This window comes from Fonsecaea monophora, assembly GCF_001642475.1.
Source record: "Fonsecaea monophora strain CBS 269.37 chromosome Unknown Scaff60, whole genome shotgun sequence".
NCBI classification, from domain to species: domain Eukaryota; kingdom Fungi; phylum Ascomycota; class Eurotiomycetes; order Chaetothyriales; family Herpotrichiellaceae; genus Fonsecaea; species Fonsecaea monophora.
In genome coordinates, this window is record NW_019173991.1 from 63270 (window position 1) to 193498 (window position 130229).

General features: G+C 52.2%; 43 protein-coding genes across 43 annotated transcripts; 20 read left to right on the forward strand and 23 right to left on the reverse strand.

The window, feature by feature from the left end:
* Nucleotides 1–482: 482 nt before the first annotated feature.
* On the reverse strand, nt 483–2415 carry AYO21_07612 (hypothetical protein; the record flags this gene model as incomplete). The annotated part of the gene is made up of 4 exons (XM_022657566.1): nt 483–749; nt 798–908; nt 966–1929; nt 2279–2415. 4 exons carry the CDS (start codon nt 2413–2415, stop codon nt 483–485), a joined length of 1479 nt encoding a protein of 492 aa, XP_022510104.1.
* A 528-nt stretch (nt 2416–2943) lies between these two features.
* AYO21_07613 (hypothetical protein) lies at nt 2944–4188 on the forward strand (the record flags this gene model as incomplete). The annotated part of the gene is made up of 1 exon (XM_022657567.1): nt 2944–4188. The coding sequence occupies one exon, from the start codon at nt 2944–2946 to the stop codon at nt 4186–4188; it is 1245 nt and encodes a 414-aa protein (XP_022510105.1).
* An 875-nt stretch (nt 4189–5063) lies between these two features.
* Nucleotides 5064–8999, reverse strand: AYO21_07614 (hypothetical protein; the record flags this gene model as incomplete). Its single annotated transcript, XM_022657568.1, has 3 exons — nt 5064–5407; nt 5464–8744; nt 8791–8999. 3 exons carry the CDS (start codon nt 8997–8999, stop codon nt 5064–5066), a joined length of 3834 nt encoding a protein of 1277 aa, XP_022510106.1.
* Nucleotides 9000–9400: 401 nt separating this feature from the next.
* On the forward strand, nt 9401–9964 carry AYO21_07615 (hypothetical protein; the record flags this gene model as incomplete). Its single annotated transcript, XM_022657569.1, has 2 exons — nt 9401–9733; nt 9833–9964. 2 exons carry the CDS (start codon nt 9401–9403, stop codon nt 9962–9964), a joined length of 465 nt encoding a protein of 154 aa, XP_022510107.1.
* A 2476-nt stretch (nt 9965–12440) lies between these two features.
* Nucleotides 12441–12977, reverse strand: AYO21_07616 (hypothetical protein; the record flags this gene model as incomplete). Its single annotated transcript, XM_022657570.1, has 2 exons — nt 12441–12868; nt 12929–12977. The coding sequence occupies 2 exons, from the start codon at nt 12975–12977 to the stop codon at nt 12441–12443; spliced, it is 477 nt and encodes a 158-aa protein (XP_022510108.1).
* A 2269-nt stretch (nt 12978–15246) lies between these two features.
* On the forward strand, nt 15247–18846 carry AYO21_07617 (hypothetical protein; the record flags this gene model as incomplete). The annotated part of the gene is made up of 9 exons (XM_022657571.1): nt 15247–15416; nt 15456–15695; nt 15745–15842; nt 15890–15955; nt 16003–16376; nt 16431–16533; nt 16764–16876; nt 16972–17075; nt 18030–18846. The coding sequence occupies 9 exons, from the start codon at nt 15247–15249 to the stop codon at nt 18844–18846; spliced, it is 2085 nt and encodes a 694-aa protein (XP_022510109.1).
* A 497-nt stretch (nt 18847–19343) lies between these two features.
* Nucleotides 19344–20200, forward strand: AYO21_07618 (hypothetical protein; the record flags this gene model as incomplete). Its single annotated transcript, XM_022657572.1, has 2 exons — nt 19344–19640; nt 19709–20200. The coding sequence occupies 2 exons, from the start codon at nt 19344–19346 to the stop codon at nt 20198–20200; spliced, it is 789 nt and encodes a 262-aa protein (XP_022510110.1).
* Nucleotides 20201–21641: 1441 nt separating this feature from the next.
* On the reverse strand, nt 21642–23324 carry AYO21_07619 (phenylalanine-tRNA ligase; the record flags this gene model as incomplete). Its single annotated transcript, XM_022657573.1, has 1 exon — nt 21642–23324. The coding sequence occupies one exon, from the start codon at nt 23322–23324 to the stop codon at nt 21642–21644; it is 1683 nt and encodes a 560-aa protein (XP_022510111.1).
* A 514-nt stretch (nt 23325–23838) lies between these two features.
* AYO21_07620 (hypothetical protein) lies at nt 23839–24854 on the forward strand (the record flags this gene model as incomplete). Its single annotated transcript, XM_022657574.1, has 2 exons — nt 23839–23995; nt 24055–24854. The coding sequence occupies 2 exons, from the start codon at nt 23839–23841 to the stop codon at nt 24852–24854; spliced, it is 957 nt and encodes a 318-aa protein (XP_022510112.1).
* A 690-nt stretch (nt 24855–25544) lies between these two features.
* AYO21_07621 (hypothetical protein) lies at nt 25545–26480 on the reverse strand (the record flags this gene model as incomplete). The annotated part of the gene is made up of 1 exon (XM_022657575.1): nt 25545–26480. One exon carries the CDS (start codon nt 26478–26480, stop codon nt 25545–25547), a length of 936 nt encoding a protein of 311 aa, XP_022510113.1.
* A 970-nt stretch (nt 26481–27450) lies between these two features.
* AYO21_07622 (hypothetical protein) lies at nt 27451–29379 on the forward strand (the record flags this gene model as incomplete). The annotated part of the gene is made up of 2 exons (XM_022657576.1): nt 27451–28984; nt 29084–29379. 2 exons carry the CDS (start codon nt 27451–27453, stop codon nt 29377–29379), a joined length of 1830 nt encoding a protein of 609 aa, XP_022510114.1.
* A 1010-nt stretch (nt 29380–30389) lies between these two features.
* On the forward strand, nt 30390–30968 carry AYO21_07623 (hypothetical protein; the record flags this gene model as incomplete). Its single annotated transcript, XM_022657577.1, has 2 exons — nt 30390–30521; nt 30648–30968. The coding sequence occupies 2 exons, from the start codon at nt 30390–30392 to the stop codon at nt 30966–30968; spliced, it is 453 nt and encodes a 150-aa protein (XP_022510115.1).
* A 148-nt stretch (nt 30969–31116) lies between these two features.
* AYO21_07624 (hypothetical protein) lies at nt 31117–31776 on the reverse strand (the record flags this gene model as incomplete). The annotated part of the gene is made up of 1 exon (XM_022657578.1): nt 31117–31776. The coding sequence occupies one exon, from the start codon at nt 31774–31776 to the stop codon at nt 31117–31119; it is 660 nt and encodes a 219-aa protein (XP_022510116.1).
* Nucleotides 31777–32331: 555 nt separating this feature from the next.
* On the forward strand, nt 32332–33273 carry AYO21_07625 (hypothetical protein; the record flags this gene model as incomplete). Its single annotated transcript, XM_022657579.1, has 1 exon — nt 32332–33273. One exon carries the CDS (start codon nt 32332–32334, stop codon nt 33271–33273), a length of 942 nt encoding a protein of 313 aa, XP_022510117.1.
* A 582-nt stretch (nt 33274–33855) lies between these two features.
* On the reverse strand, nt 33856–35771 carry AYO21_07626 (hypothetical protein; the record flags this gene model as incomplete). Its single annotated transcript, XM_022657580.1, has 5 exons — nt 33856–34107; nt 34201–34571; nt 34632–35223; nt 35277–35608; nt 35660–35771. 5 exons carry the CDS (start codon nt 35769–35771, stop codon nt 33856–33858), a joined length of 1659 nt encoding a protein of 552 aa, XP_022510118.1.
* Nucleotides 35772–39344: 3573 nt separating this feature from the next.
* AYO21_07627 (glutamine synthetase) lies at nt 39345–41245 on the reverse strand (the record flags this gene model as incomplete). The annotated part of the gene is made up of 6 exons (XM_022657581.1): nt 39345–39403; nt 39461–39856; nt 39919–40423; nt 40908–41000; nt 41113–41154; nt 41243–41245. The coding sequence occupies 6 exons, from the start codon at nt 41243–41245 to the stop codon at nt 39345–39347; spliced, it is 1098 nt and encodes a 365-aa protein (XP_022510119.1).
* A 1717-nt stretch (nt 41246–42962) lies between these two features.
* AYO21_07628 (hypothetical protein) lies at nt 42963–46235 on the reverse strand (the record flags this gene model as incomplete). Its single annotated transcript, XM_022657582.1, has 1 exon — nt 42963–46235. The coding sequence occupies one exon, from the start codon at nt 46233–46235 to the stop codon at nt 42963–42965; it is 3273 nt and encodes a 1090-aa protein (XP_022510120.1).
* A 1845-nt stretch (nt 46236–48080) lies between these two features.
* AYO21_07629 (hypothetical protein) lies at nt 48081–48721 on the reverse strand (the record flags this gene model as incomplete). Its single annotated transcript, XM_022657583.1, has 2 exons — nt 48081–48331; nt 48415–48721. 2 exons carry the CDS (start codon nt 48719–48721, stop codon nt 48081–48083), a joined length of 558 nt encoding a protein of 185 aa, XP_022510121.1.
* A 1249-nt stretch (nt 48722–49970) lies between these two features.
* Nucleotides 49971–50978, forward strand: AYO21_07630 (hypothetical protein; the record flags this gene model as incomplete). The annotated part of the gene is made up of 1 exon (XM_022657584.1): nt 49971–50978. One exon carries the CDS (start codon nt 49971–49973, stop codon nt 50976–50978), a length of 1008 nt encoding a protein of 335 aa, XP_022510122.1.
* A 2637-nt stretch (nt 50979–53615) lies between these two features.
* Nucleotides 53616–59351, reverse strand: AYO21_07631 (hypothetical protein; the record flags this gene model as incomplete). The annotated part of the gene is made up of 3 exons (XM_022657585.1): nt 53616–58825; nt 58878–58969; nt 59026–59351. 3 exons carry the CDS (start codon nt 59349–59351, stop codon nt 53616–53618), a joined length of 5628 nt encoding a protein of 1875 aa, XP_022510123.1.
* A 1974-nt stretch (nt 59352–61325) lies between these two features.
* Nucleotides 61326–62191, forward strand: AYO21_07632 (hypothetical protein; the record flags this gene model as incomplete). Its single annotated transcript, XM_022657586.1, has 2 exons — nt 61326–61564; nt 61621–62191. 2 exons carry the CDS (start codon nt 61326–61328, stop codon nt 62189–62191), a joined length of 810 nt encoding a protein of 269 aa, XP_022510124.1.
* Nucleotides 62192–63678: 1487 nt separating this feature from the next.
* AYO21_07633 (hypothetical protein) lies at nt 63679–64677 on the reverse strand (the record flags this gene model as incomplete). The annotated part of the gene is made up of 1 exon (XM_022657587.1): nt 63679–64677. One exon carries the CDS (start codon nt 64675–64677, stop codon nt 63679–63681), a length of 999 nt encoding a protein of 332 aa, XP_022510125.1.
* Nucleotides 64678–66288: 1611 nt separating this feature from the next.
* On the reverse strand, nt 66289–66978 carry AYO21_07634 (hypothetical protein; the record flags this gene model as incomplete). The annotated part of the gene is made up of 1 exon (XM_022657588.1): nt 66289–66978. One exon carries the CDS (start codon nt 66976–66978, stop codon nt 66289–66291), a length of 690 nt encoding a protein of 229 aa, XP_022510126.1.
* An 824-nt stretch (nt 66979–67802) lies between these two features.
* Nucleotides 67803–68996, forward strand: AYO21_07635 (hypothetical protein; the record flags this gene model as incomplete). The annotated part of the gene is made up of 1 exon (XM_022657589.1): nt 67803–68996. The coding sequence occupies one exon, from the start codon at nt 67803–67805 to the stop codon at nt 68994–68996; it is 1194 nt and encodes a 397-aa protein (XP_022510127.1).
* An 833-nt stretch (nt 68997–69829) lies between these two features.
* Nucleotides 69830–71037, forward strand: AYO21_07636 (hypothetical protein; the record flags this gene model as incomplete). Its single annotated transcript, XM_022657590.1, has 3 exons — nt 69830–69935; nt 69989–70903; nt 70967–71037. 3 exons carry the CDS (start codon nt 69830–69832, stop codon nt 71035–71037), a joined length of 1092 nt encoding a protein of 363 aa, XP_022510128.1.
* Nucleotides 71038–71172: 135 nt separating this feature from the next.
* On the reverse strand, nt 71173–71801 carry AYO21_07637 (ribonuclease HII; the record flags this gene model as incomplete). The annotated part of the gene is made up of 2 exons (XM_022657591.1): nt 71173–71691; nt 71739–71801. 2 exons carry the CDS (start codon nt 71799–71801, stop codon nt 71173–71175), a joined length of 582 nt encoding a protein of 193 aa, XP_022510129.1.
* Nucleotides 71802–72904: 1103 nt separating this feature from the next.
* Nucleotides 72905–74521, forward strand: AYO21_07638 (hypothetical protein; the record flags this gene model as incomplete). Its single annotated transcript, XM_022657592.1, has 2 exons — nt 72905–74449; nt 74504–74521. The coding sequence occupies 2 exons, from the start codon at nt 72905–72907 to the stop codon at nt 74519–74521; spliced, it is 1563 nt and encodes a 520-aa protein (XP_022510130.1).
* A 2928-nt stretch (nt 74522–77449) lies between these two features.
* On the reverse strand, nt 77450–81348 carry AYO21_07639 (hypothetical protein; the record flags this gene model as incomplete). Its single annotated transcript, XM_022657593.1, has 3 exons — nt 77450–79402; nt 79450–81188; nt 81243–81348. 3 exons carry the CDS (start codon nt 81346–81348, stop codon nt 77450–77452), a joined length of 3798 nt encoding a protein of 1265 aa, XP_022510131.1.
* Nucleotides 81349–81917: 569 nt separating this feature from the next.
* On the reverse strand, nt 81918–82717 carry AYO21_07640 (hypothetical protein; the record flags this gene model as incomplete). The annotated part of the gene is made up of 2 exons (XM_022657594.1): nt 81918–82381; nt 82453–82717. 2 exons carry the CDS (start codon nt 82715–82717, stop codon nt 81918–81920), a joined length of 729 nt encoding a protein of 242 aa, XP_022510132.1.
* Nucleotides 82718–83473: 756 nt separating this feature from the next.
* On the reverse strand, nt 83474–89902 carry AYO21_07641 (hypothetical protein; the record flags this gene model as incomplete). Its single annotated transcript, XM_022657595.1, has 1 exon — nt 83474–89902. One exon carries the CDS (start codon nt 89900–89902, stop codon nt 83474–83476), a length of 6429 nt encoding a protein of 2142 aa, XP_022510133.1.
* Nucleotides 89903–91228: 1326 nt separating this feature from the next.
* Nucleotides 91229–92075, reverse strand: AYO21_07642 (hypothetical protein; the record flags this gene model as incomplete). The annotated part of the gene is made up of 2 exons (XM_022657596.1): nt 91229–91920; nt 91979–92075. The coding sequence occupies 2 exons, from the start codon at nt 92073–92075 to the stop codon at nt 91229–91231; spliced, it is 789 nt and encodes a 262-aa protein (XP_022510134.1).
* Nucleotides 92076–95594: 3519 nt separating this feature from the next.
* On the reverse strand, nt 95595–96344 carry AYO21_07643 (hypothetical protein; the record flags this gene model as incomplete). The annotated part of the gene is made up of 6 exons (XM_022657597.1): nt 95595–95715; nt 95914–95972; nt 96027–96075; nt 96130–96195; nt 96249–96274; nt 96333–96344. 6 exons carry the CDS (start codon nt 96342–96344, stop codon nt 95595–95597), a joined length of 333 nt encoding a protein of 110 aa, XP_022510135.1.
* A 414-nt stretch (nt 96345–96758) lies between these two features.
* Nucleotides 96759–97490, forward strand: AYO21_07644 (hypothetical protein; the record flags this gene model as incomplete). Its single annotated transcript, XM_022657598.1, has 1 exon — nt 96759–97490. One exon carries the CDS (start codon nt 96759–96761, stop codon nt 97488–97490), a length of 732 nt encoding a protein of 243 aa, XP_022510136.1.
* Nucleotides 97491–99096: 1606 nt separating this feature from the next.
* Nucleotides 99097–99771, forward strand: AYO21_07645 (hypothetical protein; the record flags this gene model as incomplete). The annotated part of the gene is made up of 1 exon (XM_022657599.1): nt 99097–99771. The coding sequence occupies one exon, from the start codon at nt 99097–99099 to the stop codon at nt 99769–99771; it is 675 nt and encodes a 224-aa protein (XP_022510137.1).
* Nucleotides 99772–101266: 1495 nt separating this feature from the next.
* AYO21_07646 (hypothetical protein) lies at nt 101267–102409 on the forward strand (the record flags this gene model as incomplete). Its single annotated transcript, XM_022657600.1, has 1 exon — nt 101267–102409. One exon carries the CDS (start codon nt 101267–101269, stop codon nt 102407–102409), a length of 1143 nt encoding a protein of 380 aa, XP_022510138.1.
* A 1290-nt stretch (nt 102410–103699) lies between these two features.
* AYO21_07647 (hypothetical protein) lies at nt 103700–107455 on the reverse strand (the record flags this gene model as incomplete). The annotated part of the gene is made up of 2 exons (XM_022657601.1): nt 103700–103830; nt 103900–107455. 2 exons carry the CDS (start codon nt 107453–107455, stop codon nt 103700–103702), a joined length of 3687 nt encoding a protein of 1228 aa, XP_022510139.1.
* Nucleotides 107456–110302: 2847 nt separating this feature from the next.
* On the forward strand, nt 110303–112456 carry AYO21_07648 (hypothetical protein; the record flags this gene model as incomplete). The annotated part of the gene is made up of 2 exons (XM_022657602.1): nt 110303–112358; nt 112419–112456. The coding sequence occupies 2 exons, from the start codon at nt 110303–110305 to the stop codon at nt 112454–112456; spliced, it is 2094 nt and encodes a 697-aa protein (XP_022510140.1).
* Nucleotides 112457–113812: 1356 nt separating this feature from the next.
* AYO21_07649 (hypothetical protein) lies at nt 113813–115543 on the reverse strand (the record flags this gene model as incomplete). The annotated part of the gene is made up of 1 exon (XM_022657603.1): nt 113813–115543. One exon carries the CDS (start codon nt 115541–115543, stop codon nt 113813–113815), a length of 1731 nt encoding a protein of 576 aa, XP_022510141.1.
* Nucleotides 115544–121881: 6338 nt separating this feature from the next.
* Nucleotides 121882–122361, forward strand: AYO21_07650 (hypothetical protein; the record flags this gene model as incomplete). The annotated part of the gene is made up of 1 exon (XM_022657604.1): nt 121882–122361. The coding sequence occupies one exon, from the start codon at nt 121882–121884 to the stop codon at nt 122359–122361; it is 480 nt and encodes a 159-aa protein (XP_022510142.1).
* Nucleotides 122362–122620: 259 nt separating this feature from the next.
* On the forward strand, nt 122621–123594 carry AYO21_07651 (hypothetical protein; the record flags this gene model as incomplete). The annotated part of the gene is made up of 2 exons (XM_022657605.1): nt 122621–123001; nt 123049–123594. 2 exons carry the CDS (start codon nt 122621–122623, stop codon nt 123592–123594), a joined length of 927 nt encoding a protein of 308 aa, XP_022510143.1.
* Nucleotides 123595–123684: 90 nt separating this feature from the next.
* On the reverse strand, nt 123685–124953 carry AYO21_07652 (hypothetical protein; the record flags this gene model as incomplete). The annotated part of the gene is made up of 1 exon (XM_022657606.1): nt 123685–124953. One exon carries the CDS (start codon nt 124951–124953, stop codon nt 123685–123687), a length of 1269 nt encoding a protein of 422 aa, XP_022510144.1.
* Nucleotides 124954–126295: 1342 nt separating this feature from the next.
* AYO21_07653 (hypothetical protein) lies at nt 126296–128044 on the forward strand (the record flags this gene model as incomplete). The annotated part of the gene is made up of 1 exon (XM_022657607.1): nt 126296–128044. The coding sequence occupies one exon, from the start codon at nt 126296–126298 to the stop codon at nt 128042–128044; it is 1749 nt and encodes a 582-aa protein (XP_022510145.1).
* A 978-nt stretch (nt 128045–129022) lies between these two features.
* Nucleotides 129023–130151, reverse strand: AYO21_07654 (hypothetical protein; the record flags this gene model as incomplete). The annotated part of the gene is made up of 2 exons (XM_022657608.1): nt 129023–129602; nt 129760–130151. The coding sequence occupies 2 exons, from the start codon at nt 130149–130151 to the stop codon at nt 129023–129025; spliced, it is 972 nt and encodes a 323-aa protein (XP_022510146.1).
* Between the last annotated feature and the right edge of the window lie 78 nt (nt 130152–130229).

A 130229-nucleotide genomic window follows, 5' to 3' on the forward strand; every position in this document is an offset into this window, starting at 1 on the left:
GCGGTGCACTTGAGAATTGCTGCGTCCGGAACCCACAGCCACCAGGTGTCAAGAGCAAACAGATCTTGAAGTTTTCAGAAGTGCGGCTATCTGAATAAGATGTGATGGGATCGTGCTTGCTGCCGTGACCAATGGATATTGGGCTACAACAAGGAGATATTCTGACCTATAGGTACAGAGCACTACAAACATCACCGTGATGTTTGAAGAAAGTACTATTGAGACATTGCTCAAGGATTCCAGGACAACCAGTGCCTTCACGTGTAGTTAAATTGCTGCTGACTTGAGAATTCTATGCTAAGAGCTACCGGACTCTGGTAGCTGGTAGTTGATGGCCAAAGCTGCTGGCCAAGTCTTAGGTGTTTGGGATCTTCAGATCCATTAGCCCGTCATCAAGTTCGTCCCAGCCACAGAGATCCTCCTGGCCTTTCACATTCGAGAAGTTGTAGCTGGGCAAGAGATGAAATGCCGTTGACATGCCATCATTCAGTCTCTTGAATGAGCATATTGCTGCTCGAAGGGTATGGCGGGCCAAAGTAACGGCCGACTTTCTTCCCCAACCATTCTTCTGGCACCCCCAGTCTCACGCCCTCTTGCGTGCTGATCCATCTGGTATAGAGTGGATTGGCTCTCTGAGGCAGGTCTTCTTCCTCGTATGGTGATCCAGCCGCAGCAGCAGCAGCCGCTGCCGCAGCCAAGGTCTCTGGCTTTGGAGCAGCGCCTCGCGCTTTTGAGACTTGAGGTTTAAGCTGAGATGCAATCAGCACAAATCAGAGGAAACAGGGATATTTGCGTACCAATCTGTTCAAAGCAGCCGTCTTCTCCTCCTGCACTTTGCGCTTGGTGAGTTCTTTTCGCTTTCTGGCATGTTCGTCCTTCTTCATTGCTTTCTCCTCGTCCGTGAAGAACTAAATCCAGTCAGCGATGAGCCCAACTGCCCGTGACCGATATAGTTTGCATCATACCTTTCGTTGCTGCGGTGCCATATCCAGCGCCATGAGAGTGCCCTGATCCTCTGGCCTACCCCGTTGCCTCTTGGTCAGTCTAGTGATATCAGGAGTGGCAGCACCAGAGGCAGGCGTCTCATCACTGCTATCGTCTAGATCGTCATCGTCATCGTCGTCGTCGTCGACTTCCTCGTCTTCACCTGGAGCATCCTCCTCAACCACAATCTCTTCTTCCTCACCCTCCGCGTCCTCGTCGTGCACGTTTATTGTGGGCTCCTCGTCTTCATCAGAGAGGTCAGATGAATTGCCGACTTCGTCTTCTTCCTCGTCCGACACATCCTCTGATGCATCCTCCATCTCCTGCTCCTCAACAGACTTAAGGGGGCCAACCTTCGCTGGAGTGACGATGAGTTTGGGCTTGGCTGCTGGTTTGTTGTTGGCCGGTGGTTTCAATGTTATCTTTGGTGGTTTGGGAGGAAGATGGCGTCTGGCTGGAGGCGGAGGAGGAGGCGCGTCTTCCATCTCCACGTCTTCATCGTCAGTGCCACCTTCAGGTTCAGCGCCGAGCCGATCGAAGTCGGTAGGCTCCTCTTCCTCGTCCTCGTCTTCATCATCGTCTTCTTCCTCATCCTCGTCCTCGTCTTCTTCATCTTCAATATCGCTCTCACCGTACTCTGCGTACGTCGGCCGCCGGCTACCTCGAGCGCTGGCTCTAGCAGTCAAAGCAGAACGACGACTGCTTCGCGGACCATCGAGAACTTGGCCGCCGCCAAGGGTGTCATGGAGTGATTCAACCTCGTTGGCCCGCATGACTTCTCGCAGCTTGCTTGGAGGAGCCTTGACGGTCAATTTGAGGCTTTGTCGTCTGTCGTCTGCAGAGCCCGCCCCACGTTGAACAGTTGCGGAAGAAACGTTGCTTGCAACAGCTGATGCCCCTGATCGCCGTGGCCTGGACGATGCCGGGGTCGACGCCGCCGAAGAACTAGAAGTTCAATTAGCTCTTGCGCGGACACGAGGTACATAGCATAATGTAGTGAAAGACAGTGTGGAACATGCTGTTATAGCTTATTTTCTCGGTCTCCCAGGAGACGCGACAGAGATTTTGGGCCAAATCAGCGATTACAAGATTGACGCGACTGAATGTGAATCGACGTGTGCCCAGGTAGATATTCACTGTTGAGTCCAGGAGCTGGTCTGATCCTCATTTTGGTGACAATGAGCTGCACCCACAAAAGATCCCAACTGCGACAATGATTGAGCCTTTCCACCAAAAGGTTGTGGAATCAAGGAGGTAAAAGTGTCTTTGCGCACAACGAGAACTGCGCACTTACTCATATCTGCCTGTTCGCCTCATTGAGTCTGTTCTTCTTGGATCATAATCTTCACCGCTGCCCAGATCTGACTCTTCGGTAAAGTCTTCGGTGGCCTCACTAATCTGACGTCGCACACGTCGGCTTCTATCTGTCATGTTTCTCTGAGGTTTCAAGCTCGGCTAAATGCCTAGGTTCTCCGCCTTTGGTGGTATGCGTCTGGCCCTGGATTCTCGTGGAATTCTCGCGTCCGAGGTCGTGTTTTCTGGACTAGATGCGACCCCTGAGATCCAGAAGCAATATTCGCGGCTTTGCACAGGTCTAAACAAATGGTTCGATGATTAAGATTGATTGTCGATGTGACTCAAATCCTGAAATACGTAAGTAGCGAAATATCTGATGCAGCAACTTCCTCAACAATGCAATGCGTGGGAAATGGTTGGTGACTGTGGCTGTTCCCGCCAAACCCAGCTTTGTGGCTGCTGTGGCTGCTGTGGCTAGTGACCCAGCCACAGGGACGAACGGTATCGCCAGCGCCACTTTCGCCGCCATATCAATGAGCCGAGGCTGGCATTCTTCCCCAGTAAGTCTCGGTCATCCTCCAAGTACTGTGTGAAAGTGTCACAGTTTCTCTTCCAAGTGCAACCTCCTCGACTGTATTGACGCACTGTCGCTGGCGCTACAATATGGTCCACGAAGATCCCAAGAAGACTCCCTCCATTCCCTCATGGCAGCAGCAGTACACCTCGGAGCAAAAGGACGGGAACTCTTCTTCGCATGACCAGCCCCCAGATACCAGCACACGGTCACCTCCGCCACCTTCAGAAATACCTCTTCTTGAGCAAGCCCGAAAGTTCCTCGAAGACGAGTCTATACAAAATGCCTCGCGCGAACGCAAAGTTGCGTTCTTGGAGAAGAAAGGTGTACAGACAGAAGAGATAGAAAAGCTTCTTGGACCGGAACACTCAAGTCCTTCGACGCCCTCTGATGAGGACTCTGAACTAAAAACCATACACGACAGTAGCCAAACGCAGGCTTCAGATGGCAAAGAGACGGAGTCAACCACAAAGTCGGTCGGTGAAGAAGCGCGATCGCAATCCACCACAGTTGCGCAGAAGCGCGACGTACCCCCGATCATCACCTATCCAGAATTTCTGCTGAAACCCCAAAAACCGCCTCCGCTGGTCACTTTCGAACGCCTTGCCCATGCAGCCTACGTTTTCGCGGGTGCGTCTGCCTTGACATGGGCCGCAAGCAAATACATTGTGCAGCCCATGATCGAATCCCTCACCGAAGCTCGCCACGACCTTGCAGAAACTGCGAAGACAGACCTTGAAACTCTCAACAAGAAGCTGGAATCCACCGTATCCCATATCCCCTACATACCGAGCAGCACTGCCCTGCAACAGCAAAAAGCTCAAGACGACGACGACGTTGAATCCGTGGATTCAGACCCAACAGAACTGTTCCACCGCGATGTCGCAACACAAACGTCCCCCCGGCCTTCTCGGGCGATGTCATTCTCCTCCTTTCCAGATAACGACCACCTGTACGCGCAAGATCCCACAACGTCACAGTCTTCGCGTTTGCGCTCCTTGCACTCCACGCTCTTCTCTCTGCTCAATTCCCAAAACAATAGCTATTCTCAAGACCGCCTGAAAGATTCTGTGAGTGGCTTTCAAGCCGTCATTGACAAACTCGAAGCAAGTCACAATCCATTTCAGGTCGACTTCATGGGATCATTCTCCAGCTACAGCGGACCGGGCACATCAACTGCGACAGGCACAGATAATAAACAAAAGAAGCAAACGCCCGTCAACGAGGCGACAAAGTTCAGGAACGAGATCCGCGCGCTGAAAGGCGCGTTACTCAGTTCGAGGAATTTCCCAACGGCCAGACCAGCGCAGCCATTCACGTTGCCATCCAGATGAGGGCTGCTGAGCAGGTACTGTATCAGTTGGGAAAGGTCTCTATTTTGCTGGAAGCTATTGCACGGACTACAGAAGTTGTATGATACCCTTTTGAGCTTCCAATGCTTCGAGACAGCCTTAAAATGTTAGTTGGATTTCATTGTAACAAGCGTGCCAATGTTTCAGTAAGGAAACATATTCCCTCGATAGCAAACGAAGAACTCGCCTTTTTCAATTAAGGAAGCAAAATCCCGCTTTTGCTATTGCTACTGTGTCTGCCCATGAAAGCCCCTTTGATGGTGATGTTCTATCCACCCACCTATACCAGGTCCTCTCCGCGTGACAAAGAGAGGCAGGCCAGTCCAACCCACCACGCTGTTGGACACATTATATGCACAGACGGCCTGTTCGAGCCATGTACGCCTCTTTCTGTCTTGAATACTTAGGGTACTCGTCCATGCATGCATGGATAGTTCTGCGAGCATTCTTCTCAAATCTCGTCATTCATTCGTTCGTCTTGTCTACTGAGTATGCATGTATGTAAGTGCCTCCCGTGGACGTACGTATGTCGCTCTACATGGTGGATGATGGTACTCTAGGCTAAAAGACTGGCAGGGCAGGAGAGTGGAAGAATAGCAGAGTAAGAGAAGTTGGTGTTTGTTGCTCGCTCCGCTCCAAATACAAGTCAAGTCGGCCGTCCTGGCAAGGGGTTTGCACTTTCTTAGTCATATCCGCGATATTCTTCTATCCTACCATCCAGCCACCCGCCTTAGCATGGGAAATCGTGTAGTCATGCTCGTCTTCGTAGGAAAACCTTCCCCGTCGTCCTGCTCAGAAAACTTTACCCTCGCCCAGGTCGACATGTCGACAGCCTTCCAAGTGTTGTCAACAACACCTCAAGGGGTGGCTCTGCACATGCCCACCAACCTCTTCACACCCACCATCCACTGTCCGCACTCCTCCACCTTATTCGTATGCACATCCATCTGTATCTCCTGCGCCCTGGTAAAATCCCTTGCTTCTAGTGCTTGCGCTAGCTCAACTAGTTGCGCCACTGTATCCGGTTTAAGCAGATCCTCATTGTTCAGATGATCAAAGAGGATATCTAGCCGTTTCTCGGTATCAACCACTTGTGCTTTAAATGACTGTGGAGCTCGAGCCTTGACACGCGCCATCTCGGACGAGAGGATGGTATAGATTGGTTGGGCAGAAGGGGGAATGTGTGTCCGGTCGCCCTTGGCTGTACGAGAATCCGTTAGTTTCAAAGAATCAGATACGACGACGTTTTCAACTTACGATACTTTCGCGCCGGAGGTGCAGTGGAGGCTTTGTTTGAACCCGCAGTGCCAGGCCGAGACGGTGGTCTTTGGGCTCCTGGCCCACTTCCTGTGGGAGGTGGTCCCGAGGAGATGAATTGTTGCTGGGGTGTCGGTATTGGTGGCGCTGTAGCTGACTGCGGAGTCTGTGTTGGTTGCGGTGGACCGTAGCTCGTCTGCCGCGTTGGTTGTGCTTGCTGGGTCGGGGCGTAGGGGTTTGACGGCGGAGCAGGCGTTTGGAAGGACGAGCCTTGGGGCGGCGGTGCGATCGATGGACGTGTACTAGGAGCAGTCGTATGCTGGCTGCCTCCTGCCGGTGCATATCTGTTGGGGGGTGTAGGAGCGTGAGAAGGAGGTGCGTTGTATGGAGATGGACCCCTGGGGATCGGCGGCGACATGATATTCTGCCCAAGGGGGGGTGATGTCACAGTCGGCGGCGCATAAGGATTGCTTGCCGATGCAGGTCGCTCAAAAGAGGGTTGGCTACCTAGAGGAGACGTTACTCGCGGAGGTGGACCCGTCCCTTTCGGTGGAGGGGGAACTGGCGAGGCTCTCTGTCTCGCACCAAAAGGTGGAGCCGTGGGAGGAGACGTCACTTGCGGCGGTGGTGGGCTGAATGGATTCTGAACAGGCTGCGGTGGGACGCTGGGTGTGCCTCTTCTCGAAGTGGGAGGTTTGACAAACCCTTCCGGGATGTCATTCCAGTTGGACATACTTTTGTCTTGAGATGGCGGAGGAATGGCTGGAGATTGATTGAACCTGGGAGGCGGTTGGATGGGATTTGGCTGTGGGGTGATGTATGGACCAGGGGGAGGAGGGCCGTGAGGCATTCTCATCTGTTGTGGGGGCTGGTAGCTACCGCCGACGGGAGCATATGGATTGGATGGGGTACTGATGGCCGTGGGTGGTGCGTAGGGATTGCTCGGCTGTAGGGCACTTGGGGCGTAGGGAGTCGGAACTTGAGGCGTTGGTGGCGTAAACGCAGTTGTTGGAGGCTGAAATTGTGACATGCCAGGCAGGGGTTTGTTTCTCGTCGTTATAGGGGCAGCTTGAGGAACAGCAGCTGGAGCGGCAGTCTTCTTCCTTGCCTGTTGGATGCGGCTCCTTGCAACATCCGCACCTGGATAGCTTGCTGGAAGCAGATCCAGATATTTCTGGGCAACGTCTAGCTGGCCTGAACCAGCGACAATGTCGGCGTATTCCAGATATTTGCCGTACAAGGCTTCCAGCTTCCACTCCCCGGTTTTAGACAGCTCTCCGTCCTTAAAGTTGACCACTTGTCGGAAGATGGTAACCTTCTCGATGAAGTCTTGAAGACCACGAGCGTGTAGTGAAAATGCTGAAGATGCGTCCGCTTCCGAGGCTCCCGCCTCCTCGTGCTCTTTGAGCTCTTGGATCCAGATGGCGACAACCTTCTCCAGCTTGGAGCCAGCCAAGAAACAGAAAGAAGCATCTTTCCGTGAGACAGGAGAAAGATCATCGGTCTGTTCCTCAATCCTGTCGCCAAGTGCTTCGCAAAGATCTGGAAATTCTTGCTCATCAGCAAACGTGCACAGCGTAGCCATGACTTCCTTCCAATTTGTGAGATCAGCATTGTGAACTGTATCCCATAGATTTTTGCCCACGACCGAAGCGAGTAGGCGCAGGTAGTTGGGTCCGCCAGATTGTTTGGCGAGATATGCTTCCTGAGCTTTCTTGATGCAGGCTTCGCCGCCACAGATAGCGATCATAAAGGCATCCGACATTCGGTTCTCTTGCAAACACACGTCCAGAGCTTTCTCGAATTGTCCCAGTATCAAGGCTCTTGTAATCTGCTTGTCTGCCTGGGACTCGGATCCGGTATATATCTGGAAGGGATTATTAGTCCTGGTACCCTTCGTGGCCGCCAATTCTGCCAAAAAGTCTCCATCGGCGGAGCTTGCGAAAATAGATTGAAACCGTTTGTGAGCTTTTGAGGCGCCGTTGACGGACGGCTTTTGCTCTTCTGAATTGGAATTGTCGTCCTCTGGGGTCTGCTGCTCGACACCATTGGCGCTGTCTTCGGCTTTGTCTTCAAAACCTAGGTATTTCACCAGCTCTGCTCGAGGATTCTTAGATACCAGAGTCTCAATGACCTTCCAATCAGCCTTCTCTTCCTCAGTCCTTGCAGATGCAACCCTGGCCTCACACAGGCTGCTGAGATCACCTGACTGAAGGGCTTTCTCGAAGGTTTCCGTTGCGCTCCCGACATTTGAGTCGACCTCGAATTTGCTGATGCAGATCTTTGAGGCTCTTGATTTCCCAGGGTCTGCTTGTTTCACACTGATGATTCTTCCACCAAAGCCAAAAGACACGGAAACGGGTCGCTCCAGCCACCTCGGTGCCTTGGTAAGGGAGAAAGATGAAGTCTGAGGTTGTGTCTGAGCTCTAGAGAAGAAGTCTTCTCCATCTGCAGCCTGGCTCTGGTCTGTCTGCGTGGTGCTCGGATTGGTGTTCTGTAGAGTCTGGATCTGGAGTTTGCCATCGAAAGACGCGGTCGCAAACATGTTCGGGTTATGAGGGTTCCACCTTGTCTGGAACGTCCAGTTTGTCACAACTGGATAGTCGCCATAGGCATCTCCAGTCTGGGGGTTCCATAGTATGGTTCTGTTATCCTTACCGCAAGATAGCAGGAGGTCGTGATCCTGTGGGCACCAAGCGACCGAAAGAACCCCCGAGTCATGCCCGCGAAGCACCTTTTCGGGCGCGTTAGAGTTTCTCAGATCCCAGACCAAAATGACAGGCTCCTGCTCCAGCGGCACAGCAGTGATCAATCGTGTGGGCTTTTCAGGATCCCAAGCAATAGCACTGGCCGGTTTGCGTTGAAAGTTGTTGAGCGTCAAGCTCTCTTTCCTTGTTTTCATGTCCCATACTGTCACAAATCCTCCGCTACTTCCCGTGACCAGGATATTTGACACTTTCTTGTTCCAATCGAGGCAATCGATATCGTCCGCCCGGGCAGCGGTGCTTCCAAGTCGTATAGGGGTGTCGAGGTGGTTCAGGTCTGAGATGAAGAGTTCTCCCTTGGCACCACCCGTTGCGAGAAAATTCTGTATCTTGGGATTGAACTGTAGGGCCTTGATTGCCCCGCTGTGTATCTTGTGGGTGAAAATGGAGGCTTCTGCCGTGCTCGTGATGGCCTTATCCGCATCCCACAAGCCAAGTAACCCGTTGTCAAATGCTCCAGCAATAATCCCTCTCTTGTGTCCAGCCTGGGCCGGTGTCCAAGCAATGTCGTGAAAGCTGCGACTCGTCAGTAGACGTGCTAACAACGGATAGAACCACGTACCCCGTCTCAGTAGGGATGGTGACGGAGGGCTGCAATTCTTGACTCTGTTCACCACTGTCCAATGCGAGATCCCAAAGTTCTAGACAAGTTTCATTGCTGAAATCGACGTCGACGGCACCAGACTTTGTGCCAGTTGCGATCCAAGACGAGGGCGCATCAGGAGACCACGCGAAAGTCGCTGTGCGTGGAATTTCCCTGAGGCGCACCATGACGGGATGTGGTGCTGGGCTACTTCAAGGGAGGAAGAGAGGTAAACAGGAGTAAAGAAAGGCTAAGTCATGCAGCAGGAAAGAAACAAGCTTCAAGTGAACAGATAGACAGGAGAATCACAATTTAGCAACCAGCTGGTCTCATCTTCCACTCTGATACATCTGAGGATTTCAACTTTCTGATCTGGACACCGTCGTTTGTCCAGAAGGTTTTAGGGCCGCAAAACGATTAGTGGCCTCCCAGCGTCATCCCTGACCCCCCCATATGTTGAACTCCGCAGCCGCAGCTTAGGCTGGCAGCACAGCGAGGCAGACCTCAACCCCACGTGATCTTGGTATTCCGCATTTTTTCGACTTTGAGCCTCTCTTTTCGAGTCCGTACAGGGCCGAGCAGCGCGAGAATGGCGGAGGGACCAAATCGCCCAAACAGTACAATCTACGTTGGCGGTCTCGACACCAATCTTGTGACCGCCACAACTCTCTCGGAGGCGTTCGTCCCATTTGGCGAAATAGTGGACATAACGCTACCCAAGCCTGAGGCGCCGTCTTCGACAGATTTGCACCGCGGCTTTGGATATGTTGAGTTCGAGGATGCGGCTGATGCAAAGGAAGCAATCGACAACATGGATCAGAGTGAGCTTTACGGACGGGTGATCAAGGTAGCAATGGCCAAACCCGACAGAAAGGAAACCGGACAAGTTGGGTTAGGCAGCACCACCGCTATCTGGGAACAAGTGAGTGTGACTAAAATTTGTCGATGCTTTATGTTTAGTTTGGTCATTCTTTCGCTTGTCAGACTAGGGAGGAAGAGTGCTAACCTTGTGGCAATCAAGGAGGACTATCTAGCAAAATATGGTACAGCGAACGAGGACAAGGCTGCTGTGGAAAGCGCAAAGAACGAGAGGCCCGCAGATCCCATGGATGGATTAGAGGGTCTAGATGTTGCTGGGCCGAAACCCGAGTGAGCGAAGAGATGACCGGACGAGATCAACGCCATCACGAGATTGAAATGGCTCCAACCAAAAAAAACAACAACAACAGCAATGATGGTAGGCAAGGGCCTAACCATCCAATAGCGCCAATCGTAGCGCTGGAAATATGCATTCCCTGCAGAAGTCAGGAAATAAGGCAGCCGCTGTCATCAACATCGAGTTTGCCATGCCGAGCAGATGAAAGACAAGCACAGTCTTCTGGACAAGTCGAAAAGGGTTAAGAAGAGAGCTGGCAAAGCCGAATTACTTCGGCTCCAGCGAGGTTGCCGGAAAGTGCGGTGAGGTGAAGATCAATATGGTGTCAACAAGTCTCAGAAAAAACTGTCAATTTTCCTTCTGGCTGCCGTGTTATATACACAATCCGCAAGGCTCGGAATCATCTCCACTCTCAGCAATTTAGGATATAGCAGAGACTCTCCATTGTTCACACGTCTGTTTGCTGCCAATCTCCATATGCTCCCATTTCCTTCTCAATGTTTCTGTTGAGACCGCTGCAAGCGAAGGGTCCTGTCGGTGAAGAGCTTCCTAGCCATAGCAAAGCAAGCAGCGAACAAGGCGAAGCTACAACGGCAAGAAAACGTATCAGTATTTGTCTCGAGATCCAGTATTTTTGCTCAATTGTGCTTCCAAGTTCGTTAAGAACGGATATACGTACGAAATGACAACGCCGAGAGGGAGCAACTCCGGGGGGATTCTCTTAAGCATGCGAATTCTCTGGGTGATGGTGTGCGCTGCGGGTTGTCAATGTCAGTTGCTTGGTCGAAGGTCTATAGGTCAGCCCGTCTTACCACTTTGGTCGTCCTCCTGTTAGAGATAGTTAGTATGAGTCTTCCACCATCCGGCACATACTCCTGCTCACCTTAGCCCTGAACCTGGCTCGGGTGTTGTGGAATGGTCTGGCAGTCTGTTTTTGGGCGGATTGACGGAAGGCAGCTTGCCGCATGCCAGCTGCCCGAAGGGGCTGCAGCCTCAAGAGTCTCACAGTGTTCATCCTTGCTGTGTGCTTGGAGGCGGAGTGGAGAGTTAGAAGCGAAGCTGAAGAAAGAGATGTTTGGGACGAGGAAGAGTGACGTTGGAGTTGGTCGCAGTTGAAGTTGCTCCCAAGCTCTGTGCAGTACGACAGCCAATCAGAATCAGGCCACTCTTGTTACGCCTTAGTAGCTTCTGCAACCTCCGACTTTCAACCTCATTGCAGTCCTCAGGTGACAACCTCCCCTCTGAAGCTTCCCTTTTCAGCTCAACCTCAACACTCGAGCTTCTGTCTATATTCCACCGCGTTCACAAGAGGATCCTACCACCTGACAAGATGACTCAAATTGAGGTCCCTGACGCTGAGGAGCTCGGCGGCAACGTCACCAAACCCTTCAAGTTTGTTACGGGTACGAAGGCTTCCAGGTCCACGACTGCTTTGAAATTCGTGCTAACGATATAACAGCTGGATACGACGCCCGTTTCCCCAACCAGAACCAGTACGTTCCCTTCCACCGTGGCCGAAAACATCCAGCAGCCTAATCGTGGGTATTCTAGGACAAAACATTGTTGGCAAAACTACGTCGATTATCACAAGTGTATTCTTGCAAAGGGCGAAGATTTCAAGCCATGCAGACAGGTATATGCCCATGGCCCAAAAGACCGGGACTCATATGCTGACCTGTTTCAGTTCTATTTGGCATATCGATCGCTGTGCCCTAGCTCTTGGGTTCATAGGTGGGACGATCAGCGTGAGGCTGGAAACTTTCCCGTCGACTTGGAGCACTAGAGAGTCGAATGAGTTATCGGGATGCAGATGGAGGAAGAAAAAACCCGGCCTACAGACGCGGAGTTCTCACGGCAAGCCCAGGGTGGCATGGATATTGTACATAGACCCAGATGAAACCAGTGGCAGCCAACACACTCCTCCAATACAGCTACGTGCGTGGTCCGATGCATCGTTGTACTGCTTTCAGTCTGTGTCTATCATGCAGCTTCCAGACCTGTGTATTGGGCCGCCGAAAGTGTCTACTAATATTCGTGGGTTCAACAATAACCACAGCAATCGTACCGTGCTGATGCGCAAAAATTCGATTGGTTCAGGAATAGATAGTACTTGGCTCAAGGTTCCCATAGATGTTAACGCTATCATTTGAGGGCAGTGTGAGCCCCATGGTACTGTTTTGCCAGGTCACTCCTGCATATGTCGCCCTTGATCCCAAGGGGTCGATGCGTTCACAGCACCAGATGCAGTTGCTCATGTGAGCTCTGGGGTCTTCTATTCGATGCTTGAGCTAGTGCTCTCAGTGCCAACCGCCCGAAGGCCGCTGTTGTCCCTCGGATCGCCCGCCAGGACCAACGCAGCAGTAAGACAATGATCAAGCCCTTTAGTTGTCATCTTCCGCAAGGCTTCTCTTGGGGTCTTCTCTAACCGGCATTGATGTAGGCTGTCTAGACACGACCGCTCATCCAATTCTTTTCATTTCTTGACCGAACTCCTCCTCAATGCCTCCAACAACTCGGGCCGGGAGTTCAGTAGCTGAACTGCTTGTGCATAAGCATACCACTGCCTGGATCTCTTGTTCTTCTCGGGCCAGTTATCCTTCTCCTCGGTCACGACAGCTTCGAAGAAGTGGTAACTCGCTTTAGGAGCGTGTTTCGTAACGGCAGTTGTTGGCCTCGTATCCGGAATGTGACCCAGGTCTCTTTCGACCTTGCAGATGATCCCGGCTTCTTCCCACGCTTCTCGGACGGCAGCAACTGACGCCGAGGCTTCATCTAATTCCCAGCCGCCTTTGGGAAGCACCCAGCCATTACGCCGGGAGGATTGAATGAGTAGAACTCGGGTCTTGTCTGCAGACAGGGGGACAACACCTGCGACCAGTCTCTCGCCCTTTGTTCCATAGCCTGCAACACGATGAGCACAAGAAATTCAAGCTGACCGAAAAAAAGCAGTGGCATACATACGCTGATTGGCCGTGCCGGTGCGAGAGGTCATGGACATTTCTTTGGCCATGATTGTGGGAACCGCCGGGCTTGGACGGACGGCCACAAGCCAGAAGTCTTTAAGGAAAGAACCGTTTGGGTACGACTGTCTCGGAGGGATATTCTAGGCTAACAAAGTGGCAGAAGCGAACGTAGAAAGAGACGGTGAAGAAAGGCACGTGGGAACACTATCGAGCTGCTCCCGGGTGCAAGGCGGCGAGGTCAGTCTCTAGAAAGAGAAGACGAAGGGGATCAAAGATGACCCATGGTGACGATAGCAGCGGGGTGTGCGATACAGCGCATGAATGAGGGAGACCTTCAGTCCCGTGTGGCACGGGGCTGAGGGAACGAAGTTGACGTGTAGAGCATCCTGAGGAAGGGAATAGCCATAGTTATGTAGCCTTTTGGACAAGTTTAGTTTTTTTGGCAGTTGAGTGTCGGAGGTGCAGGTGCATAGTGGGTGGACACTCATGGGGGAGCACGAAAAAAAACATCGGTAGCGGCGATTTCCTGACCTGGGCGAGGGCGGGCAATGGCGAATCGCAGTTTCCGACCAGTGACCCAGCGGTGCCAGGGGACAGGGAACGAGGCATGCGAGGCCATCAAGCCATGTTCCATTCTCTTTTGCTTTTGATGCTGCATGCTTGATTCATTGCTCGCTCATGGTCCATCGACGTCCCTCGTGCCTCATGCCTCATGACTGATGCGGCTAGAGACGCTGCGGCAGGAGAACGACCAGGCACTCCCTCACTTCATCGAGTGGGATTTTTGGTATTTTATTTGGCTTCCCAAACGGCATCAGAGGCTTGTCAACCGACTAATTGCTAGGTTCCAGCACATCTGGTTCGCTCGAATCGCTGCGTCCTTTGCTGGCCCATGTCACTCCAAACCGCTTCCGTGTCCACTTCCAACGCTTCCACCGCTTCCACGCCATTCCCCCCTTCGAATCGAAGCACACGACGAACATACACGTGCCCATCTTCACGTTTATACTGGTCTAAATTTCTGATACTCGACCCCCCGTCTTTCTTCCTCCTAACCGCCTTTTCTGCTTCCCTCGACGCTTCCAGTTACGGTTCCTCGGCTTGATCGCCCTTAACACCGCTCATCCAAACAACCTCCAGTTCGCCTCGGGGCTAACGGTGCCCCTCCTCAGACTGCTCACGCGAGCGCCCAAGATCCAGGCAGGAAGTGGGGGTTCTCTCCTGAAAGACTGCTGCGTTGTGTTCCAGCCTTTAAGGTCCAGTACACCAGTACACCGCGCACTGCCAGAGTATCCTCCATTGGTTGCCTCGGAGCCAGTCGTGTGCATATCCCACGAACGAGTTCCACGGGAAGCATTGCCTGGATATGACTGTGGGTTCTCCGGCCGATAAGTTGCTCCTTTGATGCCCTTGTGTCGGACCGCCTGTGACCTTGGATATTGATGGGAATTCGTCATTGCCTGCCTGCCAACGGGAACCAGGTGACATCATATTGAGCCGCGAATGAGTCGTCATTCTGCCTCGCTGGGAGACCGACTTGTCCATTCAAAGATACTTGTGTAATGCGTGAAGGCTCAGATATTCCTTCTTTGGCTTGAGCAGGGGATCCACTCGTGCTCGCGGTTGATCATGACAAACGAAATCTCACTTTTGAAGCCCCTTGGTAAGTTCTATTTGCGACGGACAACTGACCCTGGTTCCTTCACAAACATGAGCCATGGCCCGACCCGCTTGTCCTGGGCTATCATATTATGTTGGCCACCTGTTCAGCGAGGCTGGCTCCCCTGCGTCGAGCAGATGATTGAATCTGACTGTGATCAGGCTATCAGAGAAAGAATTGGTGTGGATATTGCAAGAATGCCGCAGGCAGTAGGTCACCGTCCTTCCCCAGCGCCCTGGCGTTATTTGCCACCTACCCCTTGTCTATGTTTTCTTTTGCAGAGGCCTTAGCTGAAAGTGCAGGCTCCTCGTATTACATGTCGTGTGACAACATGCGAGTCGATCACTATCAATACCTGATGGACAGGGGCTGGAGGAGATCAGGATCGCTCTATTACAAACCGGACCTCCTGCGTTCATGTTGTCCCCACTACACGATACGGTATGAGATGCTTTACAACAAAAACAATATGGTGGAGGCCCGCTAATATCCACAGTCTCAAGGCATCAGAATTCCGACCCGCAAAAGACCAACGACAAGTGATGAATCGATGGAACAACTACGTTCTCGGCCCAGAATACAAACGAAAAGCTGCTATGCTGTGCCCACAATCGCGAGAGCAAGTTGAAGCACATGGTTGTGGGAATGCAGCTAACATGCACAGGGAAAAGCGCCGTCTGAGAGACAAATTTGACCTGTCGACCGCGGTCCACAAAGCGGAATACGACAATGTTAAGCGTCCAGTGGGCAAAAAGACTGGTGTGTCCATTGAACCTGCTCATAGGTTCGAGGTCAATATCGAAGGCGATAGCTTCACAAAGGAGAAGTGAGTACCAGCACGAGCTTGCGACCTACATCTCACAAGCGTCAGATACGAGATCTTCTTGAAATATCAGTTGCGGATACACAAAGACCCTGCATCCCGGTGGAAAGAGTCTGACTTCAAGCGATTCTTATGCACTGGTCTTGACCGGAAGATTCTCAAGATCGGCGGCAAGACACTCAAACTGGGGTCGTACCACCAGTGCTATCGCCTTGATGGAAAGCTGGTGGCTGTTGCGGTTCTCGACCTTCTACCCCATGCCGTCAGCTCAGTCTATCTCTTGTAAGTTCTGATCTTTTCAACTTGGAATACACTACTCATCACTCACAAGCTATGATCCTGAGTACGAGGCCTGGGATCTGGGAAAGATGAGTGCCCTGCGAGAGATATCGCTCGCCAAAGAAGTCGGTTACGAGTACTATTACATGGGTGTGTTGAGAGTGCCTTTCGCGTGTTTAATGGCTCATCACAAGTAGGCTATTATATCCACACATGTACAAAGATGCGCTACAAAGCCGCTTTCTCTCCGACCTACATTCTCGGTATGTCAACCTGTTACATGCCACATCCTTCGCTGACGACTTTTTAGACCCAGAGAGCTATGAATGGAATCTTTTCGATGATAAATATCGCCAGGAGCTCGACAAGAGGAAATACGTCTCTCCTTCCCGTGATCGGAAACGTGGAGTGGATGCTGCCGAGGGCACCATTCAACAAGCAGGTGCCAGAGGGACTTCGGATAGCGGCCCTGCTCCTAAAACCACGAAAGAAAGAGGACGAATGTTTGACGATGAACAAGATCTAGAGTTCGACGAACCCCCAAGCGACGAAGAAGATGCGGAAATACCCGAAGGATCCTTGTTTGATTACGAGATACCCGGTGTGCTGACGAAAGATGAAGTGAAACGTCTTGATCTCGACCACTGGCGCCTCGTCGTAGGCAATACTCTGATCGAGTTAGAGGTATAAGCTCCCAGCTTCCGAGGGTCGATCAGCGTCTTACTAACCACTTTGTAGGATCTCCGGGACTGGGAAGATGGGAAAATTGACGACCCGGATACTATGAAAGGAATGGCGGCAGAACTTGCTGCAGTTACGGGGCCGAAACTCCTCCAGAACAGTGCGCTGGCAGTATTCTGACAACCAGGACCAATTATACCCTCGCGACAATGATGAGCGAGAGCAGTCAGGCCACTTCGGAGTTCAACTATGTACAAAACCGGCTCTCAGCCCAGGTGGCCTCAAGACGACACCGCAGTCCTTACAACTTATACGGCCGCTGCACCTGAATCTCCCTCGATACAGGCCCTACCTTGACCAAGACTGCCACGAAAACCTACGACTGACTAGGATTGATGGCCTCGAATACATCCACGGAACATTTCACCCGACTGCACTCCTACGAAAGAATTCGACCTATCGGTTACCAGCGCAATAAAGACAAGGAAGCTGGCGCCCAACAGGTGGGCGAGCTCCTCTCTGGATGCCATCATAGTTGAGATATCTCGGCTGTTGAGAGGCTCACCCTTAGAATGCAAGCTGAAATGATTCTCTTCAGAGCGCCGCGCCTAGTACGACCAGCACTACGATTACCTCGAAGTCAAGTCAAGATGTTGCTTCGGATAGAAACCAAGATCTAGGTTCAGATCAAACAGCCGGACGGTGATGTGGAAGTTGTGGTGACTATTCAGAATCCTGGCAACCTTGTCCGCTTCCATCCCTACCAACATCACTTCTGACACCCGGACGAAACTCTTCGTGTCCCCGACGGAAGAAATATTGGCATGGAATATCTATGTGATAGTTCGTGACTAGTTGTGAGCGATACAGCCAGACTGGGGATGAAACAATGGGCAAAATAAAACGATGTTGCTTGATTGCCAACCCTATATCGATTTGTCTTTATCATCCTTCCGTTGGATATTTCTCTACATATCACGGCACCAAACACCTGTTCATCAGGAATCGCCAGTTGATATGTGTGCTCTCGGTTCGCATGAGTGGTCCCCCCGAATCGAAGGACATACTTATCCATCTGTTGCTGCCTTCCAAACGACTGGGAGTGAAGATCAAACAACCCCTTTTTGTGTGACTCTTTAGGGGGTGACTGACTTTGCCATGAAATCGGCGATATGTAAACGGAAAAGTGAAACCTCATGCAGGCGTTGATGCCTTTTCTTTTTCTTTTTTGTCGGTATAAACATATTCCCTCTCTCCCCTAAGAAAACTTGGTCCCTACTAGCGACGTCTTCAACCTGCGGAACTGACATCAAAGGAATTCGATATGATGAAAATTCTATTTGCGTCTCTAAGCCTTCTGGCCTTGGGTGATCTTGCCTTGGGTCTCAATCACAATGTCGACACAGTACTTGATACACAGCCATACCATCGCATGCCGATTCCAACGACAGTCCTGATACGTCCTTCCACAACCACCACAGTCAACCAATTGATCTCCCCCTCGTTGCAAGCGAAGGGTAGGCGCGTGTGCGAGGGGGAAATGTCCTTTTGCAACACCGCAGGCAATTGTTGTCCGGCAAATACTTACTGCACCGTGGAAATTTTCCAAAACGGAGCCTGTTGCGGACACGGTGCTTCCTGTACTGGCCTGTCCAGTCCCGTCACCGGGCTCGCCACGGGTAGCTGGCCAGCTTCCAGCGCTGCGAGTGCGCAGAGAGCGCCGGGGGTCTTTGTTGGCCTCGCACATTGGCTGAATCTCGGTTCGGGCTATCCTGTAAGCGACACATCTGCCAGCGACGGCGTGGTTGGTGATGTGTGCTTTGAAGAAGAGAACCTCTCTCCCGAGGCATCTGTCCCTGGCGCAGATATCAAGAAAGGAGGCGGATGCGGTCACGGGGGTGGTCACGGCGGCAGTCACGGCGGCAGTGATGGCGATCACGGAACAGAAGGAGGAGATGTTGGAAGGGGATCCGCAGGAGCAGGGTTTCAGGGCGCTGGGGGCAGAGGTGCAACAGGGGGAGTGAGTGAAGCTGCCCCGGTGCCTCTGCCCTTGAAGTTGTTGGGGTTTCCTTTCGTTCTTGCGCGACACGCCGGGGCAGCCACTCACCCAACCATCAACATGACCTCGGACGCAATTGGCAAGCTTAAGCTCATGGGAGCTAATGAGGCTATGATCATGGCCCAGAACAAAACAAGCAGTGCCGCCAGCATGCCTCGACCTCGGAGGGTGTTTGGCCTGGGTTTTGCTCTGATCCATCGAGTCAGAGCAGCCACGCCTCCGATCAAGACCACGATCCCACATCCATCGGCCGTGGCCAAATTCATTGGGGGTAACGCCTATTACCTCGAGAAAATGAACTACACGAGCAACGCAGCGGACAGGGCTCAATCGCCACGGGTAGTGAGTGTTCCATTGGCCCTGGCAAGACACATAAAAACCACGGTGCTAGGCACTCACAATGTCGACCAGTGAGATTAGCAGCAATGGCGTCCTTCCGGACGAGTTGGGTTGAAATGCTGGACGTGGAGGCTTGCTGGTAATTTGACACAAGACTAAACTTTGGTGGACAGGCACAAGGGTGGCTGCGCGAGGAGTCTGGTGGTTCATTGGCCCTAGTACTAATACTTAGGCAGCATCAGAGAAGGACAGAAATCAGCATCAATGATTTGTTCGTATGCAGACATTTGTCTCTTTTCTCGTTGATTCTTGATGTTTGTTTATGGAGCAGAGCAGTCCCAAAGGGGCACCTTTTCCGAACACTGTTAAAGCAGCGACTCTACCGAAATGGCCTTTGCTCGGAGCTTGGACGCCGAGTCGTGTGTGCTTTGACTAAATTTCTCAATACTTCTTGACGGCCAGATAACTTTTCTATCCCATACACAAAACAGCTTTCCCTAAAGCTCATCGCAATCAAAGCCTTTTATCGTCCCTGTACTTTCTCAAGTCTACTCTCCCTCTCCGTCCACACGATGTTTCGGAAGCAATTACTTCGCCAGGTGCGCACCATCTCAGACTCACTATCTGCGTCTCCGGCACGGATACGCCAGTCGCCATTTTCTTCCGCCACCTTCATATCTCCCCGGACATCCAGAAACGCCTACCTCTCAACACGGGTAGGACAGAGATGGCAATCCACCGACGCGCAGCCACAGAAGCCTGCCACGGAAGCGGCTCCTTCAGAAGAGGCAAAAGCCGCGGAGGAGGCAAAGGCAGACCCTCTAAAGGATGAGCTTGAGAAGGCCAAAAAGGAGGTTATCGACTTGAAGGTACTGTGCGGATTCCGCAATGTGTGCTCTGGATAATGCGACGCGGGCTAATACTTCGGGCTCTCTAGGACAAATACCTCCGCTCCGTTGCGGACTACCGCAACCTTCAAGAGCGAACCCGTCGAGACATGGAATCCGCTCGCCAGTTTGCCATCCAGCGGTTCGCATCCGACCTACTCGATTCAATAGATAACCTGGATCGGGCACTCTCATCAGTGCCTCAAGAAGCCCTTGGGACCAACACCTCTTCCTCCGAACCTAATGTCGCCGCCTCTGCCGCATCCACCTCGGAGCCCAACAAGGACCTGGTCAATCTGTTCTCGGGCCTGAAGATGACGGAAGAAATTCTCATGTCCACCTTGAAAAAGCACGGTCTGGAGCGCTTCGACCCCCTGGAGGGCGGAGGGCGCAAATTCGACCCCAACACGGACGAGGCCACTTTCTTCACAAAAGTCGAGGGCAAAGAGGACGGTGATGTCTTTTACACCCAGAGCAAGGGATATAAACTGAACGGGCGTGTTGTGAGAGCGGCCAAGGTCGGAGTCGTAAAAAACTCGTAGCCTTGGCTTGTTTCGACGTCAAAATTCGGGGCCACTTGTTTGACCCCGGTGTACCAAAAGTTTTGCGACCTTTCAATCTCGTTGCTTCCGTCTCTGCGCTTCCTGCATGTGGGTGACACCAAAAAGACAGGTTTAGAGATGACGCGAAGAAGGGATTCTACAAAAATCGGACGATATGTCGGCTCTCATCTTAGAAGTGACGGGATCACGGGAGAGTGGAGCTGCACATGGTGATAATGTGTGTGTGTGTGTGTGTGTGTGTGTGTGAGAGTTGTGTGACGGCTAACATGTTCCGTCTTGGAAAATCTGATGTGGAAGGGCACTGGGAATAATAATGGGCATCGTGCAGGACGGCAATGGCGGCGGCTGAGGTTGGGATTTTTGGTGGTCTGTGTCTGTCTATCTGTCTGTCTATATCAAGCCCACCAGCGGTGTCGAGATGATGACCACGAATCCGCATGACATGTTGCTGCAACGTGCCTTCAAAAATGTACTTACACCCCCTGACATTCTCCCCTTCGGGCTCTTGGGCTCTTGGGCCCTCGGGTTCTCCTCTGCCTTTGTACAGCTTACTCCTCTTCTCTTCATTACATTATGTAGGCATGTAATTGGGATTACTAGCCAGACCTACTACCTGCTACCGATGTAGCAGCCCTAGGTACGCACATCTTATTCTATTCTATTCAGAGAACACCTCTCCGCTGAAGGAAGATCTGAAGGTTCTGAAGAAAAGTGGAAGTAATGGGATAAGTAGTAATACAGTATAAGTACAAGTACAAGTACAGGAACAAGTATAATAATTATACATATACCTATACCTACATCTTTTCGCGAAAAACATTCCCGTGTTTTGTGCAGCTTTCCTTGGTATGGGAGTGGGTATATTTTGGAGGATTGAAGAGTTGAAGAGTTGAAGGGCACACGCGTGGTGGCCGTCCCGTCCCATGGTATACTTAGATCAAATACTGGCTGGCTGGTTGGTTGGCTCCTCAGGCAGGCAGGCAGGCGGGATGATGGACCTCCCATGATGATGGGCCGAGTGGGATCGAGGAATTGTCGTCGTGCGGAAACCGCTTGTCTGTCCCCAAAAGGCGATCGTCAGCATCAGAGAATGGGGGATTTGCGCGACGAGGAAACCAGAAAGAGAGAAAATTGTTGATCCGTTAAAGATTCAGAAGAGGCAAATGCACAGTATAATCAAGTCGGTTGATCATATGGGGTTGAAACAATTATGATTTAGGCAGTTCATCATTGGATCACAGAGAGATATCTGGGGATGAGACGCAAATGCGGGTCGGGGGTTCTTACCTGTCATGATAATCCGTTGGCCGCTAGCTGGGTGAACAACAGTAGACGGCGGCTTCGTGAGCTCCTTCACTCGGCGACGGCAGCGGTTATCTGACTGAACAGATCGCGGGCGGGCGACAAGGTCGGAAGCAATTTAACGAAGTTCAACCCCCAATAGGTCCTTCATTCTGCGGCCGACTTCTTCGTGCAATCCATTGACTTCTTCGTTTGTCAATGTCCTCTCGAGACTTCGGTAGTTGATCCGGTAACAGAGACTCTTCCTCCCTGTGGTGGGATGCACGAACTCGTCGACTAGTTTCACGTCTTCAACTAGACTGCCTGCCACGTCTCGTACAACTTCCATAATATCATTTTCGTGGAATGCAGCTGGCTGAGTTTCTGTTGGGGATGCTTTTGTGGCATCTCCCCCCGCAGCAGCAGCAACACCTGAGGTCGCGTGCGCTGGTTGTGAAGCGAGCGGTGATGATGCTGCAGCCATTGGTTTGATCCAGAATGCAATGTCCTTGTAGCAGGCAGGATATTTGCTGAATGGTTCGAACTTGGTGATCTTTCCACGAGTGAATTGTTTCAAAAACCTTGGATCGGTGGACCAGAACAGACGAATGTCAGGGATACCAAACAAGAGCATCGCGAAGCGCTCAATGCCTAGGCCCCAGGCCCAGCTGATATGGTCATTCAGTCCCGCTCTGTTTAGAATGGATTGCTTCACGACGCCGCTTCCCAGCAGCTCTAACCATTCTCCTCCATGCCACAGGACCTCCAGTTCGAAAGAGGGTGACGTGAAGGGGAAATAGGCTTCAATCCAGCGAGCTTGCATGGGGGCGTCGGTTCTGGCAGCGGAGGGAAGCGATTGTCGAGAGGCCTCAAGGATGCGGCTGATAAGATACTCGAGGCTTAGTTTGAGATGTTTGGCGACTTGTTGCACTTCCGCGGGGTCATGTTCAGGTTGCAGAGGGTTTGCAGTTCCTGTGAAGTCGGTGGCTTGGTCTTCTACAACGAGACCAGTCTTGGGCATCTCTTCACAGTCCCGCTCGATCTGAGCGGCTCGGTTCTGCTGGGCTTCCCAAACTCGGGCACCTTCCATTTGGTGGAAGACCGGAAAATGACTCCTGTCGATACTATCTCTGCGGTAGACATCAGCACAGATGGTGTACCCTTTGCTCGAAGGATTCTTTGCGAGCCACTTAAATGCGGCGTTTTGGTGTGCAGAAGTATGTGTGCGCAGGAGCTGAGATGAATTGACATAGTATGTATCTGTCCTTGAACGGCCTGGATGGTCCGCAGGGAAGCCTAGGATATCAAAATTGTCTCTGACTGTGACGACCGGATTCCCCATCGCGAAGTGTTTGAACGTCGATTCTTCGAAACATGACTCTATGAGCCTCCGCGTAATACAGATGGGGTGGTCAGGATGATCGTAGAGGTTACGACCGACGAGGTCTAGTATGGAGCTGGAGAGATTCGAGGTCTGATCGAAAATGTACGGTGAACCCAGAATCTTTGCTCCAGATTGTCCATTGTCGTGGACTATTTTGTTCTCCTGTCCCAACTCTTGCAGCTTTTTCTCAAACTTGACATGATCTCCGCTCTGGCTTGATGCCGCACCAGTCTTTGCCGGGTCGACCTCGTTGACAAGATTGACAGATTGTTCGGGAAAGGCTTGCTCTGCGGTTGCAGCTTGGGCTTGAGCATTGGAGGACGCCCATCTCGATGCTACGACGACTGGGGATGAGGTAGGAGCCCTTGAACAGCTAGGAATTGACAATCTGGCAGCTTGAGCGGCACGCACAAACGCTCCCGTCTTGAGAAGCCGCATCGGAAATATTGAGAAGGATTGGACTAGCCGTTCTAAACGGTATACATACGAATGGTTGTATGGAGCTTGGTGAAAAGCAGTGGGAGAACGCGGCACGGCGACCCGAAGTTTGATTATTTTCCTGAGCTCTGGACAGAGGTCAAGCTTTGTGGACCTGTCTGTATGTACGAGCACACAAGGTACATGGCTCGGAGCCGATATCGCTTTCTTCCACCCGGCTGTCTCGAGATTCCCCGTGTCTCTCGGAACGAGGCATCCTCCATCATCAATTTATCTCCGAATCCACCTAAACATTAAACATTGATTGATTGTACAGCTGCCGCAGTTTTTCTCCCCTAACCATTATTCCTCATTTAAAACTTACATACATATGTACCGGTAGCCCTGCGCTTCCGCGAGCATTCGTTACTGTTTGTTCCTCCTCTCTTCATTCCTATCTCTATCCTTTTGGGGCCTGCTTTCCTTTGATGTTTGCCGTTCGATAGACACGACTGCGACTTTTGGGAATGGAGCCATGGCCGAAACTGCTCCAACCGTTGACACAACCACTAAGCACAATGTCGAAGCTGTGCCAAAGCAGCGGAAAGCTGCAGCAGCGATACATTATCCCTTCTGGTTCGGTGGAAGTGCGGCTTCAATGGCTGCGGTAGTCACTCATCCTCTGGACCTGGGTATGTCGCTATCCTCGGGTTCAGTCGTGTTCGCGGTCGCTTCTAACAATCTGATACAGTCAAGGTCCGCCTACAAACCCGCCCTCCCAATGCGCCCAAAACCACGCTCGGCACCTTCGCCTATGTTTTCCGCAATCAAGGGCTGTTAGGTCTATACTCCGGTCTCTCAGCCGCTCTGCTTCGGCAAATGACTTACTCGACCGTTCGATTTGGCGTGTACGAAGACCTGAAGTCTCGATTCGCCGTGCAGCCCACACCTGAAAATCCTAAGCCCCAACAGCCTCTACTCAATCTCATTCTCATGTCGTCTACCGCGGGACTCTTGGGCGGAATAGCTGGCAATCCTGGGGACGTACTCAACGTACGAATGCAATCCGACTTCACCAAGCCTCCCGAACTTCAACGAAACTACAAGCATGCACTCGACGGCCTACTACGAATGATCCGCGAAGAGGGGCCCATGTCGATATTTCGCGGCGTGACCGCGAATTCTACTCGAGCATTACTCATGAACGCCGCGCAGCTGGCGAGCTACGACGGGTTCAAATCCGCCTTTATAAACACTTTTGGAATGGCCGACACTCTCAGCACGCACTTTTGCGCCTCGTTGGCGGCAGGGTTCGTCGCGACCACCACGTGCTCGCCCGTTGATGTGATCAAAACACGGGTCATGTCCGCAGGGGGTAAGATGGGCATATTCGAAATCCTGACGCAGGCCAGCCAGAAGGAAGGCCTCCTGTGGATGTTCCGCGGATGGGTCCCGAGCTTTATGCGCCTGGGCCCACAGACGATATGTACAATGGTTTTCTTCGAGCAGCACAAGAAATGGTACCGACACTTCAAAGGCATTGAAGAATAATGCGAGAAAGAATACAAAAGAGGAGGCTTCTTGGGGGGAGACAAAAAGAAATGTGTGTCTGAGGGACTCGACGAAAACACCCACCTTATGTGGCCTTTTTGGTACAACATTGGCTTATCCGTTAAACTGACCGGGATGGGGCTCTTCTGGACCGAATCTGGGGACGAACAACATCACGTTTGTACAGCAATTCGCATTGATACGGAGTTATGGCAACGAAGCATTCTTAGCGGCGGCGGCGCCGCCACCACCGGACGTGCCTACACACAGCGCTCGTCCAGTATTTTTATCTTTCCTGTCCTGCACTAGCCGTTTGCAGACTATCACGGAGGTATGGTATACGGAGGCGTGGATGGAGACAAAGGAGGCAGGGTCTTTACGAAGGACATTGTGAGGATGTTACCAAGCTTCACCGGCCTGGTGGACGGGGTGATCGTCGTATTCATATGAAGAATTATAGACACGGGACAATGACTATATCCCGGGTTCGACCAACCATGTTTTCTGCACCTTGGGCCTTTATCCCATACCCAGTAGCCAACGGATATTAATTTCGTCTTCCAATCTAGACGGGCCTAACGCAGCCTGTCCTCTTCCCAAAAACGCCAATCTCGTGGTGTTCATCCCGTTGTGATGCCAATCTCGGCCATTCTTTTCCCAAAGAGTACCTTATCCCTCAAGACAATTCCATCAATGTTGCATCAACTCCACAGGCGGACGTGCCGTACTGGCCATTATCTTCTTGGACGGAATCTCCGCCTCCAGCTCCACATCGGATTCATCTTCGGCCTCCAGCATTACCGCCGGAAGCGCGGGGCTGTCACCGTGGGCTTTGGGGTCGTAGATCAAAGTCGAGCTTCGACTCCGATGCTTCTTTGGTGATGCATCGGCCGTGGGTGATGTGTCTGCAGACACGCCAGAGACGGCCGGCGCTCGGCTAGCTTTCAACCTTCGCAGCCCTTCGGCCGTGTATTGTACTTTGGCGTCGTCTTCAGAGGCGGAGTCGTCGGCAGCGTTGGTGGGGGCCGATGTGAGCTTGCCATTCAGTTTCTCCAGCTTCGACGCCAGATCTTCGGCGTGGACATGTGTGTTTGGAGGGTCCTCCTCTTTCATTTCCCAGCCCACGGGAGGGCTCGGTGGAGGGCTGATAAAGAACAACCTCCCAGCGTCCGGTCGGTCAAGGTATTTCTTCTCGTCCCCTATCGGGGTCGGTTCACCGAAGTAGCACTTTGCGACGGTATCTCCCATTATCGCAGACCCGTCGATAACCTGTCTAACGGCAATGGCGGCATCGACGTCGTAGAAGGAGCAGATGATGCGGTGCATGGACTTGAGTGGTGAGAAGGAGTTTAAGGGCGCGATGTCTGAGATGTGTTGTCTGATTGTCGCCAGGGACGCTGGGTGGAAGATCTTGGGATCATCAAGGCGAGTGATCAGGAGAGTGTTGGAGGGAGGTGCTGGTTGAGAAAGAGGCGGTAGAGAGGAGAGATCGATTGAGAGAGGTGATCGGGAACGTTTGGCGGATAGAGATGGGCGAGGCGAGGAGGCGGTTGAAGCGGGAGGAGAGTTTGAGGAAGGGATCTGTGTTTGCAGAGGGGAGAGAGGCTGTCGTTGTATGTCTGCCATGGTGTCGAGCCAGATAAGTTGTTCTCGAGGTAGTAATGTAAATTGAGAGAGGAAAAGTGATTGGAAAGCCTTGTGAGGATAAGACGAGTCTTTGTAGTCGCAGTATCCGGGTGGTACCTGGGATGGCAATATGATGCGCAGGGCAAAGAATTTGTTGTCAAGTGAGGCGCAGTCAAGGCTGGCCCATACGTAACAGTGGTTGGCTTGTTGTTTTCGAGGATTCGAGAAGATCGACCAGCCAGATTTGTGATAAGCGGAGAGGGCGGAGGGAGTGGAAGGCTAGGCTTCTAAGGTACCACGATACTTACATGCGTGGGGCGGGCGCAGGAAGGCTGGGAACGGCCATGCAGTGCCACCCATTCAAATCTCGCTCGCCTCGCTCGCTGGAATCCCGTTGTGAGCACGAGGGCCACCGGATCCGGAAAAACGAATATTCCGTGTCACTTCGTCTTGGCCGAGGCTGAGCCTCCTTTTTGGCTTTTGCCACCACACACACTATCACCTCTAACCCACTCGTGCCACTGCGTAGCGAAGTTGCTCATGCGCTCGTTCCTCCTTATGCTGTCTCATATGACGAGACGTAGTTCCAACCAATACCGCGTACGCTGTGGCTCAGCCTGATAGTTCCAGCTGTCATCGTGAACCCCAGCCTCATGGCTCAGCTATGATACACTGTCGTCTTTCCCACCGAGTCTTATCACAACAACTAAAAGCGCAGCCTCGGCTCTCCAAATATGCGGAGAATAGCGGCCAATAGTACTAAACATCTCCGCACTCATCGTCCTTCTACTTGTCCACCGGATGTAGGATTTTCGTCAAAGCAGGTGGACCGATTCTCGGAACCGAATGAATCATGTCTCGTGTGTGGAAGTGTGGACGTGTGGATGTCTATATAAATACGGGCATCTATGGAGTTCCCTGGTCGTGGATATGTTGCCAATTTGTCTAGTCACCTCTTTCAATCACGAACATGGCGCCATCGGCCACCACCAACGGCTATGGGGGTATGTATCTCCCCGACGACGCTGATAGAGCTGGACTTGCTCTCAGGGAACAAACGCGCCCATTGTTGAACAACCCATCACCGGACGATGTTGAAATCCTGGAGCAATTGTACGGTTCTCGGAAGAAGATGCGTATCGCCGTCCTCGGCGCTGGCATGTCTGGTTTGAACTTTTTCAAAACCGCGGAAGAGAGACTGAAGAATGTCGAAATCATATGCTACGAAAAGAACGCTGACGTTGGCGGCACCTGGTATGAGAACCGTTATCCAGGCTGTGCCTGTGATATACCCAGTGTGGTGTATCAGTTTCCCTGGAGACCCACGTCATGGTCCCGGTACTACTCATACTCGCCCGAAATTTGGGACTACATCAAAAAGGTCGAGCAGGAGAACAATTTCATTGAGAAGTATGTCAAGTTGCGGCACCGAATTGTCGCTCTTTCTTGGGACGAGGGCACCGCCCAATGGACTGTCCGTGTGCAGGACCTCACCACGGGACGGGAATTCGAGGATCATGCAGATATAGTCATCGACGGGGGTGGAGTTTTGAACAAATGGAAGTGGCCGGACATCCCTGGTCTGCACGATTTCAAGGGTACCCTCCTTCATTCAGCCCAATGGGATCAGAACACGGATCTCAAGGGTAAACGGGTCGCACTGGTCGGGGCGGGAAGCAGCGCTGTTCAGATCCTGCCGAATATCTATGACAAAGTCGACAAGGTATACACTTGGATTCGGAACAAGATCTGGATCACAGCCGGTTTCGCTCAAGCATTCGCAGGCAAAGATGGTGCCAATTTCATTTACAACGAGGAACAACGGAAGCTGTTTGATGATCCTGACGAGTATCTGGCCTACTGCAAAATGATCGAAGGTGAGCTCAATCAACGGTTCGGCTTCATCATCAATGGTTCAGAGGCACAAAAGGCAGCCCGAGAATACTCCGAGAACGAAATGAGGACGCTGCTCAAAGACCGGCCGGATCTACTGGAGAAGATCATGCCGACCGAGTTCTTCGTCGGGTGCCGTCGCCCGACTCCTGGAAACGGATACCTGGAAGCCTTGACGGGCGAAAAAACCACGGCGTTTGCATCGCAGCTGCAAAAGATCACGGAAAAGGGCTTCATCGATCCAGACGGCCAAGAGAGGGAAGTTGACGTGATCATCTGCGCCACAGGCTTTGACACCTCGTACAAACCCCGTTTCCCTCTGAGTGTTAACGGTGTTTCGAAAAATGAAGAATGGAAAGATCACCCTCACGTCCCTTCGTACTTGAGTCTCGGCCTGGCCGAGGTGCCCAATTATTTCGTCTACGGCGGCGCTTACTGTCCGTCGGCACACGGCAGTTTCTTCCCCTTGATCGAAGGGTACTGTAACTACACCGTCCAAGTGATCGAGAAGATGCAGGTGGAGAACATTCGGAGTCTGCGACCCAAGGCGAAGGTGGTGGACCAATTCTTGAGACATGCAGATTCCTTCTTGAAGAGGACTGCATGGACCGGTGAGTTCTTTTGTCCGCCCTTTCCCCCCGTGATCCCGTGGCGGATGGCAGTACAATATGGCATGAGTAGAAACGGACATGCGCTTACTTCTCGAATAGGACCATGCTCAAGCTGGTTCAAGGGCGGCAAAGTCGACGGAAAACCCGCCGTCTACCCGGGCTCGCGGCTTCATTTCCTGCGCCTGCTCGAGAAGCCGCGCTTCGAGGACTACGAGATCGAGTATGACGACCAAGACAACATGTTTGGCTTCTTCGGCAACGGCTTTCACGTCTGCGAGAGGGACGGCAGCGACATCACCTGGTACATGGGCAAACCTGGGAGAGAGGTGGACGAGGAGAAGATTAAGAGGGTCATGGACGGCACTAAGGGGATTGAGATGAAGAGGGCGTCGTGATTGATGTCGGTGGACTGCGTTCTGTCGATTATGTCAAAGGTATCTTATTCCTTCGATAAACGGATCTGGCGTGCTCGAATAGAAGGGGCAGAGGGAGGCTCAGGAGCAATGTTATAGACACGAAGACGCCAGTCCAGTAGAACATAGAAGGTAGAAGGTAGAAGGTAGAGCATAGAGCACATAGACAGATACCACACACGTGATGTTCCAACGACTACCTACCCACTACCTACTAGGTAGGCAGACGGGCACAAGTAACAGGTAGACGGACGACATCGACATGTACTCTCTCGGTACATACAAGTCTAAACTTGCAGCGGTTATTGGCTCCAAGTATAGACCATATATGATACATGATACACGATACATACAAGTCAAGTCTGATGGAACTTTTTCGTCTTCATGACATCACGAGTCTAGCTACGGGGTGTGGACCACTCATCCGCTTCCGCTTCCGGTATACGAGACCTTCCCTTTCCCTTGCCTTTTTCGTTTCTCTGCTCACGGAAAGCTTGGTACGTGCTACCCAATGTAGGGGGCCATATGTGTCTAGGGAAATGTGTTCCGTGAGTAACTATTTGGTCATGTGTTTACGGTCGTTTCGTTACGTAATCGCGAGTTCTCTCAGCCCAAGTGGTGGAAGAGTAAATCCAGATACATTCAGTCACACCATATCATCATCATCTCATTCAACTCGGATCCCCTCGAGGTGTCATCCATTTTTGTCCCTGCCCTTTCCCGAAACGTTCTCGTCTCTTCCTTTTTTTTTTTTCTTTTGTCGTTATTGCTCCATGTCTCTCGCATCGCAAGTTTCCTTCAGATTCGGGAGATCTTGCTGCTGTCGCTGTCTACACTCTAAGTCCAGCCATCTCGGATCACGGGATTACCACGCCGTCGCACGTTCACTCTTTACCCGGATCAACGCTGCAGACGTGGGAACGAGAACGAGATCGTCAAAACCCGCCGGGATGAAGTTCACCACCCCATCGATGGATCCGCCGAAACACGAAATGGCCTATTTCCCGGACATGACGACCTCGTTACCCAGCGAGTCGGGCGACTTTCGACGGGTTCTGTGGACGGGGTTGTACAGTCAGTTGGTCCTCATGACGGTACCGGTGGACGGAGAGATCGGAGACGAGGTGAGTCTCTCCTGGTCTCCTGGTCCCAGGGTTCTCCGGCGATTCTTCTGGCGGATGGGGTTGATGTGTCGAATGCTTTTGTGTGGCGGTCGCTATTAATATCGTGGCTTATTTTTATCTCTGTAGAAACACACCGTCGATCAGATCTTAACATTCACATCCGGCAAAGGAAAGGCCACCATCAACGGCGTGGATCAAGACGTCAAGGCTGGAGATCTCATCATTGTGCCGGCGGGTACGCAGCACCAGTTCATCAACACCGGTCCGACACCGTTGATCTTGTATACTGTGTACTCGCCGGCCGAGCACAAGCCGACCACCGTGCACAAGGACAAGGCACAGGGCGACCGCGAGGAGGAAGAGGGGATCGACGAACCGCCCGAGTGGAGTCAGAGGAGTAAGAAGGAGAATGAGGAGTTGGGGCTGGTCGATCCAGAGGGTCACTGAGATGTCGCGGTAGTAATTTGTGAGTGTGACGCCACGGTCCAGAGGGATGGGTCGGTCGACAGTGTGTCTTGATTCTTTCGAATGCTGGGACTTGTATGCCAGATAGATGGCCAAAATAAGTGTTGTGACCAATCTCTCGAGCACAGAATCATCTTTTCTTCTTGCCCACAACCTTTGTAAACCCGTCTTCGTCCACCTCAGGCTCGGGCTTCTGCTTCGGTTTCCAGTCAATGTCAATGAGTGACGGCGGGGCATCGTCCATCTGCACGTCTGCTCGATCAGGGAACCCATTCCACTCTTCCTCGTCATCATCGTCGTCGTCATCCCAATCCGTCTCTTCCGCGTCCTTGTCCTCCCCCCTGACGATACCGACGACCTTGTCACCACCTCCGTCTTTCTGCTTCTCCTGCCACTTTGCGTAGAGGTCGATCAATTCCGAGACGTCCCCCGCGCCCAATTTCGTGGCGCCGCTCCAGATCTTGGCGGCCGTCTCTTCGGCGCTGCCGTCGTCGACCACGACCTCGAACTCGTCCAGCATGACTTGGATCAGCACCTCTTCCAGGTCGCCGACGTCGGCCAGTTGCGGGGGCGTCGACGTGAGCAGTTCCGACACGGCGCCGGCGAACCAGTCCCGCTTGTCCTTGGAGACCTCGGGGGAGCCGCCCCAGGAGTTTTGGATCGCGAGGGTCAAGGCCGGCCAGGACCAGAGGTGGAGGGCCACCAGCAGGTCGATCTGGGAGGAGAGAGATTGAGTTGAAGACGCTGTCGCAGTGGGCGCGGGGCCCGGAAGTGGGCTGGGTTGCGACATTGCGTCTTGTTCGGCGAAATAGGACGAGGGAGAAGCAGGATGCGACAAGGAGTGGTTCTTGTGTGAGGTGTCACACCTGTAGAAAATGCCAGCCAATCTGCCAGTCACTCGAAAATTGATCTGCGTGTCTGTGGCACAATAATTCAGAGAAAAAAATATTCCTGGTGGTCGGCGGATCGGGCAATCTCTCGCCGAGAATAATATGTCAAAAGATGTCACTACACACCGAGTGCGAAGTAACACTACATACCGTTGACACAAACAGAGAGTGAAACGCGTCAACGGGTACAAGTCAAGTCACATCAATGTCGAGAGGCACGGTCGATCGGTGAGCCTAGTGATGAATAGAAATCTGTCAATTATTATCTGACTGCCCTTTTATTTCTTTGCTTTCCTGTTCTAAACCAGTGCCTGCTTCTAGCGACTCACCGCCAACACATAACCTCACCACACAGACAGGTGGATGAACTCCACAAACAATTTGACAATCACGCAGTCGACTTTACGCCGAGATCTAGTGTGCAAGAGACTCGCTTCGCACTCAAGACCGCCAAAATGGGCGAACCCAACTCAGTACCGGCAGCACCAATGGCAGACCAAGACGAGCGGGCGGCCCTCACCTCGCGAATCATCCCGACCATGAGTCTCTCGGTGGCTGAAAATCCTCTCACAGCGCCCTTGGCCCCAGTACAGGCGACATCTGCTTCAGAACGTGCCGCCGCGAGATTCAAAGTGGAGGGCAACGCTGTCCTGACGGGCGGAGCGGGGACATTGGCCCTGGTCTCTGCGCGGGCACTGCTTGAGCACGGCGCCGGTGGGGTCGCCCTCATGGACCTGCCCGTGACGATTCAGACGTCCTCGGAGGCGATAGCGCGACTGAAGGAGGATTTCCCCAACGCAAAAGTCCACACCATCCCCGTCGACGTGACGTCGGAGGCGGAGGTGGACCGCGCATTCCAGGCCGCAGAGGAGATGCTCGGCAGTGTCGACGTGCTATGCTGCTTCGCGGGCATCGTCGGGTGCGTGCACTCCGTCTCCGCGACGGCCAGCCAATTCCGCAAGGTCGTCGACGTCAACCTGACGGGGTCGTTCCTCTGCGCCCAAGCCGCGGCGCGACGCATGATCGCTTCCCAGTCCGGCGGCGCCATCGTCTTCACGGCCTCCATCTCGGCCTACGCGACAAACTTCCCCCAACCCCAGGCAGCCTACAACGTCAGCAAAGCCGGCGTCGCGCACCTGACGCGGAACCTCGCTGCCGAGTGGGCAGTCCACGGCATCCGCGTCAACTGCATCTCTCCCGGGTACATGGACACGGTGCTCAACGCCGGCGACAGCCTGAAACCCGTGCGGGACATCTGGGCCAGCCGCTGCCCCATGGGCCGAATGGGCGATGTGGAGGAAATCACGGGGCCCGTCGTCCTCCTCAGTAGCAGGAGAGCAGGGAGATACATCACCGGCGCAGATCTGCGGGTGGATGGAGGTGCCTTGTGCTTTTAGGTGGAATTCCTCTCGCCCGAGACACGGCAACCATGAGTGAAAGGAACCTCACTGTAATGCAATTAACTTCCCTCGAGACGTTGCAATTCATAGAAAATAGACTGTTTTCAATCTTTTCTTCCGTGACAAAAGGGGGTTGCCTCACGGATGATCCATTGTATGCTCGAAAAAGTAATATATTCTTGTATCTAGACATAGACATATCGATCACAGCCAACGTGGGATATTCTCGCTGCGGCACATCATAAAAAGAAAAAGGGGGTTAAAGGTTTGGAACTTTTCTCTTCGCTTTCGCTCTCACGTTCGTTTGCACTTGCGAACCTTTGAAAGAACAGGACATCTGGTTGCATCCTGTGCTTGCATGTATGGATGTGGTGGTCTCCCGGTCTTTGCGTGTTTGTTCACTTCCAATAAACGCGGCCTAGTCCAGCCAAGCCATCTCAAAGGGAAGAAACAGATTAAAACCTGTGGAGACGTGCGAACGCATAACTTGACAGATCACCGAGGAGCGCAGCAAGACAGCCCGCAACCACAGGCCCGCATACGCGACAACGAAGAGAGATATGACTAGATACGAGAAGCCTACGCCTCTGGTTCATGCCTGGCCTTCTCTGCATCTTCGGCTTTGATGGCGTGCCGGTCTCCCTGCGCGGGAAGTTCCTGGTTGCTGCGCGTACTGGCCTCGGTCGACTCGCCTGGGGTGGTCAAGGCGCCGGCCTTCCGGATCATGTCCGAGTGTTCTCCGATGCCATAGCGATCTTCCCTGGGGATGTTGGGGTCGATACCGTTTTGGTCCGGGTTTTGCGGCGTCCAGGCGAGATAGTCGCGGCGGACCTGTCAAGCAAGGAACGTTGGTTAGTATCAATTGACGTGAGAATTTGAAAAGGCTAGAAAATCGGGTGCGTTGGAAAAAGGAACAGGACATACCTCAACGTAGTCATAGGCAAACTCGCCCAGTTGGTCATCGTCCATGCCGAGCAGCTCGGCCTCCTCTGAAGCACGCAAATGCAGACCCGGGATAAAGTTGACAATGTAAGCCAGGATGGCGCTCATGACGAAGGCATAGCCCGTACATGCCAGGACATAGGCGAGTTGGATATAGAATTGGCGATAGTTCCCAATCGGCCACCCGCCGATGGCAGTGCCTGTTGTTGGATTGGTGCCGCCTGTATTGACACCGTCGAGACCCACAACGTAGTCGACGCCAAAAAGAGCGTTGAACATCAGACCAATCATGCCAGCGACACCGTGCTCAGCGAACACGTCCATGGAGTCGTCGATCCGGATCCAATACTTGACTAGAAATAACAGTCAGCACCACAGAAGCCCCAAGCAGAAGGGTCCTGGATATGGCTCACTCTTGGTGGCAAAATTGCAGCCAATGCCAGTAACAATGCCCAATACTACACTGCCCCATGTGTCAAGGTATCCGGACGCGGGCGTGGCCGCCACAAGCCCAGAGATGGTTCCGGAACACCAACCGACCATCGACCATTTCCGAGCGAGCCTGAAATCGAGCAGAACCCAGGCGGCCGCGGCAAAAGTGGCTGTCAAATTAGAATTCCAGCAAGCAATGACAGCCCTGAGGTTGGCTCCAAAGGAGGAACCACCGTTGAAGCCTAGCCAGCCAAACCATAGCAGGACGGTTCCGAGGAGGATAAAGGAAACGTTGTGGGGGCGGAAGTTGAGCATCATCTTCTCCTGTCTCTTTCCCAGAACCATGGAATAGGCCAAGGCAGACATGCCAGAGCCGATCTCAACGGGCCCACCACCAGCATAATCCATAACGCCGTAATTGAATGCCCAGCCGTTGACATTCCACACCCAGCACGCGATCGGGTTGTACACGAGGGTTGCCCACAGAAAGGTCCAAACGAGGAAAGGCATTAATCGGCCACGTTCGGCCACGGCGCCTGCAACGATAGCAGCGGTCACGCAGCAGAATTGCATCTGTGAGTCACCCATCAGAGTCGTGTTGCCAGAAAAGGATCAAGGTCGCTCACCTGGTAGAAGGAATATAGGAGGCTAGGGACCAGAGGCGACCCGGGGCTGGGGGCCCCCAGAGTTCGTTTCAGGCCAAAGTGAACCAGATCTCCAATAAAGCCGCTTGTGCCGGTAGGGGAGAAGGTAAGTGAATAGCCCCAAAAGTACCACTGGAAGTTGATGACACTGCCTGCGGCCATGCAAGCCCACATCAAGGACAAGGCCGACTTTCGTCGTGCCAGGCCCGAATAGAGAAAGCCGAGGCCCGGCACCATGATCAACACCAGACATGATGAGATGATGATATATGCCTGGTCGCCCGACTGATACCATTTGTTCAGATTCTCCGTTCCTGCACCATGGTCAGAGAATCCGCCATCCGAACGCGATCAAGACAACGTACTTGAGTCTCCTCCTGTTCTCTCATTCGTAGCCAGAGAGTAGTCGGCTGGCGCGCCGGTCCAGTTGTATGAGGCATACGAAGGGAGAAAGTCGGCGATGTCACTCGACGACATGGTGACGGCACCGTGATTGAGACGGGGTTCTGCAGAGGGGAGTGAGCCTCGGTAAGGGCGTTTTCGAGGCTGTCAAACTCCCAAGCAGGCCAGTTCAAGATATATACCTCGTCGCAGAAGAGAAGAGTAGTCGTGGAAAAAGAAAAATCAGGTGCCAATAAGCCAGCAGTCTAAGAAGTAATTCCCAGGACTTTACCGGACAGCAGGAGACGACGTGGTTGGTGCCGTGGCGATGATAAGGGCAAACGACATAAAAGATAGGAACAATCAAGCCTGTCAAGCACGCGAGACAAGAGATACGAAACGAGGTGGATGCCGTTTTCCAAGACTGTACAGCCCCAGGGATGTTTGACTGAAGAAGCAAGGGAAAGACGACAAGACGGAGCTAAAAGCCTCAAAAGATGATTTTCAACGACATTGGACAGCTGCACAGTGGACATTTAGACAGGGTGGGAAAAGTTCGGTGTCGCGTCATGGGTCAGCGGAGTGGGAGTAACGAGGGTTGGAGGTGATGCATCTGTGACGGTCTCGATGGAGCAAGGGTCACGGCGATCTGAGTGGACCGCATGTCACAGGAACCGGGGGAGGAGCTTGTTACGGGTGGCCTTTGGGTCTCTGTCCGTATGTGTCTGTGGACTGATGGGATGAGCCGCTTGAGGTGTTTTTCTTTTCTTTTCTTTTCTCGTCTTTATCTTCCACCTCTTTTACTTGTCTTCCTCGAGGGAATGTTGCGGATTGGGCAAGACTAGGGAGGTACCTGGGTCCGGTAAATCGCTCGTTGGTGGTCTGTTGGACTTGCAGCTTGTTTGGAAATTTGTGGGGTTGTCGTAGCTGGTTGGTGGTTCGCACTTAGCACGAGCCCGCGCGGACCGAAACCGAGGAAAAGAAAACAATACAATGATCATGACGAAAAAGCTGAATCCGTATCTGTGATCTGGATGCATGTCTGGTGGCTTGGCAGCACGAGAAGCTGTTACAAGACTCGACGGCTTTTGGGGCCGAGATCCCCAGCCTGATCGTATTGTCCTTCGGTGAGTGGTTAGCTGTCAATTGTTATCAAAGACATGTTTGCACGGAAGTCGTGGTCCAGTCGGCTCCAAAGCCTTGGCCTGTGAATATCTCAGGAGACCTCATCAGTCGATCGCAAGGCCATCCTGCAGGAGTACCGTACGGCGTACGGACAGATGGACTTGGTATTCGGTACAACTGACTAACTGACTGACTGACGGATTGACTCGAGAATAGACTTTCGCCCGATATCGGGAAGACTTGGTAGTGAGAGGGTGAACAACCCTGCTGGCAAAAGCAACAGCCCAACAACACACGCGACAAAGAGAAAATTTTTCGGTTGAGGGAGATTTGTGTCTCGTAATGCCAAGGCAGTTCTTAAAGACGGCAAGAAGCGAAGAGAATTGCTTCTGGTAATTGCAGCTTTCAACCAGGTGTAAAACACGGTGTAATCAGCGCGGTTATTCATTTCGTCGACGAGTGATTCAAGATAGAGGTTGAAAACGACCAATGGGAACGGCAAAGCTTATCAGACTTTCATGATTTTCGTGCAGACCCGATGCAGGGATGAGCCCGGCAAAAGACGCAGCGCACGCATTAGCCTCATGCAAGGGCCCAGCTTATTTTCTGTTCCATATCGGCCACTGTTTGTCCACTTTAACCGAGCGAGCGAGCGAAAGCCAATGATGCCAAGCGAAAATAGTTTGACGTCAGAGGCACGTGAGCAGCCAAGCAACGTATCTCCTTTCTCAGCTACGGAACCTCGCAGCCTCCGTCTGGGGGATCATAGCTTATAGCCATGCACAAACTGGGGTGCATGTGAAAACAATGGCAATCCCAAATTGGAGTACCTCTGCCTCTGCGATAGACTTGTCGCATGATGCGCATAATCTTTTCACGCATTAGCTCCCTCTGCTCATCGACCACTCCTCCTCCAACTTCTCCAGGTCACGCTTAAAGGGAAAATTTTTTGTCCAGGGGTGAAAGAAATTTTTCACTCAGATTATCGCTTATTGCCCTTCAACAGAAGGTGCATCAGGTATTGTCGAATCGACGGCAGCTCAGAACCCCCCGGAGAAGGATCGTGAGTGCCGTACCTCACTTCTGCATCCTTATCAGTCGTTATATGTCTTTGATGTTTTATCCGCGCCACAAAGCTGAACAACCCCCCTCTCCACACCCAATCCTCCACAAAAAGAAACTACAAAACAATTTCGTCTTCGTATAGCTTCGTGTTTCTCTGGCAAAAGTCATGCCACCCTTGCCTCTGTTATCTCTTCCAAGACATCAAACCTTGAGCAGAGAGTTCGGGCGCCATGTGCTGCCGTTCTGGGCACACAGAGCTTGATGATGAATCTACCAACACCGGGTTTGATCGGATAACTGGGGACGGGCACCGTCCTTAGCACGGTCTCTACACGCTACAAAAGCGGGCCTAGCACGGTACTCAGCCCAGACAACCGTACGAGTACTTGGACTGAGATTACGCCAATGGAGGCAGGGCGGGAACTGATTGAGTCGAAAACACCATACAATACACGCGCGTGTGCGCGAGGCTTATTCGAGGATTTACAAGGATTGAATAGTAGGTGTGAGGATCCCCGTCCCCCCTCTTCCCTCTGCCTCTTCCCTTCCCAGGCGTCCGGTTCTGTTGATCGTCGGGGAAGTTCGCTACGAGAAACACTTGATAGCGGGGACGAATGAATGTGCCAACCAACCTTGTGAGTATAGTTCAGAACAGTTCACCTGAGATGACCTTTCAAGGGCGATCCGATGACCAGCTTGACAGCCTACCTCCCTATCTAAAGAAGCAATATGCCTCTCGTCCCGACCCTTCGCGTTTGACACCAGCTCGATTACGCCATAATAGTGCCACCTACAACCTCGCCTGTTTTCCCCTCCCTGCACGAATCTTTCTCCCAATGGCATCTCACTTTATTATCTGGGGATTTTCTTTTTATTTAGCAACTTTGTTTTGCCTCGTTTCCAATTGGACGGAGAGACGGTCGGACGGTTTCAAACATACAACGAGCGCAATCTTTGGTTGGTTGTTTGTTGTCCCAATGTCTCGAATCGACTCTTGACGAAACCTTTCTTTCGTGGTTGATATACACCCTTGCCACGAGTCACGTCTGAAGCAGCTTCAATACACTAACAGAGTAGACTGGACGATGATAGACAAGTGTCACTAACTCAAGGGCGTGGTAACACGGTGATGTTATACTCCTACTACGCGTAGTCGATGGATCTTCAAGTCTCTCCGACTCCGCACTCGGTTTTCCCTTCTCACCAATGCCCCGGAAATTGATTTGGAAGGGGATCCATATATCCTTGTAACGGGCATCACTACTGTAGAAAAGGAACTGGGAGATAGTTGGGTTGCATCATGATATTGAACCTCGATAGCGCTCTTTCTTCGATCTATGTTAAGCAGCGACCTCCATCAGTTGCAAGTGAACTCCTCATCACAAAACCCTGGCAACCCACATCTCGGTGGGCTGTCTCTTTAGTCTCATATTATTGCTCTTGCATCATTTGCCCCTCTACCTCATCGCAATGAGCGGCTTACTTCTTCTCCTCTGGCAGACTTCCGTATAATGTCTCAACAATCATTCCAGTGACCTCTGTGACACGCATAAATTAGCACATGCAAGGCAGCAGCAAACTCATTTGAGACTTACGGTATGGGTCAGCATTGGATGCTGGTCGTCGGTCCTCAAAGTAACCCTTGCCTTCTCGGGCACAGGCTCGGGGAATGCGGACAGATGACCCTCGGTCGGCAACACCCCAGGTGAACTTATCAATACTTGATGTCTCGTGGGCACCAGTCATACGCAGGTGGTTGTCTTCGCCGTAGACCTTGATATGCTCGACGTGGCGCTTCTCCAACTTCTTCATGGCCTCCTCGATGTATTTCATGCCACCCTCTTCTCGCATCTCCTTGGACGACACATTGGTGTGGAGGCCAGCTCCATTCCAGTCACCCGGGATAGGCTTGGGTTGAAATGAGACTTTGGCGCCAAATTCTTCGGCGATACGGTGGAGAAGCCATCGTGAAACCCAGAGTTGGTCACCCACTGTACATTGAGTCAGTCAGCTGTTTTTCGCAACGCCGCGCAACCCATGCCGTATGACTTACAATCAATACCCTCGCAGGGACCAACCTGGTATTCCCATTGAGCCGGCATCACCTCGGCGTTGGTCCCCGAAATGTTGATACCGGCATACATGCAGGCCTTGTGGTGTGCCTCGACGATATCACGGCAGTAGACACGGCCAGTGCCAACACCGCAGTAATACGGTCCCTGGGGACCTGGGAAGCCACCCTTGGGCCAGCCATACGGCCAACCGTCGGCGGCCAAGAGAGTGTATTCTTGCTCCAAACCGAACCACACCTTGTGCGCGGCGTTGGCCTCCATTAATCTGAAAGCCTCGTGGCGATAGTTGAACTTGTTGGGCGTTCCATCGGGGTCCCAGGTCTCGCACATAACCAAGACGTTCTCGCCTAGACGGATTGGGTCGGGGTACATGGCCACGGGCCGGATGTAGACATCAGAATTGTCGCCCGGAGCCTGGCCGGTGGATGAACCGTCAAAGTTCCATTCGGGAAGATCGTCGACGCTCTTCGGGGCTTCGCTAAGAGTCTGGAAGTTTCAAGTCAGCCTGTGGCCATTTCTGCAAGTAATAATGGGATTTCGATGTGTCAAGTCTAGGTGGAGCCGCGTCAATGCTCGGCTGTCTATGGCGCGGGCCAAGGGGTGGTTTGATTGTCGTCTTGGGAAATGCCGAGATCGGGTGAAAGGCGATTGGCGCATGGCTGATTTCAAGTGGGCGGCGCAGCCTCGGAGGGGTCGAGAACGGGTGGTGGATAAGCCACGCCACTTTTTGACTGTGACGCCGCCGCAACTGGGTTTCCCAACGTGGGGTCTTTCCAGCCCGGCGGTGCACCCCTGCCCACAGGAAAGTGGCAGCCGAGTTCTCGTTTCGGGACTTTTTGGGTTTTTGGCGGGATTTCGGGTTGAGGGTGCGCGCCCACTATGGCCATGGGCAGGTCTCGTGTCGAAATGCCAGATGGAGGCACCGAGGGCATGAATTGCATGGACAAAATATCGCAAACAATGTGCTTACCTTTGTCTTATTTCGAAGGCCGTTGAATCCGTCAATCCAAATGTATTCAGCAAGGACTTTGCCTTTCTGGTCCAATTTCATGTATTTCTCCAACTGTGAGAGGAAAGGTTAGTTAGTGAGTGTTCGAATGGGGCGTGTTGTCTGGCGCAAGAGCGCAGGGTCGTGATCGAGGGGTAGACGTTCGACCGGAGTGTGGGAGACTCACATTGGAGGAGTTTGAAACAATGGTAGATTCACCGACGCCAGCCTGTGAGACGAGTGTCAGTCAGTTCATATGAATCATGCCAGTTTTGATGTGGTGAGACTCTCGCCGCAAGCATAGCGGGGGAACTCACCATGGTGGATAAGACGAGCAAGTGACGAGACTGAACAATGTGGATAGAGACAGAAGAGAGGAGAACAAAGGGTTCTTGGTGATTGTAGTTCAGAGAGAACAACAACGACGGAGAGCGACGAGGAGGAGAAAGGAAGTTTTGAAAAGTGAGAGAGGAGCGATAACAGGAAGGACAAAGAAGAAGCAAGCAAATAAATAAATGTCACAAAGGTGCATGGCATTGCCGCATGGGCGAATGGGGCAGCTTTCCACCCTGGATGACCCTGGGCCAGCCTGCAGCTTGCAGTTGGGGGGGTGGGAGAGGGGCTAGTGAGGCCTTTGTTCGGGGGGCTTTGGGCATGGCCGCTTCTTGCCTCCCCCACCAAAAAGCCAGAGGAATTGGGCCTCTCACCACTGGTCGCCCATCAACAAGCCGAGCTGATACGCCCCCGAGCCACGAGCCAGTCATGTTGGAGTGATGCCCGGGTCGTTACTAAAACCGTCAGCTTAACAGTTGGAGATTCCCAAGGCTTCAAGGGTAGGCTTCAAGGGTCCAGCCCTGGTCACTACCTCTACCGGAACCACTACTTGTTATTGTTCCTCCCTACTGATCCTTGCATCCACTGAGGTTTGAGAGAGACTGGGTCTAATCGACTAGTGAAAGAGCAGCTCAAGATAAGGAAAAACAAAAAGAAGTCGAGCGGATATTCCTCCCTCACGCCATGGCCACCCTCGCTCGCTACGTAGCACATCCTCAGGCATTGACGATGTTGCTCACTGCGCACAAGAGCGACGGTGATGACGACGGCCACACCTCAAGGCGCACTTGTTACCATTGCGACTGGTCCAGCATGTAATCGTGGGTTGGACGGTCAGCACAACCAAGAATCCAACTCAGATGCCAATTTCTGGGCTTCCGGGTAAATTAGCTCAGTAGCACGAGACATTCCAGATCCAACTCTCAGTTGTTGTGGAGGCAAATGAAGCGAACGAGGCGAATAATGAGCAGCTACTCGAACAGACAATCGTTCAAGCACCCCCACCTCTCCTTGACTCTCCTCCGCCTTTTCGCGATGAACTGCACGGCTGCTTACGATGTCGTATTATCATCAACCCGAGGGGCCAGAGCAGGCACCTTTGCCGTTCGGTGTGCCCAGCGGTTTTGTTCTTGTCATCACACCAGTTATTATTATTATTCCTACTTGTCAGGCCGTTGTACCTTGCAGGTGCCAATTGCCAATCCATCAACCACCGCGTATGATGATGAGAACATTCGTCTCTTCCCATCAAAGTCTCGTGCAACGCAGACTTTGGTTCTCCCCTGCTCCTGTTCGCCCTGCTAAGCGGGTTGTATGTAGGTCTACGTGTCCCGCCTCTTGTGATATCCGTCAGTCCATCCACCTAATCGCTTGCCTGCTACCTAAACAAAACGAAACAAAAAATCTAACAGGATGGGGTATCTTTAAGCCAGCAACAAAAAGAAACACAACCCTCTTGGATCTGAAGCCAGGAAGATGTGGCGTACATGCAGTCTCCCCGCATTCCCCTTGCGCCGAAGCTTATCGTCGAAAGTTGATTGGTTGGTGACCTGCATTCGAACAATCACGCAAATGACATAATGAGGTTTAGACCCGTGACTGAAGAGGGACTTCAAGCCGAAAGGGTCGGAAAGAACAAGCGCTGCTGTGGCCCTTGGCGCGCATCCTCCAATTCCTCCTCGTGCTCCTCCAACCATGCGACCATCAAGTCTTTTCACCGCGCGTCTTGTTCAGTAGAAGCAGCCGCTTTTCTTTTTCTCGTTCCTCTGCCATCTTGTCCTTCTCATACATCGTCCACAGGTGCAGTGCATGTTTGCGGGCCTCTGCCAGATCGGGCAGCATGGGACAGTGTGGTTGGGGTAACTCAGAACTGCCCTGTTGCCGCTGCTCTTCCAACATCTGAGCTTCTCTGTGTCCCTGCGCGATTCTCGCGTGCTGGATCCATCGCTCCGTCTTCTGGGTATCTCGCACTCGTCGTCGAACACTGCTGTGGACCCCTTTCGCTGTGTACGCTCCTAGACCAAGCATACCCGAGATAGGCTTCAACACCAACCCGCCAATGCCTCGCGCAATGCCTTTGGGCAACGCCGACATCCCATCCTCCTGGACGTCGAGGTAGGGAATGCGCACAACACCTATCACTCCGTCGTAAAGCCCGAACCAAAACTCTTTGCCCGCCACCTTCAGCCCCGTGCGAAATCCGTTGATCCCCTGGGGAGAAGGCCGTACGGTTTTGTCGCCATACAACCGGGGTGCGTTGTGAAATCCAAGAGCCAGGGCATTCCACATTTGTAAAGGAAGTACTGCAATGGCTTTGCTGGAGTGGCCGATCCCCTTGCCCACATCTTTCAAGATCACGACCATTGGGTCAGTACGATCCGGATTCATTGTCGTGGTCTTGGACAACTTCGAGGTATCTCTAGCGTTGGCCTGGTCGAGTCCGGACTGACCAAAGGGCAACTTCATCGGCTCTGGCTCTCCATGGAAATTGACCTGTTGCATGAGTCTTGCATGCTCTTTTCTCTGCTCGTCAACTGACGTGCCGCGCGTGGCCAATGCAATCCGTCCTGGTAGGATCAGTCCTTCAATTGCCGATTTCTGCTTTTGCCTGCGTCTGAGTTTCTCATAGTGTTTGATGTCTCGTTTCGTCGTCTCATGCATCGTCATCAGTCCACGAAATGCTTCTTGGAAGGCCTGAACGAGCACGCCGCCGGCGCCGGTGATAGGCTCCCCAGGTCCTTGAAAGTCGGTCCACTCATGATTTTTGGCCAACTCCAAGCTGGACCAGCTTATCTGTTTACTTTCCACCAGCAGATTCGCTGCCAGTGCCGACAGTCGTGTATTGGCATACTTAGTCTGCCACACGGCAACGCGATCTGGGAAGATGCTACAACGCATCGAATGAGGGCCATCGAGATTCAGGTGTCGGTGAAAAGAGTCTACCGCGTTCTCCGCCCCATCGCCTTCCTCTTGAATGCTTTGAGCAATGGCTTCCGCTTTGGCTCTGGCTTCGGGCTCGAGGCACTGACGGATCCCCTCAGCGAATTTGTCGCTGTCAAGTTTCTTCAAAGGTAGTGCCTCTTTCGCACCCGCACCCGCTCTTGCGACCATCGCGCTCCAGAAAGGCTGATCTCCAAAGAAGGGAACGATCATTGTTGGCTTGCCAAACCTCAGCCCCGCAGCTGTGGTTCCAGCACCACCGTGGTGGACCACTGCGTCAACGCGTGGGAAAAGCCAGTCGTGGGGTACATTGTCAATCAGGAAGATGCCGTCGGGCTTATCCATACCATCCCCCATACCACCCCATCCTCTACTGACCACAGCGCGAACACCAGCTTTCTCGACTGCCTCGAAAACCATCTTCGTGAATGCCCCCGGGTCGCTGATTCCCGAGATTGAGCCAAAACCTATGTAAACAATCGGCCTCGCATCTGATCTCTCGAGAAACTTCACTAGATCTTTTGGAGGATGGTAAGAGGTGGCCAGATCCAAGAAGACGTAGCCTGCGATGTCTATCTCGGGACCCCAGTCCTGAGGCTTCGGCACCAGGCCCGGCGACCAGAGATATGTCACTGGAACCTTGAGACGAGAGAGTTGACCAGGAGCCCAGAGAGTTGAAACAGGTTCCAATCCTAAAGTTTGGACACGGAATCGGTTGATCAAGTCGCCCAGTCCCTGCCATGTCATCAGATCGACCAAGGGATAGCTCATGAAGTTGGTGTACCTCTGGTCCACGTTGGAAGCCTTGATATTGGCCAGAGGGTGAGGAAACGCTTGCGTGGGGGAATAAGGAAAGGTAAAGACTAAGTGTAGTGGGATACTCAGTCTCTCTGCGCAGTGATAATGAGCGAAAGAGGGCGGGTTGGCAATGATGGCGTCGGCAACAAAAGGAGGCTTCGAGCGCATTAACTCCAGGTTCGCCACGTCCATTTCGTCATCGGTAGCATTGATGCACGCCCTCCAAAATCCTTGGAACATTTGATACATCGACTCACGCCTTTTGCCTATTTCTCCGGACCTGACAGTCTCGAGCGTCGGTATCAACCCAGGATTTTTGACCATGAATGCCATCAGTTCGGAAGGATCTCCACCCACAGAAAAGAATTCGAGACCAACTTCCTTCTCGACGAACTGCTTGAAGGTAGGGTGCGATGCAATCCGTACCCTGTGGTGATACTTGTCTTTCAGAATCTTCCCGATTTTCAAAAAGGGCTGAATGTCGCCACGGCTACCAATAACCATAATTACTATGTTCATCGAAGGAACGACAAGCTTGTGCTTGTCTCTGAGGAAATCAGCCTTAGCCTTGTCCGCCACTTTTGCCTCCTCTTGGTAGTCGGGACCCAGCTGATGTCGAATGGTTGCGCCTAGCGCTTTGGCAAGGTAGCCTGTCTGAGCTGTCTCATTCACCGAGATATTCAGTCTGCCATCCCTGGCTACTCTCCCTTGAGATTGAAAGAACTTGTTTCCCACCTTCAGATGAGACGGCCTCCGGTGGGTCCAAATTCGATTCAGCTGGGATTTTGAGAGGGCATTGTGAGCGGGATAAGTCTTTACCCTGTGCATTCCAGCTATGTTGTCTTCATCTGAGGAAAATGACGTGTCCGACTCGCCCGAAGATATTCGAGGTTCAGTATTTCGTGAAACCGGGTAGTTCACCGTGGACCGATGCTGTCTGAGGGGTGCTGAAGTCCTCGAGGTAGTAGGGCTAATAACTTCTGTATCGAACTTGCGCGAAGCAAGGCGCGGCCTTTCGAAGTTGCCATTCTGTCCAGCATCTTGTCCAACCTCTTTGGTACTCTCTGGATTCTGTGTATGTGATCCACTATGCAGCGTAGTTTCTGAGCATTGACGGGAGTCGTTGTGTGCTGATTTCGGTCGTTCCGGGTAGGGAAATGAGGTGGGAGGAGGATCGAAGGTAGGGCTGGTCTTGTAATCTGTAGCGGAAGAGGCCAGAGGCGCGAGCATTTGCGCCATATGAGGTGTTATGATGATCCCTTCAGCATAGTGACTGTCCGCAAGCTTGGTGGGCTCTCTGACAATGGACGCAAGGAATGGCCGCTTCCGTCAGCTTTGAACGCAAGACCGGGAAAATCCAAGCAATGGGCTCTGCAACGTATTCCACAAGAATTCTGTCGAGCAAGACTGGTAAATGACATTTACATAACTAACGCCAAAAGCACCGCGGTCGAGAAGACAGGCTGGAAGAAGACTGAACAAGGAAATTGAGCGCCTGAGTAATTCTTCCTGGGTAGGGTTGGTAGGCCACTCATTAACTTGTTCCTGGCGGGAGTGACCTCACCACGGTTGCGTCATGAGGCGCTGGGCGCCACCTGAGCGAGACTCCACAAGCCCCAAGCCTCAAGCCTCCGTGCGCCCCCAACCAGATAACAGGAGTTTCCAAGGCCATCTATCTACTTGGTACTCGTCCAGACGTACTCGGTACAGTTGCAAACTTGCTCCTGGTGTCAATCCTGGCGTGATGCGGCACCAAGCAGCTTTCACCCGTCTGCATAGGACATTGGAGTTGAATCTCTCACTACCGTTCAGTGTGTGCCTCAAAAACACCTTCGTTCCACGATCGAATCAGAACAGCAAGATCATCGTGGCTAAGTTGGAGACCACCAAAGATGATCCCTTAGCTAACGAGAGAACCCAGCCACCCCCAGAATCCCACGATCACTCTTTGGGGACCACAAGGAATCCCTAAAGGCTAGATCCTCCCAATCACTCGCAGACACACACCCGAGCCAACCACCAATCTTCCCTTGTCTCGCTAAGACGGGCCTTTCCATCAGGGTATCCTGCACTTCCAGATCAGGGTTTGCTCAAGCGGATCGTGGAAAGAACTGTTGAAATGTCGACTAGATGGCATGAGGAGGTCCGAAGACCAGTCCCCTCAGTCCGCGTCTGAAAACAAAGTCCTCCAGGTCTCCTTGACGGCATTCATTACCCGGATCTGCCTTGGAACTCCAACTGTTCACCTGCCAATTTATTACTCGACTATCCATAAGCTACAACCTTGTATGCCCCATCAAAACCGCCTTCGGACGTACGCCTAGGTATCGTTCACACCGTGGTGTAGGAGAAGTGGCCGGATCAAGCAGGGCGGCCTTCAGCAGCGGCCACAGTTCTATACCCTGTTCGACCGCGGGTTTCCTATCTGGACGAGAAGACAGCGGATACCTGCCACAAGCATTAAACATTAATCTGACAATTGTTCCCCAAGCTCCGGTTACAGTATTGTCAGCACTGGGGAACTCAAAACTGCATCAACGGGGATTTCGACACGTAACGTGTTTAGCAAAAAAAAAAAAAAAAAAAAAGAATCCGGAGTCGCTTGGAAGAAAGTTTCAAGGTATTGTCCGTTCGGAGACTATTATCAGTTCAATGATAGAGCTTCTTTCTCCCAGCGCACGGCCCCCGGCCAAAATCCGACACGTTGAGGGAGCTGCAGCACAAGTCGACATGGATCGGCCGCGACACCATGACCACCATTACCTAGACCAATCCCGCACCCCAGTCTTACAAGTAGGTTCACCAAAACCCTCCCGAGTCTACCGTCTTCCGACCCGGCGCCCCTTGTCCATCCGAGAGTTGGGCTGAGCGGGCCAGATTTGCTGGCCAAACCGGCCTATCCAACCTTCAGCCATGCAATGGTCCTGCATTCAGCCCAGTCGCGACACAGCCTAGTGCACCTTTCTCCTGCGCCCTGATTGCCGGAATCCAAAGCCTCATCGTCATCGGCACACACGATATGCGTGGGACAACTCGAACACTGCACGGTCATTCTGATTATGATAGGGCTGAAAGCCGGTGTACTTAAGAAACCCTCCTCCTCTGGGAAATGCTCGGTTCTCCACCCACTGCTCTGCCGGCTCCTCCACTGACTTTTTCGGTGGGACACATCTTTGTTGCGTTGCGGTTTGCAGCGCCGAAAAGTATGTGGTTTCTTGTTTGGAACAGGATCTCGGCAAGGGCTGGTAGGCCGTCGCAGACAAGAAGTGCGTGGACTGGATGCTGCGACTGCTCAAATGTGTCGGGCATATACGGAGTACCGTCGAGCCAGTGCACTAGTGTGGTCATCATCAGGATCCACCATCATCCCCTTGTGCTGACGGCCTCGTCCTTGTCCTCGAGGTCTGCTGCCAGGTACGCCGCACCTGGTGCAGTCTCTGTTCAATGCCTGCTTCGATGACGGCTCGTGCGGTGGTAGGAGGGAATAGGTTGGATTCGGTACACAGGTTGTACATGAGGCGGATGACATCGAGTTTCTCTCGCTCGGGCACGGCGGTCCAGACGGCATTGACGTCGGCCCATTTGGAATTGGGATGAGCGGCACAGTATTCGCCGTGAACCCTCCGGGCAAAGTTCTTGAAGTTGTCAAACTGTCGGTTGCTGAGGCCAAGCTTTTCCTGCACTTGAGCGGGAGAGTCTCGCAGCCTGATGGGCGTTGTGCTCATATCGAAATCGAATCGGAATCTGCGAGTTCCAACGGGTACGGCAGAAGGGGAAGAGGTCAGCAAGTGGACAGCACAGCACAGGAAGAATTTGGCCTGCAATAATGGATGACCCCAGGACCCTCGATGTCTTTTTCAGCCTGACTCCAAATTGGAATGCCGGAGGGAAAGGACATAGCCGTCCGTCACCTGTCACGGTGACCAGGTTTCTGCACTGGCACTCCTGCCCAAGTGCACTATCCTCCCACTACGCATTTTTGCGACTTCTCTTACCAGAACCTGCCCCTCCAATTGGGCTCTGCCCCACCGTGGAATTGCCAAGCGACAAGGACCAACAGTGGGCTTTGCTGTCAGAGGAATTCCATAATCGGTCTCTAGCCGTTGCGAGGCACTCTAAAGCAGAATAGGTTACCCGGATGCGGCGCCGCATGGCCAGGGCCCCAAGGGTTCCAGGGCAGCCAGGCACTCAAGGACAGCCAGGGATGATGCACGCCTTGGCCAGCTTAAGCCTTAGGGAAGCTAGAGCCCTTCAGGAGCCCCCCCGGCTGATGGCGTAGACCGCTGTGACCGCTTTAGAGGGGGGGATCAGTGGGGGTTTGGCTTGACGGAGACAATCATGGGCTTTCCCCGTGCCTATTGCCGTTGAGCCGTTGGAGCCATCTCGAGAGGCGCGGACGATTTTCACCAATCGCTGGCCTGGGCGGTCAACAGGGAGTGACAGGGAGTGGCAGGTCAGGCTGACGGCGACACGCTAGGCCTAGCCCCTGGCTCGCTATATCGTTTCATCGTCGTCCAGACCACTTCCTCTGGCACTTTTGATTCGCAAAGACGTTCCAGTCGTTACAACCTCCTTCATGAAGCGTCGCAGGATCATTTGGCGACCATTTGACGACCATTAACAATTCTGATACAGGCCGCGACACCATGAACAACATGGATTCTGCAATATCTCCCTCTCCTACTGCTCCGTCTCTCTCTTTTTCCTCTCTCTTTCTGTCTCTATCTCCTGACTTCTCCTTTACCTTCCATTTCACCGTACTTTGCTTACCGCCTTGCGCAGTGGACTCTGCAGCATCGTTATACCTTTTACTTCCAACAATCTCGCTGGCGAGAGACTTGGCTTTTTATCTCAGCCTTCTTTACGACCTTTTACGCTCTGACGCCCGTTATACGTCCGCATTGAGTTATTGTTTTATGACCATATACGACACCTGTCAGCACACTGAGCACCAACAAGACCCTACCATCCAAGATGCTTGGTTCCAAAACCCTCATTTTGACTTCAACTTACCCCGCCGACTTCTCACCGCCACGCACTAGTCGTCATTACCGCTTACGGCGCCGCTTCATTACAGCACTGCATCTCGCGAGTCTGCTGGCCAGTTTGATCGCCATTTCACTTTTTGCGGCGGCTATTCCCCGATGGAACGCCAATTTCTTCCATAATACAGGCCCCAATAGGGGCGACTGGACCGATGGCATGCCCCTAGGGCCCCTGACATTTGCCTTCGTCTATCATGCGATCGTCCTGGGTCAGCAACGAAGGCAACAGAACTCGCGATCGACGGAGGATTCGAGTCTTCGCCCTTCACTTTCCCGACGAGGTCTGATTATACATACGACGGTCCCTATTCTTGTCTTGCTCAGTCTTCTTCCGGGTCTGCTCCTCGCAGGCTACGGCTCTTTGTTTCGAGTCTGGCAGCCTGCAGTACGCACACAGTCTGGGATCCTCGTGTGCAATATGCTGAATATTTTTACTCGGGAATGTGCGCCAACGCTCTACGACATCGGGAACTTGCAGCTTGCAGGCATCGCATTTGGGACGGTCGTGTGGAGCCTGCACTTTGCCCTGTTGCTGGTGAGTCTCCGTAACCTCAGGCGCGGTATGCTGGTCAAGCAGCTCCAGAGGGAGAAGATGGCGCAGTATGCCCGAAACGAGCGGAGCTACTCCCGGGGAAGTAGACAAGGCTATGCCAGTCGACATGGTCCCACTCCCAGCCACAGTTCGGGCGACCACAGCAGTGCCTGGCCCCAACATGTGTATTCAGAGCGATACCGAGGAAGCGGCTCGCGGTCTAGCCTAAACTCTAAGCCTGGGTCGGGGACAGGATCAAGAAGCAACTCGCTTACCATGAAGACTAGCGACAGTCAGCACCGCCGGTCAGCAACAAACGCGCAAGATCACCAGCAGGTGGTGCCCATCTGCCTGGTTCAAGCGCCCGAAGAGAGCCACCCACCCGTGTCACACAGGGATGCGTGATTGTTCGCCTGTGCCAACTCCGCCTCTCAGCTCTTGATGGAACTTTTGTAATGGGTGGCAGCAGATTAACGAGGCACTGTCGGTATATTTAGGCTCCTCCGAATCTCGGGTTTTCAACAAGAGGATTCCAAACTCCGGTGTGCTGCTGCTAATAAGCAATACATCCCCAAAGTCGAGATGGTCTGGGCTTACATATCCCTCTGGATATTGCTTGGGATTATATTTTTGTTTTCCTCGTGCGAACCCAGTGGATCCAAGGGCCAAGGAACACATATTCCATCTGTACCCGTTGCTTTCCACTCTTCATTATCCCTTGTCTTCCAGAAACGACCTCGTCCCTTGGCTCGTCACGATTGATCAAAACTGCCGAGACCCACCGATCCTGCTCCGGTCAGGCCCGAGCCTAGTTGTGCCTGATAGGGCAGACAAGGGAACGAGCATGGCTGGGCTGCCACCTGGCGTGGATATCCAGGTGCCAGGATGACAGATGCTCACCGCAAGTAGATCGTCACCAGCCCTTTCGTCCCGCTTTGGCGAAAGAAAATCTTCCTGTCGTGGCCAGTCAGCTTGCACGAGTCGATGACCGGACGTGGGGTCAGTTTTGGTCCCCCCAACGATGCAACTGGGACAGGATTTATCTGTCTGTGACACAACCTGCTATCAAGAGCTATTGCAACGCAACCAATCCCTAGGCCTGAGATGGTAACGAGCCACCTGATTTGGGAAGGTCTCTCGGCTCTCCTCCGATCGACTAGAGCATGACACCAAACCTTTTTCCCTGGGACTTTTCCACCACCGAAGTGGGACGTCAATCCTACATGAGTAACAAGTCGACAAAATCATACAGAAGGCGAGGTGGTTTGGGTACTGAGGACGTCGTACTTGTATGGAATTCGCGAACCCCACGGCTTTCAAGTGCGCTATGTACGTACGATGGGTGAGACGAGGGATTGCTGCGCCTCGTGTTGGAGGGACTTCCACCTTGCAGCTTACGAGGTACTGGGTACCGAGTCCATGGCACTCGACCTATGCGGCCCCAAGGAGGATGAGGCACAGAATGTACTCGTGTGTTCTACTCGGTACCTAGTACGGTATATGTCTGGCGTGCCCTGTGTAGCGAGTACTCGGCATAGAAAGCTGGGATGGAGAAGATTCTCGTGCACCCATGTCGAGAGCTCATTATTGTCGCCGACTCGTCGCCGACTTGTCAGCGTCACTGTTGGTTTTACTACTGCTTGTATCTACCTCGTTACCGTACCTCGATACCTCGATTACCTCGTCCTTCGCACGCCTTGGTACGCACGTACGTAAGTGAGGTCCACCCAGTACCTAGCGAGGAGGTACCTAGTCACTCATTACTTGCTCAGTGCTCAGTGCAGTATTCGCCGGACTTGTTCTTGTTTTCTTGTCCTTGTCCTTTGTTCTCTGCTCGTTCTCCTGCCTCTTGTACTCTTGAACTCTAATTTTTTTCCCCCCCCCTTCCCGGTTCTCCCCAAGTCCCTGGTCCTCTTTCACTAGGTACATAGTGTACATAGACAAAACCCCCACGCCCTCCCTCCGGCCTCTTGGCCCCTTAGCAATTCCCTCTCTCCTCTCGTCACCCTCGTCGTTCTGGGTCTGGGTCTAGTGCCTCGTATGCTGACTCGGCCGCATCGCGAGGACCCACGAGGCTTGGTCTCCATGCCAGGTACCTGTTCGCCGAGGGAATGGATACCTCAGAAAAGAGAGAGAGAGGGAGAGAGAGGGAGAGAAAAAGCTTTCCGTACTCGTACTCATGCTCTTCCTCATCCTGGTCCTCGTACTTGGAGACAGACCATTACCATGGTTGTTGAATAGACAGACCACCAAGTCATACTCACCACCTGTCTCGCTGTGCCTATTTGGGCTTCTCTTCTCGACGCTCATCTTGTTGTCATGCTACCATGCTTCGCTTAACCAACACCTCAACACGAGTCGACTCGACCTCCATTAATCACTTGTACCTACACAGAATTCATCCGTCTGGAGCTTTGCGCAAGTGTTTCTTCTACCTATCGTCATGAGGGTGTCATTGTCGTTGAAAACTATGTAGCTATGTGGATTTTGGAATCTGTTTTTCTTCCTCTCCCTTTCTTCACGGCTTCATTGGTCTCGAATGCACCCAGTTCGCCTCAATTATCAGTCTTTCCTGTTTCTCCCTTTGGGGGCCTTTCTTTTCCATCATTAGTAGGGCAGCTTACCTACTGGCATCACGTCAACGACCTGCGTGTTGGCATGATCCATGTCCTTCCAGCCAGTCATGCCCGCTAGCCCGCTTCGTGAACCCCATACCTGATCACCATATCCGACGACTCAAAACACATTCGCTGAACCCTTCAGCCCTTATGTCCATTTCGGATCTGATCCGTTCCCCCCTAGTCCCACTGCCATAGTTTGAAGGCCGTGTTGTCCCTTCCTGTGGTCATGCTGAGGGAGCTCTCGCTCCCGGGACTCAACCATTACTTGTGACCCGTCTTGTTTATTTCCTCAGCTCAAAAATAGGCCTATTACCATTGAAGAGTGATGCACTGAGAAGCCATTTCGAACCATAATCCCAATGTTTGCAGATTCATTCTCTTTTAATCCTCCCAGACCCCCATTGTAGGTTGTAGTCGGTCTCTAGGATAAGTGGAATGCTCCTTGGCCCTCTCGAATAGCCACAAACAGCCTCTCCTTTAGTACGGCCTGCGAGGTGTAGTCTGGAAGCTTGAGGTAGTTGACACAAGTCATCACACTAGGCAGATAGTCGTCGGATGTGTATGGTGGCTCGCTGGGCTTGCAAACCACAGTAAACATCGGCGTGAGACTCTTGAAGCCTCCGATGGGAAGTTTCGGGCTGCCAGTGACGAACTGTAGAAAGTCGCGACGTTGAGGCAGTGTCAACTCCGACATGGTCTGCAACAAATTCTTGACGCTCTTGCTGTCCATGTTGTATCCGTGATCGGCTTTGACAGAGTCCATTAGTGTTTCGATGCTCCAGTCCTCGTCGGTGCGACCAAATAGCATGACAAGCTCATCCGGCGTGAATGCCCGCAAAGACGAGTATGAGAAGACTTGAGAGAATCCGGTCTGAAAGGCCTCAATCTGAGCGCGTACACCGCTTCCCAGACTAAGATCGAGGACTCGCTCGACATATTGCTGGACATTTTTCATGGTCACGCTGACGTTCGAGCCATCTGGAATGAGCTCAATGCTAGGATAGCCAGGCAGGGTGAAGTCCAGCATGAGATCCTCAACTTTGGCTCCCCGGATTGTGAGATCCCCGATCGCCTGCGTCTTCTCGTCTTCTGTCAAAGATGAATCAAGTTCGATTCCTGCTTTGGCTTTGAGGAAATGTTGAAGCTGAGATAGAGAATTGGCCAGGTCCTGGTCGACTGTGCGCAACAGGCCAATCGAGGGAGCAACATTGCTGGCCCCGCCCATCTTGAAAAACGTTGGGCTGAATGCGATGTCGATGATGCGCGAATCAAGCATCGATCGAGCCACGAATTTGCCGAGCGTCTTGAACAACAGCAGTAACTTCTTGCCAGCCTCGCTTCGGCTCTCCTCCGAGCTCATCGGGATCGGGAAAAGACCATTCTTGCCAAAAGCGAACTGTTCATTCTCACCCGAGTCGTTCTCACGCCACATCTTCAGCTTCTTCTTACAGAACTCCTTCGACACGGTCGAGTAAAACTCGAGGGTGGGCCCGAGACCAGTTCCGACTTCTTCAAAGTACTCAACTTCCAGGACACTGGGCGAGGCACCATACATATCCATAACCTTCATGGCTGACTCCAAGATACGATGACGAGAGATGCGCACTTTCTGACGCTGAGGCCGGCCCAGCATAGGTCTGTCGTCTCGGCGACGATCGCGCCGGTCATCGTTCTCTGATTGGCTGTTCTGCCATCGAATCATAGAACGTGAATAACCAAACGAGGTTGACTGCAAGAAAAGGTGTCTCGTCTCAAAGGGGAACAGGAACGGAAACGACCGGGCAAGGTCTTCGCTCCAATCTGGCAAGCAGTTACTAGCCACAATCAGGGGTTCCTCCAGTTGGCGATTCATCTTAGCCGTCAGCTTGGTGTTGATAAAGGATGCAAGGGATTCTGGGTAGAGCTTTGTCTCCAGTTGTCCAATGGAATCTTGGAGCTCATCAAGATTTGCGTTGAGCTCGTGAAGGATTCGGAGCAGAGCGAGAATAGAAGAAGTGACGGGATGGTCGCTGAACGATGCCGGCAGGCCATTTTGGGATCCCCGGGTTTCGCTCTCGTCCCACGTCGACGTATTCGAAGGAGTAGCAGGAGGGCCGCGGACCTTTCTGAATTTGACTGTATGGACACCAGACCAGACGCTCCGCGATGCAGGAAGCTGTGGCTGGTCACGGTTATGGTGGACTGCTCGGTAGATGGTTGTGTTATTTGGGATAATCTTCCCATCGATGCTGAACTCAATGTGCCAATCTTGAGGAATCGACGCAAGGGCTTGGGCATATGAAGGACGAGCTCCTGGCCCCGCTGGAGATGGCCCTGGCGATTGTCCTGAGGATGGTGGGCGAGTGCTGCCAGGAACTGGTGTCCCTGGCTGAGGGGTAAGCACTCTGGTACCGTCTTCTTTTCGAGCCGTCACCTTGCCACTGGAGCCAATTTCCATGTTCACAGCTCCTGGTTCAGGCGCTTCTGTATCCGAGTCATCCTCTTCCAGGCCATCTACGAAGGCTTCAAGTGCGCCTTCTCCTTCTGCAGCTGGAGCTTCAGGATCTTCGAGAACCTTTTCATCGGCACATTCTAACTTGTTAGAGGTGTCCTCGGAGCTAGGCTCTGGTGCCGAAGGCTGGTTGGATGAAGACGCCAGGGAACGCCGGGTCAACCGCCTTCGCTCGGGCTTGTCAGCCGCCTTCTTATCGACAGGGTTCTGGCGCTCTTCAGATCGCTGTTTCGTTCGAGAAGAGACTCGGGACTCGGGACGAGAGTCCGTCTTCCCTGCTGGAGCTGGAGAGCTCAGTTCCTGGCCGAAAGGAGATAACAATCCTGACTCAGCCGCACCGGAGAGATGAGCGAGACGAGCATTTGCGAGCTGCTGTAGCATGTCTCGGCGTCGTTGGGCAGACGCCGGTCGTTCGGACTGGCTGATTCGAGGTCGAAGGTAGTCATCAAGGGCTTTGAAAGTGGCAATAGCGTGAATAGAAACCACCATATCACGATATGTAGGCGGAATATCGCTATCGGCATCCGCTGAAAGTTTTAGACGGAGCTGACGCGACAACATTGATGTGGAGCTGCTCCGATTGTTCTCGGAAGCATTGTTGTTGACAGTGAGAACTTCGAAATGTTCTGCACGGCTTAGAAGATCTTGCAACTTTTGGATGAGCACACTGAAAGGCGTCGCTGCAGACGTCGCAGACGTCGTTTTCACATTGCCTTTGTAGATCGTCTGCATGAAAGCTGCAACGAAGTGTACCCTGGCAGTGCTGGGCGTCGTGGGTACTTCAGACAGTACTTTTACAAGCACACGAATGATCCCGGAGTCCAGCAACTCGGAGCTTGTTATACTTTCCAAGGCATCACCATCGAAATAACTTGCCAGGCGAATGAAGAGGTTGTTTTCGGTTTCCACCTGCTTTGATTGAGCGTAGAAATTCTCAATATCGTTTGCCAGCTCGTGGAGGTCGGCACGGATCTTCGAGGCCTTTTCCTTCAATTCCCTACCCTTTGGCGTGTCGTATTTTTCCAAGAACTTCTTCGCACGCATGACCACCATATCAGCAACTCCGGCAATGGCCAGTGGAGACGGCATCTCATCATCATCGTCAGAAGAGTCTGAACTCTGAGAATCATCTAGATCATGAGCGTGGTGATGTCGGACTCCAATGTCGTCGTCCTCATCTTCCTCGTCGTCATCTCTTATTTCTTCGTTGTCTTCGTCGTCCGGATCGTCGTCTTCATTTTCCTCGCCGTCGTCTTCGTCGACTTCTCCCTCGTGATCTTCGTCGTCAACGTCATCGCGCCCCTGGCGTTGCTTCTCGTCGTCCATTGTTTGAACTCCGTTGTCGCCCAGACCGCTGGTGCGACCGTTCGCATTATTGCTTTTCGAAGATTTGACATCGATTTCGAGGGGCCTATCAGCCAATTTCTTGATCTCGCCAATGACACCTTCGCGGTGAAACTGGTATTGATAAATGTCTTCGAGTCTCTCAAAAAGCAACTCTGACGCCTGGAGGGCAAACATGACCAAGCTTGGATGGTCCTCTTGAGATAATATCGACGCAAGGAATGATGCATATGGTACTGGGCGTAGAGCCTCCTCGATGACAGAAGTTTCAAGGTTGGAAAGGATCTTGAGCTGGGCGATAAGTACTTTCTGGCGGACACTCAGGTTCACCGTACTTGAGTAAGCGTCCGTCAACGTCGGCAGGAGGATGGTCGCAAAACGGCGAGTCTCTTGCTTGCAGTCATGCAGGAGCTCCAATCTTTTCTCCGTCTTTGATTGCTGCGCTGATTGCTGGTTGCCCTCATCGGACATGTAGTCATCCACATCTTCGTAGACTTCGAGATCCGACTCAGTGGAGAGGTTTGGGCTAGGAAGGAGTTCACATATGACGTTCAGGGTCTCGTAGATCTGTTCCCTGGGTCTATGTATCAAGGCTTGCATGATAACAACGCTATCAATTTTGGAGGCAGCGTCTTCGGTCTCAGTAGGAGGCGAAACCCCTGTCAGGATCTGGTACAATGTATCGACGACGTTCATCTTCAACAGTTCTGCAGAAAGTCGGGGGCTTGCTCGTGCTACTATCGCGAGCACTCGGAGAAACTCGGTATGAATATTCGCGCCGATAAGGTTCGTAGTACCTGGCAGGAGAAGCCCCAGGATTGCTCGAAGTAAGGGAGGATCAACCAGTTGCTCAAGCTTGTCCGGACTGTGCTTGAAGCTATCGATAACCCGAGTGACGCACAAGCAGCCTTGCTCAACAACCTTCTGGTCGTGACTGGACAAGACATTGAGAAGGATCGGCATAACATCTCGAATGACCGGGAATGAATCGTGAGGTATGTTACGACAGCAATTGGCTGCAGTGGTAACAGCAGTGCGCTGTGTGCCGGTGGCAAAAAAGTCAAGGAATTGAAGACAAGCGGTCAAGCCGCCCTCGCGAACAATCGATCCAGGGAAGTCGATCGAGACTTTAGACAACGTGCTCAAGGCCTGCTCGGCGACGTCGATGTACTGAATATCAAGCAACTTTTGACAGAGGACGGGCACAGCGCCTCCATACACCACGTTGGCAACCGAGCCTCGTAAAGCCTCCATCAAATTGGCAATACAACGACAAGCCAACAGCATCATCTCGGGATTCTCCTCACCCGTGATGGGATTGGGTTGCATCAAGGCCACGAGTTCTTTGACGTAGGGATCTGGCGAAAATTGGCCCGAGAGATTGTCTTCGTTTGAGACCAGCAGTAGATTCGACAACTCTTCTAGAGCCACCATCTGCATCGTGGGATTGGACGTCTGGCGTAGGTTGTTCAGGATATCTCTCAATCTTGATGACATGCCACTCATCATTCCACTCAAGGCTCGTAACGTACTCGACAATCCTGAAGAAGGGCCGCGTCCAGCACCGAAAAGGGCAGCGGAAAAGGGATCAGGGCCATCGTCTTCATCCATATCGGTATGATCGTCCCCGTCGTTACTATCGCTGTTGGGGGGATGAGCAAGAGGCGAAGTGTCTTTTTCTTGACTCGAAAGTTTCTCGTCTTCTTCCTCGTCTTTCATCTGAACATCTTGGTCCTTCTTCGCTAAACGCTTCCTCTGCCTGCGTGGCTGAGAGGACGGGGCAGGAGGAGAGAGGTCTGTGGTCAAGGTCAGTCCCAACGACGTGTTCCCTTCTGAAGCACAAACTACCTTGAGTCTTGTTATTTCTGCTGGATTGCCGGCGTGAACTCGATTTCGAGGGTAACTGTTTCTCGGACTCTTCAGGGTATTTTGAAGAGGTACTGAATATGTCAGATCACTGTAGCTAGGAGTGGATTCTCTTGAATCATTTGCGTACCCATTATTAGACATCGCCACCTCGTTCTGCGCTGCTCTTCTCCGAGTCGACCGGGAGACAGGCTGTGCGATTGCTGGCTGAGGCTGGGCCTGCTCGGTCAATTTTTGTCTCTTTCCACGACGGGTCGATGGGGTGCTCGTCTCTTCAGACCGATCGATAGGACTAGATGCTCGGAGAGCCGGGGCCTTTCGCTTTCTCGACGAGGCGGTCGGGCGGTTTGGCGTGGAGATGGCCGTCGACGGGTTGGAGGGAGCGACAGGTGAGGTGGTCGAGGTGCCAGACTCTGCAGCGAGCCTCGCAGATGAACGAGTGACTCTGCGAGACATAAGCAATGGATCTCGTCAAAATATGTCAAGAATGTAATCTGAACAGAGGTCAAGAGAGAAGGACAGTGTAAATGTGCGGGTCATTTAAAATATGTGAGGTTTTAAAGTGGCCGTGGTTTCTTGTTCAACCAAAGTGAGGAGCGAGGCGGAGAATGAGACAGGGATTCCTTTTGAGCCAAGCAGCCGAACGCAGGTGAAGGGCAAAGCAGTGAAAATAGAGGCAAGTGAGCAGTACCTGGATCTGCGGGTGTTATTCGAAGAATCTGGATGCAAGGAAGTTACAGAGGTGGTGGTAGTGGTGGTGGTTGCAGTGGAGGCTGCAGTTGCAGGTTGTTGATCAGATGGAACAAGGCCTTGAGAACGTCCGTGGATGAGGTGTGAATTTGAAGGGCGTGCAGGCAGATTTGCCATGTTAACCCGCCATCTGCAGCGACGGGAAGATGCTAACGGTGGCCAGATGGGGAAAAGAACGTACAACGAGATGAGCGAAACGAAATATGAGTCTGATACTATCTTGTGCTATAGTAGAAATAGAGACTGAGTTGGGTAGAATGACCAACACGACGTCGGTCGGTAATGCAAACCAACCGCAGCCCGTAGCCCATAGCCCTTAGCCCTTAGCCCGTTGGCGCAAGAGCGCAACACCATGCCCTATTTAGCCACTGGGCGACGGGTGCGTATCAGTTTCGGGGGGAAGGGGGGTTCGCCCCTCCTGCTTATGGGCGTCTCAGAGTATATAAGATATGACGGTCTTCCTCCCATCCAGCATAGCTGACTGAAGCTCAGTGTCCCCCTTCCCAGCAGCCTTGGGCCTACATCCAACAGGGTAGCAGTTTACAGAAGCTAAGGTAATGCCTTGAAGAACCCATCATAAAGAGGCGACTCTTGTCATGCATGATCACTTTGGCCAACTGCTCAAGTCCATCTCACAGGAAACTCGCATGACGCCAGATTTCGTCAGGCTCATCCATGCGAGCGAGGCGAATGGGAATGCTCAACAACCAGCATCTTGTCCTACACTGGTTTTGATAGCCTGATGGGTAATTTGATGTGTCGCAGGCAAATTTCCTACCTTGATTCATCGTCATCTCATAACATCATCTTTGCCCTGCACCGCCTGCCATCATTATGGCAAATATTAATCCTAGATATTGTACTTCTTATGGTAATCATGATGGTTCTATGGAAAACAGTATGGAAATCAGATTGTCAAGTGCGGTCCCTTCACGCCCATCTTTTGTCTCTGCTGTGACTACAGTATTTGTATCAACAATTACGCCATCTCCTCGTCAGCTTCTCCATCCTCACTGCCACACTTCATACACCCCACTTCTCACAGCAGAAGTCAACGAACCCTTCTCCAAAGTCCAAAGCCGGCCGCGCACTAGCAAAAACTCTCCATCTGCTTTTACATTGAGGAATTACTCAACCTAGGCCCGGCGGGCTAGGCTGCCAGGCTAGGCTGGCTGGGAAAAGCTGCTCCTCAGGCCGCTCGGAGATCGACCCAGACCCTTCTCCCACTTTGAAAACCAGCTCGTTCTCGCTGCTGGCAAAATCTGCAGCTCGTCCCTTGGGATTATTATTTTCCTCCTCACTTCCTCCACTCCATATAGCCGAAGCCGGACCTCACTGCCCACGCCGCCCCTCCGACAAAACTCTCTACCCGGGCAATGGTGCCCTGAGATGCTGAGTCGCCCTCACACTCCCTTCCTTCCGTCCTACTCAATCATAAACAGATCTTTGCGCAGGTATTTGGCTGCATTTCCAAAACCTACGCAAGGCGCAAGAGCCCCGCTATCCGGCTCATCCACCCTCATAGATACGAGTAGTATCCCTCGCTCTGACAAATCACCTCTACCCTCGGCCATCTTCCTGTCTCCTACGCACTCCCGTCGAGGCTTTCCAAGGACAAAGAACACCTTCGTTCAGACACGGTCGACCGTTCTGCAAGCCATCACCGGTGACGGCGACGAGATGGACGAATACCGCTTCCCCGACTCCCGCCTGAAGAAGAAGATGGACGACCCAGAAAAAACACCTCTTCTGCTGGTTGCCTGCGGTTCCTTCTCACCAATTACCTTCCTACACCTGCGTATGTTTGTCATGGCTGCCGACTACGTCAAGCACAACACGGACTACGAGATGATCGGCGGATACCTGTCTCCTGTGTCGGACGCCTACAAGAAGCAGGGCCTAGCTCCAGCAGAACACAGGTATGCAAGCCGAGCTCCGGCGTAACGTACTCTCCATTGCTGACAGATCCTCCTAGAGTCGCCATGTGCCAACTTGCAATTGATAAAGCCTCCAGCTGGCTCATGGTTGACCCGTGGGAAGCTGAAAAGAAGGAATACCAGCCAACGGCAAAGGTCTTGGATCATTTCGACCATGAAATCAACGTCATCCGGAAGGGTATTGACACTGGAAACGGGACCCGGAAACCCGTCAAGATATCGCTCCTCGCTGGGGCCGATCTGATCCAGACCATGTCCACCCCAGGCATTTGGAGCGAGAAGGATCTGGATCACATTCTCGGAAGATATGGCACTTTTATCATTGAAAGATCCGGCACCGACATCGACGAAGCCCTGGCCAGTTTGCAAAACTACCGTGACAATATCCACGTTATCCAGCAACTCATACAGAATGACGTCAGCAGCACAAAGATAAGACTTTTCCTGAGGAGAGGCATGAGCGTACAATACTTGATCCCAGCACCAGTCGTCGAGTATATTGAGCAAAATCATCTGTATAGAGACGATGCTCGTTCGTCGAGCACTACCTCGATTCAACACCCGGACAACGACAAAGGAAAGGCCAAGGAAGTCCCGACGACCAGTTGAACAGCTCACCGCCCACTTTTATAAAGTTGTGTGATGTAACCATCTGGCCAAGTTGATCCATCCTCGAAGAGGGTCGATGTAAGGCCAAACCTGACAAACAAGGCAGGTTCTCTCCCGTGTGACAGGGAAAGGCACGACGAGAGGGGACCAAGAGCACCTTTTGCGATGACGATAGTGAGTGTAGCTCACGGGTTGGTGCTGGAATTGTGTTCTGGCATAATGCGAGGTGCTCTACCTGTGTGATGAAAGAGAGGTCAATGCCTGCCTCAGCATCGCATTCATCAACGACGAGACGAGACGTCAAGAGCGCGTGGAGTTGGCACAGTGAGATGATGGCAGATTGAGCGTGTTGGAAAACCGAAAAAAGGCTGGCGCCGGCGTTTATGCAGTGGTTGGATGATTTGCGCCCAGAGTATGGTATCTTTAGAACGGCGATGTGCACAGGTGATGGAGAATGTCGATGTGAGGCCACCTGGATCATTTGAGTTCTGACGGTGGTCGTTTTCCTCTTCTGATAGAGGCCACAGTGCCGCGATAGAGGAAGTCTCGATCTGACCGAGAGACCAAGTTAGAAAGAGAGAAGAGAGCTATACGTTGTATCATGATACATGTGCACGACTACCTAGCAATTGTCATGTTCTGAGTCATGATCACATCACACATCCACCTAACATCCATCAGTGACATACACTACCGGTACCGACACCGTCCAGTATCAAGCGCTTTTGACACTCCAATGATTCCCATCATATGTATATGTAAATGTTTATATCTACCCAGCTGTAGTCCTAGTGCTTGCTTAGTACATGAAACCTCAGCTTTTGACATATACCAGATCCATACATTTGACATATGCATAGATAGGTACATACATGGCAAAGATACCTATGTACCTACCTACCTACCTACCTACCTACCCATCCACCCACCCATGTAGATACATTTTTCTCTCTGTTCTCGATTTTTAGAAGAGAATGCGAAAGATTATGTCCTTCAAGCAAGGAATCTTCCTCCCCTCCCCTCTTTCCATTGTTTTCACCCATCGCACCAAGACGCCGGATCACAGGTATCAAATAGGGGAAAGCAGAGAAAGAAAAAGTAATATGTATGCGCGGCCCTGCTCCTCCTCCTCATCCGCCTCTCGTGTTCTCCATCTTCCGTTTTCCCGGACCACAAGGGGCACCCCTCGTCGCCTCCGCGATCCATTCATTCATTCATGCCTCCACAAGGGAAAAAATGGGTTATTTTGTGTGTTTCTCGTCTTGTCTCGTACCATCTCAGCTCGTTTCGTGACCTGCTAAACCCCTTCCAAAAAATTACTCAAGAGGCCATCAATTTTTACTTTTTGAGAGAAGGGGCGGCGGCGGCGGCGGCGGCGGTATGACCACCCATGTCAGGCCAGGCCAGGCCATGCATGCTATTCCTTGACGTGCACTCCCACTTCCACTCCTAGACCCGCGCCCTGTCATATCCTATTCTACTCCTTTTTAATTCCAAGCTGCCCCCGCCGCAAGACCGTTGTCGGTCCCAACCCTCCCAGCTTCCTGATTGGGCCCGACGCCCGGCCTGTTTTGGGCCCAATCCCTCAGCTGTGTCCTATCCTTGCCCGTGTACTTGATCAGGTCTTCGTCAGTGTATTCCGACGGGCGCCGCGAGGACTGGAAGGACTGGAACTTTTGGCTGAACCACCCCTTCTTGGGTTCGCCCGTGTCATCGCCATCGTCATGGATGTCTGGGTTGCCGTTGGCGTACGAGGCCGTGGACATGTTGCGACCGTAGCCATCGTATTGTTGTTGTTGGTGATCGTCGCCGTCGTCGTGGTCGTTATCATTAGCATTATTGTTATTGGGATTGTACCCTTCGGCCTGCGAGTAGCGCGGTCCTCCTCCTCCCCTCTGGCCGTCTTGATAGTTGGGGTTTGCTGGGTCGTTGGCGGTAGCGAATGCGTTTTTGGCCATGTCGGACGTCGGGTCCCCTCCTCCGTCCTGCATGCCGCCGCCGTTGGCGTACGACTGCTGCCTCTGTTGTCGCTGATAGTCCTGGTTGTCCCAGTCACCACCGTCCATGGTCTGGTACGGTCTCAGATCTCCATCGTTGTTGTTGTTGTTGTTGTTGTTGTTCCGATCCGTGGGCCCGCCGCCGGACATGGTCCTGTCGTTCCCACCGTGGTGGCCCGTCAACACACCCGAGTTCTCTCCCGGGCGATCAGGGCGAGTATCGTATTGATATTCCTGCTGCCACTGCTCCCAGGCGACCGTGCTCTGTTCGGTCGCGCCAATGTCGCGACTCTCCTCCCTCATCCGCGGAGGAGGTTGCTCGTGTGGCGCATACTCGGTCATGCGCCGCTGACGGGCGTTTTGGTCATAATCGACGTCGGAGAAGTTGGTCCCGATCTTTTTGATCTGCTGTGCTGATGTCACCGTCGTAGGCTGGCTGTTGAGGTTCGGTATGTCGGATCCCTTCAGACTTGACGATCCGCAGCCCATTGTGTGGTTTGTGTGCAAAGAAAAAGCCAAAGAGAGTATAGTATTGTCGTGTCGCTGGTTGACCGGATTCGAGCGGAAGCTGGGGTTTTGTATCACCAAGGTATAGGCCGGTTGTTGATAATAATACCAAGGTCTCTTTCTCGGGATTGAGATGGTAGAACAGGCCTATCCCCGACGGCGCAATGATGCGGCAGCGGGCGAAAGAGATGAGTGAGTGCGGGTGTGCGGGAGGGTGCGTTTGTTGCCTTGGTTGGTGGGTGAGTGAGTGGTGATGATGTAGTTTACGTCTGGATGGAGGTACGAGGTAGCATTCGTAGTAGCAGTTCGCTATCCCTAGTCCCCTTGAAGATCAGTTGGGGTATTTTCTTGCCGTCTTGTCGTTTTCTTCTTCGCGCGTGTGCGCGCGCTCTCTCTCTCTCTCTGACTCTCTATATTGTCTGTCTCGAGCTCAGAGATGGTTTCCGCAGCGAACAAATCCTTGCATTCTTAAACAGAACTTCCAACGGTGATGGCCGCGCTACGAGTAATGCGTTCACTAGGTGAAGGATCTGCTTGGTATAGGCGCACTAGACCAGTCCAAAGATCCAAGAATAGGTCTCAGTCTCACGTCAAGGTGGGAGGGGGTGCACAGCCAGCCTCGGTCGATAGCCGCAGGCTTGCGGGCCAATGCTGATGTGTACGGGTATTGTACCTCGTACATAGAGCGCATAATACACCCAGTATGATTGTGGGACAGTGGCGACATGTCTCCCCGGTCATTGGCCTGCTAAGTCACACAGGCGTAACAGGGTCACCCAAGGGTCGCAATTGTTACAAGGCCCGCGAAAGCCCCAGCGATCAGCTGCTGGAGCCAAAAAGTAAATTAATAGATACGCGGGATTGTGGGGTGACAAGGCCCGCCCCAACCGAGGTAACCAAGATGGGAACTTGTATAAAGTACCGGGTATATATGTACTAACATTCCTCTTGATCATGGGTGGTAATCTTGTGCGGGAGGAATGGTGGACCGTAAGTGCGGGAGGCGCATTAGATTTTGGTGCATTTTCGAGGGATTGGTATCTTGTTAAAATTGACCAGGCCAGAGAAGCCTTTGACCAACAGTAATGTTATCCACATATTGGGAGTCGAGATAAAAGTACATGGTGATGGTACATATGTGCATGGTACATTCAGTGTGTCTGTTCTCGACCGAGCAGCACTTCCTGTGTGAAATACTTGCCTGTAGAGAAAGAAACATAGTCTCCTCAGTTGCTGCGATTGTTTCCATATTGTGCGACTTTGGGGATCGGTGGTCTGTCTGATAGTCGGTAGACAACCGAAACAGAAGCACAGACAGAACTGCAGAGGCTGCTTCGCCTGTCGTGTTATCGCTTTGAAAGTGGTTCGTCAATCCATGGCAACCGCCAAGTCGACGTTGTGTTTCCCAGGGCTTGGGCTGACAACTGGAAGGATCAGTCAACCAGGAACCCGAGCGCCCTTCTTGACATCCGTCTCTTCTTGAGGTAGGCATTGCTGTATTGTGCTGCCGCTATGTTGACACAAATTCTCAGGTGGATGCGCGCAATAGCTGCGATGTCGCCGTCTGAATGGCTGGTGACAAGTAGAACCAGTTTACAATGGTTTCACGCCTCGATGAATGCTGGCAATACCTCCCGTCAGGTCTTCATAGCCTTTCCCCGGTGTGACGAAGCCGGCCTCTTCGATCATCGACTTAAACTCCTCCTGTGTGGGGAATCGCTCGATGCTTTCAACAAGGTACTGATAACTGTCCCGATCACCAGCCACCAACTGACCAATCAAAGGTATAGCGCCAAAACTCCATCTCTTGTAGACGGCATTGAACAGTGAGTTGTTAACATGGCTGAACTCTAGACACGCGAAAACTCCGCCTGGTTTGAGGACTCGAAATGCTTCACGAATGGCAGCATCTTTATTGGTGAAATTGCGGATCCCGAAGGCAACCGTGTAAAGATCAATGGAATTCGACTCGATCGAAGGCATGGATTCGGCGTTCCCCTCCATGAATGATAGTCGCCCTGAATTCCAATACGGTGTTTCCTGGGCTCTTTTCTGTCCTTCAGCCAGCATGTCTGCATTGATGTCCGCGATGGTGACTTTTGTTTTAACGTCGAGATTCACATTGGTAGCGTGGTCAAGCATGCGGAATGCAATGTCGCCAGTGCCTCCTGCCACATCAAGAATATTCCAGCCCTTTTCGCTGGTTCGGCTGCCCGGGTTGAGGCTGCGGACGAAATAGTCCTTCCAGAGGCGGTGGATGCCCAATGACATAAGGTCGTTCATGGTATCATATGAGGACGCGACGGATGAGAAAACAGCACCCACTAACAAGGTGTAAGCATGTAGTCCAATATAACCTGTATTTAGACGCTACCTCTTGCCTCCTTTTGCGTCTCTGAGACGGTCTCAAAGCCGAAGTGAGTTGTGCGTTCATTTTCACTGGGGAGGTGCTGGCGTCGTAGCGAACTCGTAGTAAGGAATCGTTGCGGCGACGTCGAACCGACACAGCAGCTTCGTAGGCCGTGAGGCCTTCGGTAGAGCGGGCGAAGCATTTGTTCCAGCTCAAATATGATCTGCGCTGGACAACTTCAATCTCCAGAGCGAATCGCAGCTAAGACCAATTTTCGTGAATCTGAATTCCCAAAACAGTCTAGTTCGCACGGGCCCGAAACAGCCTCAACTTCCTCCGACTCCGGCATCTCCTTGCTCCGGCAGTGGCCGAGGATAACCGAAGTCCCTATTCCACCCTTTCGACGCTTCCTCGTCGTCCTTGTCGCGACTCTTCCTTCTCTTCTTAATCTACCCTCATAGCATCAAGCATCTCTTCCATTGTTTTAGGGTGGCCTCGTTGCTTTTGACAAGTGAAGATGAAAAGTCGAGCTGTTCTGAGGCCCTTGGCGGCATCCTGCAGATACAAACATGCGATACTGCTGAGGAGATCAGGGATACGATGGGCAAGCGATACCTGGTCTGCCGGCCCTGCACAGAAAGCAGGATCGGATTCGTACGTTTCTCCGTCCGCGGTTGTTGTCCCCGGTCTCGTTTGCTGATTCCATGGCCCCAGAGTGCATTTCCCAGGAGCTCTCAAGAGTAAATTTACCTCGACCATGCGGTTTCAGAATCCAGCCGAGGAGAACGCGATGCCAACTTACAGGATAATGGATGCAGACGGTAATATTGTGGACACCACCAGAGATCCACAATCTGCATCTGACGACGAAATCATTCAGTGGTATCGCACTATGTTGACCGTCAGTATTATGGATTTGATCGCGTTTGAAGCACAACGGCAAGGACGATTCAGCTTTTATATGGTCTCTGCCGGTGAAGAAGGTATTGCGGTAGGATCAGCCTCGGCACTAACACCAGAGGATGTTTGTTTTCTGCAGTATCGCGAGCAAGGGGTGCTCTTGCACCGAGGCTTCACACTGAAGGAGATGATGAGCCAATTGTTTTCAAACAAAGACGATAACGGCAAAGGACGAAATATGCCTGTCCATTATGGCAGTGGAAAGCACAACGTCCATACAATTTCGAGCCCTTTAGCGACCCAGATTCCTCAGGCGGCTGGGGCCGCATATGCGTTGAAAATGCAGCGGCTCCTTAATCCGAATGTGCCCCCAAGGATTGTCGCTTGTTACTTTGGAGAGGGCGCGGCAAGTGAAGGGGATTTCCACGCTGCACTCAATATCGCCGCCACAAAGTCTTGTCCCATTGTATTTGTCTGTCGCAACAATGGCTTTGCTATTTCAACGGCGAGCATTGAACAGTACAAGGGAGATGGCATCGCTAGTCGAGGTTTAGGGTACGGTATCGATACCATCCGGGTGGATGGCAACGATATCTTTGCCGTGAGGGCGGTCATGCTGGAAGCCAGGAAACGCGCCCTTGAAGGCGATTGCAAACCCATCCTAGTCGAAGCTATGAGTTACCGAGTGAGTCATCACAGCACTAGCGACGACAGTTTCGCCTATCGAGCCAAAAGAGAGGTAGAGGAGTGGAAACGAAGAGACAACCCCATTACACGGCTCCGCAAGTGGATGGAAAAGAAGGGTATCTGGGACGAGGACAAAGAAAAGGAAGCGAGGGCGTCAATCCGCAAAGAAGTCTTGCGAGAGTTTTCAGCTGCAGAAAAAGTCAAGAAACCACCGGTCCGAGCGATGTTCGAGGATGTCTACGAGGAACTCACTCCAGAGACTCGAGCCCACATGAAAGAACTGAAGCGAATAATCGAAAAGTATCCAAAGGAGTATAGCGGCATTTCCGAGCATGAAGGAGGACTCAAGAGTCTGGAGGAATGAGTCCAGATCGGTTGAGGGCGAACTCAACGCCACCAGAATACCCGATGGATGAGCCGTGGGCCGGCCATCGAAGCATCACCACTATATCACTCCAATCAAAGCAGACTGAGGAAACCACGGGTTATTCGTGCTGGACCCGTGATGATGGGACACGTTATGGACAACGAGGCTGAGGGTGGAGGAAGCGGAGAGGCAGCGAGTGACACGTGCACGAAACCGCCGATTGGGAGGCTGGGGACGCCATAGTGGCCGCTTGGCGCCACTGTGGCTTGATGATTGCCAAGCCGGGAATATTGAACGGCTTCCAGCCACCCACGTTCCGGCCGCCGCTGCAGGGTCCAATATTCGACGCTATTCCTGATAAGGCTAAGACCGTTTTCGTCAGCCTCGAGCTGGGCTTCCAGCCTCCCTCAATCTCTCCAATCCCATTGTCCATCTTATTGTTTTCTGTGAATAGAAGTCTCTCACTGTGGTGATGGCCAATAATCAGATATCCCGCTAGCTGAAATGGTCGAAAATGTTTCCCGGTTACCGCTTTGGCGTCAGGAGATTGTGGTGCTGTCCATGAGAGCTGACGTCGTCTTTGTCTACCAGCCTCCTCGCCGGGGAAACCATCAGTGACTACTTTTTGTTACCATGGCCATGGATCCTTTTTCTACTGTGACAATCTCAATATCCTCTTCTTTACTTGTTCAGTGAATATCCGCTCGTGCACCTTATTGTGTATTACTGTCATGCCATCAACTTGAGTTTGCTTGATCCTCCCAGCAATTTTCCGGTTGCTCAGTTTTTGCTGCATTGTTCCGGCGTTCGATATTTTTACACTGTACAAAATGTATTCCACACTGGCGGGCTCAGCCCTCACTGTGTTGACCCTTTGTTCCATCGTACCACGCACAGAAGCACAGACGTACTCGTCATGTAATCCTCTTCTACAAAGTGAGTCTATTTCTCTACCTCGGCTTTTGGAATCGAAGACTGACTGCGCTCAGGTGGATGTCCTGCAGACCCTGCTCTCGGCAGGACTGTCGACATTGATTTCACAGCAGGCTCCTCGAGCGAATTCGGCGCCTCAGGAGCAGTAAGTTACACCTCCGACGGCGCAGCATTCACGATCTCCCAGCACGGCGATGCTCCTACCCTCTCTTCGAATTGGTACATAATGTTCGGCCACGTCGATTATGTGGTGAAAGCGGCTCCAGGAACGGGAATAGTGAGCGCCGCTATTCTGCAGTCTGATTGCCTTGACGAGATCGACTGGGAATGGATAGGTGGGGATAATACACAAGCCCAGAGCAATTACTTTGGGAAGGGCATCACAACAACTGGCTACAACCGAGGAGCATTTCATGGAGCACCCAACAACCATGACGAGTTTCACACCTACAGCATTGACTGGACTGCCGACCAGATTGTTTGGTCGATCGATGGCACCACAGTTCGAGTCATGACCCAAGACCAAGCAGAAGCCGGCCAATATCCCCAGACTCCAATGTACGTCAAGTTAGGTACTTGGGCTGGTGGCGATTCATCCAACCCTGAAGGCACAATTCAGTGGGCCGGAGGCGTTACCGACTACTCCGCGGGGCCCTTCACCATGTATGTGAAGTCTGTCCATGTCACGGACTACTCGACAGGGTCACAATACACCTACAGTGGTACCAGCGGTACCTGGCAATCCATCAGTTCGACTGGCGGCCAAATCAACAGTGAAGGTGACGGTACTCCAGCTGCGACTGGAACAGCACCTGCAGTCACTTCCTCCGTGCCCAATGATGCGCCACTTGCTTTTGGAAACAGCGGTGACACCTCTTCAGTGTATGCTACGCGAACAGGCTGGCCGTGGTCTGGAACGGCCACAGCCACAGCAGTGTCTGTGGTAAGCTCTTCAATTTCTGGGCTGACAAGTCAGTGGATTCCTATCTTGCATCAGCTCGAACTCTAGTGCGCATGTGCTAACTGTTTACTAGTCGACATCTCCCTCCCTATATTCGTCTCCATCGGTAGTATCATCTTCGGCCTCGGCCTCGGCTTCGCTTGAGGTTGTGACTTCTTATGACGGACAAGGCTTTCCTACAATCATTACCATCAACCCTGCGGCGCCAACAATACCAACAAGTTACGACAGTCAGGGCTTTCCAATTACCAACACCAGCCTCATTTCTGAGCCAACCTCTCAGCCTGCGACAGTACAAGGATCGTCAATCACAGCCGCATCAGGCTCCGCATTGGTGAGCTCAGTATCTTCGAATTCGGCCTCAGCACCATCCGAAGGCCCGAGCTCCGCAGCCTCAGCTCCACAGAGCTCCAGCGCTACAGCATCGGAGGCCTCTGAGACCGCAAACACGTCGTTCATGACAATTTCTACCTCAACACCCCTCGGTTTCATCCCCACTTCGGGTTCGAGCTCTGTGTCCGCCCCCGTCTCTGCCACGGCGTCGACAACCGTTATTTCCGGCGAAACGGGGTCAATAACCACATCATTGTCCAGCTCTCCATCCAACCCAAGCAGCAGCTCGTCTTTTATTAGCCTGATCACTTCCCAATCGCAGACCACTCTGTCAAACTCTGGGGTTGCTGTTGGGAGCTCAACTACAAGTAGCACGATCGCCGCAACTAACTCCGACAGCAGATCAGCATTAGGCTCGGGTTCGTCTACAGCGTCACTTTCTTCGACACTTCGGTCGTCCTCGCTCTCAAGCAGCGAGATCAGGAGCAGCAGGACCAGTACGATCAGCTCACACCAAAGTACATCCACGACAGCATCAAGTCAAGTGTTGAGTGGAACAGCAACACTTTCAGCATCCGCTACAACATCAGGCACGCCGCCTGCGGTGAATCTTGCAGGTCAAATACGGAGTTTTCATCCACTCGGAGGGGTTATGGTGCTAGGGGCAGGGGCCTTATGCTTGTTTTGAAGCAAAAGCTTGGAGGGGCGTTAACTAATTATTGACGTGGGCGGCATTTGTCAGCCTACCAGGGTTTTGTAATGGAGGGTGGCGTTGGAAGGTTTCCAGAAGGCCTTTCAGGGGTCTGAAGGCCTTTCAGGGGTCTGGCGCAAAATGCACGAGGCTGCAGCAGCTTAGGGATAAGGTAACTTGGTATTGGTGGCGCATCAGACGTTGATGAGAAATGATAGTGATACCCAGATAGAAGGATAGATAGAATTGGCCTCGTCCGCCCCTCGGACTGATTTTTGGCACCGATGAAAAATACAATGCAATAGGAACCCGACATTGCGCGATCCACGGAAACTCTACTTCCTGACTGGGCTGTTTATTGTCATGCGCTTGGTTGCTCTTTTGATCTAAACGAATTTTGACTTATCGCCTCGAGACGAGGACCGAGAACAGAGGCGGCCCTCGTCAATCGTTATCAGAACCACGAGCAGCATTCGACAGACAAACCGCTCATTTCCGTCTCTGAAATAGGAAACACAGAAGTCATGGAAGGCGGCGGCTGACCATCGGTATCTTTCCCTTGTTCCCCCCTCGCAAAAAGCCTATCCCTGAGCCTAACGAGGTGGAGGCTTTCCATACTCCGTGGAAAGGCTGGCTCCCCTGCCTTGCCTGCCCACCAGCACCCACCACAAAAACGTATTCGTAGGTACGTCACAAAATCAACCATCCGCACAAACTTGTGTAAATTTCTCCACTAAACTTTTCCCTCTGTTCCTGGTCATTTCTCTGTAGTTACACTACCGGATCCAGCCCGCCACTGGCCGAGCGAGCGAGCATTTCGCTACTCTGCATGCCTCCATCCTTAAAACCTGCAACCATCCCACTCCCTCACCACTCTAACAACTCCAGGGTTTCGATACGCACAAACCCACCTCCTCTGCCTGACTCTCCCTTTCCTCATCTTCCTCGTCTTCCTACCCCTCCTCCTCCACCTCCTACCGTACCGCCATGGCGACAGTGGCCCCCACCGACATCTCACAGACCCATCCCTACACCTGCAATTCGTGTGCGGTCGCCTTCCGCAACAGTGATGCCCAACGGACTCATATGCGGAGTGACTGGCACAGATACAACCTGAAGCGCAGGCTGGCTGAGTTACCCGCAGTCTCGTCTGAAGATTACAACGAGAAAGTTTTGGCTGCTCAGGCTACCAACAACGCAGCCGCCGCCCAAGCAGCCTATGCAAAAGTGTGTGCCACCTGCCAAAAGACGTACTATAGTGAAAATGCATACCAGAACCACCTGTCAAGCAAAGCACACAGGACAAGAGAGAGTAGAGGCTCAACACGAGACGCAAGTTCTATAACTGGGTCTGACGGCCGGCGGTCATTCTCCGCGCTGGAGTCCATACCAGACTCTGAATCTCGAGACTCAACAGCAGAGGCAGAGTTCGAGCAGGTTGTTGCAGGGATAAAAGAGACCTCCATCCAAGACATGCCTGAAATCACACGGAGACCCTCGAACCCTCAGCCGGGGACGGGACCGCGAGGGGACCATCCCATGTCACCAGAAAAGGCCAAAGTTCCGTCTATGCCCATTTCAAGGTGTCTGTTCTGCAACTATGACTCCCCCAATCTGAAACTCAGCGTCATGCACATGACCAAGATCCACGGGCTCTTCATTCCCGAACAAAACTTTCTCGTCGACCTGGAAGGTCTGATCCGGTATATGCAAGCGAAGGTTCACCAAAATTTCGAGTGCCTATACTGCCACAAACTGAGAGGAAATGCAGAAGGTGTGCAGACACACATGAGGGACAAGGCTCATTGCAAGATTGCCTTTGAGACGGAGGAAGAACTGATCGAGGTGGGCCAGTTCTATGACTTTTCCAGCACCTATTCAGACGACGGCGAAGAGGATTCTGGCGGAGCAATGGAAGGAGTCAAGGCGGGACAGAACGGTGGCGTCAAATTGGAGGGTTCAGGAGAAGACGGTGCAGACGACGGCTGGGAAACTGATTCGTCCTTTTCCTCGCTCGATACCAACGAACTTGCCTCTGTCCCGAATGATGATCGAACACTGTCCTATCAACGACTTCCCTTGCACAGACATCACTCCAACACTGACCCGAGACCGCACCGGAACGCAGACGGCTGGCACTCGCACGCACACAACCATACTAATGCAGTGTTCTATGACGAACATGAAATGCATCTGCCCAGTGGCAGAGTGGCAGGCCACCGAAGCTTGAGGAAATATTACCGCCAAAATCTGCACAACTATCCTACCGCCGCTGAGCGAATGGAGCGTGCTCAGAGATTGATTGAAGAAGGGAGCTCAGAAGACGCAGACATGGACGAGGTCGATCTTCCAGCCACGCCTCCGCGAAACAGTCTCATGAGACGGGGAGAGGCTGGTATGCTTGGTGCTACGAACCAGCAGAGACGAGACGTCCGCTCTGAAGAGATCAGAGCCAGACAGAGAGAGAGGCGGGCGCAGAATCGGTATCAGGCCAAGCTGGAGAAGCAGGCCAACAGTCAAAAGCACTACAGGGTAAGTGTTGGAGAGATTGTGTGTTTGACCACGGGAACGCTGACAGGTTTCCAGGATCCACTCTTGCAGTGATCAATGAATCATATCCCCTCTATGCCGACCGATCCGAGTGCGGCCGAAGACCTTTCTAACCTACCAGCATCTCTTCTGACGAGCTGTGAATAGCATTCCTTATGTTGCATATCATGCATATCGCGGGTTATAAAAAGCTGGGTCGGGAAACAAGGAAAATGACACGACGCGACGAGACACGATGGCCTAAAATCCGGAGGTTTCTGCATCTGTGACTTGCATTGCAGGATTCACGTTGTCCTCGACAGAGAGGACGAGCCTGGCGCTACCTTGAATTCTGCCTGATAGTTTATTATCCATAGCGAACGGACGCATTACAGTCGTTGCTGCGGAGCAGCCATATCATCTGACCTTTAGTGGTACTTCGGGCATGCTTGATGTTGTAGATGCATCACAATAGAAATGTCTGGCCGCATGGATTTCTTGATGGGCAGCCTCGTTAGCAAAGCACACACTCTTCGCAGTCTATATCAATGATCCGTAGTACTTTGTCAACGGAAGCGTGGCAACCAAGGCTCATGTACATGTAACGAGCAATATGCAGTACATGACGAGTAGGTAGCGACATGGGCACCTGTAAACACTCCACCGGAGGAGACATGAGCGCAGGGACGACACGATACGGTGGACTGAACGGCAATTTATGCAGGCTTGGCGGCTACTTGCTCGATTGGTACCTCGAAGATCCCATTCTCGGAGCTCCCCAGATTATTCGCTGTCGATTGTACCTTGGTCACTTTCCCTGATAGCGTTGCCAATTCGTCTCGTCTCACTCACTCGCTCACTCGCAGTGTTCCCTATCAATTCGAATCTCCCGGACCTCTTGTTCGATCAATCCCTCTAGACGCAGCATTCTCCTCCTCGCGCAATGGCCAAAAAAGGTACGTTTTGACTCTCTCCCAATGCAGTTCCTGGGGGTTATTTCTTTCTTTTTTTTTTGTTGTCTCCCCCAACCAGTCAACCAACCCTCCTCCGCCGCTCTACAATTCTTCCCTCGAAACTAACACTCCGTGATTCCCGTTTGAACAGCCAAATCCCGCACGATCGCCGTCCGACTAATCTCCATGGCCCTGACGGGGTATTACCGCACGATGGTGCGGCCTCGCACATCGAGGCCGCTGAGCATGATGAAGTACGACCCCGTGGTCAAGCGGCAGGTGCTGTTTCTGGAGCAGAAGCGCGGGAAGTAAAAACAGTCTTAGAAGATTCAGGATACTTTGCCATTTGAACGGGAAAAAGATATGGATATGGGATGATGTGATTGGGAGGATGGAGGGGGCGGGGACAGAAAAAGCGGAAGAGGAGGGAAGAAGTTTGAGATGTAATGTGTCGGGCAACACTTGAGGGTCGCAAGTATCCCCCCTTGCTTGGCTCCGCTGGGTCGTGGCATCAATTTTCAATCTGGCCTGGGTGGGAAAAGAGCTGTTTAGACGAACCGAGACCCCAAACGAGAACGATAGGGGGAGCGGGGATTTCCAAGGGAAACAAGACTGGGGTTCGGAGACAAGAATGAGGACCAGTCTGTTCCATTGAGCTGTGGTCAAAGTGCTGCGGGAGGGGAAACACATTCAAGCTCTGGAACCTGGGATGATGAGCATGATAGCTCCAGTGGGTGCTCATCCTCGAGACACCAATCGTTGCTGGCAGCGCAACTCCAAGCTCAAGATGGGCGACGAGGGGCGAGGTATTACCCCGACAAGGGCTGAAGAACTGAAATCCCGACAGCACGGCACATGGCAGTCTCAAACACCAGCTCGCACAGCCTCTCTGATCTCTGCCTCTACTCGAACAACGCTGGCTCTGATCATCTGGCCGAAACCCAAACCCCGGATCAACAAAGCCAAAACACGGGCTCTCGCTCGCGCTCTCGCACTCCCACTCTACTGATCTCCGCTCTCTGCCGACAATGTGAAACCCACCAGCTCAAATCGAGTTCAGGCCGACCAAGCACGTCTTCCGCACCATCAGTCCATCATCACATCCAGACAGACAGCATCATACAGGGAAGGCGTTGAGGGATGTCGTTGGAAAAGCCGAATCGAACCGAAGCGACCCGCCAAGAGTCCAACCACCTTCACCGTGTTGGTATGGTCTTGTATGTCTCTGTGTGGACTCGCCGCCCGCAGCACGCAGCACGCAGTTCAAACGTCTCGTGGCATTGGTTATCCAGCTGAGCCGAGCTGGGCTGTGGTATACCAAGTATGAGGTTTGGTTTTTTTTTTAAGAGGAAACGGCCAGATCGAGAATTAGGGGAGAGAAGTAAGGGAACGAAGAGGCGGTCCCGGAACGACCAGGCACAAGCCAAGTCACAAAGTCTGCTCTCGCCTCGCCTTGTATCTCATGTTATATAATAGGATTGCGATGGGAATGCTAGCTGTCTCTTGATATCTAGCCACGTTCTGATGCGTCCAAAGTTGTCCACTGTTACTGTCCACTGGTCACTCTGTAGGTATCATGGCGATAGACGGCTTGCTGCGTACCAAGTACAGATTACAAAATATATCTCTTGACTTGCCATGTCTGCTTGTATATATACATACAGTACGAGGTACACATATATAGCCCTAATGACATACATGTCTCATCTACAGTATCATACAGAGTCTGACACAGAAAGACCTCCGCGTACCTCATACCATGCTTCCCTCTGACCATCTCTGCAAGCTCCTCGAAAATCCCGCTACATGATCCTCCCGTCCCTAGGCCGCAGAGATCGAGGGAACAATGGTGGTCGCGTCCATACAAAATCTCTGGTGTATATCCCACTTGATGTCTCTCTTTTTTTTTGGTCTTTGTTTTCTCCCATTCTTTCTTGCAAAATATGGTCGCCCAGACTCTCTGTTGTCATCCTGTTTATTTTTTCGCTAACTTGGCTCTCTGTCCCTTAGAAACTCCCACGTCCTTCCCCGTCGACGACTTTGGGTCGCATCAAGTCTCAGTGCCGAACCGCGTGGCGTACTTGTCTTGCCGAGACCCTTTTCGAGCCGGTCGATTCGATCGCTTACTCTGACCAGGGCCCGGAGCATTCGTTCCCACGATGCTGCTGCTATTGCTACCACCACCGCTGCTCTTACCGAAACTGACGGCACCTCGGGATGAAGACTTTTCCACTCTCTGCTTCGGCGTTGTGGGCTGTAATTTCCCCGCCTCGAGGATGGCAGCTGTTCGCTTGAGACGCTTGGGGTGCTCTGTGGGCGTTTTGACCTCATCATTCTCGGGCTCTACTCGACGTTTGGCTGCCGAATTGGGTCGATGTCTCTCACGCTCACGTGTGATGACAGGTGTAGATGCTCGATTGCCTTGAAACTCGACGCTAGGGCCAGGAGAAGCAGTGGACCGATGACTGTAACCTCGAAGTTCGCTTCTCAATCTCCTGGGACTCGGTCCTTGCTTCGCCATCACCCTATTTCCAGGCATGGCAAAGGTCGGCTGGATCTGAACGGTGTCGATACTGCCTGGACCTTGAGACCCACGTTCGCTGACTTGATCCAGAAGCATTTGTTCACTCATCGACCCGTATGAGCTGGACGGGGGTCGCTCAGCAGTCTCCTCGTGGCGGTTGATCCCGCTACGTCCCCCCGGCCAGACTTGCGTTCTACCACGGCTGTACTGCCTCATACTGGGATCAAAGCCTTGGTTAACCGCGTCGTCGAGATCAGCCTCCCCGTGATCACTCGGAACTGGACTAAGGCCCGAGGCACTATCTTCCTGGCCCTGGCTTGCAGATAGTATAAGGCAATCTGAATTCACTGTTAGGGACTGTTGGACTTCAAGCTGTGTCTCGGGTACAATTTGTAGGGCAGCAGTTACTGAATCCGACTGACTGAAGGGCAAAGCACTGTTGCCAACGAGATATTGAACATTGCCTCCATTGGAACTCGGACGTGTGTGGAGTGATTGGTTGTGATGGGAGTCTTCTGCACCTCCGGAACGATCTGCAACTCGGCGTTGCGGCTGACTGGGTTCTGCCTCATCACCATCAAGTTTGGCATTGGGCTCGGCGCCTTCAAGAGTAAGGATTTGCTGTTGCATGGCTGCTGACCGCTCCTCTTTCTCATGAGCTTGGGCCCGAAGAACCTTGAGTTCTTCGGCTTGGTTGCTGAACGACGCCAGATCCTTTCTCAGTTCGGTGATTTGACTCTCTCGCCGTGTGACGGTCTCCTGCAAGAGAGCAATCTGAGCGCACTGCTCCTTCGATCGTTCAAGGTCCGTTGTAACAGCCTTGATGGTCCCCTTGAGGGTAAAATTTTCTCTTTCTAGCTCGCCGAGTTGTGCCACTTGAATCTGAGCAGCAGCAAGAGCAGATTCGAGTACAGCAATCTTGGTGATTTTTTGCTGGAGTTTCTGCTGCAGGTCCTTGTTCTCGGACACCTGTGCCCTCAAGTCCTTCAAGTCATTGTGGAGGCCAGCGTTTTCCTCGGCGAATTGGTCCTTTTCTCTCGCCTGTTCTTCGAGAACGGTAGATCTAATTCGCAGGCTCTGGAGCTGTTTCTGGAGGGTTTCTATATCCTTGGACTTGTTCGCAATCTGCTGGATCTGAGATGCAGACTCCTCTTTGAGGCGCTCCAGAGAGGATTGTTGCTTTCTTAGATACTCCAGCTCTGCCGTAGCCTCGTCCAGGGATTTCAAGGTCTCTTTGAGCTGTCGAACGGTATCGTCTGCGCCAGTCAATCTGTGTTCAAGTTTATCTATCTGGCTTTGCAGCTGTTGCTGAGCCGTGACCGCTGTAACTGTGTCTTTACGAGATTGCTCAAGATCTCGTCGTAATTGCAAGTCCTGAGCTTTGGTCCTCGCTATTTCATCGTCAATTTCAAGGCTTCTCTGTATCTCATGGTCATGATCCCTCTGTAGACTCGAGAGACGGGCATTCGTGTTCATCAACTACTTGTCGTTAGCAGTGTCCTGATCAGCCGGGTAGAGATCCTTACCTCTATATTTTGCTCTTCATTTTGTTGCTGGAGTTCGCTCAAAATGCTTTCTCCTGCGATCAATTCAGCTCGAAGACAATTGTGCTCGGTCATGGCTTCGTTCAGCCGGATCGTCAAATCAATCACATCCGCATGGATTTCGTTCTTGTCTTGCTTGCATTTTTCCAGCTCAGAGCACGCCGTTTGCCACTTTGTTGTGACCGTTCTCAACGAAGTTCGGAGCTCCTCACTTTGAACGATAGCTGCCTCTCTGTTGTTTCGAAGGCCTTTGTTGGTGTTGTGCAACTCGGCCTCATGCTTCTGTGCCTCATGCTTCGCCTCGCGAAGGAGCTCTATGATCTGTTGAGTCTGCCCTGTCTTCCCCTCCAGTCGTGCCACTTCTGCTTTGGCTTCAGCAAGTTCGATATTACCTGACTGCACTTCTGATAACAATCTTGACACTTGGGTGGAGATGTCATGTTGCAAGTCATGCTTGAGACTTGCTATTGCTGACTGGACCTTTTCCGACAGCGACTCCTCAAGCTGGGTCAGCGATGACGAAACTGAAGTACAATCCTCCCTCAGTGGAACAAGATCTGATTTCACCAGCAGGTTGTTGTCGACCACCGACCCTATTCGATACAAACGTTCCATAATACGGTCGGTCGCGGAATCCTCTTCTACTCTCTCACTCTGGAGCTCGCTGAGCTGTTTCGAGATATCCTGCAGGGTTTGATTGGTGACCAGTTGTTGGCATTGAAGACTGACTCTCTGTTTACATTTCTCCTGGTCCAAATAGAGTATGTGAGCCTCCAACTTCCGACATCTCTGCTTCTCGCTCATCAGATGGTCGTCTTGGGCCGTGGCGAACGCAGTCAGCTGCTTGATCGTTGCGATGCTGTTCTCTGCCATTGCTTGTGCTGCACCGACACCGTTCCGAAGGCTCTCCATTTGCACTGAGGCTGAGTCTGAAGAGCATCGAACTTCATACAATTGAGTCAACAGGTAATCTCGGTCTTTAGTCAGCCCGGCCAGAGTTCGTTGGAATTCTGAGGCATTTTGTTGTAGCGTCTCACAGTCTTTGTTTGTCTCCAGAGCCCATCTCTTCAGCTTACAGTACTTTTCTTTGAACGCGATCAAGCTCTGGGAGAGAAGTTCCGAATACTCGGCACATTCGTCTCGTTCGTTGACAGTCCGTCGAAGCTTGGTTTCAGTCTGCTCATTTAGCTCTCTAAGATCTTGATTTTCGTGCTTAAGATGCTCCACTAGCCTCTCAAAAGTATTTTGCTTTTCGCGTGCTCGATACATGAGAAAGAAGTGCATATCTTCGTCTGATGGCTGTGTGAGGGCCGTTTCATCGTCACGGGGTCGACGTTCTCGACGATTTGAGGCTGTTCTCGAACGGCATGTCCTCGGAGACTTTGAAACTCTGGTTTCGTCGGTTGAGCTTACATCTGAGCCGGTGGCGCTGTGTCCCACAGGCCTTGCTCCTATTATTCTGTGGACCTTGGGTGTCGGTGTTGATTCTGGACTGGGGACAACCCGGTGATCGACGCCAATGGGACGCTCCAGATACTGGGTGTCTAAGCGGTTTTGTTGAAGAGGTGCAAAGTCGAACTGAACCTCATCGCTGGATACAGCCTCGGGTCCCTGTCTCCCTTGTGAAGGAAGGGGAAGCTGGTAGGTATAAGTGGTTTGAGGGATCGGCTCATCCTTGCGAGGTGCTTCGGGCGTCATTTCGGAGGGTATTGCTCGGTCTTCTGCACATATTTCAGTGTTAGTGTTGGTGATACACGGAGCTTGATGCAGCAAACCGTAGGCTTCAATGCAATGGGCATCGTGTCCACGATGATCCTCCCTGAATTTCTGATCGCCAACGTGAAGCTGAGGGCACTGTGGCGTCTCGGCTTCTCCAGCCATTGTGTGAGGATTGGATTAGAGGTGCAGTTGTCGAGGGGACATGGCTGGGGAGATGACAAGGAAAGGTGAAATGAGATGCTGTGGGTGGCCGCGCAGCTGCTCAAGTCGTTGTGCCAGGCCAAGAGTGAGCATCAGGTCACAGGTCACGGCTGCACTGCACCTCTTATCACGTCCTTGTCCCTCCCTTTGATCACAGCATCAATGGACATATGTTCCTCGGTGGTTATCCAGGGACAGCTAGGTTCCGTGCTGGCAGAAATAGCCTGCCGCTCGTGTCAAAATCGGAGGAGCGAGAGCATGCGCATGTGAGATGGACCTATCACAAGCAGAGTAGAAATGTCAAGACAAAATGGCTAGAGGAAGAATCCCTGAGCTGGCTGTATCTCCTGTTCGTTGTCATGGTTCCTGTCCAATATATGGCATGTGTGACATATCAACATGTTCTCCCAACAAGGCATGCTCTCAATATCAATAGGTATTGGTACTCCACCTGAAGTTGTTCGTAATCACGTCTTGCTCCCGTCCACGGGTCTTGTTCCAGGGCGTTCCTGACGCCTCACGCCCAAAGTCTACCGTCCAAACACCCTCTTCCACATGGGTGTCTTGGGGCTGTCCATCTCAAAAGCCGAAGACGGAATGGTTACACTGGGAGGTCTCGGGCGTTTTCTGTCCTTCTTTTTGCTTTTGGCCTTCACCGAGCCGTTGTCCCCTGTGGGTTCGACCCTGACGGCACCATCTGGCAGTCCCTTTTCAAGGTCACGACCACTACCCGTTGACGAGGACCGGCTTCCACCTGTTGCGTCCTTGCCATTGGTCATATTCGGTTTCGATTGGAGCAATTGGTTGTTCGCATTCTTCAATGTATCCTCCATTCGCCGTCTCTTCTCGACCGGAGAGAAGGTCATTTTCTTGGGCGTAATTGGCGTGGCTACGGCCTTGACAGCGCTTGTGACCTTCCTCGCTGACCGTCGGATGCTCTCCTTGATCTTCCACTGTCTCTTCTTTGCCAGGAAAAACAGAACGGTCATTGTGACTGGAAGGAATCAAAGTCAATTGCGCGTCAGGACGCTCGAGTCGAACAACACACTCAAGGGGCAGACTCACCACCAAGGACGACCACGATGCTCACAACCACAGCGATTGCGATGGTCGCCCCACGACTCAAATTCACAGACCCAGTGTCTGGTCCTGCAGCCCCAGCGTCTTCTGTGGAAGTACCAGGGCCGGAGCCAATATCACCCGGTTCCACGCCCTGAGCACCCCCACCATCACCCGACTGCGCCAGGACCCGTGAGTTTTCGAGGAGATCGAGGCATATAAGAAGCGCATGGACGTGCAGCAGCGGTCGCGGGAGAAATGACGAAGTCATGGCTGTAGCCTGTGAGTGATGTCGCCCAGCACTATCTGGTTTGCCGATGGGAGAGGCAGAAGCAAGCTGGTTCGCAGGGCGTGTGAGTTGTAACAATATGGAGGGGAGGCCTGCACAGCAGAAGAGTCGAGAAAGCGAAAAGACATCGGGGCCCGGTGTCGTCTTGCGATATTGACTCAGCTTATGTTGAACCAGATGGGCGTCTGCATGGCTCTGGCCCTTTGGACGGCGTCATCTCGAACGCAGTCTGGGACACCTGCACTGCCTCTGGCCAAGGGTCTCGGAGGACAGGCCTTGGGTCGAAAAGACAAAGACATCAAGTGTGATGAGTGCGATTGGAGATGGATTGCGGGTGATGAAACTTGAAAAGAAACATCCAAAGCCAATCAGTCTGGGCTGGTTCGGGGATCCTACAACCACCAAGACAACTTAAGCGCCCACTTGAAACTATCACAAGCCTTGGCATTGGCAGCCTCGTCGTCGTTCATGATACTATACCACTAGATGATCATATCACCAATGTACATCACTTCAATGCCCAAGTCCCCCCCCGCCCCCTCCCCAAAACTACATTCGGACTTGGGTCGATCATCGCCTATATAACGCCATCAGAGCCAACCTAGAGGCCCACTCCGAAACCCTTGCCGGGCCTTAGTCGTAGTCGCATGATAACCATTACTCCCTCCATTCACAGCACTGAGTGGTCGATAGTTGTGCAGATGACGCATCAAGTCTCCCAGTCTCCTTCAATGGTGTCTACAGTGTTTCCCATCCGCCGGCATTGACCTCACTCTCCAGCTTCCTAGCAATTGTGCTCCACACACTGCCATTGATCATCAACCACGTATCTCTCAGCAACTTGTCGTACCGCTTCTGGTTGAGAATTAACTGGTGTTTCGATCTCAACCCCGAATCCGTCTCCCCATGTTTAGTCAGGTATGGTGCTGGGAAGAACGATCCGTGGCTCATGGTAGAGCTTGGTGGTAGCCCTTGGACTCGCCGGAGGAGAGCATCTTGAATGCCAGCTTTGGGGTCCTTTGTGACATGCAGTAGTGCTACATGACATTTGCGTATAAACAAGAACATGCCGATCGGGCTCGAACACTTTTGGACATGCGCATTGCAGCCGCCACGCTTATCTTTTGTTTGGCAGCAGACAGTCTGCGAACAGAAGATCTCGCCGCAAAACAGGCAGAGCGCAGGGTCCAACACCTCTTTGCCCGTGGTAGGACACCGGCGTTTGTGCGACTCTTCCATCAAAACATCAAAGTATTTCGGAAGCCCAATCAACTCAAACGGTGCCGGGTGCAACAACTTGACACCCAGCGGGCGCATAGGTACCCCGACAAGCTGAAGCATCATCTTGCTCTTCACTTCGAACTGTATACATTGCTGAAGCCAGATGCCTGCCCGATTTTTCAAAGCGTCCGACGTCGAGTACTCGCCAAAGGACCGGAGAATGTCATCAATATTTGGCAAGTGTAAGAGATGGCACAGACGCTCGAGCTCGGACAACCCTGCTTCAGAGCCAGCTGTGGTGGGAAAATCGACACCATGCGCGACGTGAAAGAAGATGGCGGATTTACGTAGAAAAGCGAGTGCATACACCTTGCATAGCTTGAATAACATCCCTGCTGTACTGGGTGACATTTGCTGCAAGTTATTGGGAATGTCGTAACCGCTGTTGGTTTGTCGGATCTGTTGTATGGCCCATAGCACAATGCTTTCCACGCTCCGTAGCTGCTCTGTTTCCGTGGTGGGAATAGTGGCATGGCGGATCTGGTTTTGAGTGAGCATTTCACCCACCTTCAGGAGGGCGGTTGAGTTGAGTAAGAAAGCCACAACCACTCGGAGGAGCTCAATAGTCAGAGCCATTTGTAAAACATGTCGCAACTGTAGGTTTCGAATGGGACCAAGCACCATTGTTGCCTGGACCAGAAACTGGAAAGGCTCTGTACAAAGGAGAGGCAATTCGTTCTCGGACTCGGGTGATGGCGTCGGATTTCCCGATGTTCCAACAAGCTGACGCTCGAGACGGTCGCAAAGTTCTCGATACTGCGTCTCGACAGAACCACGGACCGTCAAGGCACCTGTCGCGGCGTAGGCTTTCAAGGTCGATGACAGTGTTTGTAGGTGGCTGAGCGTCTGTTGCGGTATGCTTGTCAACAGCGAAGTGCCAAATTCGGCCTCGCGGCCCCGGTGACCGATCTCGACGGAAGCTATGGTATTGGCCAATGTGTCGACCAGGAGCTGAAAGTGGTTCAGGGACGAGTCTTCCCGAGGAGCCACGACTCGGCTGGTCGCCGCTACAATCGCGAGAGTTTCTCGAAGGCGACCGTAGATGCTTGAGAGCTCAGCGAAAGCGGTAAGCTCGGGTCGCTCGGCCCATGCTTGACTTGTGGGACTTATTGTGAGATCACCTGATTGCCAGCGAGCTATGGCCGGGGCCAGTGAGCTGTTGGAGAATGTTGCCAACGTCTGCAAGTAGGTCTGTGAAGCATGCGCATTGAAGGAGGGATCTTGAGCGGCAGTCGGCGAATCGACTGATGGCAGATTCTTGTCCAAGAAAGAGTCGAACTCTTGCGACACCTCGAGCGTTCCGGGGTAGGACTGCTGTGAATGTTTCCACACGATCGGCAGGAAGGTATTCGCAAGCGCCTTGCACAGCGGGCAGACGAACTCCTTCAAAGATATCCGTTCAGGGTGATTCCTGGCAACCTGTTGCGAATGCCTCCGTGTAATTGACTGATAGTAGTTTTCGAAACACGTAAAATGCATAATGTGCCCACAGCTGGTCGAGACGGGTCCCTTCATAGTATACCCTTGTGGCCAGCCTTTACCTAACCCTTGAAAATCAACGGTGACCTCCTGGCCATCCGCTGTCAGACGCTTCACTTGTTCATGATTGGATCCCGAGACACCAAATGGCCGGATATTCTCGAGAGAGCGATCCAGGTTGTCCGGGATCGCAAAGAGCTCACCAACAAAGTCGACATCATCCGTATTTGTTTCCCGTAAGATGTGGGCGTCGGTGACCATAGCAAACGTGCCATAGAATCTCGAATCAGACGTATCTTCACGACATTGTATACATAGACCCGCAGGATATTTCCAGTGCCGCATTTCAGTTGATTTGGGTAGCTCTTCATCTGGGGACTCCAAGTCTTCATCTCCCCAGTCGGTCATGCCTTGTTTGTCCATAAAACTTTGTTGTTGCTGCTGAAATTGGGCCATGACTCTTGCTTTTCGTTCCATTGCCTGTTTCTTCTTGGCCTCGATCTCGTTTTCGACGTTGGCAGGAGAAGCTGTGTCAAATCTGCCAGAAGGAAAATCCAAGTTTCGTGTCGCCGTAGTGAACTGGTCGGGCAAGCTCTGATGGAACAGCCGCAGCATATGTCTGATCTTGCTTCGGCAAGAGCTGAATTCTTCCATGAGCCATATTTTGGATAGCACCGCAACGATGGTGGATGGTGGACTGTTGAAGGATTCGAATTCTAGCTTCATGGCATGGCGAATGAAGGAGGGGCTTTCAACCGCATCATGAGTCGAATCGTCTTCCAACGTAGCAATCAGCGCGAGTTGGAGAACAATTTGAAAAAAGGCTTCAACGCGAGTTGCCGAAACACCAGCCTTGGACTTATGACCGTGGGCGACGTAGACCAGCGCTTTGTGGATGACATCTGCGAAAAGAGTGGTGTTGACAACGGCACAGAGATTGGCGTACGCCTCGCAGGGGATAGGATGCAGCTTGGGATCCAGCACTATGTCTTCCGGTGGCTTGTGCAACTTTTTGCCCATCCAGTTTTTGTAGATGTTCTCGGCCTCATCTCTCTGGTTTTTGGTGAAATGGGAGTTGTATGGATCCAGCTCTTGCAAGTACTCCTCTTTCAACTCAAACAAGCCAGAGTCATGGAGGCCTTCTGGGGGCCTATATTTGGTCATCTGCTCAAGGACTTCTTGTAACTGTTCGTGGTCTTGTGCTCTTTCCGTTAGGCGAGCATAGAGGTCCGAGTATGACAGCGGTTTGAAACAGAGCGTATGAGCAATGTCTTTTCGAAGCGTAAGGAGTTGAGATTCTGGGTCGTCTCGGTCGGAAATGAGAGCATCCCTGTCGGAGAGTAGATTGATCAAAAGGTAGACAAAATCTTCCGCCAGGTCCAGCATCTGGTTGTCGTCGCAGATCTCGAGGGACTCAAATCCATTCCGCATCCAAGCAGAGAGGCCGAACCGGTCGATCATCGACGCCAGCACTCGGCCGGGGTCACAGACTACCAGTGCCGTTTGCAGGAGAAACAAGTCTCGATGGTGGCCAACATCACGATGGGCGACGCTTTTGTACTGGACCATCTGATGGCGCAGACTCATCCCATTGCGGACCCACAGATTGGCCTTCATCTGCGCCAGCCAGGCACACACACGAAGGGGAAAGTCGAACATTGCAAGGAGGGCATCGTCGGCCGAGTTGAGAGCAGTCTTGATTGGGGCGTCTCGGGGTCCTAGATGGATATCGTATAGGTGGGACAAGAACGTCTGCGCAGTATCCCGGAGAGTATTTATGGACTGTTTAAATTCCTTCCCACATTCTAATAACCAGGAGAGCGTATAGTGCAGTGGGTGATGGAAACTTAAGGCGCCCTTCTCCACTACGAAGTTGACGACCTTGTAGCCGTAAGGGGCCACGGTGTGAAAGCGAACAGGTTCTTTGATCTCTGCCTGCTCAAATCGACGCCGTTCAAGCCCGACAGAATTTATGATTGCGACACCTGCAGCATGCGAGATTGCGTCCCAGGTCGAGCGTAGAGCCAAAGGACTGCTGTCTTTGGAGACATAGTATGCTTCGGCAAACTGTCGACAGAGCTTGTTGATATCTCGTGTCAATAAAGAGGCACTGATCCAAGCATCCGTTTCGTATTCAACATGTTCTCCCACAGCTCGCACATTTGGACAGATGCCCTGGGACAGCTTCGCTAGGTCGAGGAATTGGAAGAGATACTGTGGCTCGCTCCGGGCCTTTGCCTGTACAAATGGGGAGGCGAGGAAGTATCTCAAATCAGAGAAGAAATGATAGAGTCGACGGTTGGCAACGGATCCAGCGTCGAAGCCTAGGGTGGCCCCTGGGTCGAGATCCTTAGGGAATCCCACTTGCCGGGTAGTCAGGAAGGTATAAAGAATAGCCATCAGGTTCGTGAGGAAATTCCCCCGCTCAATCACCTCTTCCGTGATCGAGGGCGTTGTCAATAACTGCAAAGACAGGTTTATGATGGAATGGTCTGGTTCTCGATCTGCCACGAGATAGAGCTGTGCGAGGGTTGTGTACAGACCAGAGAACCTTAGTCCAAGGACACGTTTGAACTGGGGAATATTGACTAGTGTGCTGATGAAGAGATCCCGCATATTTGTTCTTGCAAGCTTCCACAGGCGCAGATCGAAGAGAATCATCGAGTCCACCCGGATGTTCTTCGTCAGATCTTCGTAGACAGGAATGGTTGCGTTCTGGGGAGGTTGACCCGACGGAGCTAACTTCCAGTGGTTGGGCGGCGTGGATCGGTGTCGTGTCCTGCGCGACGAGGTTGCAGGCGTCCTCGGTATGTTGAGATAATTGGCATTGCCATCTGGATCAGTGGGAGAAGCGTCCTCGCCCATTGCCACATTGTTTCCGGGGTCTCCAACATCTTGAGTAGGAAGGGCTGGCGGCGGAGGTGACGGTCTATCCATATCCATGCGTTCTGCAATATCCAAGAAATCTCCGTCACCGTCCGTGTCCATCTCCTCGGCGTCGTCTGTAACATCTGCGTCGCCTGCTTGTTCGGCCAGGAGATCCAAGCGATGCGACGCGTCGAAGACGGTGGCCGTGAGGATCAGATCGTTCATTTCCCGATCATCCACGTCGACTAGTTCGTTGTCGTCTTCATCCTCATCCTCATCGTCATCATCCACTTCCCCGGTCTCGTTGCCGTCACTGGCTTCATCCTCATCCAGAATTTCCCCCGCCATTGCGCGTTGCATTGCGAGTTGGATGGGATCGAAAAGGCGGAGTCTTGTCCTCCTTCTGTAATCGCGGTCATCCTCGTCGCCATGATCATCGAGATCCTCTCTCCCCACTTTGGCGTTCCATGCTTCACTTCCGATCCTCCATATCTGGAGCATCTCCTCGCAAATGACCCTCCTTAGGATATGGCTATCCCCTGCGATGCTGGAACCCGCGATATCGGCAAGCCAGTCGATGATTGTACCACACATCTGTTCCCGAAAGGTGTCTCTGGATGACCTGATGGTGACGGTAACTTTGATTTCCTCGATAATCTTGGCCATCCTGGTGAGCTCTTTGAGATCGCGAGAGTGCCTGATCAGACTTCTGCCAATGTCGTTGGCCTCTTCGGCTTTGGCCAGACCGAACGCCTCTCGTTGACGACACGCTCGGGCCACTTGCGACTGTACCTCACGTACCGTGTGCTTCTCGTCATTCCAGATGATCAAGCAGTAATCAGGATTGGTTTCAACTTCATCTCCTGACACGTAGTGCTCTGCAGAGAGCCGACTTTTCACCTCGTCTTGAGTCACCGACTCCACCGTCTTGGGTAAGCGCAGGTTCTCGGGAGAACAAGATATGATATCACAAAAGTAGTCCAAAACTGTGCCAATGGTACTGCGGATAGACTCTTGCAAATCTCCTGGCAATGGAGAGACGTGCTCATCGGTTGTTGCCCAATCGTCACTTGCGGTATGAATGGCACATTTCACCGATCTCTTCCACGCCTCATCATCGCCGCAATCGCAACATCCGCTATTTCCAGCACTGACATTGACGGTATACTGGTGGCCTTCATGGTCGCTTGCAACGAAACAACGGGAACAAAGGACGGCGGTCGTGTCATCGGTGCAGGTGCTACAGTGATAGCTGGCCTCTCCTGGTTTGAAAATGTGCCCGCACGGATGGCCTCTGGCTGCTGCACTATACTCGGCGTTCTCTTGTACTCCTTGTGCGTCTTGCAGCTTGTATGAGGGAGGGAAGCCCTCTGGGAAGAGGTCGTGCAAGTAATCGGCTCGGTCATTGGTCAGGGCGCGAAAAAGGATTTCTAGGAGGCTGTTGCTTGCACTGGCGCTGTAGCGATAGTCATGCTGCCGGGGGTGGTCGCAGAGGGCCTGGCGGAGTTGACGGTCCAGGCTCGAGGTCGACGTGGTCATGACGAGGGTTTCGTGTTGGCCGTGGCCGACATTTGGACATGCAGAGGCCAGACGTGAGGGCAGAGAACGGGTACCGTCGGAGGGTTAGGGACTCTGAGGAATCGCAGCCACCTGATGACCAGGGCGGGAGGGTTATGCGACTGTTACGAGTTGAATGGATCGATCTGTACTTGGCGAGTTCGGTACTCTAGGGACTCACCCAGCGTGATCCGGGGTCGGAGAATATGGGATCACGAGAAAATCGAATGACGCAAGGAAAAGAAGGAGACAATTTGGCGCAGGGGAAGGAAGCGTGACGAACGCTACGATGCGGTTTACTATTATGAGACTAACGTGCCAACGTGCTAACTCGGTACAGGGCCAGAAGGGCCAAGACCCGTCCGGGCGGAAAAACTGCTCCGGGCTCACCCTCCTTTGGGGACGAGAGTGACGCCGCCCTACCATACCCGAAGCCCACCCGTATCCGTATGCCCCCACCTCACCCTCGAGGCTGCGAGAGGACGAAACACCGACACTGACATATCGTGCATACCTACAGGGACTAGAGAGGGATGCGAGACTGTCTCAGAACAAGGTGGAGAGCAGGTTAGGCTAATACCGCTTGACATGCAAAGGCAGCGCCGGTATTTATACGCTTCCAGACTAGCTTAGTCTGCCCCGCTCAGGCTATACCTCCGAGAACTCGGATATTGCACTATCACTTCTCGGTATCTACATAGGTATCAAAGGAGATATATTCATGAGAATTCCCGCTTCCACTTTCACTAGCTGCTACAAAGGGATCACTTTGTATATGATCGACCCTTGTGCTAACTCGTCCACCTGCCTGGTAACCATGGTCAGCTTTGAGCCACTACTTCCCTCTTTCTACCGAGTACTTGCTGACAACCTGAGGCGACTTGATCTAGTGACGCTCAAGAGGCATTTCAGGAGGCCTTGTCGCACGATGAAGTGACCTTGGCAGGCGCGATCTTGGAGACCAGGCGTGCCACGGGCGTGGTGGGGTTCAGGAAACTATTTTGTGTGTCAACTACCCGACATGGCCTAATGGAATGCTAGCCCGACACAAGGTACCTCCCTTTCCGTCGAGTCAGACTTTTCAGGGCGGCGCGATCTCATCTTCCTCACTGGCCGCGATATTGACCAGCGCCCCAATCCCCATCATCTTTGGAACTCCCTCGCCGTTACGGCCAATGTTATTGTGTCCTGCAAGGCTGAGCATTCCAGACATGCCCAGCTACATCCTGTATATATTTGCTAGGTGTTCTTGGATGATATGGCGAGACTACTGTGCTTAGGTTAGGTCAGGTCGTTATGCGTCTTGTCCTAGCTCCATGACGAGCACGGTTCATTGGGGGCCCAGGTGTGCCCTCGAGCTTGATCATCGCCACTATAGTGGCCCTCGTCGCCATACCAGTGGCACTCATGACCGGCGTCGTTGCCGTCATCACCATAATACTGGTCCTCGTCGCCGTCGCAGTGGCCTTCATGGTTGGCGTACTCGCCATCAAAATCACCATACTGACCATCGTCGCCACTATACTGACCCTGCTCGTCGTCATCACCTCCCATAGCCTCCTCGTCCCCGTGATGTTCTTGGACCTTCTCAAAGTCACATTCCTCATGTGCATGGTCGCCGTCGTTCAAGCTGTTGAAATCAGCATGAGTGTCGATCTCTCCATTGTCATTGTGGTGGTGGTGGTGGTGATCATCATGCTGGGCGTCTATCGGCTCATCCTCAGCATTCAGAAGGTGTGAGTGGTCCTCGTCCGGGAGATATTCGCTCTTCCACGGATGGTGATAGAGCTCTTCAAGGTCCGAATCTTCGTCTACCAATCCCAGCGTCCTATAGTGATGTGGTTGAAACTGTCCGTTGAGCGACAACGAAAAGATCGCAAGAAACTTCTGCGCCTCCCCATGGCTGGGATCATGTGTGAGAATCTCCTGCGCGGTGTAGGCGATTGTTTTGCTGTGGTGATGCAGAGCCTTGTGTCGTTCGGCTTCGTCCTTCTCCTCTCCTGTACATGTTAAAATGACCACATCAAGCCGCTCCAGGAATTCACCACGTGCACTGACCTGGGTCATCATGAGCCTTGATGTATTCATCTATGGCATCTTCGAGCTGCTCTTCCAGTTCATCGATCGTTTGATATGACTCTTCGTAGTCTGCCATGTTGTAACAACTTTGCAGGGTACCGGGCGGCTCGTGAAAGCGTCGTATGTGTGTGGACGGCTCTAAGGTACAAATCAATCGCTGATTCTTGAGCCGAAAGTAACACCCAAGGAAACTGTCCAAAGCGCATGAGAATAGTCTAGATTAAATCCTCTTCGCGCCCTGGGCACTCACGTCCTGCGTCTACTCTTCCCCCTGTGTGGTTATACCTGTTTCGGAACAGTACGATCCTGTCATCATATAAGCAGCAATAGCTAGATATAGCAGTCTTAAGTGGACCGGGATTTGACCAGGAATTTCTAGGGCTCACCCAGGATGCTAGCTGAGACGGGAAGAGAGCCTATTGATTGGTACGCCTCGACCCTACAGGTGTAAATGGGGGCCGCAATTCTTTAGATGTGGAGTTATATAGCACAGTTTCGGTATATGCGCCGCGGGGTGTCCATTGATGCTTATCTACCATAAATGGGTACAATAACAGTGCGAGTAGCTAGAGCGATGCGCTATAGAATGGCATAAATGTACCAGTATTGAACCTAAGCAAGGCAATGTCTTTCTTCACACTGTACTTGTCAGAGGCACTCGGGGTCTCTTAAACCACTTATTCTTGCAGCCTTGTCTACAGACTCTATAGCACCATGAGTGGTAAGGGAATTTGTGTGAGCTACGCTGAGCATTCGTGTGCTAACAAGCTATAAAAGACCAAGGAGCTGGTGGCCACCAGCAAAATCTCCCCTATCGCCCTCCTCCTCCTGCGACATCTCAGCCCGCCCAGATTCCCCTGAGCAGGTATTCTTCTTTAGCTAACTGGGCTGGAGGCGCTCCGAATCCTCACCACCAGCCGCCGCCTCCTCCTGCGATACCTCAGCCGCCTCCTCCTGCGACACCTCAGCCGCCGCCGTCGCCGTCGCCGCCTCCTCCTGCGATACCTCAGCTCGCCCAGAGCCATGGGGTCCCCCAGAGTAGCGGTTCTTCTTTAGCTAACTGGGCTGGAAGCGCTCCGAATCTTCAGCACCAGCCGCCGCCGCCGCCTCCTCTTCAGGCCACAGAGCCCGCGAGTAGCAGCAATCAAGCACTACCACACGGTGAACCATCTTCTTCGAATCCAAATTCGGCTCCTGCTCCCTCCCGCCGTGGTCCCGTCCGCCGTGGTCCCGTCCGCCGTGGTCCCGTCCGCCCTGGTCCGGCCGACGCTGGTCCTTCCCGCCTTGGTCCGGCGGATGAAGCTGATCCTTCCCGCCTTGATCCCTCCTCAGCTGGCTCTGGTGTCTATCCTAATTTAGCGCACCGAAAGATTAGAGTCGGCATTGCAAGGTGCGTGCCATGCAGAACAAGTAAAAGAAGGTGTTTCCGAGGGCAACCCTGTTTCCAGTGCAAATCACGTGACATTGAGTGTGTTTGGGATAAGGAGGTTGCGCCTACGGGATCGTCTACTCCCATGCCATGTAAGCTTTTCCTTTAGTGACGATGTCAGTATGTACTGACCAGCGGCAGACCCTTGCAAGCGGTGCGACGCAAGAATAATACACTGTAACCGCGGTAAGCCCAGCTGCTTGACTTGCGAGCAGGCAAATGAACAGTGCGTATACGACCGGTCGGTGGTGTCAAAGACGCCGGCTCATCCAAGAAAGGGCAACCGCAGAAGTACGTTTTTTTTCTTAGTTGACCCCCTATGCCTGCATTCTCCAAAGATGCTGGCTACTGACCTTTCAAACAGTACCTTGCGATAACTGTACAATGAACAGTAAAAGAACATGCGACGAACAAGACCCCTGCTATTTCTGTCGGATCTATAATCAACAATGCACATACAACGGCACTATTAGGAATCATAACATAACTTGATCTTGCTCTCAAACGCCAGACATAAGGAGCTTCGCGGAGCTGTTCTCTGTAACACGGCGGGTCAAGGGAGTTGCGGAGGTTGGATGGAGCCTCGAGTCGGAGGGGCAGACATTGGGGGACTGAACATTTTGCAGTAACGCGAACGCGAGGCGAGGTAAGTATTAGGTTGAACGAACACTCTTGATGGGGAAGGGATGCCGGAAGAATGGACCTTGTCATTAATGGGTAGAGGTGCGAGGGCCTCACACCTCTGCCCAGATGTGGCCGGGACGAATCAGACCAATGAAGGGGAATCAGCCGACGACGGAGCGGGTCCATTCATTGGTTCTCATTGGTAAACCCCGGCTCTATGTCGGAGCTAACCCGTTTTAGAACTGTACAGGTGTGCGAGCACGCGAGGTATTATATGTACCCTCATACCAAGAAGTCGAACCGTCCTCCCTCGCGACTCGAGACGTGATTATGGCCCTGACCCTGTCCCTGTCCCCAGATGCCCCGACAGGCCTCGTAGCAGATCGATTACCCCGTCACCTCCACTCATCTGACGTCGCAGTTGTCAGATCTCGCTGTTTCTACTTCCTACCATGGCAGAAAGCGCTGTTCTGAACGAGCATGCAGCAATGACAAAACACCATGTTATGTTTCCAGACAAACCCCGAACATACTACGCCACGGAGCTTTTTCGTCGACATTGGAGTGTTGCCACATGGGCCAGATCGTGATCCCGTCTTTTTGCAGCGGACAGGCCGGGTTGAAAGACGCCACAGCCGAGTGTAGCGCTCACTAATGATCTGGTAATAACTCGCCGATAGATTCCCCCCCCCCCGGGGGGGGGGGTTTGCCAACTCCGAGAATCTCGTGTGCATGGCGACCGCAAGGAGACATCTAGACGGGGGATGGAACTCGCGGTCGCAGTCTTGCGTGGGCCAAGGTCTAGTGAATAACTCTGCTCCGAGTCTCCATGACGAGAAATGAACATTGTAATAGCTTGCCTGTCGGTGGATCATGGCTCCATGACTGACTGGGAAGCGCGTTCGGCCTTTGACCCGATAGTGCCCAGTAAATATCAAATAACAACTAATAGATGCATCAAGTTCCAATCGTCGATACGTTGGATGAGGCAAGAAAGCCCCCCTCATGTCAGGAAGACGATGGGAAGGAATTAGATCGGGCTCGGTCTCGCATGTCGTGGATGCGCATAGCCTTCTAACACCCAAACTCGCAACGCAGTCATTCACTGGTTATCGAGCTTTTGAGTTCCCACTCGTCGGTACCCGGGAGCGGGAATGTCAAGATCATGGTCCTGGTCCTCAGATAGTCTATGCAGATGAAAAGGATGAAAGCGTTCCCTCGTCGGACTGCCTCACTCTGGTCGGTAGCCTGACGATCTAGGAGTCGTTTTAGATCACACGATAAACCCAGTAGCGAAGTAGTGAGAGTTCTTGGATGGGCAGGTATTGAGAACACGACATGTTGAGCTCGGGACTCGTTATACATATCTTGATGTTTAGGGTGTTATCCAGTCACGAAATGGGATAGAGGAACTACACCTTCTGGAAATCAACAACTCAAATTTGTCCACTTTGTCCAAACCTACCACATGCCGTAGTCAAGAAAGCAAGGCCTAAAGGCCCTTCAAGTCCCCATCCGGAGTGTGCCGCCTTCCAAGGACAGCTATGCCGCCACCAAACGTTCATGATGCGACACCGAAATTGTCGATACTCTTTCGATGGCAAGCTCACGGGTTGTCACACAGATGTTGCTGAAGTCTGTCTGAGGCGAAGCCACGGCCCCTCTGCATCACATCAGTAAACATAGATAATGGTAGGGTAGAGAAGCTGGAAAATGGCGGAAAATGGCCTCAATTTCAGGGTTGTTCTCATCCTTCGTTTTTATGTACATAGTTTTTCCGAGTTTTGTTTCCACGCCCCCTTGGGAAACACGGATGTTGAGTTCGACTCCATACTTCAAGTACCCTGAGCGTCCAAACTACTCCTCGTCCTCTTCTTCAGCTTGTTGTATGTATCGGTGTTTGATGTCTTTCCATTGCCGCTGTGTCCAGTCAGAATCTGCGATTCGAGGAGGTCAAGGGTATCGAGAACGTACACCTTTGTTCCAATTGTCCCATATAGAGTTTGTTACACCCTCAAATGCCCTGCGAAGTTCATCAGCTTCGACATATCAATATTCGCGTGAGAGGCGCTCTCACAGCTCGAACGTGAAGGCGCCAAGGAAGATGGTCGTCAGCCAGGTGGCGTTTTTCCGCATCAGGCCACTGTGAAGGAGTGAGCAGGAGCAGAGATGAGGTTGTAGGATAGGAGATCGTACTTGAAGATGCCGCTAGAAATTTGAGACTGCGAGCGTCAGCCAGAGTTTAAACAGTGCCGGAAATTCCAAGAAGCGGCAACTCACCACAGCAGGCATCTTGCACGAGTAGCTGTTTTCTTAAAGCTTGGAATTGTCAACGAGGGTAACGCGAGGCCAGTTCTTCAGCAACTCGGAGTCGATTGTGAACAGGTCCTTCATGAGAGCTTGCGACAAAGAGCTCAAAGGCCAAGGCAGGTGACCCGAATGGCAAGTAAGCCGATGAATGTCTTGGCATACTTGGCATGGTTGACTACCAGAGGAATACTGCGTATTACTAAACTACCCACCACCACCCAGGGGGTGACAGAATTCTGTCCCCACTATTAGGGTATTCTGCCGGGAATTCCTGCCTCATTGGGGACGGAATTCTGTCATCCCCCACCCAGGGGGTGACAGAATTCCGTCCCCACCCATTTTTAGCGCAGCGAACTTTATGCAACGCCAACAAACCTACCTTTTTACCACCCACCAATGCCACCACAAACGCGCTCAACTTATCGCCATAGCACTCCTGATCGTGGATTAAACACAGGAGATTACGATACTGTCAAAAAAACGCGATTTTTCGAGGCTTGGGATGCAAGGCAACCAGGACAAAGCCTGCGGAGTATTACGCAGGCACACAGGATCGATAAAAAGACCGGTAGTAATTGGCTACAACAACGCCTCGAGATTGGTAGTCCTGCCTATCGAAGGACTCGTCCGCAGTCACAGATTCTAGGCAGGCCATCGAAGATAGAAAAAAGGCAGATCCAAACGCTCCTCTCGCCGTCAAAGAACCCCTACCGAAACGATCCCTACGAGGCACAAATCGCCTACTTTGACCTCCGCGTTTCAGCCCGCCAACTAAGAAGACGACTTACTCAGTTAACTAAGAACGCTCAGCTTTATAAGGCAGTCTACTACAAGGACGAACTCAGTAAAGAAACTGAGAAAACACGCGTCGAATACGGTAAAAGACACGCAGGAAAGACCGTTGAAAACTTCTGGCAATGGGTCTATTTCACAGACGAATTCCACTTTGATCCTACCTCGCAACGAGCGCCTCGAGTCCTTCGCGAGACAGGAGCACGCTATAATCAAGAGAATATCGTTCCGCGAGCGCCTAAGAAAGGAATAGTCCTTCACGCCGCAGGCTGGGTCAATTGGCACGCGAAATGTCCAGAGTTACTCTTCTGGCATGACAGAACGCGGAAGGCCTAGAAGGCGAGGTAGAACAAGAGGTAAAGGAGGCAGTAAAAGAGACAATTCTACCACGGCCGCAGAGACCTCGTCGTCGGCCAACAACTGAGTCGGAACAGGAGTTTCAAGAACGCCTTCGCCATTATGAACAGGAGGTTGAAGAGTGGGAAACTAAGTACAATCTACAGCCAATTCTACAGCCAAAGGGTAACTCAATTACCCAGCGTTACTATTCCGAACATCTCCTGCAAGTCTATATCGATGCGATTAGGCATATGCGCACTATTCACAATCACGATTTCCTCCTCGTCGAGGACGGCGATCCCTCTCACGGAATGAAGAAAAGAGGCCTCGCACAGCGTAAACGAGAGGCATTCGCTATAGAAAACCTTATTCACCCTGCCTCTTCGCCTGATTTAAACCCATCTGAGGCCGCCTGGAATATCTGGAAGCAGAGAATGAGGTCTGTTCCTGGCGTAACTAGAATGTCTATAGAACAACTAAAGCAGAAAGGTAACGAGGTCTGGCGTGAAATCTCGCTCGAGGAGATACGAGACAGGATTTGCGATATGCCAGAGAGATGCGAACTACTAGTAAAAACAGGTGGTAAACGCATAAAGGGTAGAAAATGGTGATTCCTTCAGATACAATGGCGAGGGTAGTTACATTGGCTAGGTGGTGCTAAAAATGGGTGGGGACGGAATTCTGTCACCCCCCTGGGTCACCACATGGGTGCCACGTACCTATCTCATTGTGCACATACACAAGTAGAGTATTATTATATAGATTGCTGTCAACTTGTGCCCTGCAAGTGCATGTGCCTTTGAAATCGCTTGTCACTTGATACAATCTCTAATTTGTCGCCTTTTCAGGTACTCATCGTCACACAAAAACCATACGTGCTGGGTTGACTGATCGATGATGTTGAAAGCTTTGGATGATGTCCTCGATATCGGCACCTTCTCTTTTGAAAAATATCACTGTTTGAGAAATGAAAACTTATGGAAGCTGGAATGGAAGACAAGGTAACAGTGTGGTGCATTTACAGAGCCTGGCTTCATTCGACGCCAAACATACATCTCGCATTCGGTGACAGAGGATTGGGTTGTCGCGATCGTCTTCGCAAGATCCTTTAATACCGCCTGGATCCCTATTCTGCATACCTACCTCGCACTGTTGTGTGCCCCGACCGCTGCCTTGGATAGGGAGGTAGGTATAGATATATATATATATAAAAGGCGTTAGTGAATGTCTGCCGCTCTCATATAAGCATGTGGCGTACCTCGGTGTCGAGGATGTGTTGATGCGGACAAAAAGAACTGCCTGGATATGGCGGAAATAATATGTATGTACATACGCACCGGGTGCGAGGGGTTCGCTTGGAGATCCACCGGACGCAGCCGTCGATTCACTTTCATGTTCCCCTCTGCTGCCGCGAGGTCCACAAAAGCCACCGAAATTATCCGCAGCGCATTTCTTTCGCTGTCCGAACGGTCTAGTTCAGGAAGCCTTCGGCTGCTTGTACGTGGAACCTTTGGAGAGGTCAGCAATCTCGCCATGTTGACGCCCACCTGATCGCGTACAAGCCGCCACACCACGCTTTCCGCGGCTAGCTCTGCCTTCCACGATGTCGAATCCACCTTCTGGCACGCCTCGGGCCAGCAAATCCGGCATAGAGACCTCTGCAGATGGTGCCTCCTACATTCCGTCTTCGACAAGGGCAGATGGTTCGACCAGAAAAGAGATCAGAGTGAGGCCGGGATATAGACCGCCAGAAGACGTCGAGACCTACAAGAATAGGAGTGCCGAAGCATGGAAGAACAGAGGTCAAGCCGGCGTCCCGGGAGCAGAGACGGTGACTGCGACTAAGAGTGAGGTTTCCACAATGGGCAAGAATGCAAAACGCAGGGAGGCGGCGCGGAAGAAAGCAGCCGCGGGAGTGTCAGCAGAGGATGCAGAAGATGGACTTTCTTCAGCTATGCAAAAGACTGAGATCTCAGAGAGAGATAAGCACAAGGAGAACTGGGACGATCCTGCAAAGCTGGCAACTAGTGAGGTATTGGCGGCCGACGCTGAGATGGAACAACAGAAGAAGATTCGCAATCAACTGAAAAAGTTACGCGCAGTCCGCGAACTGAGAGAAAAGCGGGCGGCTGGCGAGAAGCTGTCGCACGACCAGGTCATGAAGATTGGAAAAGAAGGCGAGCTGCTGCGGGATCTCAAGAAATTGGGCTACGACGGTCCGGAATTGCAGGCACTCACAGCTGATTCTGGAAACGAAGTCGCCGTTCCACCAACTTGATCGATTGACTGGATAATATGCCCGCTAATTTATCCTCTGTCGACGGATCTCTGAAGTCCACGCTGATCTCAAGGTGAAGAAATGAGACTAGACCACAACGATCATCGCATCTATCTACGATCTCGTACTCGCCAAACATCTAAAGGCTTTTGCAGTCGCCACAGCCGTCGTATGATGTGGGAAAGAGGTGGAGGGTAACGGAGGGTCATCATGACTCAGGACTGGGAGAAACTTGCGCGCTGTGTACAGCCCCAGGCGTCACGCTGGATGAGTTGTGGCGGCGCCAGCAGCATATCTGGGGACACGATGTTGATGCCGTGATTTCGGGTCGTCGGGAAGCTGCTCCAAAAGAGCACTTGCCATACTACGCCTTGCGAACACTTGTATGTGGGCACTCGGTACATGGTGGGCATTGAGCGCGGAAGTGGGGGTAGTTTTATGGCAACTGAGCCGAGATGGCCCAGCATCATCACGCCAAAAGTTTGGTAGAGTTGATTTCAATTGCACGTCGACGCCCACATCAATTTGCTTGCCTGCCTCCAACTCCCCTCTAGCTCTATCAAGCACCCTTCCGCATGCACCGCTCGGTGTGTATCCACTGGATATGCGCGTGGGTGTCTGTAATGCTCCCTACTCAAATGCCGTAAAATACGCCTTCCAGCGACAAGGGCAGCCACTACTGCGCCTTCGCACGTTTCATTCATCCGCCAGCCATGGCTTGGTCAGGATACCCCAATCCGATGGTCAAGATGTTCTTCCTCCCCCAAATCCGCATGCCCGAGAGCTAGCCATTCTGGGTGGAGGGTTCACGGGCCTCGCTACAGCCTTCCACTTGAGCAACCAGCTTCCCAATGCAAAAATTACAATACTTGAGAAGAATGACAGGTTAGGCGGATGGGTTGATTCAGAGGTGGTTCCAGTGGACAAGGGGGAAGTCCTTTTTGAATGGGGTCCACGAACATTAAGAGCTGGGTTGGGACCTGCGCCCCTTGCTATGCTTGAGCTGGTAAGCCCAATTGTGAAGAATCCTCAGTCCTTGTCGCTAAGGTGGGGTTTCTAGCTTGCACAACTTCACATAGGTAAAGACCTCGTCGCGATATCAAAGTCTAGCCCGGCTGCGCTCAACCGCTACATCTACTATCCCGATCACCTCGTTCGCTTGCCTGTCTTGTCAAAACACACTTCACTCTTGGAGTTGCTCCGGGTTCTGAATGCGGTACTTACCGAACCGCTATACGAAGGAATTCTGAAATGTTTCAGAGAGCCGTGGGTGGCTCCCCGGGATGAAGATGTGAAGGACGAATCTGTTGGAGATTTCGTATCGCGACGGTTTGCCAGGGAAATCGCAGATAACTTACTTTCGGCTGTATGTCATGGGATTTTCGCTGGCGACATCTACAAGCTTAGCGCCAGGACTTTGCTGCCGCAATTGTGGCACCTTGAGACCCGTGACCGAGAAAGAACGCCTGGGGTCCTTCTGGAAATCTTGTCCAACATGGTGAACCGTGTTACTCTCACGCCTGTCAATGTTGCTCTGCATGTGCACCGGCAGATTCTCGCGCTCCAGTCCCGAGAGACTTATTTCAAAAGAGTGCCTAACTTGGACAGCTTCGCTGAAGTAAGTGTTTATACGTTTCGGCGAGGTTTGGGCCAGATAACCTCTGCGTTGGAACAAGAGCTTAGCAAGAACAAGAACATCACCATCTTGCGCTCGGCGGAAGTCAAGGATGTCGAATTCAACGACAGCAAGAATCAAGTGTCGGTCACGCAAATGCCAGCTGGAACCACCTCAAACTATGATTATGTGGTTTCCACGCTGGGTCCTCGAACACTGAAACAGTTTCTCACCAGCGGCGCTCAAGCGTCGGGCTCAACGCTGGATCCCAAGGTCGCAAATGCCTGTGAACACAGCGACTGCTCCGTCAATGTCATGGTTATCAATCTCTACTACAACAATCCAGACTTGCTGCCGCCCTCACTGAGAGGTTTTGGCTATCTCATTCCGCGCTCCGTGCCACTCGAACAGAATCCTGAACGAGCACTGGGCGTCTTATTTAGCTCCGAAACATCGGGTCGGTCTGATGCAGCTGCCTCTCCTGCTGATGGCTCTTACTTTGAGTCTATTGACAGCGACCCCGGCAGCCCACTGGATCCGGATCCACCACATGGTGAATCAGGCCCTGTCTTGCAGGACACCGCACCAGGCACGAAGCTGACGGTCATGATGGGTGGACATTGGTGGAGTGAATGGGCACCAAGCGACCTTCCTACTGAACAACAAGCAATCGAAATGGCGCAGACTCTATTGAGAAGACACCTCAACATCAAGGAATCTCCGGCCGTGGCCAAAGCGCGGCTCAATCGCAACTGTATACCACAGTATCCTGTTGGCTATGCTCAGGACATGGCCACCATTCATGAAGCAATAATGTCCACCTTCCACGGACGGCTAAAACTCGCAGGTCCATGGTGGCGAGGCGCTCCGGGAATGAGTGACTGCGTCCTTTCTGCTCGCGAATCAGCTTGGGCGATTCGCGATAAAGAGGACGAATACACAGGGGTACAGGGGTACAGGCACGAGGCATGGGCCAGGACTCATGTCCCCACCAAAACAACCTCTACTGAGCGCATGGAGTGAGAGTCAAATCCACCGCATGTGTGCAGTTTCAGACGTTTTACTGCGAATCGTCCTTGCTCTAGACGATAAAACTTGGGATTGTCAAGAGGAGCCAACCATGCGAAGCTTTAGAGGCAAGAACTGCAATGGTGACGAAGTGTTTTATCACCGCCGATCGACTCTATAAAATAGCGAGGTCTTGTGGAGGATGTTATAGTGCGTGAGCCCACATATGTGGTCGACCGCCTGTACAACATTTCAGCCTTTTCCTTGCCCGGAGAATCCGAGTGAAGAACGAGGAGGAGGCTCTCGAAAAAGTTGATGACTGAGCATATATGTACATATCAGATATAGAACCGACACCTATCTACAAAGAGGTATTTCGACATTCATTCACTCAGCCCTGGGGAGCCGCGTCGGTACTGGTATATGTAATGCGTCGTGTCGTCAAAAGCTGTGGGTCTTTTTAGTAGGTACTACCTAATTAGTGCTGGATACAGTACAGTACGATACATGGAATGGAGTATCCTCAAGTATGTACGCAGGCTTGGTAGGCAGCGGTCAGAGAACATTGCGTGAACGAGTACGAACGAGAACAAGTACAAGGAAAAGTACTGTAGGTACTCGGTACAGGGACAGATGTACGAGGTACTAGGGGAGCGGCTAACCGGATCTGTACTCTATACTTGTACTTGGATTCTTGCATATCACACACACAGAAAAATACAAGTAGGTATAGAGGTGGGTCTGGACCTATACCGGCGGCCTTACCAAGTACACGCTTCCCAGGTGGAAGTATAGACCCGGAGCTTCACCGGGTACTTGTAGATAGATAGATGCAGAATCAGAGGTGAAGAGTGCTGGTAGAATTAATGCAACGCTAATATATAAGGTGGAAGACCATTCATCCTCAAAGAGTATGCCGCCCCGTGCCGCTAGAGTATCTCACGACAGATACCACCCCATAAGAATGCCGCAAGCTTCATGACAAGGCACCCATCCCCCCCTCCCCAACAAGATGCGATGTGATGTGATGCGATGCGATGCTCTGAGCGAGACTCCCCATTCCCTAATTATTAGCCATCTTGAGCAGATATCTCAAGCAGATCCGCTTGCCCCGTCGTCATGTCGCGTCATGGCGCCGCCTCCTGATCTCAGAAAAGCAAAATCCATCCGCACAAAACGCCAGATGCACATCCCTTTTCCTTTTCTTTTCGGTTTGTTTATAGTGGTTCGTTACACATTAAAGCAGTCTATTTTCCCCCGAGTCGCTTGCGTCTGTACGCTGTATGGTCGCGCTGGCAGATGCCCTCAATAGTCATGATAGGGCTCAAAAACTCCATGGCTTGAGGCATAGTCGCTCGTGACCGTTGCTGCCTTTGCAGACGTGGGGCCGAGAGAATGCTGTGCCCATCCTGTGCCAGTGGCTTGTGCTCGACGTTCTATAGTGTATAACGTCAGGTCTTGTTCTGAAGCCAAGAACATGGCACATCAAAGGGGGTGAAACTTACCTCTCTCGAAATCTCCCCATCTTTTCATCAGGATCTTTGAACTATCGAATTCACCTTCAGCTTCCCCGTGTCCGCCAGATTTCTTGGTCTCTCCATCAGTCTTCCTGGTGTCTCCCCAGCTGAAGTCGTCGAACTTCCAATATGCGTAGGCCGGCAGAACAAAATTCCAGATCGGGAGAGAGAGCAGGTAGATACCCATCCATGCGACATATGACCAACTGTGCGCCGTCATCACAATCAGCACGGCGGGAAGACCTAGAATGAGCCCCAGAAGAATAAGAGGAATGACCGGAACTGGTTTGGCCACGATGGAAATGATGATCAAATAGAACGTAAATGCGATGGCCGCCGGTAATACAAGGGTACCGATCAACTCGATAAAGACAACAAATTGCATACTGAAGCAAAATGTACCGCAGAGGTCGCGTACAAGGACAAGTTCCATCAGATTGTGGACAGTAGAGTTGATCCAACGACGCCGTTGAGATAGAAGGACTTTGAACTGGTCCGGCACAGTCGTCTTGCACACTGCCTGAGGAACAAAGACTTGTTTGCGCTTGGGGAAGGTCTTGAGCATGAGTGTCGAAAGGTATCTGTCTTCGCCCAGCAGCAGAAGATTCTTTTTGTGCAGTGTATCGACGACGTTTTCCGAATAGTGCTCCACGATGTCGGGGTTAGCCAGAATTGGGACCCAGTAGTTCTGCCCGCCCTTGGGTGATTTGATCCGGTACATGCAGAAACACCCAGGCAAGCAAGTGACACCGCCAAAGACAGATTCAAAGGATTTGGACAGATGATGCGAGATGAAGTATTCGAAGACCTGGATCCGTGAGACCCACGATTGCGTTTTGTTCGCGATCTTCGTTTCACCGCAGAGTCCCATGATTTCGGGATCCTTGACCATGGCGGAGACCATGTGTGTCAGACTGTCAGGATATACCTTTGTGTCGGCGTCGACCATGAGAACCATTTCGTAAAAGTCGGGTGACATGCCCGTCACTTTCCAGAGACCGTTGAACATTTCATACTCGAGTTCAGTCATGCGTTCATCAAACATGACCTTTTGGAGGAAGGACATCAAAATGATCTGACTGTCACGCTTGCCTCGGTTACCAGGCTTAGATTTGCCGGCTTCTTCAGGGGTTCCGCATTTGACAACCACTAACATGGGCACTCGTTGCTGCTTGGTCGGATCGATCTTCGAGTTCGGACCATAATCGTAGAACCCAGCGTAAACCTTGGCCATGTTGTGCCGTTTTGAGCCGCTGGATACAGCGACATATGAAAAGGCCTGCACGTCTTCAGGAAGAACGACAAAATCACCCATCATGCTGAGGACAATCTCTGGGGTTGACAAGTCGTTCCCTTTGCCCTTGATCAAACCATCACAGATCACCAAAATTGCTTTATGACTGTTAGGGTAGTCGGTCGTTGCAACAGAGTCCAGCGTGGTTCGCACACCATCTGCGTCTTCCGAGTATGCAGTGACCAAGCATATAACGTGAGCGAGAGGGAAGCCGAAGGGCTGCCACTCAGGAGGTGGTTGAGGAACCACGTTCTCGTGAATGAAACCAACAGGCCCACCAGGTTCGAGGGAGTCCATCACAGCTGAGTACCGGGCTTCCTGACCTGACAGGAGAAGGCTGGATCTGCTAGCACCAACGCTCATCCGAGAATTGACGTCCAGAGTGTTCTGACTACTGTTGAATCCGGTTTTGTAAAGGCCAGTTCCTGGCTGAATCAGTCGGGCATTGGAAGACTGACTGGTCATCGTGGTTGGAGGTGGGCGATTTGTTTTGGACAGACGCTCAACAGCATAAGGGCTGGTGAAACGAGATGTCTGAGGGAACAACTGACTTCCACGTTTACTGGCCCGCGCATCGGAGCCGGAGATTGTACTTGCAGGATCAGTGATTTTTGGAGCCGGTCTGTAGATGTCGTCGGCCCAGTCCTCGATCTGCTTGGCCCTCTTTTTCGGATCGGATGTTTGCGAAGTCTTGGTGGCTGCAAACTTCCCAGCCAAAAACCATTGAAAGGCCAGGGCGAGGAAGAACTTGACCAACACGACGGCGAGGATAAACACCAACGAGACGTAAAGGACAACCTTTGATGCAATACACCCAACCGTCTCGGTATCAACCGAACCCACTTTTGCAATCTGGGCCAGACACTTGCCAACCTTTTTATCCGCGGCAGACTGTAACACATGGGTGATATCAGTTCCGCGAATTTCGGCACTTTCTCGCATGTCGTCAAACTGTTTTGGCCAGACCACTTGACTCTCGTTGAACCACCTCAACAAGTCCAGATCAATCACGGAACCCGAATACACCACCAAATTTCGACTGGTGTTCTTGAGATCGTCCCAAGTGAAGAAGACTTCTCCCGCTTTTCTCAGGTTATAGAACGTATTTCTAGACTTGGCGGTAGTGTGACAAGCATAGCCCAGATAGTAGGGGTTGGTGAGGTTCGGCGGCGACGAGCCGTCCTGGTTGAAGGCGTTGCAAGGAAAATACCAAGCAAGATCTCCATCGGCATCCGTAGGCACATCGGAACCGGGTGCGAGAGTGATGAGACCTTTGCACTCTCCATTGACTTTTTGAAACATGAAACTTCCGTCTTGACCACCATACTTGTGCGGGAGGTCGTAGAGGACATTGCTGTCGAGAGGAACTCCCCGTGCTGCAGGGTGCATGGAACCATCAAGATTGTAAGCATCTCCGTGGAATATCATGTAACCACGATCAACATGGTTGATCTTCAATCTCAGTCCCGGGGCCGGGCAGACTGCCCGGGTAAAGCCGAAAGTTAGGAAACCAACAAAGCCGGCAATGAGCAAGATGATGCTGATCAAACCGACTTTCTCTCTCCAGGCTCGTTTCTGGGCCCTTCCTGGCATTCCGCAACAATGTAATATGAAGTTAGGAGCCCAGAAAGTGACCACGGCACAGTACACATTCCAAGCACTTGGAGGTTTGAGCTTTTCTATTTCTTTCAGCCGCCTCTTCTCTTCGGCCGTCATGTCGCGAGTGTCTTTTCTAACCAGTTTTCGAGGTTTTCTCTTTTTGCCGACAGGCTCAAGTTTCCCAGGTAGACGAGAAGTGGGTTGAGTCCCGAAGGGTTCGTCGGTTGGCATGTTGAGATTGGTGCTCTCAGAGCTCACCGTCCTCTGTTCCACCAACTCTTCCACCACAGGATCGTTCCCAGTGGTGGAGGGGAAGACCTCCATATTCTGCGCATGCTTGCGATAGTGGTAGTTGGGATGATCTCGGTCTATTCGACTGCGCTCGGGACGGATCAGGGATTTCTTGCGACCGAGATCACTCTGATTCATAGGGTTTGACATGATGGGCTCCCAGTCTGCGGTTCTGGAGCTGGGTGAGGGAGGGTAGGGGTCGGCTCCAATGCGCTGAGCCGAGTATGGAGAGTTGCGTTGGACATTTGCTCCAGTCTCAAGATCGCGTAATCGTCGAGAAGGCGAGTCTCTGTAAGGAGAATGGGACTTTTCGCGAGTGGGCGAGGTAGCAGGCCGGGGCCTGAGAGGTGGTTCAGACATGATCAGTTCTGCAGGGAGAAAGAATGTTAGTGGGTCGCCGGGGCACGCATCGATAATGTCATTGTGCCAATCCTCAACATACATTTGCTGAGGTATAGTTGCTCTCCCTCATAGGAAATCTCGCAGTCTCGGCTTTTCCAGTGGAAGAATGAGCGTGGGTTGGAGACCAGCGCCTGCGCTGTATCTCTGAGCAAACTCTCAAGTGTGCGACGAGAGGCTCCAAAGTATAATGCGATCTATCGTGTATCGAATGGCTTTGCACAGACAGGATCTTTCGGTTGAGATTGCTCGTCACTTTTGCAGTTGGTTGTTGTCTGTTTGGGGGTGAAACAACGAATTGGTTGCCGAAGAAACTGCGCCTCGGATTGCGTTACTGACCTAGGCGGAAAGACAAAGATGTACGGCTTGTTCGATTACAGAGATGGTCAAACGAGAGTGGTTGAGATGACCAGAGAATGTACATGTGCTAAAGGAAACCGTTGATAGCGAGTGAGCAATACAGAAGGACAAACACAGCGACAGGTAGACACAAGAACTGGGTAACGACAAGACAAGGATCGGGGGAGGTTTGGCTGTGTCACTGTGTCGCCGTGTGCTTCGAGTGTGGAGAGGCCACAACAAACGATTCGTGGCTTGTCCGATGGAGTTCTATCCCAAGAGTCTGGATTGGCTACGTTGCGGGCCTAGCGCATCATACAGGAGAAACAAGAGGCCACCCTCCAGAGGCGAATAAAGATATCCTCCGAACCCAATTCAATGTTTTTTTGCTTCTGTTTTCCCGCCTTCTCCTGAGTCCCATAGTTGACGCGTACAAGCTGAGCTAGGGACCTCCTGAACCAGTGTTGTTTTTTTCTTTTAAAGAAATCGAGTTGCTTGTATCATTGTGTGCTTGTGACAGATTTTGACTTCCAAATGGTACTCCGAAAACAGGTTGATGGACAACAAAAGATTACCGGTTTGCGCAGTCCGTGGTGAGATCTCGTCTGGTCCAACTGCGCATGTGAGAGGCTCGGTTGTGGCTAAGCAGCACACCAGTGATGCTCTCTCATCGAGTATTTTTAAACACTGGTGTCCCTTACATAGAGTTGCGCTTGTCTGGACAAATCAACCTATCACCATTGACCTTTGTTGAAACTACCACACCCATCAACTTGAGTAACTCGCCTCTGGTGTCGATGCCGTAGGGATGGAATCGAGTTGAGCTAAGATAGGACGGCGGATCTGCACCTCGTATGGTAACGATGATTTGTGAGTAGATGTATACAAGTAGATGTACGGGAGGATTGGACCACCTGAACAATGTCTCACTCTTCCGAGGGCAAAGAAACATGACTTGCCGTATAGAGGATGGATTCATGCTTGTACATACTTGGTACATGTTCGTGCTCCCCGATGTGATCGAATTCGGGCCTGCAGTCATCCGGAAAGGAACAAACTGGTGACTAGTACGTGCACAGCATCACTCATCTGACCACCCTTGCACGTTGTATTTGTGCCAGGCGATGCGGCGGCCAGCCTGAGTTTGGGGTGATTGTGTATTATTCAGTAGCATGGACTCGTACTAGGACAGTGTGTGCCGGATCATTTTGTTAGTTGGGTTTGTGGGCTTGCCGCGCCTTTCCGAAGCCAATTTTCAGTTTCGTTGCCCTGGACGTGGATCCCTTACCTAGCAGGGGAGTGTACTCATCTGAGTAGGTACAGTACAAGAGTCAGGGAATAATAATGAACCAGGTTTCTTCTCCAGGCGCCACATAGGCAGCCTCTTCCTTGGTAGGTACCACACCACGCAGTCAGTAACTTGGAGGCGCCTACGAATCCCTCCAAGCTTGCATCACCTGCCAACACGTAATGGCGGGTGGGCCGACGAGAACCTCGGGCACGCCCGCACTTTAATTCGCCCCCCAATGGGCCACCCTTGCTCGACACTTTGGCAGCCATGGGAGCCTAGTCCCCTTGGATCTGGGTGAGAGCCAGGAAAGATCTCCTGCATGCTCCATTCTCCCTGCATACGTATGTGTGTGTACCGAGTATGCCAGACATGCATCTGCTTTGGTGCTACCCAGGGGACAAAACAAATCCCAGTGGACGTCAAAGGGTCTCGGTTTTTGTTTGCAGGACAAAGTGTCCTCCTATTTTAGCCACGCAAAATAAAGACGCCGCCCACTGTCCGTCTGTTAGAAAAAGGGGAACGGACCCTCAATAATAGGAAAAGCGAGGGAGAATAGGCACGTCAAGTAGAAGGCAGTAGTCATTCCTAGTCTAGTAGTCGTCGAAGAGATGCCAGCAGTGGGGATGGCTAACTTGCTCTAGCCCTCTACCACCCTCGCTCCCTTACCAGCATCTCCTCCATCGAAATTCTTAGCCGTGGTCACACTCAATTCACTCACTGGCAAGCCTCTCGTCCCTCTCGTCCCTCCCGACCCTCCACCCTTCCTTTCCGAATTGTTTCGCTTCCTTGTTCGTACTGAGCCGTGCATCTGTGCTTCATTCTGTCACTTTCCCGCTGCTGGGACGTCGTGTCGACCTCTGTTCATCTCGAAACAAGCATTCTCTTTTGGAGCCCGCGCCTCAAGCTGGTGGCGCTACATATAACACTACAGCATTCCTTCTAAGACCTCTTCAGCGCGGGCCCTCCAGGAGACCAAGCCCCCTGTTGCTTTCGTTTTTATTACGGTCGGGAAATTCACATTCCAGAGTCTCGCCAGCTGGCTCTTTTTTGACTCTGCAACCATCTGTTCAGTTGTCCGGCGAACGAAACTATTCTCCTTGAGCCAACCCTCCCTCACTTCCCATTCCACGAATCTCCTCCAGATGTCGGTATTCTAGGACACTCTCCTCTGCGTCAAGATGGCTGAACTAGCGAGCCACCCTCTCCCTCCGACTCCCCCACCTGCCATCTACTCTCCTCCTCTGCGAAGCGAGAGTCCTCGGATCATGGAACCTATGGAAGAGCGGGGAAATGTACATATGTCTACATTCAAGCAAGGTAGTTCTCAGTCGAGACAGATGAGCTATCCTTCGATATCCATGTCTCCAGCGGACACAAGACCAACAGACGATGTGCACGCTCTCGCAGATGCTGCTGCCGGAGTGCAAATTCATCCTCCCGAAACCGCCATGTCCAGAACTCCTGATCCTGTGGCACCAAATAGGACACTGACTCCTCAGCCGTCCTTGCACCTCGATCCCAATAGGCTCTCACCGACACCTCAGGCAATGTTTCGAGGACGACCTGGAGATGGTGAGCCAGTGGTCGCTGACCATCGAAGAGTTTCCTCGGAAAATTTGTCTTCGAGGGACGGCATCGAATTGACACCGTTTCAAAAGAAGAGCATGCGGCACGCGTCAACCTCTGCCATTGAGTCAGACATCCCTGCTGCCACTTCGGAGCCATTACGGTATCACCACCAGTGGGCAGAGGATGCCGAAATGTCAGCGTTGAATAAGCGAGCCTCGAGGTTAACCGTTGCCACTGACGGTTCTGGAGGAGACAGCGTTCGCAATAGCATCTATGGCAGAAGCATGCAAAGACCTGATTCGGGATTCTCGAGCACATCCGACTTCCGCGGGCGGACCAACTCACCACATGCCTCTCCCGCCGGTCGACCTGTCTCGCGCGGCTCTAGGTCACCCGACACTCGGCCACTCTCTTACGTCGATCTTCTGAATGTCCCATATCCCCAACCTGCGCCGAGCGGAGCAGAGAATCTGGTGAACTCAGGTCTCCGGTCGGTTGTCGGAGCCAATGCCTCATTGATGTCAACGAGGAAAACACTGGACATGTATCGAGCAAACGTTAAAAAGACCCAGGACCCTGCTGTGCAATACGAATTTGCAATTTTCATGATCAGCGCGGCGCAAGAAGAGGGTTTAGAGTCTGACACAGTATCGGATGCGGCACATTCTGAGAAATCTCATACATCGGTGCGCGAGGATCTCCTAAAGGAGGCAAAGCATATTCTGCAAAAACTGGCAGACCGATCATACCCCTTTGCCCAGTACTACCTCGCAGACGGGTACGCTTCGGGGCTATTCAACAAGGGCAAAGAAGACTGGGAGCGTGCGTTCCCACTATTTCTGGCGGCATCTAAACACGGTCATGCCGAGGCCGGGTACCGCACGGCATTATGTTACGAGTTCGGTTGGGGCTCACGGGTGGACGCAGCAAAAGCGGTTCAGTTTTACCAACATGCTGCGAGCAAGAACCATCCCGGTGCCATGCTTCGGCTGGGACGAGCATGTCTGACGGGCGACATGGGGTTGACTAAGCGATATCGAGAAGGTGTGAGATGGCTGAAGCGGGCGGCAGAATCTGCCGATTTCCAGTACAACCAAGCTCCTTTTGACCTGGGATGCCTCCACGAGACAGGCTTCGGTCCAGATGTGTTCAAAGACGAGGCGTACGCTGCCCAACTATACACAAAAGCAGCCGATTTAGGGCACGTCGAAGCGAACTACCGACTCGGCGAAGCATATGAATATGGACAGCTGAACTGCCCTCGAGACCCGGCTCTCAGCATCCATTTCTACACCGGAGCGGCTGAACGTGGCCATGCACTGTCACAAATGGCGCTGTGTGCATGGTACATGGTGGGCGTTCCTAACGTTCTGGAGAAAGACGAGGCCGAAGCTTATGAATGGGCCAAAAAAGCAGCTGAACAGGGCTTGGCCAAGGCGCAGTACACTGTTGGCTATTTCACTGAGATGGGCATTGGATGTCGCCGTGACCCGCTCGAGGCGAACGTCTGGTACGTTCGTGCGGCGGATCAAGGGGAAGAGAGGGCCAAACATCGCATTGCCGCCATCCGGGCAGCCGGCGCAGGAGCAGATCCTCTCACGGCGGCAGCTGGCAAGAAGACAGCGTTGACCACCAGTAAGAGCACGGGGAATATTGGACCTCAAGGTGAGAGAGTCTCTTTTTCCTTCGGCCACTGAAGACTTGCAACACTAACATGGATACTAGCAGAAGGAGAAAAGAAGAAGAAATTTGGGATCTTTTGAGATGGGACACAAACAAGCACCAGCATACCGTGGGGATCCACCAATATTTTGGGATATAATCCACATTATGGCTGGGAGACTGGTCATTCGCATCAACATGGGCCACTGCGTGGGCTGGCTCTGTACTGTGTCTAGGGGCAAAGCAGGCGAACGGCGTACCCCTGGATTGCTTGCTTTTTTACGGACCACGATCAGCCAATGTACGAGGGGAGAGAAAGAGAAAAGAGACTTTTTTTTTTTCAAATGAAGCGAAACGCGAGAGGGCAGACGCATGATGTCGGCATTTTCAAAGCATAGCGAGGCTGGACACAAAACAAAAACTCAAAGAGAGATGTGATGTGATGTGATGGGTTAATCATGCATGGTCAGAAATCCCAAAAAAATGTCAGAGGGAATCATCACATCAGACAGAGAGAGGGAGAGCTGACGATGAAATAAAATTAATTGGATGGATATCTTCTCTGGACGGTGGGTGGAAAGATGGGCATTTGATGGGTATGAAACAGGTTATTACTGTGGCCATCTTTCATTCGAAGGATTATGGTGGTTGCTAATTGCTACTGCTACTTCAACATCAACATGTGGAAGTGAAGACAAGAGAAGAATGACATGCATGACACGATATGATATGATAGACCAGCAAGACAGAGAATTGCCTGGTAGTTGTAGGCCAGCTCCGGTCAGCTCAGTCCAGCCCCTTCCGAGACAATGTGCCAATCAAAGGTCTCATAAAGACAAGAACAACTGATATAGATGTAGATGAAGATGCAGGCAGCGTCGCGGTCTTGGACTCGTACTCGTACTCGACACAGGCTTAAATAGTGTACGGGGATACCAGGGCACTATGGTGGAAGGTTATGTGTAGATAGGTATGAACTTGCATATTAATACAAATATCGCTTATGTAAACAGTCACATGACAGGCCCATGGGGTCTCAGATTAACATGTCCGAGACATCACATGCGCATGCCCTTCAGAGATCACCCATTTCTGGGTAACAAGAATAATCAATCAATCATCCTTCCTTCCTTCCTTTGTCCGAGTTCCGGATTGAAAACGCCATTTTCTGCAAATGCAGCTCGCTTTTGTCCTGATCTGGGCTGATCTGATCTGACTTGAGAGGCTGACGTGACCTCAGCCTAAGCTGAGTCAACGCTCACACTTCTCTTCCTTCTATGCCCTGCCTCTCCCATGCGCCTCCACCCAGGAAAAGGGGGTGACAGAATTTCCCAGCAAAAAGAAAAAGAAGCAATCGGCAATGTCGCTTTGAAACCCCCCTTTTTTTGCTCGAACAAAATTTCTATCAGGTATGGTCTTTTGATGAAGAGGACCCCGGGTGTTCAAGCCCGAATTCTTCATTCTCCCTTGTTGAACTTTGCGCGGATCTTGGCGCCAAAGTAATAAAACGAAAACGGAATGAGAACCATGGCGACGCCGATAAAGGCGAGCAGCCAGCTGGCCCACTGCAGACCCAGGCGGTGGTACATCTGGGTGGTGAAAAGCGGGAAGGCCGCGCCGCCACCGCTCCGCAAAAACACCTTGGCGGCCAACGCGCTGGCGGCGTATTTCTGGTACGAGTCGATGATGTAGTTGTTGACCGAGTAGTAGCAGAGCACCATGCCGAACCCAAAGGCGATGCCGCTCGACGCGGGGCCGACCCAGATGATGCCCCGGTACGAGGTGGCGCCCAGGATGAACAGCGAGATGGGGATAAAGGGCGCGCCGACCATGGCGCCCATCAGACGGTCCTCGGCCGTTGGGTCGCGCAGATGGCAGATTTTCTTGAATTGCTTCTCAAACTGTGGTGTCGCCACCAGGGCAAACGCTGCCCCGATGATGATGGGGATGAACATCAGCCCAATCTCCCCGTCGTTGTACCCATAGAGCTCGCCGAAGATGACCGGGTATGCGAAGAAGAAGGCGTACAGCATCGCATAGATCAACACAATGTACATGCACATCAGATCCAGCACGGGCTCCGTCAGGATCATGTTGATGGGCCGCACCAGCGATGTCTTGACCACCTCCTTCAGCGTCAGCTTCGTCTTCTCCTGCTCGGTAATGATGTTCGGGTCGCCTGTCTCCTTGCGCAATCGAGCCGCCCGACGCTTGAGGATTACTGGCGCGTATGTCTCGGGGATCAGTCCCATTACCACTAGCATGAAGCCCGCGTAGCCCAGATTGACCCAGAACAACAGGTTTAGCCGTCCTGAGCCGATGTTGATCCAGCCTGACACGATGGGACCAATGACAGGCCCTGCGTATGGTGCCGCGGCAAAGTAGGCGATGGCCATACCTCGCTCTTCAATGTTCCAGATATCTGCGATGGTACCGCCGGCAAGAGACAGGCCGGAGCTAGAAAAGACACCGCACAGGAATCGTGAGACCAGCAGACCGCCGATGTTGGGCGACAGCGCGCACGGAATGTTGAAGATAGTGTACAGGAAGAGCGAAATGATGTAGACGGGTTGTCGGCCGATGATCTCAGACAGGGGACTCCACAACAGAGGGCCCACGGCAAAACCGCAGACCATGATAGAGCAGGTCAAGATGGCGACTTCGAGCGAGACGTTGTACCTGTCCTCAATGAGGCCCAAGCCACCCGTAACCACCGACGAGCCGAATGCGACGCAGACGACCAGAGACGACGCGGCGATGGTAATGTACCACCGAAAAAGCCGCGACCAGTTGTGCGGGTTGTCGGGGTCATTGATTTTGAAGGTGACGAACTCGACCGGCTCTTCGACCCCTTGCTTTTCGAGGTCCGGCTCTGAGGGTGTGCTGGCACGCGTCCGCCGCCGTGAAGCTACCGTTGTGACTCTCGATCGGATCTGCTCGAGGGTCTGCTGGGGTACGAGACCGGTTTCTGTCTCGAGCGTGTATTCTTCGGGGAAGATGGGCTGCTCGGGACGGCCGAGCTCGGGATAGTTGGGATCGAGGGGAGGAGGCGTTTCTGAGATGCCACGCTCTGCTAGAGTTTGTCGGGTCTCTGTGCGGAGGAGCTGGAGGTTGAGAGTCTGGTGTTGTGCGAGTTCAGGGCTGTGAGGGCCCTCGGGAGGATTCTCCCGCGTGACTTGTCGAGACATTGTGGTAGAGGGTGTTTAGTGTGTGTGAGGGTTAGAGGGTATGTTTACTTCTTGCCCTATTGTGGTGATTGATTGGTATGGTGGTACTTTTTGCGTACAGGGCAATTGAATCGTGTCTCAATGCTATAACAGCAACAGCGAGACCAGCGGCAAAGGGCGGACATGCTGGAGTCATATATACTTCAATGGACTGGGCGGGCAAAGCAAGGCTGCGTCTGCGGTTTGAAGTCATCCCATATGATTTTTCCGCATCTGGTGAGCCGACATTTCTCCGCCGACGTATCGCCGTGCGCGATTTTGTCTGGCATCTGGTTGGGACAAATTGGATAAAGCAGAGCCATTCAGAGGCCAGCACACAACGTCATCGCCAATCCATGGTTTCCCAATGTGGCTTCGTCTCACTGCGCGTTGCTGCACTCTCTCTCATTGTTCTGCATCTCACGACCCCCTGTACAGCACATGCTTTTTCTGTGGCTCGCCTGCTTCGCGCACATTCTCCCGGATGGTACCTGGCCTCGCAAACGTTTGGCCGCACGTCAAGCGATTGGCTCTTCTCGTGCTCTTTTTGCGGTAGACTGCATCCAGAACCCCCTTATCGGTGTCAACAACCTCATGGTTACAGATTTGATTTTTTTTGGTTGTTGAGACACTTACGCCTCTCGCTTTCCTCATGGCGTCCACATGGCGGGTCAGCGTGAATGGCGACTAATGATGAGATAGGCTTCAATGCGCGAGTCCTGCAAAACCATCTCCTCTACAGTCCTCGCCCTCTCTCTGTGCCACAAAGTCCATGGCTCAGGCTTGCGGCAAGCTGTGGAACAGATTTCCCCCCGCACTGCAGATCTCAGAGACAGGGTCGACGTTATCCTCATTCGGAGACAAAGCGTCGAATCGAGGCATATAGACAACCAATAGGATGTCTCCCATCCGGCCAGCGCCGCCGACTGGTCCCAGCTTTGGGCAGAGTTGGGAAAAATCACTAAGCACCACTCGTGGCACAGGTCCCTTGGTGAGACATCCCCTTGGTGCTGGATAAGAGCGATTGACATAAGCTCCTCTTGCCAGATCCTCGTCAACTCCCTGGTTCAAGGAAGATGAGTAACCCAGATGCGTGAAGCCACACAAACAAAGACGGGCATGACCTGAACGAATTCCATGGTCGCAGGTCACGCCCTTGTCGTATGAGGGCTAAAAGAGTGTTGCGCTGGTCTTTCTGCGACAAGGTTTGCTGGGCACCAATTATTTGGCACCAGAAATGGCACCTCCCGCTCGGGACCGACTCGCCCTGGGCTGGCCCTCTTGAGGGGGAGAAGTCCTTGAACTTGGGGGCCTGGTTAATAATCTGTTTCATCTCTTCCGGACTACGTAGGATCTGGCTTGCAGTGTTCGATGATGTCGTTTCCCATCCTGTTCCAAGATTCTGTGCACGGTCAACAGATGCAGAAGCTGTAAGGTGTTCGTTCCTGGGTAGTCTCTGTTGGGGAGATGCTGCATATTTTGGGCTATTCCAGGGGTGTTCCGTCTGTCTCTTCTCGGGATGCAGCGTAATGCAGCGTAATGGACCAACACCGCTTAATAGTTGGATCGAAACCATTGACACTGGCGGGGACCCGAGGTCTTGATCTACCTGCCAAGTCTCGCAGATTTGCACGCAGTCATCGATCCCTCCTTCACAATCCAGAAACTTATACCATTGAGTATTCTCAGTCCAACCTCTTAGTGAATGTGAGTTGCCTCTCGACTACTTTTTGACCCTCTATGTACATAGGCTAGGTCCGGTATCAACCAATCCCCTCCCCTCCTTCGAAGACGACGTCCGGTGTCAACAAGACGCGACCATGTCTTCTCATCCAGTCGTAAAGAGTCGCAATATACACACACGAAGAAAACACGGAGAGTTCAAGGATACAAAACCCTTGTTGTATCTTTCAATCTCTCAAGTCAACTAAAGAACCGCCTCAATCCGACTGACTTGTCGCACATGTCCTTGGCCTTACCCAGGAATCTTCCTTTGACCCTTGTGGACGAACCAAGTCCCCGTAGAGCTGCCGACCTCCATTCCTACGACGTACAAGCACAAAGCAAGACATGCGCAGGCGAGAATCTTCTCGAGGACTTAATAGGCCATAACCAAGTCATATGAGTGAGCGGAGCAAGGCTCGCGAGAATACCCACAAATCTCTCGGCTGCAAAGCAAAGAACAAGCTCCATACCAAGTAGGATAGCCGTAGTATATATACCCTGGAGGATGGCAGCGCAGCAGAAACAAATATAGAGGAGGAAAGAAGCTGTAGCGTTGACAACCCCATCTACTTAGATCTACCTGGAGGTAGTGGTCTAGGTCCATGGGCCTGGAGGACTTGTCGTAGTGAAAAAAATACCAGGCATCTGTACCAGCACTGTAGAATAAGAGGTCGCATTGCAAGATTTGATTCGATTCTCGTTCGTGTGCTTCGAACAGATAGATTCGAGGAGTGATTCAGTCACGTTTTTGCAGTGAGACTCGACTCTCACCTCCGTAGTTCACTACACGCCCACGCACAAACTAAAAAGTAATAAAACTGTGAGGTTGGAACTAGATACCTACCCTATAAAGCTACGTTGCAAGGTTACTTCATCTAAGGGTGACATACAAGTACAAGGAAAGAAAAAAAATTAGGACGCTATCCGCCTGAATGTGGCGGCACCCGCTGCGAACTGTTAGAATTATTTTCTTCCAGAAATATTATGATAGATGAACGTACGAATCGAACCGGGATCGGATCGGAGCTGGACACGCCTTGAGCGTCAACTCGATGAACGAGAGACAGGCGCAAACCACAACGATACATGCTGACCATTACACCATGCCACCGCCCTGATTTCAGGGCAATTTTGGTGACTCTAATATATTTGCTGTCTTACTGTAGTGCCGAGGTATATGCGGGTATTTAGTGGGGAACTCGGCGGGTCGGTGCCGAATGAGCGAGTACCAGTATCGCGACTTTGTGCACGTAAGATCCATCTTATCTTATCAGTGCAGCACACGAAGCATCAAAGTCGCATAGTGGTAGGAAAACTCTGTACATGTGAGTGTCAGGATTACTTGAAAAGCGTACAAAAGTGAAATCTTGGGCCTCAGAGGCGGTCCTTGGCCATTATGGCTCATAGTCTGGTCGAAAAATCTCCCAGCGACACTTCTCAACTGCTCCGTAAATCTCCAAGTAAGATGAGAAACAGGAGGAACATGTAGACAAGGGAGAGACTCGCCGGCGGCTTGAACAACTCCCTGTTCATCCCGAGACTAGCATCCTGAAGGAATCCATAGAGGACATGTCCAAAATGGCGGGACATGCATGTGTCCTTTCTTTTAAAGATCTTTGTAGTAGTTGATGATTCCAAATTCAATCCTGGGCAAGACCACGAGACTCAGCTGCGTCACGCTCAAGATCGACCCCAGAGCCAATACTAACATCGGGGTATAGGGGTTCGGGTGATATCGTCGGAACGAGGACAACGACAACCGTGCTCGCATATCTGTTGACAGATGCCCTCAATTCACTATTTCCTGGTTGACCTACCCCCGGCGCTTTTCGCATCGAGTGTGCATATCAAGTGCCGGGGACACCTCGATACTATTGACCGACTCAGGTATGTATGAGATGCCATCCAGTCGTGTCGGCACCACTTTTGAAACTTGTGCAAGAAAGTTCAGTCTCTGTATTGACGGTATTGTGTTTTCATTGCAAGTGGCATCAACTTCGACGTCGACATTTCAATATCACCCCTTTGAATTCCCGCGGTTGTTCTTCGACCCAAAGGTATTGTTCTCAGCTCCAAAAGTTGCGCTTGGTACGTAGGTCGACCGATAATCAAGAGCGTCGGGTGTATCTCAAGGATTCTGTACGGCCTAAAGCTCCATTCGACCATACAGGCCACGAGGATGAATCTTTTGTAGATTCGTTGCTGATTCGAAGGAACTGGATGGATATAGCGAGACTCGGAGAGTAGCATGGGCATCATAACGAAACACCGGGGCCGCAAGGATGTGGCGCGGCTAGCTGGTCGACCCCTGCAATCAATCTTGTGCAAATTTGACCATACTCACTCACCCGCCTCGTGCCACCAAAAGTCAGGTCAGGATCAGCATGAATGCTTCTTCAAGGTGGCAATTTTCAATCAATAATGATCGCTTGAATCGTGCGGAAGGTAGCACAGTCGGTATCCGGATCAGCTTGACTCGCAGATGCACCACTGGGTTGTAATAGTACCACAAAAAGGGACAGCCAACTTTTACTTCGATATGGGAACGTCATGTTCGAAAACTCAATACACCTTGTAGAACACTGAGTTGATAGTCGGTCAGCTATAGTTGAAAGCGACCGCCCTAGGGCCTTGTGTGGATGGGCGAGAAGTACGAGCAAATGTATGGCACACACCCATCCGTGGACCGAGAAAGGGTTGGGATCCAGAAATACTCGCCTCGCCAATTACCTAATTGAAGGTGTTCTCGGCTTCATGCAAGGCGATATATTCGGAATTGATACCTACGTCCCCTTGTCTTTAGGTATCCCGGTTTTCTGAGTGGCTTCTTCGGTTTCGTGTCGTCCGTGTTTTCCGGGAAATACCAGCGATGCAACATCGTCTGCGTATTCCTGCCCAGAGTTGTTCCAACATCGGCACTCTTTTTGGCACGTAAAGAGCTCAGGTTGATGTGATGTCTGATCTAGACCGACCCCGAATTCAGTATTAGGTCTTGAATCCCAGTCCGGAAAGCAGGGAAATAGTGGCGATTGATGGTGAAACAACTACCAAGGCCCCTCTTATTGCACCACATTCTTTCGTGTTGATCTCTGCAAGCTGTGGTTGTCACTTATGTAAGTGTGACACTTCACCCCAATGATTGACCCGCACTAGGCGTCCCGTTAATTTGGCACCGCACTACTGCTGCCTCAGTCTTGACCCTCTGGCGTCAAACTGGAGACACCTTGAGTTTACGCACGGAGGAGGCCGAAATGTTATTCTGTCTGATGATAAGGTTGGTCTAGACCGCACTAACAGACGATCAAATGTCACTGACCGAGAATCGTTAGGACAATCATCAATTGAAAATCTCAATGGCGCGGGTATGCTGGCCGATGGTGCTACAAGGACTGGGAAGGCATGCAAGGAACTGGTGTCAGGCTAACGCAGTTCAGGTGGCTTTGGAACAAACTCAAACAATTGGCGCATGAATCCAGGACACGAGCTCAGCCGCCCTACCACAGCTGATGAACGATACATCGAGCACAAGGAAGAGCCAGGGCTTGCGGGGAACAGATACGACAGAAAGTGACAGGTAGTGAAATGTATTGAAAAGCAACTGCAGAAGGGGTGTCAATGACCAGTGAAGTGGATGAATGTGGGAGGAGGTTGCATGAGGGCGCAGGATGGCGCAAGCATGGAGCAGAGAGTATGGCAGATTTGTGGCGCTAGCACAATGATCCACCGTAAAACCGCACTCAATTCTACGGCGCATCACAAAATCCCTGCGCCTCGTCCCACCATTTTGAAACTTTCGACCTCGACCATGCACGACACGCACCCACCAGAGGGCTTCGCACTCGCCGAGAGTTACCCGTTTCCATCCACTCGTCGATTATGGACACGCCATCCTCTCTCTTTCCAGCACCATGACCCCGGGTTGCCTCACATCTCGGCCGTTTGGAGACCCAGGTCGGAAGCCTCGCACCATCTGCCGGACAGGCATTCCCCGTCCATCCACTCTGCACCATCAACTAACCTCCCGTTTTGGCTGTTGGACTCTGCAATCGCTTGCGATTCCTACAAACAGCTATATGCTTGTCGCTCAAGCCCTGCTTTCTTCTGATCAAAAGGACCAAATATGACCGCAAACGCCGCCTCTTTGCCAGCGCGCTTTTAACGTGCTTCCTTTGCCTTTTGTCTTGTGTCCAAGATGCCTCGAGAGTCTGTGCCGGACCGCAACAGTCGTCCAAAACGCAACAAGACAGAGTTGGCTTGTGACACGTGTCGAAAGAGAAAGTCTCGATGTGATGGCGGCCGTCCTTCATGTTCCCATTGTGTATCCACGCAGCTGGAATGCGTCTATCGTCCTCCTTTGGTCAGCCTGGAAACGTAGGTAGCCTCGCCGATCGCTGCTTGAAGAGAGGACTGTTACACTGACCCGAATCCCAAGTGATGCATCTCTCCTGGTTCGTCTCACACACATTGAGACGCGGCTACAAGCCCTTGACCATGGTCGCACAGATTGTGCACTTGCGGCTTCTCCTGCTCAAGAGACTTCCGTTATCAAGCTTTGGCCACAAGTGCCACAGTTCCACCACGCTGCCGCACACAAAATGTTCAACTACTGGACAAACCTTCGGCTCAACCTTGATATCCCCGGTTTGGAGCCTCTTGAATACGTCGGCCGAGTAGACGACAACGACACAGGTCTCTTCAGCGCAGGTTTCGAAACCTCAGTTGCCGCAGAGATTTCTGCTTCCGTCGTGGTCAAAGGTATCGAGTCCATGTTTGCAATCATGGACAATCTGCCTTTCGTCCTTAGGCATCTCTTTTTGTCTGGAGGACTGGCGAAAGAAGTGTGTCTCGACTTGTTTAATCGACATTTACATGCTTCACCCGGGCACGACGTCATCCTCGCCTTCAAGACGCAATCTATCGAGGAGCTCCTCGTGCAAGCCATTGCTCTCAAACACATAGCCATCATCGCAAGGGAGACGGTGCTGGGTGACAAAGCAGATCTCTCCTTCCGGCATGCTCTTCAAACAGATGTGGGTGGTGCAAGCTCATCAAAGCCCGCAGGCACTGCCCTTTAGGTTCTTGTTTGTCATCATGCTGCTCTACTTGTATGGAAGACCATATCATGCCTTGGGCATCCTACAAAATATTGAACCCCTTGTCTATAATACCGCCCCTAAACCTGACGATGGCTTGTAAGGGTCCGTTCGAAAGCTTGTTAAGTACATCACTGACTACGTCTGCAGTGCTGCCAAACTCCAATATGAAGCTTGCCTATATCAGTATTATCTCCTAGAAAGGTATTCCCAAACTGATCGTCGTTATGGTTGCGTTCTAATGTCGGCCAGCGATATCCTGAGCGAAGTGGATGGAGTACCGTCAGAGCGCCTGCATGCCATCATTGTCACTGCCCTCACTCAAGACATGGCAGTCACCTTTCCAAATGTATTTACGAACGCACAAAGTGCGACGTCGGTCGAGAATCATCATTCCCGGGAGCTCCAGGCACACTTGCAGCTCAGGGCCTATATGAACACCATTCTAGAACACATGTACAACATCGATCGAGCCTATTGCCGCCCAAGACATGTTGCGGCGGTTGTTACCGATATTGCCCGGCGTCTGGATCTGTGGTACTGGACCCTTCCCCTGACTATGAGATTTCCTCGACACCCGTCGTCTTTCTGTTTGGCCTCCGAAGATATGTCGCACATCATGGTAAGCCAAGAATCCTTTTCTGCCACGCACGATTCTCATGTTTCCAGGACGAGTTGAGTTTTCGATACTACGCAACTATATTCCTTGTCAATCGCCCTATATTGTACCACGTGCTGCACGTGAAATATGAAAACGCGGTCAACTCCTCCAACCCTGATCCTCCTGGATACGATCCGATCCAGGATTCGTGGGTGTTCGAGTCTTGCCACAACTGCGTGCAGAACGCGACCATGATTATTCTTCTGCACTCAAGAAGACAGCAAACCGGCCGCCACGAATATTTGGAGAGTTGGTGCAATCTCCAGCACCTTGTCGCCGCATATGCAACCATCCTTCAGGTTCAGACATCGGCGATCTCAATCCTTCTACAAGGCTATGGAGATCCGGATCACTTACTTGACCTTGCCGAAGTTGTGCTTGAGAAAGGCTTGAACAGGCCTGCCAATATTCGCGAATCGTTGGACATCCTTAGAAACATTCGACAAAACTTTAAGAGGAGTACGCCACCCACTCCATGGACGGGCAATGGCTGTGTGGCTTCACCTGTCTACTCTGTCGCGAGCCACAAGAGCCAGGTCGGCCACCAGAGCTAGCGCTTCGTTACTTTAATCTAAATTATACGGCATCCCGGTACCATCAGGGAGTATTTCCCGATTGTGTTGATCGCCAACTCCTCCAGCAGGTCAGCTCTCATCCAATGCATTCCCCGGACGGATGTCACTTTCTGAGATGACACCACCGTTCTTTGCTAGTCTAGGTGCCAAGCTCAGTTTGCCCAGGACAGCAAAGGAGGAGGCTCCGCCAGCCGCGGGAATATTGTTGGCCAGCCCCTGTTTGCACGCAAATGCCAAGATTGCAAACTTGATGGCTTCCTTGAATGGGGCAGGAAGCCCATATTCATCGCTGACGCGAAGGTCTACACCGTGTAGGGCCAGCATCCCCTTTAGGTGCCTCATGAGTGTATCGTTCTTGGTACCACCTCCACTGGCAATGACCGTCTTTACAGCCGCTTTGGGCAGAATGAATTCAACCAGCGATCGCTCGATGGCCTTTGCCGTGAAAAGTGTAAGAGTCGACAACAGATCCTCGGTCGATGCAGTTCTGTAGTCGTGCAGGATTGTGTCCACATGCTGGCCCCCGAAGTCCAGGCGCCATGCCGAACGAGGTGGATTCCGGAGGAAGAACTGGTGACCTTCAAGCCTCTCCAAAAGCGTGGGAATCACTTGGCCTCTGGCTGCCAATGCACCCTCAGCATCATATGGCTTGCCTTCTCGAACTTTCATCACATGGTCTATCATAACGTTGCCCGGACCAGTGTCGAATGCCATCATCTTCTGCCGTTCTGCAGCAGCAAGCTGCAGATTGGCAATGCCACCGATATTCAATGAAACAACGGGCCCTTCATGGCGGAATGCGCAGAAATCGAGGTATTGCATGAGCGGAGCCCCTGAGCCTCCCAATGCATGGTCAATCGGGCGGAACTGGGTGACAGTTGTGATATTCGTCAGAGCTGTGACAACACCTGACTCGACGATGAATAGACCGCATGCAAATCCGCCCTTTGTCCATCGCTCAACCAGGCTTTGGCTCGCGCTTGCAACATATTCTCGTTGCCTGTCTCTGTCGGGAGGCTCTTGGTAGACTGTTTGGCCGTCATAACCGACAACATCAACATCTTCTGGTCTCATTCCCACCTTGTCGAGCAACTTCTTGGTTATCTCGGCATAGGCAGCACCTGCAGCATAGTTTAGCCTGCAGAGGTCAAACACTGGGAGATCATTGGAGAAAGCCCGCAAAATATCGGCCTGCAACTCCTCCGGCCACGGTTCCGAGATGCCGTGTATATACCTTGGGCGACTCGGATGGCCATCTGAGGCAATATCGACACTACACAGCACAGCGTCGATTCCGTCGAAAGAGGAACCACTATTAAGCCCAATGATGTAAGGCATCCTTCCTGTATTTATAACGACGTTCGCGTTAGAAGCCTTGTTGGACCTGTCAAACCAACTCAAGCTCAAGTTTCAGGAACAGAGATCGATCGGAGGCTGTTCTTGTGAGGTTTACGCCTCGTAGCTTTAGGAGATTGTTGGCTCAACAGATACAGAGCGGAACTATGGTGGTGCTATCTGGCTCGCTGGATATCGAACCATATGCCGACAGCACACGGACTTTTGTTCCCAGGGTCTTCGGGCAAGAGAGCAAATTTCCCATCGGCGAATGACGAGAGAATCACTCGGAGAATTCAGTCGGCCCGATTGGAGGTCTACCAACAGGTGCATTCCGGAGTTTGTACTCGTATACTGAGAGAAGGGCAACACATATGGCAACATACTTCGTACACGACTGGATGTGTTCGGTTGTTGTTCTCGGAGCTTCCATCCTTCCCCGACAGCAAGCAAATTTTGCTCAGGCTGATAGAGGACCCATTCTATGGTGTTTGGCGCGAAATATGAAGGTGGACAGTCCAAGCTGTCTGCGAGTGAGAGTGGACGAGATGGTGACATGACAGATCAGAGAAGCCTACATCGATGTGGGAGGGACCGAACCCAGTGACCTCAAAAGAGTCCCGCTTGGCCGTGTTTCTCATCAACATTATTCATTCGAGATGCGATCAGGCCATAGAGGAGTCAAGAGTGAGGCAACACTGATGCTTCTCTTGGACAACGATGTCCGGCGAGCTGGACCCAGATGTTACGGTCTCCTCGCAATTTCAAAGCGGCAGCGCCATGCGTCCTGTGCCTGTTCCACCATCACCACCAGCTAGTCGCCATCTCTCATAGAGGCAAGCTTGGAATACATACCTGTGGGGCCCCTGTCAGCCATTCTTCATTCCGTTGTGTCCGTTCGTCGGCGGGTCTGGCCAGAGGGGCAATCCTAGGGTATACTAGGCGAATCCCCAAAGCCCTGCAAGTCCAGGTCAGGCCCCCTATTCAGCCAAGTTGCGTCTAGCTCGGAGATTCCTAGGACCTATCAACGCCTGTATCAACCGTCCTTCACCATCCGAACTCAAAACATCCTTGCTGTGGGTGACGCCACTACCCGTTACCAAAATCTCTGCAGTCTAGGCCATGACCGGCGGCAGACACCTAAGTTGGGTGAGTGCTAACCACCACCCATGGTCTTTACCATCCTGGGTCAAAGCACCGAGGTATTGCTACCTATCATGATAGACATTGAATGGTCCCGCTTGCACCAGTTCCTTTTGCACAAGTATCAGATTGACAACCCTCTATATTATCTCCATGTCTCGGACAATTGTTTGCACGGCAGCTGGAAACCGAAGATGCCATGATGAAGATGCAGTTGTTCGACATCAATTGGGGGCATCACAGATGGGCCATCTTCTTCTGTGCTGTCTCCAGCCTTGGTGCACTTTGTTTTGGGTACGACCAGATCTACTACACTGGAATCTTGGGGATGAAAAGATTTGTGCACGACTATGGCACCACCCATGATAAGGAGGGAGGCATTGCCTTGACCACTACCTTTCTGTCCCTCACGGCCTCGATCATTTACGTGGGAGAACTTATCGGTGCCCTCCTCGCCGCTCCGATCAATGACTTCTTTGGCAGAAATGGCGTCTTTCTTTGTGCTTCGATTTGTATCATTGCCGGTGCCATCACGCAATGTGCCGACCAGGGCTCCATGGGAGTCATCTGCCTGGGTCGGATACTGATCGGTCTCGGGATTGGTCAGTTTACAGTGACATGCCTCCTGTATATTGGGGAGGTTGCACCGCAAGCCATTCGAGGTCCGGCTCTGATGATGTTTCAATTCATGCAGTCGTGCTCTCAACTTGTCGGCTCAGGGATCACGCAGGGTACGGAATCTATCAGCACCACTGCTTCATACCGTATTCCCATGGGGTTGCTGGCTTTGCTGCCGCTGGTGATGCTCGTGGGGCTGATCTTCATCCCCGAATCTCCGGTCTGGTACATTCGACGAGGTCAATCGGAGGAAGCCGCCAAAGCGCTCATGAAGATCAACCGAAGCATACCAGGATACACACCAGACGACGATGTCGCAGCCTTAATTGACATGGTCGAGACCGAACGACTTCGAGAAGCAACGACATCGTGGACGTCACTGCTGAAAGACCCCATTGAACGACGAAAGCTCATCTACTCATGCGGTGCAATGGTGGCGCAACAGATCAACGGCATTCAGTTTTTCTACTCGTATGGTGTTGTATTTGCCCAGTCGATCGGCATCAAGCAAGCCTTTACGATTTCTGTCATCACCAATACGCTCCAGGTCATTGCGGTGGGCATGTCGGTCCTGCTTGGCAATAAAGTACGGCGTCGCTCGAACCTCCTGGTCACGACTATCATGATGATTGTGGCATATCTCATCATCGGAGGGCTCGGAGCTGGACCATACACAAAGACTAGTTTTAGCACAACGATCGTGGTCATCTCATACATTGTCATTGTGGCGTTCAACTTTGGTCACGGTCCGCTGGCATTCACTATCGCGACTGAGATGGCCGTGGGACGCAACCGCAACAAGATCATGAGCTCGTCGATTGTCTCGTTCTTTTTCACGGTATGGGTGATCGCCTTTACAAGCCCGTATATCTACTACAACGGTGGATTGGGTCCCATGTTGGGCTTCGTGTACGCCGGGACTACATGCATAACGCTTGCGTATGTGTGGTTCTGTGTGGGTGAGACAACCGGACGGAGCCACTTGGAGATCGAGCTGTTCTTCCAGAAGCACCTCTCTGTGCGCAAGTGGCAGACATATCGGTTCAACACCCTCGACATCGTCTCTGAAGAAGCCCGAGTTGCACTGAATATGGGGGTTACGCGGAAGAGGGCCAAGGGACAGACGCTGACCGAGTTGAATGCCGCCAATATGTCGACAGAAAAGCAAGTCACCAGACCTAGCACTGGGACTATTAACAGCAGTGCTTCACAGGAGAAGAAGGCTCAGAGTGTTCAGGAGGTGGGATGCAGGGATATCTATGGTCAACTCTCCAATCTGCTTTGTCGAGGAGAATGGGTCGAGGCAGAACAGGAAGACGTATCAAAGGTCTAGTACCACGGGAGTTCAGGCGAGCATCAAAAGGCGAATTGGTATGGGTTCCAACAGAAATCCGTAGGCTACCGCCACTTGAACACCAACAGGGAGGGAAGGTTTCTGGAGTTATCGACAACCAACCCGACCGCGTCTCGGGGAGTTTTTCCCTGGAATTTTTGTCTTCGCGGAGACGGGATAAGAGGTGAAGATTTGGACCCATCCTTCCCATCCATGGCTTCTCCTGAGAAGGATCCTTGTTTCTGTGCGACGGAAGGCTTGTTCGGTTTCAAAAGTTGCGGTACCTTTTGTTATTTGTGCTATGGGAAAGGCGTGTGGAAATGAGCGCAACGAGATATGAGATATGGAATACGGGATATGGGACACGAGATACGAGAAAAGGGCATGGCATGGCATGGCAAGGCTGATCAGGGCCAGGGAAAATGAATACCAGTGGTATTTTTCAGGAGAAGATATTTTTTCTGTCCGTAGAGGGAGGGATATTAATGATCGATTCGAATCGCATTCGTCGTCCCCTGTCATGATGGGGAAAGAGCAACGTCATAATATGGTACGTTGATATGATATGATCCGACGTGGGTTACGATGTGACATGAAACGACGTGATACACACATATAGTGTGAGATATTAGGGACCGTAAACCTGACTATCTATGAAGGTACACGTACAGAATCCTCCGTAGATATAGGACTAAACATGTCCTCTATCATAGACAGGCACGTATATGGCATATCGCCTAGGTATGCATTTTCATTCGCAATTCGTGGAACCCCAGAAAACCTAAACTAGTGACCCTATTCTTCTTTCCATTTCATATCATATCATATTATATCATATTGTCTGTCTGGTCTTGTCATGTCATGTTATATCGTCCTTCATATCGTCCATCGTTCTCCTTGGACCTCTCTCCGCCGTCCTCACCTCACCATCTCCTACCTCCCTTCATGTCGAATTGCTCAGACTCTCTCAACGATTTTTCATTTCCCCAATTCCGGCGTCTCCCCCAATTGCGCGTACTCCATGGCCTCGGGGTACCGGGTGCCGATGGCGACGCATTCCTGGCACGCGGCGCGGATGGCGCGGTCCTCGTCGTCGGTGAGCTCGACGTACAGGGCCGCGAGGTTCTCCTTGACGCGATTCACGCTGCGCGTGCCGGGGAGGAGGTGGATGCCCTGGGGCCACTGGCGGCGCAGCCAGGCCAGGACGAGCTGGCTGGTGGTGACGCCCTTTGCGGCGGCGAGCTGCTCGATGCGCTTCACCAGCGTCAGGTTCTTGTCAAAGTTCTCGGGCTGGAACCGCGGCAGCATCCCCCGGAAGTCGCCCTGCACGTCGGCGGGCGACTTGATGGTGCCGGTCAAGAACCCCCGGCCCAGAGGCGAGTAGGCCACCACGGCGACGCCCAGTTCCTTGCACGCCTCGAGCACGCCGTTGCTCTCGATCTCCAGCGCCCACGGCGAGTATTCGATCTGCAGCGCCGCGATGGGGTGGACCTTGTAGGCGCGCCGCAGGGTCGAGGCCGAGACTTCGCTGAGGCCGATGTGGCGGATTTTGCCTTGACTTTTTTTTTGGCACGGAGATTTGGTCATTAGCATATATCCCTGGGTTCTTTTTTTTTTCTTCCCGTTGAGGGATACGGACAACGATCGACAACCAAAAACCAGGGAAACAAGGAGTGGAATTAGGGGGAAAAAAGGGTTTGAGGGGAAACACATACTTTTTCAATTCCACCATGGCCCTGACCGTCTCCTCAATGGGCGTCTTCCCATCCACACGGTGGCAGTAGTACAGGTCGATCCAGCCGGACTGCAGCTTCTCCAGGCTGGCGGCGCACGCGGCGCGGATGTGTTCGGGGTCGCTGCGGATGATGTACGCGCCGCTGGCGTCCTGGCCGGCGAAGCCGAACTTTGTCGTCACGAACACGTCGTCGCGCTTGTCCGGGTTCGCGCGGAACCACTTTCCCAGAAGCGTCTCGGTGTCGCCGTACAGGTCGGCGTCGTCCCAGTGCGTCGCGCCCAGGGCGTACACGGCATCCAAGAAAGCAAGGCGTTCCTCGTCCCCGCCCGCGGACCCGTACGCGTGGCCCAGCGACATCATCCCGATGCCCATGGCGGGGATGGAGGGGCCGTCTTTGCCCAGCGGGAGGGTCGGGAGGGGTTTGGACAGCGACGATGACGACGACATTTG